We start from the raw sequence: 144,179 nt of genomic DNA, 5'->3' as shown, positions 1-144,179 counted from the left end.
CCTGAAACATGCCAGTTCTTGGGTTTCATTTGCAGCACCAGAAAATATGAGAGAGAGAAAGAGAGAGAGAGAGAGAGAGAGAGAGAGAGAGAGAGAGAGAGAGAGAGAGAGAGAGAGAGAGAGAGAGAGGAGACTCAGGGCAGTTTGGTAACAAGCAAGGATATATATTTTTTCCAATGCTACAAGACACACAACTTATAACATACCCCATGTTATAAATTTCCCACAATCCCTAATGTCACACCCCTAAATCATGAGAACAATTTTAAAATGGAGCTCACATAACCACAAACTGATTCCTTGCAGTTAGGTATGGATAACCCAGAAGATAAGCAGACATTTATTCAAGATTCTTTGCTGGGAACAAGTAGCCCAAGTCTACAGATGCTTATCCCCATGCTTGCCCTCCTCTTATCAAACAGCTCATTCCTTGCCACATTTCCCACTATAGCATGCTGGAGAATCTCACTACAACTTAGCTCCAGCCTTACAAGGTATGGCTGTTCCTATCCCTCCTCTTTTTTTGTGCATAAGACAAATAAGGAACACAGAGTGCAAGCAATTTGCTTGAGAGCACACATTTAGAGTTCATTAGAGCTGGACTTCTAACCTTCAGCTGTCCAGCTCTAAAATGATTGTTCTTAATCACATCTGGCCTACTTAGAAATGCCATTTCACTGTAATTTCTGTTGCTCTTTCTTTTAGAAATGCTTCCAGTTTTCTTTCATCTTCAGTGAGAAATTGCTGCATTATTCTGCCAGGGAATCAGCAACCTGGGTTGTACCCAGCTTCACAAGGAAATGTCTCCTTCACATGGAGAATAGAATGTAAGATCAAAGAGCTTAAAAGCATGTCCTGTGCTCAGGGACCTACCGGTGAAAAGACACCCATGAAATAACTCTAGTGGAATGCGAGTTCACAGTGTATGGCTGGGTCTGGGGGGGGCACTCACCAGAAGGCAAATCTTCCTAGAGGCAAGTAGCTCTTTCATCTAAAAGGACAGCCTAAGGGGCAATGTGTCTGAGACCATATTAGAAAAAGGCAGAAATCACTAGATCTTGGAAGGACCAGAAAGGGCATCTTAGTATTAGGTCCTTGCTCAAATTTCTCATCTCCTCCTGCTCTTCCTTCTTCTCCCCTTCGTCCTCTTCTTCCTTCTACTCTTCCTTTCTCTTCCCTCATTCCCTTCTTTCTGTTCTTGCTTCTTCTCCTCTTTCTCCTCGTCCTTCTTTTCTTCATTCCATCCCCATCCCCACAGAGTTGGACCACCATAATCCAATTCTTCAAACTGTTCAAATTCATGATTCTTGCGCCTCTTAAATATTAGTATCACAGGCACACATCCAAAGTCCTAATTTCTTCATGAATAAACACAAAAAGAGGAGTGAGGAGCTGCCTGGATTAGGGTCCCTGCCTTTCCAATCAGTGTCCTTCTCTCTGAGACAGGAAAGCTGGAAGAACACCATAAACAAAATCCTGGAGGTGCTGACTAAGAGATCAAGTGCAGGGAGGAATGGAGCCAAGTCATCACCACAAAGCTGCTTTGTTCACAGCACATTTGCACTTTAGCAAAGCCTGGAAAGTCTTATTTTGATTTTGGTCAGTTCCACACACCTTCTTGACAGCATACAGCAGTGTACAGTACAGCCTGCTCTTGCCATGTGTCCCTGCAGTCCTGACGGACAGTGGACATTTCATTTCATTCATGCCAAAACCATAGCATCAGTGGAACATGCTTCTTGCCTCTATTTGCCCAGCAGAAAACATCCCCAGTAAAGAACTAAAGCTGCTTTATTCCAATGTCAACTTATACAGTTTCAAAAAATTGAACCATAAAGTTTTCATTTATAAACTCCTGGCTGCCCTGGTGTTTGGGCAGGAAATACCAGTTTTTTACGTGGTGTGAAAAATTAATCAACTTCCCCTCTGCTCCATCAAAAATGTTGCTCTACAGATCTAAGGATGTGGGGGCTGGAACCCCACCTTGCTTGGCTCCTAGCCTACTTCATCATGGAGGCTACATAAATCAGACACCAATTCCTTCTTCTGGGTCTGTATTGACTTCTACTCATGAACAGAGTTGCCAAACTGTGGAGGGGGGAAAATACCTCTTTATGCTTTGCATCCAGAACCCACTGGCAGTGAGGGAGGGCGTGGTTAGTAGAGGATATGTAATTCTTGACCCCTGAGTGGGTGTTGTGTGTGTTCTTATCTCTCCCCGGAGTCTCAGGGTTCTGCCTCTTACCCTGAACTTCACGTTTACCCATATCAGGACTTTAGTCTCTCATCCTTGAATATGACAGTCAAAGGAACAATTCTAGACCGTACATCTTTCTTGTTAGGATTCAGGATGGCCTGCTTATAGCTAAACATCAACACAATTAGAATGAGACTAATTTGGCTACAGAAGGAAGGAGGCCTTTCATGTGACTTACAAACTGTCCTACCTAATGAGAATATGTTCATCTTAAGAAAAGGGACTTGGGGGACCTTTAAGATGCAGAGAAAGACATGCTGTTTTTGTCTTCTTCCTTCTCTCTCCTTTCCCCTCCTATTCCTCCTTTCCCCCTCTTCCTGTTTTCCTCCTCCTTTTTGGCAGTGCTGAGGATCAAACCTCCTATTTCAATGGCAAACACTCTACCAACTGATGATGTATGTCCCCAGCTCTTGAGCTCATTTTTCTGTTTTAAAATTGACTTTTATTTGGTATTGAGATCAGGTGTCATTATATACCCCAAGCTGGGCTTGGGGTTACTATGTATCCTAAACTGACATTAAACTCACAATTCTTCTTCTTCAGCCTTTCCAGTACTGAGATTACAGGAGGACTGCAACACCCAGCTATAGTCATGGTTCTTAAGGTTAGACATTAGTACTTTGGAAATGCACCTGTATATCTTTTTACTTTCCTGAAAATATTTTATTTTAATAGTCATTCTATCATAAATTCATAAATAAGCATTTATCCAATACTCTACTATGGTTGGACACTACACTGTCTACAGTGACAAGCTAGCAAAAGGTAGTGTTAGCCAACCTATTTTTAAAAAATAATAGCTACCCAAATGGGTGTGGAGTAGTATATCATTATGGCTTTGATTTGTCTTTTTCTAAGAATTTGTTTTTCATGTGCATATTCTTTGGAGAAATGGGTATTTATGTCTTTTGCTCAAGTTTTAATCAGGTCACTTGCTTTGTTTGTTGAGTTGTAAGAGTACTTTATATATTTTGGGTATTAACCCCTTATCAGATATATGCTTTTAACATATTCTCTTCCTTTCTATTGTTGTGCTTATGATTATAGAATGACATGACCTTTCTCAGAATACTGGTTCCAGTTCTGATCCTCCAAGTCTACAACTGAGCAAAATGTGGATAGCACATCTTCTACCAATTAATGACAATGAAAAACACTTATTTAAGTCTCAGGCCTTATTCTTGGTGCTGCATAGTAATTCATTATACTGAACATTATTTTTATCCTTAGTTTTCTAATGAGCAAATTGGTCTGCAGAGAGTTTGTGATTTTTCTAGAGTCATCCAGCCAGCAGGTACCCACTTGAGATGTTAGCAATCCCTATACCACTTTTAAATCCCAGTCACTCACTCATTCATCTCTGCTACCTTATACTCTGCTTTTTCCAAGAAAGGAAGGGGTCTAGCAACTGATAAGTCCTATCTGGAGACAAGAGATGCTTTTTCATATCTGAGGATGAAGAAAAAGGCAAGACTTCTTCTTTGGCATGAGGAAATCTGGAGCACATTAAGGTCACGAGGAATCAGGGAAAGGCCTTTGTGAAGGCAAACTCCTCTGGGACGATTAAGACTTTTGGTGCCTAGCCACAAGACATGAAAGAGTCATTGCCACCCACCTTGGCCCTCTGTCAGCCTCGAGTCACACTGTACCTATATATCCCTTAACTGTATTTTCTCAGGACTTTACACACACAGTGTTCAATTAGACCTTCATAATGATTCTGACACCCAGGAAGTGGGGAGGGTTTTCTTATTTTGCACATGGGAACACCGGGCTCAGGAAGTGTAAGTGGCTTATCTAAAATTTACCTTAATATGTAGCAAAGTTAGAGGACAACAAGATCCTTGAACCTTTTCATTCTTCAACGAATCCTTTTGTATGAAAATCAAAAAGGACAAGTGTCCTGCATGTGGAACAAATAGACAAACAAAGGCAGCTATGCTAACCTTTCTGGGAACTGGGCCAGAGCCATACTATGGCTCCCACCTGAAAGTTTTGTACGTCATTAACTGCTCCCTTCTCAGTCTACTGCTCAGCAGCGAGTGCTTGGCTATGACCATTGGTCTGAGGGTCAAGGATCCAAACATTTAGATAACTCTCTGGGTCATATACCTCCCTCTGAAGCAATGACTCTATGGAAAAAAGAACAGAGCCTTGTATCCTCTCTACTCCACATAGCAGCAGAGAGTTAAGTAGTGTGCCTAAGGCCACACAGCTAAGTGCTGGAGCTTCAGGCTTCAATTATTAATCTTTGTATTGGTTTGTTTATTTTTATCGCTGTATGTTCATTGTACACAGTACTGGGTTCTCCCAAAGACCAATTTTCCCATGTACATCAGATACTTGAACAGTCTTCTTTCTCCCCTTCTCTCTCTTCTCTTTCCCTCTGCTCCCTCTAGTCTCCCCACCCCCAGTCTCCGTTCTGCCTTCTTGCTGTGTGTTTATAAGTGATTTTTATGCATCAATATAAAGCTAGGGTCCACAAATGAGAGAAAACATGTAATATTTGTATCCTTTCATTTGGCTACCATTGCTTAATATAATGATTTCCAGTTGCATTTATTTCCCAGTAAACCACATGATTTTTTTTTCATCTGCCCGTGTAAAACTTCATCTTCTTTATCTGTTCATCTGTTGGTGGACTTCTGAGCTGATTCTGTGTCTTGGATATTAAATAGTGCTGCAATAGACACAGATAGACAAATATCCCCAGAACATGCTTTATACTCCTTTAGGTGTATATCCAGGAGCAGTATATCTGGGTAACACCAAGATACCAAGTTGCCAAGAAGCGTTATGGGAGGTATAGGCCTTCACCACGGGAGCACCATATTACAGTGCAGTTGAGATACTTCAAGTGTGCCACTAAAGACCTTGTGAACAAGCTGGGTCAATGGTAGATAGCAGGCTGAAGCAAGTAACCAGGCAGTAGGACATTGTAGAACAAATAAAGACCTAACAAATGAAAACTAATGAGGGCCATCTTTTCAGAGCTCAGGTTGGCCTGGAACCTGCAGCCTAGGGTAGCCTTGAACTCTATTCCTTTTACCTGAAGGTCCCAAGGGTTGGGTACAGGCATATACCCAACTTGGAGAATTTTGATACTAACCCAATAGAGTTCAAATTATCTGATTAATATCAGGTGGTTCATATGTGCATCTCATTGTTAGGTCTTCGATAGTTGTTTCATGTGTGGGAGAGGAAAAAATTATATAAAGCATTGTATTGTGGAAGTAGGGTACAATGTCTGGGGTCTGAAAGATGTGATCAACCTATTGAAGCAAAGATGGAGGGCATAGAAAAGTATTCTAGAATGGATGCCTCCAAACTACAATGGAGTGGGATTGATAGGTGATTCAAAGACATTTGTGGAAGCCCCTCATTCAGAATACATTTACAGTCAACAGTCTTATTTACCCATGTCATGTCCCACTAGGGGAAATGGTCTTGTTGAGAAGTGAATTAGAGAAAACATGCTGCCAACTTCATTTCCACATAGAGACAATTACTGCCTCCAAATAGAGGGAACCCTGCCTTTAAATAGGAAATCACCAAGAAGTGCATTCATCCAATAAGAGAATCTTCAGTAAGAAATCATATATATATGTATACACACACACACATATGCATCCTTCTCCTCCATTTTGCTCAAACTGTCAGAAAACAAAATATTTAAAAATTCATAGCTAGCATAAGACCCTCCACTCTGGGATATGAATATGAGTTCATTTTTTTTTGTTGGGGTGAAAGTTGCTACATTATAATCCAGATTCAAGTTTCTTAACCAGTCTGCCTCCCTCCTGTACCTTCTTATAAAAGAATCTGTTAACCTCAGTTTCCCCAGCAAGCAAGGCAATGCCCAGAGCTCTGGGTGACTCTTTGCTTTTGAAGCCTCAGCAGTCACAGATGACATAGCAGGAACATAGTTCTGCTTCATTCAACCTGGGAAACATTCTTTGGGAACTAAGGTGTGGTACATGGGATTCTAGATTGTGTTAATAGAGTTGGGAAGATCCTCTATGGGTGTCCCTGTTCCATTGGCTGGGGTTTCAAACCATATAAGAAGGAGGAAGTGAGCCTATTGCCCTCTCTGCTTCCTGACTTGGGATACAATGTGACCAGCTGCCTCTAGCTCCTGCCTCATCGACTGATGTCTGGGCCATGATGGACTGTACTCTCCAATTGTGATAGAAAATAAACCCTTTCTTCCTTAAGCTACTCGTGTTGCTCATTTTGTCAGTGCAGCAAGAAAGGTAACTAATACGATAGGAAGTTCTTTGGCTTGTTGTTTTGCTGTTTCCAATTATTATCACCACACAGGGAACAGATCTTGGGGCACTTAGGAAACAGGATAAAGACTTGAAGCTGAGTGTATGAGAGAAGCAAATCTATCATATCTCTCTCTCTCTCTCTCTCTCTCTCTCTCTCTCTCTCTCTCTCTCTCTCTCTCAGCTTTTTTTTTTTTTTTTTGAGATAGGGTTTCTCTGTGTAGCCTTGGCTGTTCTGGAATTCACTCTACACCAGGCTGGCCTCAAACTCACAGAGATCCACCTGCCTCTGCCTCCTGAGCACTGGGATTAAAGGTGTGGCTACCACCGCCTGGCTGGTTCTCAAATTTTATTCTCAGGGGTTTGAAAACCTGTTGCCATACAGTTAACAAAGTGAATTTGTAGGGACTGGAGCAATGGTTCAGTGTTTAAGATTGCAAACTGCCCTTGCAGTAGACCAGCGTTTGGTTCCCTATATCTATGTGAGACAGCTTTTAATCTATGATAACTCCATCTCCAGGGCACCCAATGCCCTCCTCTATCCTCTGAACACTTGAACCCACCTGCACATATGTAACTTTAACTTTTTTCAAAGCCTACTTTTGGATGGTGGTTCTTAAATGCTTTAACTTCCCTTCTAGCCCACCACCCACTAGTGGTAGTGAAAAGAAAGGATATAGGGAAAGTGGACCTGTTTAGAAGTGGTTGTGTGGAGCAAATCCCATCCACGTTGTCAGAAAATCAGCAGTTCAGTTCACAGGTCAGTAGCAGCAGCAGCTTGATCCACTCAAAAACACTTCATGGATAAATCAGCAGTCCAGTTCAGGAGTGTTGGGATAGCAGCGGCAGAGGTGTTACCTAGCAGGAACTCAACTGAACTGGCACGAGTCAGCAGGAAGGACCAGAAGGAAAGCCAGGAGAAGTTCTTGGCTGTGCCTCTCTCAGTGAAGCAAAGATGATCAAAGACAGGGGACCAACAAGCATTCTACAGCTAGCTCTACCAGCAAGCCAAGTCCAGCTTTTTCACAGTCCCTTGAGTCCTATCTATACTCCCTCTAAACATCATGTGTCCTCCACAGGTCTTGCCTCAGCATATGTCTTGCCTTAGGATGTGAGTCTGTCTTAGCAAAACTCCACGTGAGTCTGTATCAGCTGACATCACTCTGCCAATCTGCCCAAGTCTGAAGAAGCAGCAAGAAGCTGTGGCACACCCCTAGACGTTTTTTGGTGCATTTCTCTCTATGGAGTCCTGACAAATGGAGCTAAACTATGCAATTTAAGATGGACCAAATGAACCCTTCATCGCATGTTCTTTCACATGTTGTTTTAGCAGAACATTCTTCCACCTGTGTCTGCTTCAGCAAAATATTCCCTCATGTGTTTGCTCCAGCAAAACACCACCTAACCCAACTTACCTTCCAAAGAACTCTTAAGTTTCCACTTCTCACTTACCCACATATAGGTACATACATATTCATAATTAAAAATAAAATCTTAAAAAAAACCAAAGTTGAGCCACGTACAAGTGTTTTGCTCAATGACAAGCTGTGTCATCATTTCTAGTGACCTCATAGTCAGCTCAGTTTCTGTGTGTGCCCTTTATGACACTCACTCAGCAGTAATGTTGAATTTCCACAGAATGTGTCTGTCAGGTCCCAAAGAAATGGGACAAGTCTCACCCAGTATCTGTGGCCTCTCCCAGCACTTCTCACCCTGCCCCCACCCTAAACTAATCCAGCTCACGGTCTGGGCTTCTCTTTCTCCAGCGATGGTGTACTATATACCTCAGCCAATTTGGCCACGTGCTCTCTTGGCTACATTCTTGACATCTTGTTTCCTCTCTCTTGGTCCACTTGCCCTCTCTCCTCTTTTCTTTTTGTTCTTTCCCACCCTCTCCCCACACCCGCCACTGCCATGGTCCTGTTCATTCTGAACATTTGTAGACTTTTAACAAAACCCAGTCATGTCCTCATTTTCTTTCAGTGTCTCCATTGCCACTTGACCTGTGACCTATGAGGGATGTTCTCTTGGCATGTGAACAAGAACAAATTTGTGAGGATAATAAAGAATCATATGATATGGTATACACACACACACACACACACACACACACACTTTTTGTTTCTGTAGAAAATCCAGGAAACATGATAGGGACTCCATATAATAGGTGAAAGTGGAGATGGGTTTTCATGATTTAGCAATTTGTACTTCCAGCCTAGCATGTTGATGCATGTCTTGTAACCCCAGCATTTGAGATGAAGGATTTTAAGTTTGAGGGTAGCCTGGGCTATATTGCAAGACCTTCTCTCAAAGTTTTGTTTTATAGTTCCATGTACTGTTAGAATTTTCTAACAATTTTACTTCATTTTAGGGGGATCTCAGCTTCCTGGGGTATACGTTTGTACTGATCCCACTGACTAGTACAAATGACTGAATCAGTCATTCAGCTCTGGGGTCCAACGGCCTAAGGCAGTGCTTCTCAACTTGTGGGTCGAGACCCCTTTAGGAGTCACCTAAGAAAAACACAGAGATTTACATTACAATTTATCACTGAAGAAGAGCAGGGGCCGTTTGGGTAGGCCAGTGCGAATCATTGAATCCAGACAGTAGGGTTGTGGGGGTGGGGTAGGTGTGGGGGTAGGGATTTTTGGGGGGTTGTGTGTGTTACTTTCCTCTCATATGCCTGGGCGAGGAATCCTAACCTGTTCTTTGCCTGTCTGGCTAAATGGTAGAGATCCTGGAAACTGAGCTGAGCAGGCCTCCTGTCACCTGAGGGAGTAGCATCCTTCGATGGGCCCTTCTTGGTGGCTGGGCAGGATGTAGGATTTGGATAGAGCTGCCTGTAGGGGAGGTACCTGACCCAGCTTCTGATCCCAAAGGTGGCACCTGTGCAGCCTCAGCCTCTCTGCTCTAAGCTCTGGGCTGAGAGTAGTGTGGGTGATAAGTGTATGCACTTTCCCTTTCGGGTTATTTTCAGCTTGGAGATCATTATTTTGGCTATGCTTAGAGGTGAGAGGAAAGAAAATTGGATTAATCCTGAACACTCTTCCACCTCACCCCCACCCCACCCCGCCCCCACCAGGCTCTGAAGGCCAGGGATTTGGGGAAAGTAGAAAGAATTATTTCAGAGTTCTCTCACAGCTACAAGAGTGGAAATGAATGCAGCCAGCAAAAAATTGGCACGTGCCCTCCACATCTTTGCACCTTTACTCCCAACATCTGTGGCCCATTTGGAAGACAGGCAAGTCACACAGGCAAGAGGTGTATGTGCTTAGAGTGTCTCATGACATCTGTTTCCATACTCCTGCCATCTCTGCTCAGTCAATAGATCCCCTAGGACCACATCTGGAGCTGAGTTTGTGATGTAGAATATTTTAAACATTCTGTATAACACAGACCTTCTCCAAACCTCCTTGCTCATCTCTACCACAAAAAACCAAACCCAACTGTGGATACGTGATGGTGATGTTCCTGGATGTCTCTTGTTTCTCCAATCACTATCAGAGACATCCAAGCACAGGTGATACTAAAGACTGAAGATTGATTGTTGGAGGAGTCGAAGAAGAAGGGGGAGGGGAGGAGGAGGAAAAGGACGAAGAAGGAAGGAAAAGAAGTTTGGACTGGGAGATACCATTAACAAACACCCATACACTAGTCTCCCTTTATCTAAGGTTTGTCTGTAGTGTTTTCCACTACCCATGGTCAATTGTAGTCCAATATTACATTATAACACACACACACACACACACACACACACACACACACACACACACACTCACAAACGAGAATATTCACATAGCTTTCATCACAGTATGCTGTCATAATTATTCATTTGTTATTATTTCTTATTGTAAATGTCTTCCCTACCATGCTAGGCCAATATTTTCATTCTAGAAGTCTGTCATAAATAATGATTGTCCTTGGGACATACGATGATTTTCAATGTTATGAACACAGATACCACAAAACTGCCCTGGGATCACTTAAGGAAGTGCTCTAGTCACCGTGCATCAGCTACTGTGGTGAATGAAAAAATAAAGTGGCTGGATTTCTGGAGGCTTAAGATGTAAGTCAAAGAGACTAGATGTATGCATATGAAACAGCCTGAAATAAGACAAGACAATATTTTATCTAATGTGTGATTCCTACCAGGTTTTGAGCCTTCCTAAGGTACCATGCAAAGACAATCGTATTATCTCATTCCCATCTTTATAGCAGCCCTTTGGTCTAGATTGTGTTAGTGTCTCCAGTTTCAGCCAGAGAGCACATCGTTTTCTCTAGCACACTTGATAAGGGCAGGGAGAGCTAAGACTGCAGCCTCCACTTTTTATTTTGACAAAGTCCAAAAAAATAAATACTAAAGATGTGTGTGTGTGTGTTGAGTATTTCACTTATATTCACCAACTACTGTTTTTAATGCTTGTTTTATCATCCTTTCTCTGTCTCTTTGTAGCCACACATAGCTATGCATTTTCTGACCAAATTGATGATACACGGAAAGCACCACTGTACTCCCCTCTAACTATTTCAGCATACATCTGAAATTTTTTTTCTCACAAAACCATAATGCAATTATCATACCACAAAAATGTCACCTGGATTCAGAATTTTGTGTTTTACTTATATTTTCGGGGTGCTAGGATTGAAGCTGGGCTATGCACGTGCTAGACACACAACTCCAGCTTTGCCTTCAGCACACGTTGTACTTTTAATTTTGAGACAGGAGCTCACTAAGTTTCCTACAACGTCTTTGAAGCCCCCTCCTTTCCCTCTAGATCACTCAGTCGCTCACTTGCTCGGAAGGGCTTAAATTTGCAATCCTTCTGCTTCAGCCTCCTGAGAAGCTGAAATTACAGGTCTGTGACAGCAGACTCTGGTTGGAGTAGGATTTGAATCTTGTTACTCCAGACCCCTGAACACAAGTACTCTAGAATATCAGCAGTGATATTCCCCAGGAAAGTCTAGGAGTAACAGGACAGATGTTCTGTGTGCAAACAATCACTCTGGTTCAAAACCAATGAAATTCCTTTTCTGTCCCTGACTTCTCTTCCCTCTGCTTCCCACTCCTAGGCTACAGTCTAAAACTCCAGAAATCGGCCCATTTTACATTTCCTTCCCAAAGGAAGCATCTTTCCCAGCTCTGGTAAGTTTCTATTCTGTTCTCTTTAGACTTATTCAAAAAGTCTAATTATCTCTTGAATTCCTTGGCTCCAGGGTACAGAGAGATGCAAAAGAGCCGAAGAGCAACTGGTAGTTTGCACATAGCATACAGAGAAAAGTGGGCGCCCACAGTTCCTGATCCGGTAAGAAACAAGTCCAACCCTTTTTGGATCTGGTTCAGAAGACAGTTCCTTCAGCTAGTCCTTGCATCCGTTCGGAGCCACGTGTATGTGGGTGTTTGGAGGAGAAAGGTGCCCCCTCGTGGCAGCAGCCAAGGTTGTGTCTATGGCCTGGGCTCCTAGGCGCTTCCAAGGGTGTGCTGCATAAAGAACTAGCCGCTGGCTGAGAAACTCTGCTGCTGGTAATTAAGGTTGCCTGAAGACTCAAAGTAAGTAATCTGGTCCCAGTGGACATCATAGTGGATTGTGGCAGGGCTCTGACATGCAGGGTAGGGGGCTGCACCTACCCTAGCAGAAGGCTTGCAGTAAAGAAGAACAACGAGCAGAGACCCTGGGGGGAGAGGGGATGCAGGTGGTGCCTCACTTGGGAGTGGAACTTGCAACATCTCTCCCATGTGTGGGAGTGCACCACATGGGTGGGGCAGAGCACCGCTGGGAAAGCTCCCACAGGTATGAGGGTGCCTGTTCCTGGGAAGACATGAATCTGGCCCAACTTCCAGGACTTGCCAGGTTCGAGCGCAAAGCTGAAACAAGAGAATCCCTAGAGAAGCAATCTGGAGTTTCTGGTCATCTCCAGGCTTCTCGGTGTTTGGGCTTTTTCTCCTTCCTGCCAGAGTTCCAACTTGTCAAGCTGCTCCCAGGGAGTGAGGAGCTAGAGCTGGAGTTCCCCCCAAACCACTGCAGTACTTGCTCAATTTACTTATCAAGGCAATGAGGGAGGTAGTGCAGGGAAAACTGTGGAGCTGCAGAGAATGTGCGTTTGTGCCATTTCCTGGGCACCGAGGCACTTTACAGCAGTCCCGCGTCACCAGTGTTTCTAAGAAGTGATTCAAAAATTGAGGAAGGGAGAGCTGTACAAGGAGGGTGTCAGTGGGGCATATGGGCTATGGAGAGAGTCTTGGACAAGAGCACAGGCCATAGCTTGCATATGTCAAAAAACATCTTGCTAGTGTTCACTAGATGCTCCCGACAACCAGGAGAAGGAAATATAACGAGAAATATAACGAGAATTTGCATTAAAGAAAAACACCTGCAGGGTTTTGTTTTGTTTTGTTTTGTTTTGTTTTTTTTAGCTGTCACAATTTTTTAAATTGATTCCAAGCTGTATTTTAAAAATGTATTCCATGCAGTCCCTCAGTTACTTGATGGAGCACTATCTCAAAATAGTATATTCTTTTTGAGATGCAGGCTCAGTGTGTAGCTCAGGCTAGACCCAAACTTAGACTCTTCCTACCTCTGCCTCCTAACTAGGATTACAGGCATGCACTCGAAATGGTTGTAATGGATGGTGGTGGTCTGGCTTTCAGCATATTCTTAATATGTGTGCATAGTGTTGTTTTGGGATTTGTGTGTGTATTTTAAGTAGAAGCAGTTCGCACAGGGCAAGTATAACCCAGACAGATGTAGCCATGTGCTTAATGAATGAATATGTTGACATATAGGGGCATTTACCATTCACTAGTGAAGCTACTTTACGTTTTCCTAACTCTCTTCATCTGTTACAAGGAATCCAACATAGAAACACAGCTTCCTCATTGCAGCTATGGAATAGCTAACCTGCAGGTTCAAAGTGGCCTCATGGCATTTGGAATGATCCTTCATATGAGGTGCTAAGGTGAGGTGCTTTGGGCATAGAGATATGGGATTAAAAACATTAATGCCCTACCCGCTGCACTGTCACGGTAACCACCTGCTCCTACTCTCTTGATGGTGATAAGACATGAGGCATTAGAAAATGAGCATACTTATATTAAAGTGTATTAGGGTTCTATTAGGGAGAAAAAGGTTTCTTGGAGGATACTGATCATGGGAAAAAGTTGAGACAGGCTATGATATAAATTAACTTTTTGGCCACATGTATTAATATCCTCTGGGCCTGGTCTCTGGGATCCCTGCTGGTCTCTTTATGAAGTGTCCTTGGCAACTGTTTTAAGGACACATCTCTAGATCTCTCCCCTTGTGGTTGTGCCCTTAGTTGATGGCTTTGGACAGATACTGTGGACTTTTAGAAGGCTCTTTCTGTAATCTCAGGTGACAGAGGAGTTGAGAGTGAATGGTGAACGCTTTGACCAGCCGGGTGGTGATGGTCACGATGGTTGAGATTTCACTGCTCTCAAATGAGTGGTAAGCTTCCTCTCTGGGATTCAGGGCCAGTTCCTTTTAGATTCTTCTTCTTGCAATTCTCTTGGGTTTGCTTTTTCAGGGTGCCTTCATTAGTATTTGTTTCCCATGGCAGGATCTACCAAAGCCTAAGATGTTCAGGGTGGAAATTAAAAAGCCTGTTTTCTTGGCTTCAGGTGGATAAATCTGGACTTGAGTTCAAAGGATGGTCTATTTAAGAAGCAGGCCATTCAGGGACTGTAGCTCAGTGAATGGATAGAGTACTTGCCTTGAATGTACAAAGCCCTGGTTTCAATTCCCAACAATGCATAATCGTGGCATGGTGGTGCATACCTGTTAGCCCAGCACTTAGGAGGTAGAGGCAGAAAGATCAAAAGTTCAAGACCATCCTCTGCTACAGAGGGTTGAAAGCCAACTTGTCTTAAGTAAGACTATCCACTCCCCTTCCCAAAGTGTGAAAGCAAAGTTGAAAAAGAAAAGGCAGGGGAAACAGAGACAGCTAGTGTGAGGAGGTTGAGCAGCCAGTGCCCATGTAAATAGATGGCACAGAATCTCTTACAAGGTCTGAAACATACAGGAGACAAAGTACACAACAGCAGTATCTACTTTAATAGCTAGCTTTGTGCTGAGTTGTCAGAGTGAAACATTTCCTTTTTCTTTTCGGGAGCCCAGCAAGCACACTATCTGGCACAAGTACCTGTTGAAGGATGTTGACAGAATCAAGGTATACTTGAGGAGTTAGCTTCTTAGGGGATGCTCAGCCCAGGGAACAGTGGTTCACCAGAGTTGGAGTATGTGAATACAGCTCAGTAGAATGTAATGAAAGGAAGACAGAGGCACTTATATGTGAAGGTGGCAGGTGTAAGTTCTTCTCTCTGAGCTTCTGTTTTGGTTCAGGAGCAGAAGATAGGGAGGAAAAGCATGCTACTTAAATACTTAAACATTCATGATTCCCCTAATAGCCCCGGAGCATGTCCCATTGTATATCCATTTAACAGGGGTTTTCCTAGAATCACCGTTTGACTGTATCCTCAGGATTACATGCTTTTAACGAACCTTAATAGGACTTACAAATGGAATCTACTAAACAAACAAACACCCCCAAATAGGAACTTGGGTATGTCTCCTCTCTAGCTCATGTCTGCACTCAATATTTCATCTCTAGGTATAGACATTTACTTGGAGATGTTTAGACAGTGGTGGAAATGAGTATACTTGGAGCCAACCAGATCCCGACAGATGTTGACTGACTGACTCCCTTTTCAAGAACCTCAGGGAACAATACCATGTTGCAGATTGGAGATGAAGAAAATTCAAGGGAGTTCAGAATCTAATCAGATCATGTTAAGGGTAGGACTGCTGACTTCACGAGTAGGAAAGGATTCTGTGGTTCATGGGGTCAATGATAAAATTAGAATTCTGTATATTACGGGCTAGAGAAAGGGTTAGTTTATCAACAGTTAGAACAAAAGCATCCACCAAGGGCACTTGGCAACCAGGTGGGCCTGCTCTAAAGGTCCATTCAGCCTAAGGCAAAATAGTGCCTGTGGTGACTTTGCGTTTGGCAGCTTCCATTTCTCCTGTGACACACCATTTCTGACCTGAACAGTTTTCATTCCAGGTATTCTGGGCCTGCATCTTGCCCATCTCTACAGATTTTTCTTCTGCAAGCCACTGGAAGCCAAGGCTGTGGATCTTCCCTTGGCTAACTAATACCTTGTCATTCTGTGACCCAGAGATTGCTCTTGGATACAGCAAGATGTGCTGGTAAGTCTTTGGGCGTTTGTGGATTAACCCTTAACTAATGTGCATTTTGATAGGCCCTATGTGCTTTTGTGCTATTCCAGTGAGAGTGGTGGTCATCTGGAGGACCTGGTCAGAATGATGAGCCACTCACGTCATGCTAGCCAGTTTCTCCTCATAAAGAATAGGATTCAGGAAGGTGAGACTGACAACTCTGTGGTCCTGATGAGGGGCTAACTATTGTCAGCCATGCACTAGTAATACCCACCCACTTGGGTGCAAACCTTGCTTGATAGCCTCGGGAATAATGCAGAATGCCACTTCAGATTAGAGACCACAAATAATTGACTTTTTCTGAGCCCCACTTGCTAACATTAAGCATCCTGTGAATTTTTCTTGACCATACAATCCAGATACTAAACTTTGTGTGTTCCAGTAGTCTTGGGAGGACTAGTTGTATGCCAGTGCACCCAAGGAACAATGTTGATGGTGAAGTCTGGCTCTACATGGTTTTGTTTTCTCCAATTGACAAAGACAAATTTAGGTCATTAGAAAGCATCAGAAATGTGTAGCTGTAATTTCTCAGCCAGTGATCTCAGACCCCATTTCCCCTCCTTGATGTAATTAAGAGTGTGGCCAATGGTCATTAGTATCCTCACAACACTTTTTCTTCCTCTTTCTCTCTCCTTTCTTCTCTGCTTTTAAAAATTAATGTATTTTGGTGCTGGAGAGATAGTTCAGCAGTAAAGAGCACTGGCTGCTCTTACCGAAGACCTGAGTTCAATTCCCAGTGTCCACGTGGTGGATCATAACCATCTGTTAATTCAGTCCCAGGGGATCTCAACTTCTCTGGCCTCTGCTGGCTCCAGGCATGCATGCAGTGCACAGACAAACACTCAGGCAAAATGCTCACACACACACAAAGCTAAATACATTAATACAAAATAATTTATTTTATTTTTAATTAAAATATAATTACATCATTTCTTCACCCTCTACTCCCTCTAACTCTTCCCAGGTCCCTGATACTCCTTCTTGAATCCATAACCTCTTTTCTTTAATTATATGTTATATATTTATAATATATTATAAACACATAACTACAAGCTGCTGAGTTGATTTAGTGTTGCTTGTATGTTTTGGTTTGAGGGATGAGCACTTGCTATTGAATAACCAGTTAAGGGCTGCATCCTTTTGGAAGTCTAGTTCTCCCTCTCTGCATTCATCAATTGCCTGTAGCAATTCATCTAAGGTCAGGATCCCATGAGGTTTCGCCATCTACACTGCCATGTTAACTGGTGGTGCTCTTGCTCAGGTCTTCTTTAGGCAGACTTATTGTCGTATCTGGAAGACAATCTCACAGCAGAGTTCCCTGTCCTCTGGCTCTTAAAATCTTTCTTCTCACTACAGATCTGAGATGTTCTCTGAACCTTAGGTCTGGGGATTGTGTTGTAGATGTATCAACTGAGCCTGGGCACCCCATGGTCGGTAGTTCTCTGCCTTTTGGCAAGTTGCAGCTTTCTTCATTGCTCTCCTCTGACTACTGCAATGAGAAGTTTCTTTGATGAGTTGTGAGAACTAACCAAAATGTCCTCTGCTTCCCCACCCCCAGGTTATTTACTTATCCGTTTCTTTCTTTACTTACTGTGGTGAAGACGGAACTCAGGACTTTGTCCATACTAGAAAAATCCCATGCTTTTGAGATAAACTCATACTTTCCCCTAGTTTTCAAGAAATAATTTAAAAACTCCAATTCCCAGGCAAGTAAGACACATGGGCACTGCACTTTGCTAACTGACACCCTGTAGTATACAAGTCTACATGTTTTCTGCTCAAGAACAATGGGTAGATTAATAGGTGTTAATGAAGTGACAGGTACATCAGGGACAGATAACATCTGTACCTTGAGTAATTTCTTGACCTTTGATTATTTACAACATAGTTAAAAATATTTGCCTTTGTGAAAATGCACTTAGGAGGGAACATTTTGGAAAGTGTTTGGAGTTTCTCTGAGGGTACAGTTGACTGGTTTCATTTGATCTTTAAAAACACTCTAGGGAGCAATCTTTTTCTTAGACCAAGATTTAGTTTCCTTTGGAAGAGTCCTATTTCAGTAGGAACCTAAATTTCAGCCCTAGGTAGGAACCCATATAGTTATTTGTAAGCTTTTTATATTTTATTTGTTTCCCAACTGAATTGGCAAATGAATAATTTTATATGCTTATGCTATACAGTATGATGTAGCTTGTACATGTGTGCGCTCACACATGTTTTTGGTATGTGTGCCTGTGTGTGCACCTGCAGAGACCAGAGAAGAAAGTGTGGTATCCTGTTTTCATCACTGTCTGTTTTATTCCTCTGGGACAGGGTCTCTCACTGAACCTGGAGGTAGGCTGGATGACCAGCGAACTCCAATATTTTTTCCTGTCTCCATCCTCTGCGTGGACACATCTAGCTTTTTATTTTCTTACATGTGGGTGCTAGAGATATGAACTCAGATTCTTTTTTTTTTTTTTCGAGACAGGGTTTCTCTGATAGCCCTGGCTGTCCTGGAACTCACTTTGTAGACCAGGCTGGCCTCGAACTCAGAAATCCACCTGCCTCTGCCTCCCGAGTGCTGGGATTAAAGGCGTGCGCCACCACGCCCCGCATGAACTCAGATTCTTATGTTTGAGTGGCAAGTGCACTTACCACTGAGCCATCTGCACACTCCTCAAGCATGATGTCTTCATGTATCATACACACTGTGGTGTGTTTAAATGAGATTAATGCTACATAGCTTTCTTCCTGCAGCGACTTTACGTTCAGTCCTTTGAACACTTTCTGCTGCTCTAACGTCATCATACTAGGAGTTTGTTCACGAATTTCTTAAGCAACATAATTCTTTGTCATTTGTTACTTCTAGAAATTAGAAATTAAGCCAGGCAGTGGTGGCGCACACCTTTAATCCCAACACTTAGGAGGCAGAGGCAAGCGGATTTCTGATTTCGAGGCCAGCCTGGTCTACAGAGTGAGTTCCAGGACAGCCAGGACTACACAGAGAAACCCTGTCTCAAAAAACAAAACAAAAAAACAAAAAACAAAAATATAAAGAATAAAAAAATAAAATTATAAATTAGTATTCAAAGTGTGGTATATAATAGTGTTGCTATTTCTCACTCGATTCTCTATATTTTACTGTCTATCCTCTTATTTTTACACTATAAGCCAATCTATCTCTGATACTTCTTATATTTCCTAGTTATAGTTCCTGCCTATCCAATTTGAAGAGCTAGTCATTCCGCGTATCCCTTCTGGCATAGTGACTATAGTTCAGCTGATGTGCATGGCTTGACACTTTTATGATATCTTTAATAAACTATTAAAGCCGCTTGTTCAACACAAATCGATGTACTTTGTAATCTGCCAGAAAAATTTGTCAACAAGCTAACGTACACTCAGAATGCCAGGTTAAGTTAGTAAGTAAGAAGACTTGCTATTTGACTCAAGTACGTATGATACCCTTAAGGTAGAGGTTCCTAACTTCCAAGTGAGGTGGAGAGCAATTTTGCTTCCTTGAGAACATTTGGCAAAGCACTGAGATAATTTTTGGTGTCAAAATTGGAGGAAACGTACAATACTGACATCTAGTGGTTACAGAGCAGAAATGCCACTAAATATCCTTTTTTGTTTTTTTTTTGTTTTGTTTTGTTTTGTTTTTTGTTTTGTTTTGTTTTGTTTTGTTTTGTTTTTGTTTTGTTTTGTTTGTTTTTCGATTTTTCGAGACAGGGTTTCTCTGTGTAGCCCTGGCTGTCCTGGAACTCACTCTGTAGACCAGGCTGGCCTCGAACTCAGAAATCCGCCTGCCTCTGCCTCCCAAGTGCTGGGATTAAAGGCATGCGCCACCACGCCCGTTTTTTTTTTTTAATTAGGTATTTTCTTCACTTACATTTCCAATGCTATCCCAAAAGTCCCCCACACCCTCCCCCCCAACTCTTCTCCCCACCCATTCCCACTTCTTGGCCTTGGCGTTCCCCTGTACTGAGGCATATAAAGATTTTGCTGAAAGGACCCTGTTATAGCTGTCTCTTGTGAGGCTATGCGGGGGCCTAGCAAACACAGAAGTGGATGCTCACTGTCATCTATAAGATGGAACACAGGGCTCCCAATGGAGGAGCTAGAGAATGTACCCAAGGAGCTGAAGGGGTCTGCAACCAACAACAATATGAACTAATCAGTACCCCAGAGCTCTTGTCTCTAGCTGCATATGTAGCAGAAGATGTCCTACTCAGCCATCAGTGGGAAGAGAGGCCCATTGGACTTGCAAACTTTATATGTCCCAGTACAGGGGAACGCCAGGGCCATTCTTTTCAAATGTGCAGCTAGTGAAAAATACTGTCTTCAACTAATATTTTTACTAAGGCATAAATCTGGAGGATCAACCTAGTGAGGAAGATTAACCTTTAACACAGCCTTAAACACGTGTGGCTACTGAACTACACTCAGTATGACTAAGCAACTGAATGTTTAGTTTTATTTAATTCAACTTAAGTTGACACATGTGGTTAGTGCCTTCTCTGTGAAATTCTTCTGCTTTATTACCTCAATTTAAAAGTTTTTAAAATATTTATTTATGTTTTAAAGAGTGCCAAAATGGTTTTAATGTGCTTACTTTAAAAAATTAAGAAACAAAAGGAATTTGTGAGTTATTTACTTACAAATATCAATAAAAATCTAATTTAAATGTCTCTCCATTAAATTTAATTAATACTCAAGTCAGAAAAATTAATTAATTTTAATTAATTAATCTTAAGAGTTTTGAATAAGGGCTATACAGTATGATGTTGTGCTATGTATGAGGTCTACTCAGCATGATGCGGTGCATCTTATCAAAACACTCTATGTTGTGTTGAGTATTACCATGACATTAATTCTTTTTTTAAAATGTCAATCATAATTATCCCCACTCCTCCAACTCTTCCCAGATCACCCCTTACCTCCTACACACCCAACTTTATGTTCGTTTTCTCTTAAAAAAAAAAAACAGAAAAAAAAACAAGCAAGAAAAAAATTACAGAGTCTAATTTGTATTGCCTAACTATTTGGGAGCATGGGGCCCACCCTGGGATGTGATTGATATACCCAGTGTCACCCTGTTGAAGAAAACTGACTCTCTTTCCAATAGCTATCAGTTGCCAGTAGCTCCTTACCTGGGGTGGAACGTCATGCCTTCTTCCCTTCTCACATGTTGGGATTTTGTCTGGCTTCAGTTTGTGCAGGTCTTGTGAATGCTGTCAGTCTCCGTGGGTTCATATATGTATCAGTCTTGTTATGTCTGGAAAATGGCAGTTTCCTGGAAGTCATCCACCACCATTTATATACTCTTTTCCACACAGATCTATGAGCCTTGAAGAGGAGGGGTGTGATATAGACATCCATTTTTATTTTTATTTCATGTACATGGGTGTTTTTCGTACATGTATATCTGTATATTGCTTGTGGGCCTGGTGTCCATGGAGGCCAGAAGACACCAAATCTCCAGGAATTGGAGTTACCTTGTAACCCATCTGACATGGGTGTTGGGGCCCGGCTTTAGGGGCATAGTCCAGTAGAACATTAGAATAGCTTCACAATATTACTTCCTAGCTTTATGGCCTTGGGCCTGTTACTTAAGCCATTTGAGTATCAGTTACCTCACCTCTAAAACAGGAATTAGTCAAGGGACTCACTGTTAAGGCCTGTGAGTACCATATGAACCTATATGAGATGAACATGTATAGTACAATGTCCAGTGTAGTGAGATACAGGCTGTAACTGCCAGGGATCTGTGATAACGTTTAGTAGTTGGTATTATGTAAATGAAAGGATTAAGAACAAACACTCCCCCCAAGATATTTAAATGCCACTTTGGCAGCAGAGACTTTCAGCTGCACAGCAATTTTAGAGGTGTATCCCTGTGCCTCTTTGGACCTTGGTTGGAATCTCTGTGGGAATAATGAACACTTATAATCACAGTAAGGCCATTTGTTCAGTGGTTCATCACATGGGGTTGCAAGAAAGTGGAAGTACTTTGCAGAGTGTCAGGCCTTCTCTAAGTTTCAGGAATATGCTGGTAGTTTGTACACAGTACTGCTGCCCAGTGTCAGGGGGACTACCCTCAATACGGAAGAAGAGTATCTGAAATGGGGAGGTGGCAGAAGGCACTTGCTCCTCACAGTGTTGGGTCTTACTGTTGGTCACCTGGCCAATGGTGTATCAGGACAACCACACATCTGGTGTTTGGGGCTAAGAGATCAGAGCACTGTAGAGACTGGACTGATTCCAGGTTTCTAACGAAGGAGTAAGACACCCGGCCAAAGGGAAGAAAATTAGGCATCTCCTAAGATCAAAAATTCAGGTGACAGCAGATGCTGGCGAGGATGTGGAGAAAGAGGATCACTCCTCCATTGTTGGTGGGATTGCAAGCTTGTACAACCACTCTGGAAATCAGTCTGGCGGTTCCTCAGAAAATTGGACATAGTACTACCGGAGGATCCAGCAATACCTCTCCTGGGCATATATCCAGAAGATGTCCCAACCTGTAAGAAGGACACATGCTCCACTATGTTCAGAGCAGCCTTATTTATAATAGCCAGAAGCTGGAAAGAACCCAGATGCCCCTCAACAGAGGAATGGATACAGAAAATGTGGTACATTTACACAATGGAGTACTACTCAGCTATTAAAAGGAATGAATTTATGAAATTCCTAGGCAAATGGATGGACCTGGAGGGCATCATCCTGAGTGAGGTAACACAATCACAAAGGAACTCACACAATATGTACTCACTGATAAGTGGATATTAGCCCAAAAACTTAGGATACTCAAGATATAAGATACAATTAGTTAAACGCATGAAACTCAAGAAGAACGAAGACCAAAGTGTGGACAATGTGCCCCTTCTTAGAATTGGGAACAAAACACTCATGGAAAGAGTTACAGAGATAAAGTTTGGAGCTGTGACGAAAGGATGGACCATCTAAAGACTGCCATATCCAGGGATCCACCCCATAATCAGCTTCCAAACGCTGACATCATTGCATACACTAGCAAGATTTTGCTGAAAGGACCCTGATATAGCTGTCTCTTGTGAGACTAGGCCGGGGCCTGGCAAACACAGAAGTGGATGCTCACAGTCAGCTATTGGATGGATCACAATAGGCCCCCAATGGAGGAGCTAGAGAAAGTATCCAAGGACCTAAAGAGATCTGCAACCCTATAGGTGGAACAACAATATGAACTAACCAGTACCCCGGAGCTCTTGACTCTAGCTGCATATGTATCAAAAGATGGCCTAGTCGGCCATCACTGGAAAGAGAGGCCCATTGGACATGCAAACTTTATATGCCTCAGTACAGGGGAATGCCAGGGCCAAAAAATGGGAGTGGGTGGGTAGCGGAGTGGGTGGGGAGGGTATGGGGGACTTTTGGGATAGCATTGGAAATGTAATTGAGGAAAATACATAATAAAAAAAAAAGAAAGAAAATTAGGCATCTCATAACAGCTCCTTAGCTAGAGAACCACCATGCTGTCAAAGGTCATAACTACCCTAGAGCTTAAGTACCCACTTACTGGAACTAAGATGTACACTTACACATGTACTTACACATACCAAAATACTTCAGCTTCATGCAGTAGGAGGAGCAGTAGACATTAGAGTCAGACTTGGATTTAAGTTTACATAATGCTGTCAGCCTTTCAAGGGCCTAACTTTCCATGTCTGTAAAATGAGGTGAATCTTACCTAATAGAATTATCAACACTGTTTAGATCAGATACCATAGGTTACCCTCCTTAGAGTTCCCTTGTCATCTAATGTTGACGAATAAAGAACAAGCAAGCACTAATGGATAAATAGCTATTCCTTTGGGGCAGAAAAAAAGGAATGAAAGTTTCTGCTATTGGCATGGGAAAACTATTTAGGCCTTTTGTGCAAAGAGGAAACTAGGGTGGCTGGGGATGTAGCTCAATTGATGGAGTGCTTATCTGTTACGTCTGATGCCTTTGGTTTGATCTTAATGTATAAACTGGGCATAACTGGGACACACTTATAATGCCAGCACTTGGGAAGTGAAGGCAGAACGAATCGAAGGTTCAAGGTCATCTTCAGCTACTTAATTAATTCAAGGCCAGCCTGAGATACTTTAGACCTTGTCAGAGAGGAAAGAGGAGGGGGGGGAGGAGGAAGAAGGGAGAAGGAGGGAGGGAGGGAGGAGGAGGAGGAGGAGAGAGAGAGAGAGAGAGAGAGAGACAAAGACAGAGACAAAGACAGACAGAGACAGAGAAGGAAGACAGAGAGACAGAGACAGAGAGACAGATCCTAAAAACAGACCAGGGTGGACTATACACCACAGAGCTTGGAAATAGTTACAAATGCAGCTTACAAGGAGCCTCTGCAGCCTTGCAAGTTCCCTCCAAGAGAATCCCCCAATTTTGTACACCAAAGACAGGCTTGAAACTCTACAAAGTACTTCCACTTTCCTGCAACTCCATGTGGTGAATCACTGGGCAAATGGCCTTACTGTGGTTATCAGTGTGATTCCCACAGAGAGACACCAAGCAAGGTCCAAAGAGACATAAAGGCAATGCTCTAGTTACCTTGCTGAGAATGTCCCATATGCAGAGATTCACCAAATTACCTGTGAGAGAAGTGCCCTTCTCTCTTTTGACCACTATTCTGAGCTTTTCTTAGCATATAGTAGTATTCAAATGACTGTTATTAAATTAATGAGATATCATTGTTAGCTTATGATATAGGTACTAAGCGGCTCTATTTAACAGGAAAATTTAGGTCTCAGTTCAGTATTTTCTCAAGATCATAATATTCACAAGAGGCAGGAGTCTAACCTAGATTTCTCCAACTCCATAGCTCCCCCCCCTTGCAAATGTGTTAGTGTTAGACTTCTTCCCTAAGGAGATCAGCATGCCTGATTTCTTTGTCTTCGTGAGAAAGGCATGCCTTCTGCCAAGCTGATGGATCAGAAGAGCACAGGCAAAAGATCTGATTTTATAAATACCATACTTCCTTCATTTCGCTACTCTTGACGCCTCTCAATCTGCTGCTAGACATGTTCCATAATGCTCCTTTATAGGGCAGGAAACTGAGGTTTACAGAGATTGTGTGACTTGTTGAAGGCCTTACAACTTCTCAGAGTCTACAGCCGTGGTTCTCAACCTTCTTAATGCTGTGACCCTTTAATACAATTCCTCATGTTGTGGTGACCCCCAAACACATTATTTTCGTTACTACTTCATAACTGTAAGTTTGCTACTGCTATGAATCATAATGTTAGTATCTGATATGCAGGAGATCTGATATACGACCCCCAAGGGGTCACAACCTACATCTACCGGGGCTTCTGGTCCTTAAAAAACCTTCAATTCTGTTAGGGAGATTTTCATCCAACATAGCTGAGGCTCAGTGGGGGGGAAAAAAAAGCCAAGAACATGTTTTGTATTGTTAGAGCAGTTAACAATCTTTGAAAGTAGAAACATAAAGTAGTTTATTCACCTGATCTGAGTGCAAGCTCGAACATTTAGTACAGAGCTATCTATTACAAGCAATACATTTTAACAACAGAACTCAGTTTTCTAGTACAGAGTGTAAGGGAGATGCGCTAAACGAGGGCCAGAAACGACAAATGACACAGTGAAGAGATAGGAGAGTGGGAAAGTCTAGATATGGAGAAGAAAAGAACAACAGTGACACCCAAGGTATTGGTTTTCAGAAAAAAAAAAAACAACGAGGTTACTGAGGAGATAAAGTATTTGTATAGCCCTTTTTTTCCTATCATGTGGCCTTTGTGTGCCAAAGAGCGATTCTACAAACTGAGGGTCATGGTGTTACCTCTGCATCCTTATTCGGATTTTCCCTTATAAACCTAGCTGTCCTAGAAAAATAGAAAGTCAGAGGGAAACTCTTTTGAGATTCATGGGTGTGGTATGGAATGAACCTGTGATCCTAGACCTGGGGATGTGGGGAAAGGGATCCTTGAGGTGCTGTCTATAACAACCCAGGTGTCTAGCCAGGTGACACCCAGGTTACTGATGAGCTCCAGGTCAGTGAGAGACTCTGTGGTTAAAAAGAAAGAAAGAAACAAACAAAAAACAAAACAAAACCCCAAACCAAAACCAACAACAAACAGGTGAGTGGTTCCTGAGGAGAAACATTTGTGGTTGTCCTTTGACCACTATGTGAGTGTGCAGGCAATAGGGGAATAACAGTCTCTTTAGGAGTAGAGGAAAGAGTCTGATGAATCTTCATGAAGTCTGCAACTCTGGACATTTTTTAAAATTGGGAAAAAAAACAGTTACATTTCTAAACGACTGGGGGAAAAAAAAAGAGATTGTTCTGAAGATATTACCAGGCCTCCTCTTGAAGCGAGGCTCAGCTGGTTAATGCAGGCACACTTTGTAGTGGAGCTGCAAAATGTGACCTCTCTAAGAGGAACTGGCAACTTTGGAAGAGGGTCCCAGTGATTATAAAATTCAGATGTAGAAGGGACTAAAATGAACCTCCGAATCTAGCTCATCCTCTAAGCACTTAGACGAGGAACTGAGGCTCACTGAGAAGACTAACTGGGGGCTCAGGTGTGTTCTCTGCAAAAATTCCTAGAGTCCTCTATGGGGACTCATATTTATGCAGTTATTTAAAAAATACATTCTGTTGGGACTAAGGAGTTGTTGGCTCCCTGATTAAGAATGCTTGCTGCTCCTCCAGAGGACCCTAGTTCAGTTTGAAGCACCTTCAGGTTGTGCAGCTCACAACAGTTTATAAAGTCTAGCCCCAGGGTATCCCATGTCCTCTTCCAGCCTCCACTGGTAACTGTACACACATGGCATGCATACATGCACACACAAGTATACACATAAATACGAATAAATCTTTTAAAAATGCCACACTCCCTCAAACCAAAAAGCCTTTTCCTTTTTTTTTGTCATGAGTTATGTCTAGAGATCATTAGAAATGACTTTTTCTTCATCTCTCTCATTTTGGCCCTCACTTCCTTTTGGGTTACAATGTTTGCTGTTGATTTACAGGCTTCTCGTTGAACCATGTCCTCACACTGTTACTCTTATGTGCAGTCATAGTTTGTAAACCTCCGTGGAGCTCTTCCTCCATACAAGAATGTGCTATTATTCGCAAGTGATCACATTTATTCTTCCTGGGCTTCTGTCATTCTCAGTGAACCCAGTGGGGCAGACCTTCCCACCAGCATCTAAGTATTCGTTCCGTGCACTGTGAGATCAAGGAAGACTCTACATCCAATGTGGCCTTTTCATTACCCAGTTCCTGATGACTAGGAATTCTTGTGCCTAAGATACTCAACAGGTTTCAGTTCTCCCACTATGCTTCTCATTACCACTCTTTCTTGGGGTAGCATTCCTTTATGGAAGAACTTCATAAGCATCAATGAGTTCTTAAAGGGGCAATCAGTCCTGCTGCTTTTTTGGCTTAGCAATGGTGTGCCATGAATGTGTGATTGAGTGGCAAACTTTTGGAGCATACACCCTTGGATTGGCTGGTTTTGGAGGAGGAAACTCCATTCTGCCTTTGGGTTTTTTTCCTTCCTTTCTCCTTCCTTCCCTCCCTTCCTCTCTTCATTCTCTCTCTCTCTCTCTCTCTCTCTCTCTCTCTCTCTCTCTCTCTCTCTCTCTCTCTCTCTCTCTCCTTTAAACAGGATCTCACTATGTAGCCCCTAAAGCCTATATGTAGACCAGGCTAGCATAACGATCCCCTTGCCTTTGCCTCCTGAGTTTTGGGATTAAAGACAGTAGCCACTGTGCCTGGCTTTCTTTGTTTTGAGTCAAGATTTCAGTATGCAGCTCACACTGGCTTCCAACTTGCATCTTCTCTTGCCTTTTTCCAGAGTGTTGGGATTGCAGATGTGTCACCATGTGTAGGGTTCTGGGACATTCTCTCTAACTAGTTGCCTTATATCCTGGCTCCACTCTCGGCCATGTATCAAATAAGATCCTTTTTAACTGTTGTCCCATGCAGCCCTGGGGTCTCAGGGCACACACTCCATTTCCCAGTCTATTGCTCTTCTGTGGCCTGCCAATACTTTTCCAGAAACTTCTCAATTCTGCTCCAATCCCTGAACCAAAGAAACATGAGTCAAATATGATAGCAGGCTTGACTCTGAGCATGGCAATTAGATCTCAGAGGCCAGCATCCTCAAGATCCTTCTAGACACCTAGGATTAGTGGCTGTCATCTGCTTTTCCTGTCTCTTCTCTAGCTCATCTATGATGACCCCTAGTGACTCAGGGTTCACATCATCTAAAAGCAATCTGCATAGTAAGTAGTCTTCTCTATCAGACCTTGCGTGCTGATTGCAACCTTCTCTGACAAGTTCCTTCTAGTCCTGTTGCTTTAAATGGAGTGAGCCACAACAGTACCTCTGATGCAACTGCACCTGTATACACCTGTTGGCTGGAAAGCGACCTTGGTTGTTGTTCCTCAGGTGCTGTCTCCCTTGCTTTGTGAGAACAGGGTCTTTCATTGCTCTGGGGCTGGCCAAGTAGGCTCACCAGCCCAGTGAGTCCCAGAGCTCAGCCTGTCTGACCTTTCGGTATTGCGGCATAATGTTGTCTTTTACAAAGTTGATGCGCAAGAACTGCAACAGAGTTGTGTTTTTTTTTTTTTAAATTGCCAAGCTCTCTCATAGCAATGTAAACAAGTGTATGGTTTTGTGTTTGGCTGCATTCATAGCTCTCCTCAGTCCCGTGCAGCCTATACGCTGGGAAACACTCCTGGGAGGCTTCCTATTCCCCATTGTCTTCTATGTTGTCCCTTTCAGCTTTCACCTTCACTTCTTTAACCCATTCATCCCTAAGTCTCAGGTATTGGTATTGCTTCCATGTTCCCTGCTAAACTCAGCATTGTGGCACACCGAGGATCCTCACCCTTCTTTTTGACCTCTGGGCCCTTGTATGACACATGCTGACAAAGTACCTTCTAGTTCTCTGCCTCATAAATCTCTAGGGAAGAAAACATTTATCTGTCTAGCTAGCTCTTCTGTACCTTGAAGAATTTCACTTTTTTTTTTATAGATTCGTTTTATTATCTTTTAATTATATGTCTGTGGGTGGGTCTCTGTGTAAGTATGTATATGCCATGGTTTGTGGCTGAGGAATCCAAAGCCTAAGGTTCCCTCAGAGCAAGAGTTACAGCATGGTTGTGAGCCAACCAATGTGAGCCACCCAGTGTGGGTGATGGGAATTGATTTTGGGTTCTTTTCAAGAGCAGTGCATGTGCATAACCACTGAGCTCTCCCACCATTGCTCCTCTCTAGAATTCTTGACAGTTGGTGGATGGGGTGGGGGTGAGACTGGATGTAGACAGTCTCTGGCAATGAAGATCTCCACAGGAGGTGGTCCTATCCTCTTAGCTGCTTTGGAGATTAGTAGACCCCAACCAGAGTTCAGTGAGCGGTTCCAGCACAGCAGTTACTTTCCTTGCCTTATGATTTATGAAAAAAGCCCCTCAAAACAAAACAACAACAACAACAACAACAAAAAAACCCAGGGTAACTATGAAGATTGATAGTACCAAATCAGAGGAGCAGGCCATGTAAACTCTAAGACATCTTTTCTACAGTGCAATTTACTTCTCACAAGATGGAGAGAATTCTAACGCTCAGTTCCAGTGGTCACTCCTCAAACTTCCTCACTCTGTCATGTGCTTAATACTGCACAGGACCAGAAAGCACTGAGATGGGTACTGTAGTTACAGATCTCAGCACTTCACCTACTTCCTCCAACTCTAACACACTTGGGAGACATCCCCTGACTTGGAAATTAGTTACTCACAGCTCACAGGAGTAAAAAGTGTGTGTGTGTGTGTGTGTGTGTGTGTGTGTGTGTGTGTGTTTTCCTCTGAACACGGTGAGGACAGAGGATAAAATGCTGATCATGTTCATCTGTGGCAGCCTTTACAATGATTACAACACCATTGATCCTGGTCCTCAACAAGTCTGGGTTCAGCATCAGGTTGAACTGATGCTGAATCCCTGTATGTTCTGCTGTTAGAGAATTGAGAATGAAATTGTTGATATGTTATTTTTGTGCTTTGGGGTTTTATTCTTATTTTCATCTTTTCCTCTTTGTGTTTTTCATTTTCCTACACTCTTATTGTTTTTATCTTTTAAAAGGTAATTTGTGATTTTCATTCCTCTTTTATATTTGTATAACGTGGCTTAGACGGTTTCTTCTATTGTGATATAAGGTAGAAACCTTATATCTCTGTATCTCTTCTCTCGACCTAAAATCCTTTACCTGTAATCTGCTTCTTTCTTTTTTCATTTAAGCTACGTTCTTTTTTCACTTTCCTTTTTTAGTTCATCCAGTTATCATTTCTATCTTTACCGTAAGTAATTTGCGTCATGGTTCATATTATTTTTGTTCATTTGCTTTTAATTAGCACACAGAGCAACCGGCTTCATCAAGGCAGTTTTATTCATGCTTTATTTGGTTGAGCTCCCCCCTCCCCATTCCCCCATTTTGGCTCATATCCTTCTGGCTTCTAGAGTTCCTCTTTTCATTTTTGTGCCGTATTTTTTTTTAACATTTTTAAAAAATTAGGTATTTTCCTCATTTACATTTCCAATGCTATCCCAAAAGTCCCCCATACCCTCCTCCCCCACTCCCCTACCCACCCACTCCCACTTTTTGGCCCTGGCGTTCCCCTGTACTGGGGCATATAAAGTTTTTAGTGCCGTATTTTATCACCTTCCCAAGCTTCAGGGAAGCTTGGGACCTGCCATGTGACCTTTCATAGCTCATGCAATCTTTACACACACTCACTCCCAGACAAACACACATATCTAAAGATTAGAAGTCACACCCTGCATGTGGTCCTTATCTCTCTGATTTGGGGACAGCTCACTTGATGTGATCATATTCATAGCCATCCATTTCTTTCAAATTTCATAATTTATTTTTTTTCTTTGTAGTGGAGTAAAATTCTATTGTGTATTTGTATTGCATTATTGGTGATCATCTATGCTGATTATTGTGGAAAATGCTTCAATAAATATGAATGGGTGGGTATCTCTGGTGGTGAATATTGAGTCTTTTAAGTGTATGTCTAAGAGTGGCACAGCTGGGTCATACCTGATTTCTAGAATTAGTCTTTTGAGAAACCTCCATGTTTATTTCCATGCAGGCTAAAGTGCTTTCCACCTCAGCCAGCACTGAATAAGGGTTCTTCTCCCTCCCAGCTTTCCTAGCATCTTCCCCCTAATGATAGCCATTCTGACTACTAGCGATTCTGGCTTCAATGAGGGGGAATCTCAGAGTAATTTTAATTTTCATTTCCCTGATGGTGAAGGATGCTGAGCATCTTTTCAAATATTTATTGACCCTTTGTATTTCTTCTTTCTTCTATTTTCTTTCTCCCCGCACTCCCTCACCTCCACCCTCCACCCCCACACCATAGATTTTTCTCTGTGTAGTAGTCCTAGCTATTCTGGAACTTGCCTTGTAGACCATGCTGGCCTCAATCTCACAGAGATTCACCTGTCTCTGCCCCCCACCCCTTTGAATGCTGGGATTAAGGGCGTGTACTATCACCACCTGGCTGTATTTCTTCTTAAAAAAACTTTTTAAAATGGAAAATGTTATCATACAATATTTTGTGATCGTGTTGACACCATGCCCAATATCAAAACAACAATAATAGATTTCCTTCTAGGGCTTATAACATCCACCCTCAGCCATGAGCTTTTGGCCAGGTTTATATTGCCATGTCTGAATTCTCCCTGTGAAATGAGCCTTACATCCATCCAATCAAAAGGTGGTTGGTTACCCTGGAAACAGTCATGCCACTATTGAGCCGGGGAGGGGGGGGCACATTTTCCCTGGCTGGTTGTGGTCAGTACATGCTCAGTGTCCAGTAAACAGTAAACATTCAGTATTTCTTTTGCTATTGCCTCCATAGCATCTAAAATAGACCCAAGCACACAGTGTGTATTCACACAGTCTGGGTGTGCTGAAGGGAGGAGGCCCTGATGACGAACATTCTGACTAGGCTGTATGGTTCAAGGGAACAGGTCTACCAGTAGCTTTTTAAGGCAAAAGAAGGCAGAAGGCAGTGCCATGGGTATAGTAAAGGTAGATATTTGGATCCAGAGTGCCTTCAGATCATCCTGCTCATTATGTGAGGTAGCAGCTTCCCCATCCCACAGTTGAAAGAACACCTATGGATTTTAGATCTGAGAAAATTAGAGGTCCAACTGACCTACAAGTACCACTCCAATGAAGAAGGTTCAGGAATCTCATTTTCTGGGAGGCATTTTTGTTTCATTGGGCATGCACCCACTGGGGATAGCAGAATCTCCTCTCCTTAGGGCAATCCCCACGGCCTAACATGAAGAGTGTTTTTCAGAGACACTCTATTTCCCATCACACAGAGCTGAGAGAACAAAGGCTATTTGTTGAGACCACGAGGTAATTCACAGATTGTGTCTTCCAACCGGCACACTGTGGACTAAAGTTTCTCAAGATGAAACCAAAAAGTTTCAAATTGTTTCACAAAGGGTACAGATGGTCCAGCTTGGGACCAGGTTTCTGCCTCCTTTCTCATTCTTGTTAATCGCCTCCACATCCAAGGTTCTGGGAGTGGCTGGCTTCCAGTGCTTCCCTCCCCTCCCTAGTCCCGAGTTGAGTTGCCGACTCTGCTCTCTGGTATCTCTAGAATTGTAAGGGCAGGGAGGAACTGAGTCAAACCCCACAGATTCCAAGTAGCTGATGGAAATTCAGGGCCTACACCTGACACCCATTTCCCTTACTTCTACTCAGGTTCCTACCCTACTTTTTTGAGAGGTTCACTTCTCTCAACTCATATATTGACTGTTAGGTACTCATTATTGACTGTTAGGAACTATAATATTATTAACCATGACAAGGCAAACAAGCAAACAAAAAACAAACAAACAACTTCAGGCATGAAATGGAAGAGAAGACTACTGAGGAACTTGGGCCCACTGCTCTTGACACATACTCCCAGTAACACCCTCTTTCAGATTTTGTGTCCAAGTTTCAATCGCCTATCACTAATACCATCAAATTAAAAATCTGTGGCTGAATACATTTATTAGACCAGCGTCCTCAAGTTCCAGTCATCTATCTATCTATCTATCCATCTCTCTCTCTCTCTCTCTCTCTCTCTCTCTCTCTCTCTCTCTCTCTCTCTCTCTAACTGGTCTATCAAAGTAATCCTGAAACTCATTCTATAAAATATGCTGGCCTTGAACTTGTAGACATGCTCCATCTCCCAAGTGCTGAGATTTAAGGAGTGTACCTCCATGCCTGGTGAGTCACCTCTTAATTATTCTCTCCACAAGCCAGTCTTCAACAATGCCTTTGAGGGAACACTTAATATCCAAACCCTTACACTGAGGCCAATCCAAGCTTCTGAGCGCAAGCCATGCTCCTGCCTCAGCCTTCTGAGTGCAGGGATTATAAACATGCGCCACCACGACTACCTATACTGTCTCTGATTACTTGATAACTGTTAGCCAAAGGTTGCTCTCAGCTATGAAACAGTCTGCCATTCTTTGCCACTCACCATGACGATTGGGTCTGTCAAGGCCAATAGCAAAAGCATCTGTGACAGCTTCAAATGTCTGATTTCCATAGCCATCGTCTATATCCTCATTTACAGGGCTCACATAATTAGGTTAGGTGCACCCACATCTAAGGGGAGGAAATATATAGGAAGTTAAAAGCTTGAGATCTATTTAAGGATTCTGTTTAATGCAGACCCCATGCAAAGCATTTATCCTACCAAATAGCTATTTTTTTTAATCTTTGGCATTTTAATTTAATGACTACATGCCTCCATTCCCTTTCCTTTCTCCAAGCCCTCCCTTATACTGTTCCCTGATATCCTTCAAATTCATGGCTTCCCTTTTCACTAATTGTTATGGCATGCATATATGTGTGTATATGTACATATATTCCTAAATACAATCTGCTGAGTTCATGTACTGTTTTCAGTGTTGAGTCTTTGGCAGTGGATAACCAATTGGAGTGCTCCCTCACCCACACCCTCCAGAGAGGCTATTGAAAGGTTTTGAGGACATAAAACTAACTCCATCGCAGCAACATTCTCCATTCTGGGAAGGAGACAGACCTGGCAAGCAAAGTTTTCTGAATCCTTGAAACTCAATAAGGCCATGGTTAAACAACATCATCAAGCCTGAAAGATAGGCCTTCTTTCTTTGGTTTACCTTCAAAGAACTCACAAACTTTCAGTGAGACAGGAAGAAGGGGAGGGTAGCCCTGGGAAGAAAACGTGCATTTTCCATTCTCATTCGTGTGTGTGTGTGTGTGTGTGTGTGTTGCTAGGATCAAATTCAGGGTTGTGCTCATGCTCCTCTGCTGAGGGACATTTCACTCCAGCATGCATTTTTTTTTTCTTTTTGTTTTTCGAGACAGGGTTTCTCTTTATAGCCCTGGCTGTCCTGGAACACTCTTTGTAGACCAGGGTGGCCTCGAACTCAGAAATCTGCCTGCCTTTGCCTCCCGAAAGCTGGGATTAAAGGCATGTGCCACCACGCCCGGATCCAGCATGCATTTAAAAAAAATGAATCAATAATGCAATTTCATATCTTTGCTTTTCATATTAGCAGACTTTCTAATGACCACTTTACGTGAAGACATCTGTATAAAAATATATGTTTTCTCTTTCCTTCCTTGTCTTACCAGGTTTTCTCATAAAACTTCATGCAAAGTTCTTTATTTGCAATGTGTCTCAAATTTTTCCCATTCGTTTAAACAAGAGGAACACTTCCTGCCTTGACTCAGACATTATCCTCCAGTTGTATACTCCTGTATCCATCCTTACGAACCACACAGTGAACACTTTGTGTGCTTTGTACTACTATGTAATGCTGGTATTCAGATAAGCATAATGTTGCCCCTGTCCACAGGGTGATATAGAAGATGTATATGCAAACGGTAAGGAGCATGATGGGAGTAGACATGGATGTCCGAGTCACAAAGAACATGAGGGAACTTAAGGGAAAGATGGCATTCCAGGCATGATGGACAGGCTGTGTACAGTTCAGATAAAGCAAAATAACAGTATGTTTTGGAAATGGCTCATGCACGGTGTGGGAACAGAGGGTTTTGGGAGACAGAGGTGCAAAGGGGCCCCAGAGTATATAGAAGGGTGTTTAACCTTCAAGCAGCAGAAAGTTGGTGAATGAGTTTAAGCAGAGCAAGGGGCTGATGTGACTGGTGTGACAGTTTAGTGTGACAAGAAAAATGTAAAATATACCATTAATATTTTGTAGTGATTCCTTGTTGAAATAATCTTTTGTTTAAATCGGATTCAATAAAATACCTTATTAAAAATTATTTCACCCGTTTTTGGGGTTGCTCTTTAAAGTGCTGATGCCGGGGAATTTTTAATTGGGTATGTGACTTACAATTGTGCTTCTCTTAACATTTGCTGGGCTAGGACTTTATTGTTGATAAAGAAGAGGGCCAAGGACAAGGGCTGGAATGCCATGTTTCAAAATCAGGGCTAGGACAATAGGCCATTAGAGGCGCCTGAGAAGGACCAGCCAATAAGAAAAGAGGAAAATTCGGGAGGGGGGTGTGCTGTTCTGAACAGAAACTGATACAAATGTTTTTTAAAAGGGGCACTGGGAGGCATAGAAGCACTTTAGGATGCCTGGCTTTAGCCAGAGCAGTTCTGCTGTGGGGAACGAGGCAGGAGCTCTCGTGGGGACCAGCATGGGAGAATTCTGATCGAAACCACAGAAAGAGTAAGTAGGAATAAAAAAACGCTTAGATTTTGTGCTAACACGACCGAGAAATATGGGGAGGTAACAAGAAAGGATCTGCAGCAAAGGGGAGCTTTCTTCATTTTATTGTGATTGCCAATGTGGTGAAGAGGAGAGATGTTCCACCTGTCCTGCTTGACTGCGTAGTTCCTGGTGGTGATGTCTGCGGGGCAGTTAGGATCAGTTGAAGGAAATGAGGCCTGTATTCAAAAAAAAAAATTCAGACAGAACGCTGGGGTTAAACAGAATTGCTTCTCATAGTGGCACTGAGGTTCAGGGGTGTCAAAATACCTCCTTTTCTTTGTTCTCCCTTTGTCTTTTGTAAGTTGGAGTGCTGGGAAGTTCCGCCATGTTCACAAAGATGGCCACAAGTGTCACAGTGATTCCTCAGCCATCCTTCCTGGCAACGCCCTCTTCCCAGCAGCCCTAGGCCAGATAGTACGTACTTGCCTATTATTAGGATTACTGTATTTTTTGATGCCTACCCTTATTGGGCAATTGCGTTTGTATGTATTTTCTTGAATAGTTTGAGGATAAAGGATAAGTAGCAAGGCATAATGATTTTGTTTTGTATCCTATATATCAAAGGACTCATCTTTCCCTCTTTTGTTCTGGATTTTTTTTTTTTTAGTGAGGTGCCGTGGCTGAGTCATTAACTCAAGTATCCAGCAGTATGGAAGGTTTTGAAGCCTCTGGAGAGGAGGGTAAGTCACCCAATGAAACCTTAATAACTAGAACCAGATTTGCAGTGTACTGCCATCAGGAAAAAGAATTCAGTCTTATAAAAAAAGAAGACCATTAGAAAGGGGAAGGTGGAGGGGGGAAGAGGTCTTAAGGGAGGGGGAAGGCAGGAAAAAAACCATAATGGAAATCATGTGACATAAAAACAAAATGGAGGCTGCTAGGCCCAGAGAGGATGGAGGGATGAAGGAGGGCGGGGCATGAGAGGGGAGGAGTTGAAAGGTCTGAGGTCTTTGTAGAAGCTTCTATTCGCTAAGGTAGAGGTATTTCTGTTTATTCAGAAAGAATAAATCACAGTGCCATGGACTCCATAAAGGTTTCAATGCAGACAGTAATTCAGATTCAACCAAGCGAGGGATTTGTAATGAGTAAAGGGAATAGAAACAAAAGAGGCCACCACAGGCATGTAAATTCAGATTATGAAAGGCTTTATATGCCCATCCAGCTTGTAATGTTTATGCATATGTGGGCGTGACAGCAGGAAGGCAGCCATGATGTTGGGGGGGGGTAGGGAAGAGGTGTTGAGGAATAGAGGAGGCTGCTGGGAGTGGAAGGGGGTGGGGACAATTGGATGGTGAGATGAAATGGGAGGAGAATCAACAACAAAAGCGTCACTTGAAACCGTCATAATGAAACCTAATACTTTGTATGCTAATTAAAATAAAATTATTAGATTAAAATAAATCTCATTTGCAAACTTCCTCAAATGTGTATTCATTAGCTAAGTTGTTCATCTATCCATGAGAGATAGCTGAACCAGAGTGGAATGAATGAAATGGAGAGGTAAATTACAAATTACAAAAACGGATTGTATTTTCCTTTTCTATTATTAGTGTATATTAATTATACAAAATAATGGGTTTCATTGTGAAGTTTTTATCTATGCATGTACCTTAATTTTAATATGGGCCGGGCTGGAGAGATGGCTCAGTGGTTAAGAGCACTGACTGATCTTCCAGAGGACCTGGGTTCAATTCCCAACAACCACATGGTGGCTTACAACCATCTGTAATGGAGTCCGACCCCCTCTTCTGGTGTGTCTGAATGCTACAGTGTACTCATAGAAATGAAATAAATAAATCTCTAATAAAAATAAATAATATGGGCCACGCCCGTCACCATTTCTCTTCCAAAGGCACATTCAGAAAAGGAACTATGAGACACTATAAGAGTTGACTTTGAAGACAGAACCAGATGTAACAGTTAATTGGCTTGGAGTTTTTTCTTTTGTTCGTTGAGTTTTCTTTCTGTATGACTCAAAAGACTGTCTTTAGAAAGGTGGAGAGTGGAACCTCCTCCTGGCTTCCTGTAGGCATAAGTTCACTGAATGTGTGAAGTATAGGGTACTGGCTTGCCCATGTGCCATGATGGCCCTTGATCTTTGGTTAGCGGGGGTCTCAGAGTGTTATTAGACACTCCAGAATATTTAAGAAATGGCTATATGGATGTATGGGTGAATGAACGAATGAATGAGTAAGTGAAGTGACTCCTCTCCAAAGCAGACCTAATGACATCACCAACTGATTGGTGCCGATGCCTACAGAAAAGGCAGCAGTGTACAAGTCTTGATGAAGGGTGGGGAGAGGGAAACGCTTTTGGTTTATTCTCTAGAGTTTTCAAAAGATTACGTATTTTTTTGAACTAGTGCTGGCCAGACAATAAAATGGACATCTGGAGATGGGAGGGAGGAAAAGTTAGATGTGTGTGTGTTTTCTAAGTAGCAAGGCAAAAGAACAAGGTCATCATTTCTCTATTATGCATTTTAAAACTAAGTTCAGCCCAGATGGAATGAATTGTCCATATGCTTGATGATATAAGCAAGCATAGGAAACAGTAGCAACAATTTCTTCACTGGATTTAGCTGGGATTTCTTCTGGAGGCTGTTTCATGACATGTGACATGTGACACGTGACACGTTCATTCTGGTCTTTGTTGTATAATGATGTTGAAAGTTGCTTGCTGTTTGGAAATTGGGTTGAACATAGAAATCAATGGCTTTGTTAAAGAAAGCCAGATATCTGTCAGCATCTGTGGTCGGCTATGTGCTCACTGGCTATAACAGCGACACCTTGTGGTGACATGAGTTATAGGCGTATAGGTGACTTAAATATTGGGTATAAAGGTAAGTTTTTACCCCTATCTGCCTACTTTTGTATTTTCAGTGGATTCTGAAAACCAGCATTTTGTGGATCATCTTCTAGAAATTTAAAAGCAACTCTTGCAAAAGTAAACTTGCAAGGTGTATTTATAATACCCAAATATCTGGCCAACATCTTTTTGTAATTTACATTATATTATTTATTTACATTCCAGTCGTTGCCCCCTCTCAGTCCCCCCTCCCACAGTTCCTCATCCAATTAATCCTCTCCCTTGACTCTGAGAAGGTGCTCTCCCCCCTACCAGGCCTCCCCCTTACCCGGGGTCCCAAGGCTCTTGAGGGTTAAGTATATCATCTCCCACTGAAGCCAGACCAGGTAGACCTCTGATATATATTTGCCAGGGTCCTCTGACCAGCCCGTGTATGCTCCTGGTTGGTGGCTCAGTCTCTGGGAGCTCCCTGGGGTCTGAGTTAGTTGAGTCAGCTGGTTTTCTTATCGGGTCACTCTCCCTTTCAGCTTTTTCAGTCTTTCCCCTAATTCAACATAGGGGTTCCCAACTTCAGTCCTGAGATTGGATGTAAGTATCAGCTTCTGTTTCAGTCAGCTGCTCGTAGGGACTCTCTGAGGACAGCCACGCCAGGCTCCTGTCTGTAATCACACCATAGCATCAGTAATAGTGTCAGGCCTTGGTCCCTGCCCCTTCCCACCCCCCATGAGATGGATCCCAAGTTGGGCTGGTCATTGGACCACCTTTGCTTCAGTCTCTTCTCTATTTTTGTCCCTGAAGTTCTTTTAGACAGGAACAAGTCTGGGTCAGGAATTTTGACTGTGGGTTAGTAACCCTGTCCCTCCACTTGAGGCTCTGTCTACTGGAGGTAGACTCTTTGAGCTCCCTCTTCCCAATGCTGGGAATTTTGGTTAAGGTAACCCCAGCATACCTAGGATACAACCTATAGACCATAAAAAATTAGCAAGCAGAAAGGCCCAAATGAGGATGTTTCAATCCCACTTAGAAGGGGGAAGGAAATAATCATGGGAGGCAGAGAGAGGGAGGGACCTGGATGGGAGAGAGGAGGGGGAGGGGAAAAGGGGAACAGGATTAGATATGGGGGGTGTGGCCAGGAGAGAAGCCCAGAGAGCCAAGAGAATGAATGGAAATAAGTAGCCTCAGGGAGTGGGAGGTGGGGGGACCCTCTATAGAGTACCAGAGACCCCGGAGGTGATATATTCTCTGGCCAGCATCTTTGATTGTATTAGGATTTCAAAAGTGTGTATTTAGCAACTGGTTACTGTTTAAGATGGTGTCCTGCCTCTAAACCACTGCTTAGAGTCAGTGAGCATCTAGCACACCATGTCTGCCAGTCTGGTTTCTTTGTGCTGTCCCAAATCCCTGCTAGCAAACCTATGCAAACCCCACACTCTTGGTACAATGGAAACGTCCCTTACCCATTAGCGCCCCTAGTGGAAAGAGATGTGATGTGCATTATTTAAAATATTTTGAATTTTTCTGGGAGAGTAGGTTGTTTCTTCCCTTCAAAGAATAAATAGGTAGGGAGAGAGTGGACAGCCTTGTCTAGTCCCTGATTTTAGTGGGATTTCTTCCAGCTTCTCACCATTTACTTTGATGTTGGCTACTGGTTTGTTGTAGATTTAAAAAAAAAAAAGAAATGTTAAGATCCCCCCCAAAATAAATAAACAAACAAACAAACAAACAACAAAAAAAGAGACTATGCGACAAGAAGACCAAGTCATCCCTCTCTTGTTGCTAAAAATAATTACAAATTATTGTCTAATGAAATACTTTTCATTGAGTATACTGCCAAAAATGTAAGAGTAAAAATATCCTAGGGATGTGTCAAGCAGTTAATTAACAAAAAAATTTGTGCTTGTCTTTTAGATGTTTGTGGTATTTGTGCTTCTTTCTTGCTTCTTGAAATTTGCTTTATTTTCTTATTCTGAATAAATATTCACTTAAAAAAAAGAATGAAAAAGGAGGGAAAACCCAAAATCTATGCATATTAAAATTCTAGCACACACGTCTGCTTGTTAATTTTGGAGAATAAAGTGTATGTCAGTGTGGTTTTTGTCTGTTCACATCATGAGTATGATTGGCAAATGTGGTTTACCAGTTTTGGTAGTATTAGTGCCAATTTATTATTATGTTCACCCAGCTGTTCCATGTTTGCTGGTTGTGTTACAAATGGAGCTACTGTCTGCCGATGCTTCTCTCTTGTCTTTGCTGTTTTGTAAGAAGTGGGTTTGCAACTCTGAAATCTCTAGCTTTGCTTTCCTGCCTCCCATTCTGGGATTTTGAAGCAAAGGGACAATAGGCTGTGTAATTTGAAAGCAAATGGCGGTGCCTCTAATGGTGGAGATGTAGCAGATTCTTCCCTGCTTGGCCCACCTCTTCTCTAAGGGCAGGCATTTGTGATTGGTGTGTCGGAGCTGGCTCAGACTAGTTCAAGCTGGTTTCAGAGAGGCTCAGACTGGCTCAAACTGGTTCAAGTAGGTTTCTACTGATTCAAAATGGCTGTAGTGGGAGTGTTTTTATTGCACCTAAAAGATAAAGAGTGTAGACCAGTGAGGGCATTTCCCCACAAAGGGCTAGCAGAGCTAGTTGTTAGCTCCAAACTGCAAGTGTGATTCTAGCAATTAGACCTGCACACATACACCTCAGTCCTATAATCCCAGCGCTCAGGGTATGGAGGCAGCTTCATCTATGAGGTGAAACCCTGTTTTCTTTTAAACTCGATAATCTCCTAGATTTAAGAAATTAAAAAAATAAAAAAAGAAAGCCAAACCTGGGGTGGTGGTATCTACCTGCATACCATACTCTTGGTGTGAAGACAGATGGATCAACAATTTGAGGGCAGCCTAGGCTACATAGCAAAACCCTTGAAAAAAACACTTCACACTTTCATAGATTTAAAAAGTTAAAAGATTATAAGATTGGTGATGAAGGCCTAGAATACTAGCACTTGGAGGTGGAGGCAGGAGGATGAAGAATTTGAGGCCAGCCTAGTCTACACAGTGAGACCCTGTTTTCTTTTATCTTTTTTTTTTTTTTTTTTTTTTTTTTTAAGAAAAAGCCCTCACAGCTTTGATTTTAAAAACTAGAAACTTAAATAACCCCAGCTAACCTGGCTGGTAGCACAGGCTAGCATCGTCAGCAGTACTCAGGGTATGTAGAGAGAAGAACAGGGAGTTCCAGGCCAACCTGGGCTACAGTATGAGACCTCAGTTTTTAAACTCCCACATTTCCAAGATTTAAAAATTAAAACAAAACAAAAAAAAACAACTAGGGGCTGACAAGATGGCTCAATAGTTAAGAGCGCCGACTGCTCTTCCAAAGGTCCCGAGTTCAAATCCCAGCAACTACATGGTGGCTCACAAACATCTGTAACAAAATCTGATGCCCTCTTCTGGAGTGTCTGAGGACAGCTACAGTGTACTTACATATAATAAATAAATAAAACTTAAAAAAAAAACAACTAAAAGAGAAGGCCTAGTCTGCAGTGGTGGCCTACAGTATGTCACTAGGATGTAGCCAAGCCTGAAGTGGTAGCTCAGGCCTACAATACCAAACTCCAGATCAAAAGTTTGAGGATAGCCTGGGCTATAGAGTAAGACTCAGTTTTTTTTTTTTCTTTTTAAAACCACCACAAATTCTTAGATTAAAGAAATTAAAAGTAAATGATAAGGTCTGGCCTGGGGTGGGGATCACAGACTTGCTGCACCTACACTTTGGGTGTGGATGTAAGAGAGTCCCAAATTTGAGGGCAGCCTAGGCTATAGAGTGAGACCCTGTTGTTTTTAATCTCCACAATTTCCTCAAACATTAAACATTTCCTTAAACTTAAAACATTTAAAAAGGTTTACAGAGATGGTCAAGCCTGGGATGGTGACACAGGCCTACAGGCCTACAATACCACCTCTGAAGCCAGAGGATAGAGTTTAGGCGTAGCCTGGGCTACACAGAGATGCCTTTTTAGAAAAGAAACACATACATTTCCCTAGATTAAAAAAAAATTAAAACATTAAAGGAGAAGGTTACGCCTTGGTAGGTGGCCCAGGCCTGTAAAATCAGCCCTTGAGGTGCAAAGGAAGGAGGGCCAAGTGTATGGAACTAGCCTAGGCTATATATGGAGACCATTTAAAAAAGCCTCACAATTTCATCACTTTAAAAAATTAGAAGATTACAAAAGAAGACACTGCTTGGGTTGGTGGCACAGGCTGTTATACCAGAACCTAGGTTTGGAGACAGGCAGCTCAAGAGTGGGAGGCTGTCTTCCTAGTGAGACCCCATTTTTGTAAACCCCTACAGTTTTCCAGATTTAAGACATTAGAAGTTTAAAAGACAATGCCGGGGAGGTGGCACAGGCCTGCAATAGCAGAGCTCATGGTATGGAGGCAGGAGGATTGAAAGTTTGAGGTCTGTTTTTTGTTTTTGTTTTTGTTTTTCAACCCCTAGAATTTTGTGGCTTTGCAAAATTAAACCATCAAAAGACAAGTCAGGTCTAGGCGGTGGCACAGGCGTGTACTGACAGAACTAAGGGAGTGGAGACTAGAGGATAGAGAGGTTTTAGACAGCTTGGGCTACAGGGGTTTGTTTTGTTTTGTTTCATTTTTGACCCCTACACTTTCCTAGATTTAAGAAATTAAAAGATTCAAAAAGAAGGCCAAGTACATGGTGGTAGCACAAGCTATATCAGCCCCCTCTGGCTGCACAGGCAGGAACCCTGGGCTACAGAATACAAACCCACCTCTACCCCAATTTCCTAGATTTAAATATTTGAAATAATAAAGATAAGGCCATACATGAGGGTGGTGGTGAGGCCTGTAATATCAGCAATAGGGAGTCTGAGGCAGGCGAATCGGGATTTTAAAGACCAGCTAGTCTATATAGTGACATCCCAAGCCTTCCCTCCAATAAACTCAAACACAGTAAAGTAGAGTAATCAAAAGGTACAAGCATGAAGGCCCCCAAATAAGATGCAGATGAGCTTTCTTAGTCATTGAAATTGACAAGCAAGTGGGCATCTTATGAGTTTAGCCTGAATTGAGGCTGCCTTATGGCCCCAGTCTGTGGCCTGGGTTGCTACTTCCCACTGCAATGCAGATACTTGCTTACTCAGTTTCTGAGGGTGTCACAAACAAGTGAATAGTTTGATGGGTACCAGAGGTGAAATCTACAAGGTACCTGGAGTCACCAGCCTCTTCCTGCCACTAAGGCTCCATCTCTCTTCTCCCTTTACTTCTTCCATCACACTTGGCCTCATGTCCATTTCTCGCTTCCAGGAAAGAAGAAATCTAAGTTTAAAGCCTTTAAGAACTTTTTTAGCAAGAAGAAGAAGAAAGAACCAGAAGAAGTCCCAGAAGTGGCAGTACTAAAGCCCAGTTTTTCCAGCAGCAGTGTTAGTGGGTCTTCTCTGCAGCCAGCTCTGGAAGAGCAAGTGATGGAGTCCAAGTAAGCCCAGATGGGGTCAGCGGCTGGGGCTGGGGCTAGATCCAGAACAGGCACAAGCAAGTAGAACAATCAGACTCCCGCCTTACTGCTCATGAGGAGCTTGTGGTCCATTTCATAACATCAGGATGGTCCATGTCATACAGGGGTTTAGTCTTTTGGCCTAGTTTGCTTGCCTCACCCCTAGGTTGCAGATTTGGATAATAAAATCTCAGGAAGAGGAGCATTTTAGCATACAAGAGCTTAAATGTAAAATCTTGTGTTGCTGTAAAAGCACAGAAACAAGCTAGCCACCTCAATCCATCTTTCATTCCCCTCTAGGACACTGGGAGGTCACAGAGATATGAGGAAGGCTGTTTCTCAGCCATCACTCACACCCATCCTATTTCTCTTTCATTGGGATACCCAGCTATCTCTGGATCAGATCCCTCTCTGGAGCACTCCTTAGACTAGTTCTCATGGCATTAAACTACAGACATCTAGAGGTGCTGCACAGAGTTCACTAGTGCTCCTAGCCACCCTCTGAGGCTCTGCCATGCTAAGACTCTCCCAGTATGTCCCAAACACTTCCCTTGGTGTGATGACTCTGAAGTATGTATGATTCTTTAATGAGTGCACCTACCATGTGGACTTCCAGATAGCCTTGTCAAGGACTATTTCACAACAACAGAAGGACTGATTTCACACCTTACAAGCAATGCCATTGTAGGACATTGTCTCAAAAATAAGACTATAACCAGCCTGTCTAAACCAGAGTGGTGGAGGATGGAAGGGCTGTCTGATTTAGCTTGCATTGTTTTTGCAACTTGGTAATGGCTATTTTTACAAAGATTGTAACTTCTCACTCCAAAATGGTTCATTAACTCAGCTGTATTTGTTACATTAAGAAATGTTGAGAGAGACTCGAAGCAGGTGAGGAGGGAGAGATAGTTTTGCAAGGAGCATAAGTTATAAAGGGCCTGAAGATCACTCCTGGCTTTTGTCCCTTGCTTAATATACTAGGACAAAAACCTTAAACAATACCACTTGGGTGTTTGGAAGTGAGTTCAGGCTTTTTATTCATCTAAACAATCAGTCATGTCTTAGGGTTTCCATGACTGTGAACAGACACCATGACCAAGGCAAGTCTTATAAAGGACAACATTTAATTGGGGCTGGCTTACAGGTTCAGAGGTTCAGTCCAGTATTATCAAGGTGGGGACATGGCAGCATCTAGGCAGACACGGTGCAGGAGGAGCTTGAGGATTCTCAGCATCATTTGAAGGTTTCTAGGGAAAGTCTGGCTTCCAGGCAGCTAGGATGAGGGTGTTACAGCCCATACTCACAGTGACACACCTACACCAACAAAGCCACACCTATTCTAACAGGGCCACACCTTCTAATAGTGCCACTCTCTGGGCTCAGAATATACAAACCACCACACTGAGAGTTCTATATCTTGTTCTGAAGGCAAACAGGAGAAGACTAGCTTTTCCACACTGGGCAGGGTTTCAAAGTCCCCATAGTGACACCCTTCTTCCTACAAGTCCACACCTCTTAACAGTATCATGGAACAACAAACAAACAAAATCAAACATTTTAACACAGTATAATCCAAAAGTATACTGTTTTAAAATTTCCATGTTGAGGTTTGATAGTAAGAAAATATTGTCTTTCTTATCATTGAGCTATTATATTTTCATAAGTGTAGAAAACAGTGTAGAAAAAACCAAAGTGTTTCATTGGCATGCAGAGTGCAAAGTACATGGGCTGTGTGTTCAGAATCAAGGTTTCAGTGAAAGCTCACAATACAACACGCATGAGCACTGCCAGAAACACCCCATATTTGTTATGCAATTGATTTTGAATTATTTTTAATCATTGTATGTTTCCCAGTACATAAACCCATACAAGATTGCAAGTCACAATTTAAAAAACAGGGCTTTGCAGTCACCATTCCAGCATGCATGAAGGAGGGGACCATGAGGTTCTACGCTTAAATGAGGAGCTATTGGTAGTTGGTGGCTACTAGAGAGTCTCAGTTTTCTTAAGAGGTGTGGCAGGTTAACCGTGTCCCAGTGGATGGCCCCACACCCACGTGTTTATCGGAAACACTAATTGGAGACAGTGATTTTAAAAAGGGGACATGAAGAGGAGAGGGAGAAGTGGGAAAGAATAGTAAGAGTTGGAGGGGGGCGGAGAAAATACTACTTGGTTATTGAATCCCCAGTGGTCAACCCTGAAAACACACACACAACGGGAAATGGTCTTAGCAGGTTATGTTTTTCTACTTATTCATATATTTATTTATATATGTAACAATAGTAATTAAAGAAAAGGGCCATGGATTTGAGAGGGAACAGGCATGGGAGGTGTTACAGGAAAGCTGGGGGAGGGGAAAATGAAGTAATAATATTTTAACAAAAAAGAAAGTAGATGAAAGAATATAGAATATATTGTATGAAATTCTCAAAGAATAAAGTAAGTAAGTAAATTTTAAAACAGAGTTTTTTAATAAAAAAGAATAAAAAGAGATCATGCTTAAAGCAACCATCATGAAATGGTGACTAGAGAAGAATCTGGGAACTCCGTTGGAGGCAACTTGAGATGCAGCAAAATAGAGGGAGCAAGGGTCCTGTGTGCTGCAGCACGGCATTAGCCTGCTGATGGCGCTCCCTCTCTTCCTGTCTTCTCTCCATCCACTCCTTTGTTTCTTACACAAGTACCCTCATCATTCCCCATTCACACTGGCATGCATCCACACTTGCATGTCGAATGGCTGAAAAATGTATTACTATGTCCCCAAGGACATGCCATTTGCTGTTCTTCTGTTTCTAACATTTCTCCAAGTTGTTAGAACACACACTTCAGATCAAGCTGGTCCCATTCCTAATTGGAAAGCCTTTCTACTAATTGATCTGGGGAGGGGGACACATGAATGATGCATGAGAATGCTTTGGATAGGATAGATGTATAGGATAGATGTATAGGATAGCTGTATCTTTAAGGTCTTGTAAACAAAGGGAAAAACCAACTAAAAAAAGCCCTATATCTTGGGGTCTGTTAGATACCTCAATGAGTAAAGCTGCTTGCTGCTAAGCTTACAACCCGAGTTTCATTCTAGGGACCTACATGGTGAAAGGAGAAAACTGACTTCCTGAAGTTGTTTTCTCTGACCCATATATGTGGGCAAGCATGTACACAGACAGACAGATGACGAGCAGACAGACAGACAAGCAGACACTAAATAATAAATACATGTAAAAAAGGAAAGACAGTAAGTATCTGGGAAAATCCTTGAATTTCAAAACAAATCAAAATAAAAACACTCAAGGGAAATTTGAGTGTGAAAGATTTTTTAATAACCCTTCCATTTCTCAAGATTGTCACTATGGAGTTGTATGATATATGGATAAATTCTATGATGACTAAACCATCTCAGTAGTGTTTGCCTGTAAAATATAAAAATTTAATATTTCTTTTATTTTTGGAGATTATGATATAGTTATATCATTTTTCTGTTCTCTCTCCTCTCTCCAAGTCCTCCCATATACCCCTTATTGCTTTCATGATGACTATGAACCACAACAAAGGCATACACAAATAATTTTTAGACATTAAAATCAATCCAAGGCACAAGGCAGAAAATGAAAATCCCTCTCATTTCTTTTGAACCCTTCCTCAGAGGGACTCACCACTAATAATCTGACAGATACCTCCCAGACATTTTTCTGAACATAAACTATGTATGTATGTATGTATGTATGTATGTATGTATGTATGTATGTATGTGTGTACACGTATGTGTATGTATGAGTGTGTGTGTAAGAGAGAAGTGTATATGTTGAATGGGTCCACACTCTTTTTTTTTGATTCTCTCTCTCCATCTCAGAGATGGCTTTCAGTGTCAGCCCACCTGCATCTCTGCATCCTTCTGAGTTCTCTATGGTATCTATGTTATGAAAATACCTTGCCCTTTAATTCTTAATCCCTTGCACTGCTTTTACAAGACTTTTCCTTTCCACATAGGCCCAAGAGCGGCATGGGAGTCAAGTCCATATCCCATGACAGTGTCTTCTGTTTGGATCCTGAGCCTGAAAAAGCAGCAGGCAAGCTACCCTCTTCTCCAGCGCCCCACAGAAGCAAATCACTAAAGGTAACAATGAGTTTGACCTCACTCTGATTAGACACTGTTCTTCTATCCTGATCCCTTCTCAAAGGAGGGAGGAATTTGATCCTGATTATCAACTAATTCTCTCTCACAGGACTATCTTAAATCTCAAATAATACAATATATAAATAGGCATTTAACTATGTGACATGATGAACACACAGTGTTGGCTGCTGTGTGCTTTTATTTGTCACACCCAAGGATACCATCATTATTTTGATAGTGGACAGTTTATTCTTTTTGTTGTTGTTGGTTCTTTTTTTGACAGTTTACACTTTAAGTGTTAGCATGCCCACTCCCAAGCTTTTCTGTCTCTCTACAGAGATCTTCTACTTCCAGAACTTTGCCTAAAATCACAGGAAGTGGTGTCCTTGCAGCTTTGAGTAGATCTGGGGACCACTGTTCTTTCAGCAGTGGAATTTGCGCCCCAGGCTCAAAACTTACTGAAGTAATACCATGCCAATATGTGTCACATAGGCAGGCTGTCTTAGTTAGGGGTTCTATTGCTGTGAACAGATACCATGGCCATGCCAACTCTTATAAGAGGACAACATTTAGTTGGGGCTGGCTTACAGTTCAGAGGTTCGTCCATTATCATCATGGTGGGAAACATGACAGCATCCAGGCAGACATGGTTCTGGCTAGAGAAGCAGCAGGAAGAAAAGAATGACACTGAGCCTGACTTGAGCATCTGAAACCTCAAAGCTTGCCCCCAGTGACACACTTGCATCAAAAAAGCCACACCTACTCCAACAAGGGCACACCTCCAAATAGTGCTGCTCCCTAGGGGCCTATGTCAGCCATTTTCATTCAAACCACCACATTTTACTCCCTGGCCCACATTGGCTTGTAGCCATATCATAGTCCAACTTCGAAAGTCCCCATATTCTACCACACTATCAGCACTGTTTAAAAGTCCAAAGTTTAAAGTCTCTTCTGAGATTCATGCAATCTCTTAACTGTAATCTCCTATAAAATCCAAAGAAGCAGACGATATACTTTCAATATATAATGGCACAGAATATACATCCCTGTTTTAAAATGTAGGGAAGGGAGCATACTGAGGAAATACTGGACCAAAGCAAGACTGAAAAACAACTGTGCAGACTTCAAACTCCTCATCTCCATGTCTGATGTCAAAGCACTCTTCAGATCTCCAATTCCTTCAGCTTTGTTGACATCACAACACTCTTTTTTTCTCTTGGGCTGGCTCCATTCCCTGTTAGCAGCTTTTCTCAGCAGGTATCTCATGACTCTGGCGTCTCCAACATCTCTGGATCTCCAAGACAATCCAGGCTTTGCCTTCACAGCTTCACACAATGGCCACTCTAGGCCTCCATGCAGGGATACCCTCACACATGCCTGGCCTTAGTGGTTTTCCCTAATCTAGGAGGGAGATTCTATAGCCCCTTTCTTGTATCCTTGACTCTAAAGCCAGAACCATGTGGCTGCAGCTGTCAAATTCTGCTGCTTGCTGGAGATGGAATATGAACCCTTCTTTCAATTACATTTTCACCAGCTTTCTGTTTTAGATGGTTTCCTTCATTGCCTAAGCGTGACTGTCTTGGCACTTGCTCAATAGACCAGGCTAGGCTTGAACCTACTCTCCTCTGCCTTCCGAGTTCTGGCATCAAAGGTGTGCACTACCATACCGGGCTCTAAGTCCTTCCTTAATTCCTTGTCAATTGTCTTTAATTCATTTTTACAGATTGGAAGCTTAGCTGAGTGGTGTTTTGCCCAGAGGTCACCACTCCCTTTATCCCACTTAGAATGAGGCTTTTCTTTTAATCTGTTTACACTTTCTAGTGCCCCCTTATCCTCTAACTGTACACTTTGTATTTTTCCTTGCCCAGCTTGCTCCTTTTCAGTATAGATCTGCATAAGACTGGCCTTCAATAGCCATGCAACACAGGCAATGCTAGGTTGTTTGGAAATGTCCTCTGCCAAAGCAGTCAATCCATAACTCTTCAACTTCGCCTCAGGCAGACTCTTTAGACAAGGGCAAAGAGCAGCGGTGCTCTTCACCAAAATATCAAAAGATTGATTTCTAAGCAACATACAAATATTCTTCTCTTCTGAAGCCTCTAAGGCAGGCTCCCGAGTTCAAATCATACCCAGTTCCACTGTCTTCCATGCTTCTGCTAGTGTGGCCCATTGAGCCCCAACTTAAAGCATTCAGGAGCTTTTCTAATCCAAAGTCCCAACACATTCTTCCAAATAAATGTGTGGTCAGGATTATCACAGCAGTATCCCAGTCCTTGGAACTAACTATTGTCATAGTAAGAATTTCTATTGCCATGAAGAGACACCATGACGAAACTCTTATAAAGAAAACCATTAAATTGGGACTGGCTTACAGTTTCAGAGGTTTAGTCCATTTTCACACTGGTGGGAAACATGACCACACAGAGGCAGACATGGTGCTGGAGAAGGAGCTGAGAGTTCTACATTCACATTGGCAGACAACAGGAAGAGACAGTGAGCCACTAGGTCTGGCTTGAGCTTCTGAAACCTCAAAGCCTACCCTTTTTTTCGGGGGGGGGTGTCGGTATTTATTTCATTTACATTTCCAATGCTATCCCAAAAGTCCCCCACACGCTCCCCCCACTACCCCCCCCAATTCCACTTCTTGGCTCTGTCGTTCCCCTGTAATGAGGCATATAAAGTTTGCATGACCAATGGGCCTCTCTTTCCAATGATGGTCGACTAGGTCATCTTCTAATTCATATGCAGCTAGAGACAAGAGCTCCGGGGGTGGGGTACTGGTTAGTTCATAATGTTGTTCCACCTATAGGATTGCAGATCCCTTTAGCTCCTTGGGTAATTTCTCTAGCTCCTCCATTGGGGGCCCTGTGTTCCATCCAATAGCTGACTGTGAGCATCCACTTCTGTGTTTGCCAGGCCCCGGCATAGCCTCACAAGAGACAGCTATATCTGGGTCCTTTCAGCAAAATCTTGCCAGTGTATGCAATGGTGTCAGTGTTTGGAAGCTGATTATGGGATGGATCCCTGGATATGGCAGTCTCTAGATGGTTCATCCTTTCGTCACAGCTCCAAACTTTGTCTCTGTAACTCCTTCCATGGGTGTTTTGTTCCCAGTTCTAAGAAGGGGCAAAGTGTCCACAGTTTGGTCTTCGTTCTTCTTGAGTTTCATGTGTTCAGCAAATTGTATCTTATATCTTGGGTATCCTAAGTTTCTGGACTAATATCCACTTATCAGTGAGTACATATTGTGTGAGTTCTTTTGTGATTGGGTTACCTCACTCAGGATGATGCCCTCCAGGTCCATCCATTTGCCTAGGAATTTCATAAATTTATTCTTTTTAATAGCTGAGTAGTACTCCATTGTGTAAATTTACCACATTTTTTGTATCAATTCCTCTGTTGAGGGGCATCTGGGTTCTTTCCAGCTTCTGGCTATTATAAATAAGGCTGCTATGAACATAGTGGAGCATGTAGTAACACACTTCCTCCAATAAGGGCACATCTACCCCAACAAAGCCACACCTCCTAATAGTGCTGCTGCCTATGGGCATATGGGCTCATTTTCATTCAAAGCACCACACAGATCTATGCTTGAATTCTTATCCTGAAACTTACTGGGTGTAAGACCATGCTTTAGCTGTTTAACTTCTCTGAGCCTTCCTTTCCTCATCTACAATGTACAGTATTAATATCTCCCTCAAAATCTTGCTTATGAGGATTGAGTGAAGTCTTTCAAGGGGCTGGAGAGATAGCTCAGTGGTTAAGAGCACTAGATGCTCTTCCAGAGGACCCAGGTTAGATACCCAGCACCTCATGATAGCTTATAATCATCTGTAACTCCAGTTCCAGGGGACCTAATATCTTCTTCTGGCTTCCATTGGCACCAGGGACATGGTGCACAGACATACATACAGGCAAAATGCTTACACATATAAAATAAACATAAATGCATGCAGTAAATGTTTTTAAAAGAAACTATGCAGGGCCACCAAACTAGAATATTGTTGATTTAGAAATGTGTTTCAGGTATGTTAACCTCAAAAATCCACAGGCTTACTATTACCTGCTTTCTAAGATGCTTTAATTCTTCATAGCTGTCCAGACACTGCAGCACTCTTTTTTTTTTTTAATTTTAAATATTTTTTATTACATATTTTCCTCAATTACATTTCCAGTGCTATCCCAAAAGTCCCCCATAGCGCCCCCCACTTCTCTACTCACCCATTCCCATTCTTTTGGCCCTGGCATTCCCCTATATTGGGGCATATAAAGTTTGCAAGTCCAATGGGCCTCTCTTTCCAGTGATGGCCGACTAGGCCATCTTTTGATACATAACTGCAGCACTCTTATGGGCCCATTTTCATTTTGTATTTGGCACAAAGTAAGTTGGCTTTATTTCTGACACGTGTTGGAGACTTCATGTGACTGACTGCTTTATGTAGTGTGTGCCAACTCTGTTGGGTGCTTTAATCTTGAAGGGTGGGGAAGAGAGCATGGAGGAAATCAGCAGAGGATGTGGCTTTGTGGCTGGGGGCCCTGGGGTCAGTGGATTGCTGTCTTCTTGCAGCACGTTAGGGAAAAACCTATTCTCCTCTACTTTCTGCTATTCAGTCCCAAATAGCAGCACCAGCTTTTGCAGGCCTGGAGTTACACCCTTTGCTCCCTCATGGCCATGAAGTGTCACAGAATGTTTGCTATATTTGGAAAGAAGCAGCTTAGGTCTTGCTCTGTGTACTCTTTCCCTCCTCTTTTAAACCCAGCAACAGAGAAACTCGTGTAGCAGAGACATTCAGTTAAAAAAACTAGAGTTAATTTGGGGGAAGATTGCCGGGAAATAGTTTAGGAGTTTTCTTTCTCATGATGAAGGGGATGGGGGAAATAAAACCAATAAAACCAAATAAACCAATAAAACCAAATAAAACCAATAAAACCAAAGGCAAGTTTTCTTAAATGACCAATGTAGGCCTATAGCACATACAATGGGCCCAATCCTTTAGGTCTTCCCCTGCAAAACATGGCCAGGGACAATAGAGGGTGCTGTATTAGTTATTTTTCTATTGCTGTGATAAAGAGCGTGACAAAAAGCAATGTGGGGAGGAAAGAGTTTATTTCATCTTGTCCTTCCAAGTAAACAGTCTATCACTGAGAGAAGTCAGGGCAGGAACTCGAGGCAGGAATTGAAGCAGAGGGCACGGAGGAACAATTGGTTATTGGCTTGCTTTTCATGGTTTGTTCAGTTGGCTTTCTTACTCCACTCAGGCCACCTTGCCCAGGGGTGGCACCACCCACAGTGGGCTGGGCTCTTCTCTATCAGTTAGCAATCAAGAAAATTTCCTGAAGAGTTGTCTACAGGCAATCTGATGAAGCGTTTTCTTAATTGAGGTTTCACTTTCCAGATAACTCTAACTTGTACTTTGGAGGGGCAGCGGGGGCAGGGGGAGGTCCTGCAGTGGTGGCACACCTTTAATACCAGCACCAAAGAGGCAGAGGCAGGTCTCTATGAGCTCGAGGCCAGCTTAGTCTACAGCTTGAGTTCTAGGACAGCCGGGGATACACAGAGAAAACTTGCCTTGAAAAAAATGAATGAAAGAAAAAAAAAAGTCAACCAAGATAGGTGGTAATAGGTCATCAATAAGCAGATTAACCTTTGGATAGAAAACTCCCTTTAATTGACAAGATGACAGCACTAAATGAAAGTTAATTAATGGCAAGGGTCCCAGATGCCAGGCAGGGTGGCTGGCACTTCCCTGTTATATAAGCATTTAAGACAATGAGTCAGGAGGTCATAAATTCAAGACTTGCCTATTCTACATAGTGAATTCCAGGATACCCTGGGATATAGTTTGAAGCCCTGTTTCAAAACAGCACACATATCAATGCAAAGAACAAAATCAAACAAGCGTTCTGGTATCCAGTGCTCCATAGAGCCTGGTGGAAGGATAGAATTGCCCAGTATCTGAGTAGAGTTTATATATATATATATATTTGTGGGGTTATGTGCACATTAGTGCAGGAGTCACCAGAAGCCAGAGGTGTTGAGTCCCCTTGGAACAGGAGTTACAGACTGTTGTGAGCCACCTGATGTGGGTCCTCTGCAAGAGTAGTACATGTTCCTAATCAATGAGCCACCCCTCCAGGGCAAGATTCTTAGTGGAGCAAAAGAGATATTCATAGCATTTACAGATTGGGAGGGAAGAAATTCAGGTATCTAACTGTGTCTAAAATACTAAGGTTGAACCAATTTTATTCACTTTGGGACATTCATCTGATGTCCTCTCTGATGTGTTAGGAACATGATTTCTTAGATGAAGTTTTCTTTATTTGATTACAAACAGTAAAAGTGTGATAGCATATTATTAGCACCTTCCTGTTGTTGAGTTCATCCTTTATAAAACCAACCCTGTAGAAAACACTTTTCTTACTGCACTCAGGCCCAACTCTCCCTCTGAAGTTCTTCTTAAGGAAGCAAATACATCATTGGCTCGAGCTGCTGCATTTCAACTTCCTGAACATAGCCTTCGGCATAGGACCTACCTCCTTTCCTGGCACTTATTGCTGGCAAGGAAACAAAAGTGCATAGTGATTAAGAACACAAGCTATTGATTTGGCAAGAGCTTTCAAATACTTGCCTTATTTACTGGTAGAACTATGGCCAGTCACAACATCTCTCAAAAATCATTTTCTCCACTTAGATAATGGATATGATACTTAGCAATAACTTTGTAAGAACTTTAGAGATTTATCACTGCCTGGTATGTTATAATCCCTTAGTGAAGGTTATTTGTCATCATTATCATTATTATTATTAATTATCATTGTTGTTATTCTCAGGCTTAGGGATCGTTGATTGAAGTAATAGTTGATTTAGGCTTAGTTCCTAAGTTCCCCGTAGAGACTGGAAGCAACAAGGGAGCACTGGAGACCTTGACGAGGAGTTTTCCAGGGGCAAAATCTTGGCAAACCTCCACTGTGTCCATTTTTCTTTGGCTAGTGTTTGGAGGCTATATGTAAAACCTTAGACAGAAGCAAGCGTTGTTAGCTTGAAAGAAAAAAGAACCATGCTTCATTAAGTATTATTGTAGGTCCTGTTCATATAACTGGATGTAGCAAACTGTAGATACCTATTCAATATTTGTTAAATATAAATCAAAGATTTCAATCCATATCAAGAGGACCATGGTCGGACAAATGTACCATGGTCATCAGTCTGAAATTAATCAACCCTCCATCCAAAATGTACCACTTAAAAACTCTTTTTATAAAGTTAAAGATAGAACTATAGATTTTAAAGTTTATTCATCTGATGCTGGACATTGAACTCATGCTCAGGAAGTACTGTACCCAGTCTTAGGTCTCTAGATTTCATTAAAATTTCCAGAAAAATAGCCTTAATAATATGAAGACAAGAGATGAACAAAGTCAAGATTCAGCCCAGACAGTTCCTTGGAGCAAAAGGAATAGAGGTTGGAGTATGGGGGCCAACCCCAGATGATAACTTCAAGATTCACCTCTGTAAACACTAGGCTCCAAAGACATGGGCAAAATTCAAAGGGCAGAATGAAACAAGACCTCTAGACAGAAGCTGGAAGGGACTAAAACCAAGACTGACTTTAATCAAATAAAAAAAATTTTTGAAGTTTTGGACATTGGGGATTGGCAAAAGTGTGCAGAAACCCAGAGTCAAAACCAAAACTGCTTGCTGGTCTTTGGTTTAAATACATATTAGACATGAAGAGAGACAGGAAATTCCTTCCTGAGCCGATTTTTCAGCTGTTATTATATATATTTTGTAAAGGTGAATTAGTTACTCTGTTTTGGCTCCTGGTAGGTCATGCATGTGCTGTACCTGCCCAAGAGCTCTGGAGTCATGAATGAAACACACAGATGCCAGCTAATTTTGATATGCCTTGACTAGCTCGATGACTGGGAACTTCCAAACCTCCACACAGCTAGCAATGTTCTTCTCCAGTATTCCTTGCTTAATACTTTCTAAATTTATATTTATCTTTGCTGCCCTGTTACTGTCTGGGCAGCCCTCACCCCACCTACATTGCTGGATGATTTCTTTCCTGCAGTTCTTTTTTTATTGTTTGGTTTTTCGAGACAGGTTCTCTCTGTATAGCCCAGGATGTCCTAGAACTCACTCTGTAGACTAGGCTAGCCTCGAACTCAGAAATCCTCCTGTCTCTGCCTCCCAAGTGCTGGGATTAAAGGTGTGAGCCACCACTTCCCGGCTTTCTGCAGCTCTTAAATCTAATCCCTCTGCCTCTGAGTCATGGTGATTCTCCTGTTCTGCCCCCCTCTCTCATTTCCTTGCCCATATATTCTAAAAGTCCTGCCTTTGTCTCCCTGCCCAGCCATTGGATATATGGCAATTCTTTATTACCAATTGAAGCCAGCGGTGTGGGGGTGGGGGTGGGGCGGGGGGGGGAATCCTCAGGTCTGGAAGCGGCTTTGGGAGCTAAATTAAGGCAAAGCATTAAAACAAATTCCTAAACACCCCTCCCCGAATATATATGTATTCCACTCCTTGATGACTAAACATTCAAATATATGAGCCAATAGAGCCATTCGTGGAGCTGGCTTACAGTTTCAGAGGTTCAGTCCATAATCATCATGGTGTAGGGCATGGCAGCATCAGGCAAGGTGCTGGAGGAGTGGAGAGTTCTACATCTTGATCCATAGGCAACAGAAGGAGACTTGATTTCACACTGGGCATAGTTGAGCATTTACGACCTCAAAGCCTGTCCCCACAGTGACACACTTTCTCCAACAAAGTTACATCTACTCCAACAAGGTCATACCTCCTAATAATGCCTCTCGCCATGGGCCGAACATTCAAGCACATGAGTCTATAGGGCTCAAACCTATCCAAATCACCACATTCCACTCCTTAGTCCCCTCAGGCTTGTAGCCAAAGCATATATCCAACTTCAAAAGTCATGGGTGCCATTCTTATTCAAAACACTACACAGTGTAGTTTAAACATTAATCTATGGAGGCTTCATGAGCATTGTTCACACGTGCACACACACACACAAACATGCAATTGTGAGTGTGCACACTTAATGGCATGTTTATAGAAGTCAGAGGACAAACTTACAACCTCAGATATTGATCCTATTGATTTTCACCTTTTAACCCCCTTTGTTTCAGACAGGGTCTCTTTACTGTTTTTCTATTGTATACATCAGGCTACTTGACCTGCAAATTTCCAGGGATTCTCCTGTATCTGACCCCCATTTGTCATTAAAGCAGTGGGATTACCAATACTTCTGTAACTCATTGATTTTACACGAGTTATAGGGATTTGAACTCAGATCCATATCTCTGCATGGTGGGCACTTTTACCTACTGAGCCATCTCCCAGTCCTTACTAGCATTTATCATACGTAATTCTAGATTTCATTATGATATATTTTATATATGTCATTTTTTTTTCTTTTTAACATCTTTCACCAGTTAAGGAACAAAAAGAATACCAGTACCTTGGGGAAAAACACCCATGTTTGAAACTCTTCCATTCTCCCTTTTAACAGATCAAATCTCAGCGCTCACAGAGACTTGGCATCAGCCCACTCATCCAATCTGAGAAAGTCTGTGAGGAATTGGAAAAGTTCTTTGCCAGTGACAGGACAACTACTACCTTCAGAAGGAGTTCTTCACGGTGTTCATCAACACCAAGGATGGTGAATATTAGTTATACTCTCAGGGATAGATATACTTTCTTGTTCTATGTTCTCTTGCCATATCTCAACTCCAGGGACAAACTAGAGTGGTACTTTGGAAAAGAAATTGCCATTCTTGGCTTTTGATTTGCATCATGGTTTAGATTTTCCATTCGGTTTTACAAACCAAATAATCACCAATTTGGCTCATAAATAATAGAAGACATTGTTACAGAAATATATAATAGTTTGTGGATATGTTCAGTTATCTTATGAAACTTAAAATAGAGCTTCTTTAACTGAAGCCAAACCATTTTCATTTTAAAATAAAAAAAATCATAGCTTAGGCAATGTAATATTATTTCTTAAGTTTCGAGCATTAATAAAAGGCAGTTGGTAGTGGGCATTCATACATATATGTTTTGTATGGTTAGATCTGCCAAACACTATCCATTAACAATTGGCAAAATAGTTGATTATAATCATATTAACAGCTCTGTTGTCAAATTTGTGTTTACATTAATTGGTTGTTGTGAACCTAGATGAATTTAGAATTTGGAGCCATTAGTACTGGGAACTAAGAGCAAACAGAAACATACTTTATAATGAAAATAACTAGCAAGTCAGAACAATACTCTATTTTAATGCTAAATGATACTGTAGAGGCATCTGGGCTTGTAGCCAGTGACACTGCACTTGCCTGGCATTTGCAAGGCTTTGACTTCAAATCCCAGCACTGAAGAAAAAAAAAGAGAGAAAAGATTGTACGAAGAAAAGCAGCTTTTGGCTACATATGCCAAAAATTAGGTTAGACCAAAATGAAAGCACAGACTGACAGTAAGTGGATGGAAAATCATTAATTTATGGAATTGGGTTATGACTATTTTCTGCCATGCACCACTAAATCAGATGGATTGGGATGGGAGGCCTGAGTTGCTAGAAGGGTTGGATTAGATTACTTTTTATTTATTTGTTTTATTATTTTTTCTATATTTTTAATTTATTTATTAATTAGGTATTCTCTTCATTTACATTTCAAATGCTATCCCAAAAGTCCCCCATACCTGCCCCCCCACTCCCCTACACACCCACTCCCACTTCTTGGCCATGGTGTTCCCCTGTACTGGGGCATATAAAGTTTGCACGACCAATGGGCCTCTCTTTCCAGTGATGGCCGACTAGGCCATCTTCTGATACATATGCAGCTAGAGACAAGAGCTCCGAGGTACTGGTTAGTTCATATTGTTGTTCCACCTATAGGGTTGCAGATCCCTTCAGCTCCTTGGGTACTTTCTCTAGCTCCTCCATTGGGGGCCCTGTGTTCCATCCAATAGCTGACTGTGAGCATCAACTTCTGTGTTTGCCAGGCCCCGGCATCGTCTCACAAGAGACAGCTATATCAGGGTCCTTTCAGCAAAATCTTGCTAGTGTATGCAATGGTGTCAGCATTTGGAGGCTGATTATGGGATGGATCCCCCAGTATGGCAGTCTCTAGATGGTCCATCCTTTCGTCTCAGCTCCAAACTTTGTCTCTGTAACTCCTTCCATGGGTGTTTTGTTCCCAATTCTAAGAAGGGGCAAAGTGTCCACACTTTGGTCTTCGTTCTTCTTGATTTCATGTGTTTTTCAAATTGTAACTTATATCTTGAATATTCTAATTTTCTGGGCTAATATCCACCTATCAGTGAGTACATATCATGTGAGTTCTTTTGTGATTGGGCTGCCTCATTCAGGATGATGCCCTCCAGGTCCATCCATTTGCCTAGGAATTTCATAAATTCATTTTTTAATAGCTGAGTAGTACTCCATTGTGTAAATGTACCACATTTTCTGTATCCATTCCTCTCTTGAGGGACATCTGGGTTCTTTCTAGCTTCTGGCCATTATAAATAAGGCTGCTATGAACATAGTAGAGCATGTGTCCTTCTTACCTGTTGGAACACCTTCCTGATATATGCCCAGGAGAGGTATTGTGGGATCCTCCGGTAGTACTATGTCCAATTTTCTGAAGAACCACCAGACTGATTTCCAGAGTGGTTGTACAAGCTTGCAATCCCACCAACAATGAAGGAGTGTTCCTCTTTCTCCACATCCTCGCCAGCATCTGCTGTCACCTGAATTTTTGATCTTAGCCATTCTGACTGGTGTGAGGTGGAATCTCAGGGTTGCTTTGATTTGCATTTCCCTGATGATTAAGTATGCTGAACATTTTTTCAGGTGCTTCTCAGGCATTCGGTATTCCTCAGGTGAGAATTAATTGTTTAGCTCTGAGCCCCATTTTTTTTTTGTTTTTGTTTTTTTGTGTGTGTGTCTTGTAACTTTACTTTTTTCTAATCCTATTTTTTTTAATTAGGCATTTTCCTCATTTACAGTTCCAATGCTATCCCAAAAGTCCCCCATACCCTCCCCCCCACTCCCCTACCCACCCACTCCCACTTTTTGGCCCTGGTGTTCCCCTGTACTGGGACATATAAAGTTTGCAAGTCCAATGGTCCTCTCTTTCCAGTGATGGCCAACTAGGCCATCTTTTGATACATATGCAGCTAGAGTCAAGAGCTTCGGGGTACTGGTTAGTTCATAATGTTGTTTCACCTATAGGGTTGCAGATCCCTTTAGCTCCTTAGGTATTTTCTCTAGCTCCTCCATTGGGGGCCCTGTGATCCATCCAATAGCTGACTGTGAGCATCCACTTCTGTGTTTGCCAGGCCCCGGCGTAGTCTCACTAGAGACAGCTATATCAGGGTCCTATCAGCAAAATCTTGTTAGGGTATGCAATGGTGTCAGTGTTTGGAGGCTGATTATAAGATGGATCCCTGGATATGGCAGTCTCTAGATGGTCCATCCTTTCGTCTCAGCTCCAAACTTTGTCTGTGTAACTTCTTCCATGGGTGTTTTGTTCCCAATTCTAAGAAGGGGCAAAGTGTCCACACTTTGGTCTTCGTTCTTCTTGATTTCATGTGTTTTTCAAATTGTAACTTATATCTTGAATATTCTAAGTTTCTGGGCTAATATCCACTTATCAGTGAGTACATATCATTTGAGTCCTTTTGTGATTGGGTTACCTCACTCAGAGTAATGCCCTCCAGGTCCAACCATTTGCCTAGGAATTTCATATATTCATTCTTTTTAATAGCTGAGTAGTACTCCATTGTGTAAAGTACCACATTTTTTGTATCCATTCCTCTGTGAGGGGCATCTGGGTTCTTTCCAGCTTCTGGCTATTATAAATAAGGCTGCTATGAACATAGTGGAGCATGTGTCCTTCTTACCAGTTGGAACATCTTCTGGATATATGCCCAGGAGAGGTATTGCTGGATCCTCCAGTAGTACCATGTCCAATTTTCTGAGAAACCGCCAGACTGATTTCCAGAGTGGTTGTACAAGCTTGCAATCCCACGCCATTGCTGTTCTATTCAGGAATTTTTCACCTTTGCCAATATCTTTGAGGCTTTCCCCCACTTTCTCCTCTATACATTTCAGTGTCTCTGGTTTTATATGGAGCTCCTTGATCCACTTAGATTTGACAATAGTACAAGGAGATAGGAATGGATTAATTTGAATTCTTCTACATGATAACCATGAGTTGTGCCAGCACCATTTGTTGAAAATGTTCTTTTTTCCACTGGATGTTTTTAGCTCCCTTGTCGAAGATCAAGTGACCATAGGTGTGTGGATTCATTTCTGGGTCTTCAATTCTATTCCATTGGTCTATTTGTCTGTCACTATACCAGTACCATGCAGTTTTTATCACAATTGCTCTGTAGTAAAGCTTTAGGTCCAGCATGGTGATTCCACCAGAGGTTCTTTTATCCTTGAGGAGAGTTTTTGCTATCCTAGGTTTTTTGTTATTCCAGATGAATTTGCAGATTGCTCTTTCTAATTCGTTGAAGAATTGAGTTGGAATTTTGATGAGGATTGCATTGAATCTGTAGATTGCTTTTGGTAAGATAGCCATTTTTACAATGTTGATCCTGCAAATCCATGAGCATGGGAGATCTTTCCATCTTCTGAGATCTTTTTTTAATTTCTTTCTTCAGAGACTTGAAGTTCTTATCATACAGATCTTTCACTTCCTTAGAGTCACGCCAAGATATTTTATATTATTTGTGACTATTGAGAAGGGTGTTGTTTCCCTAATTTCTTTCTCAGCCTGTTTATCCATTGTGTAGAGAAAGGCCATTGACTTGTTTGAGTTAATTTTATATCCAGCTACTTCACCGAAGCTGTTTATCAGGTTTAGGAGTTCTCTGGTGGAATTTTTAGGGTCACTTATATATACTATCATATCATCTGCAAAAAGTGATATTTTGACTTCTTCCTTTCCAAATTGTATCCCCTTGATCTCCTGTTGTTTTCGAATTGCTCTGGCTAGGACTTCAAGTACAATGTTGAATAGGTAGGGAGAAAGTGGGCAGCCTTTTCTAGTCCCTGATTTTAGTGGGATTGCTTCCAGCTTCTCACCATTTTCTTTGATGTTGGCTACTGGTTTGCTGTAGATTGCTTTTATCATGTTTAGGTATGGGCCTTGAATTCCTGATCTTTCCAAGACTTTTATCATGAATGGGTGTTGAATTTTGTCAAATGCTTTCTCAGCATCTAACGAGAAGATCATGTGGATTTTGTCTTTGAGTTTGTTTATATAATGGATTACGTTGATAGATTTTCGTATATTAAACCGTCCCTGCATCCCTGGAATAAAACCTACTTGGTTAGGATGGATGATTGTTTTGATGTGTTCTTGGATTCGGTTAGCAAGAATTTTATTGAGTATTTTTGCATCGATATTCATAAGGGAAATTGGTCTGAAGTTCTCTATCTTTGTTAGATCTTTCTGTGGTTTAGGTATCAGAGTAATTGTGGCTTCATAGAAAGAATTGGGTAGAGTACCTTCTGCTTCTATTTTGTGGAATAGTTTGTGAAGAACTGGAATTAGATCTTCTTTGAAGGTCTGATAGAACTCTGCACTAAATCCATCTGGTCCTGGGCTTTTTTTGTTTGGGAAACTATTAATGACTGCTTCTATTTTTTTTGGGGGGGGGAAATGGGACTGTTTAGACCATTAACCTGATCCTGATTTAACTTTGGTACCTGGTATCTGTCTAGAATTTTGTCCATTTCATCCAGGTTTTCCCGTTTTGTTGAGTATAGAATTTTGTAGAAGGAAGGATCTGATGGTGTTTTGGTTTTCTTCAGGATCTGTTTTTATGTTTCCGTTTTCATTTCTAATTTTGTAAATTAGGATGCTGTAGCTGTGCCCTCTAGTGAGTCTGGCTAAGGGTTTATCTATCTTGTTGATTTTTTTCAAAGAACCAGTTCCTTGTTTGGTTGATTCTTTGAATAGTTCTTCTTGTTTCCACTTGGTTCATTTCACCCCTGAGTTTGATTATTTCCTGCTGTCTACTCCTCTTGGGTGAATTTGCTTCCTTTTGTTCTAGAGCTTTTAGGTGTGTTGTCAAGCTGCTAGTGTGTCCTCTCTCTACTTTCTTTTTGGAGGCACTCAGAGCTATGGGTTTCCCTCTTAGAAATGCTTTAATAGTGTCCCATAAGTTTGGGTATGTTGTGGCTTCATTTTCATTAAACTCTAAAAAGTCTTTAATTTCTTTCTTTATTCCTTCCTTGACCCAGGTATCATTGAGAAGAGTGTTTTCCAGTTTCCAGGTGAATGTTGGCTTTCTATTAGTTATGTTGTTATTGAAGATCAGCCTTAGTCCATGGTGATCTGATAGGATGCTTGGGACAATTTCAATATTTTTGTATCTGTTAAGTCCTGTTTTATGACCAATTATATGGTCAATTTTGGAGAAGGTACCATGAGGTGCTGAGAAGAAGGTATATCCTTTTGTTTTAGGATAAAATGCTCTGTAGATATCTGTTAAATCCATTTGTTTCATCACTTCTGTTAGTTTCACCGTGTCCCTATTTAGATTTTGTTTCCACGATCTGTCCATTGATGAAAGTGGTGTGTTGAAGTCTCCCACTATTATTGTGTGAGATGCAATGTGTGCTTTGAGCTTTACTAAACTTTCTTTAATGAATGTGGCTGCCCTTGCATTTGGAGCATAAATATTCAGAATTGAATATCCTCTTGGAGGATTTTACCTTTGATGTGTATGAAGGGCCACTTCTTGTCTTTTTTGATAACTTTGTGTTCGAAGTTGATTTCATTCCATATTAGAATGGCTACTCCAGCTTTTTTTCTTCAGAACATTTGCTTGGAAAATTGTTTTCCAGCTTTTCATTCTGAGGTAGTGTCTCTCTTTTTCCCTGAGATGGGTTTTCTGTAAGCATCAAAATGTTGGGTCCTGTTTGTGTAGCCAGTCTGTTAGTCTAGTTCTTTTTTTTTTTTTTAAATTTTTAATATTTTTATTACATATTTTCCTCAATTACATTTCCAATGCTATCCCAAAAGTCCCCCATAGCGCCCCCCACTTCCCTACCCACCCATTTCCATTCTTTTGGCCCTGGCATTCCCCTATATTGGGGCATATAAAGTTTGCAAGTCCAATGGGCCTCTCTTTCCATTGATGGCCGACTAGGTCATCTTTCGATACATATGCAGCTAGAGACAAGAGCTCCGGGGTTCTGGTTAGTACATCATGTTGTTCCAACAATAGGGTTGCAGATCCCTTTAGCTCCTTGGGTACTTTCTCTAGCTTCTCCATTGGGAGCCTTGTGATACATCCAATAGCTGACTGTGAACATCCACTTCTGTGTTTGCTAGGCCCCGGCATCGTCTCACAAGAGACAGCTATATTTGGGTCCTTTCAGCAAAATCTTGCTAGTGTATGCAATGGTGTCAGCGTTTAGAAGCTGATTATGGGATGGATCCCTGGATACGGCAGTCTCTAAATGGTCCATCCTTTCATCACAGCTACGAACTTTGTCTCTGTAACTCCTTCCCTGGGTGTTTTGTTCCCAATTCTAAGAAGGTGCACAGTGTCCACACTTTGGTCTTCATTCTTCTTGAGTTTCATGCGTTTAGTAAATTGTATCTTATATCTTGGGTATCCTAAATTTTGGGCTAATATCCACTTATCAGTGAATACATATTGTGTGAGTTCTTTTGTGATTGTGTTACTTCACTCAAGATGATGCCCTCCAGGTCCATCCATTTGGCTAGGAATTTCATAAATTCATTCTTTTTAATAGCTGAGTAGTACTCCATTATGTAAATGTACCATAATTTCTGTATCCATTCCTCTGTTGAGGGACATCTGTGTTCTTTCCAGCTTCTGGCTATTATAAATAAGGCTGCTATGAACATAGTGGAGCATGTGTCCTTTTTACCGGTTGGGACATCTTCTGGATATATGCCCAGGAGAGGTATTGCTGGATCCTCCGGTAGTACTATGTCCAATTTTCTGAGGAACCGCCAGACTGATTTCCAGAGTGGTTGTACAAGCTTGCAATCCCACCAACAATGGAGGAGTATTCCTCTTTCTCCACATCCTCTCCAGCATCTGCTGTCACCTGAATTTTTGATCTTAGCCATTCTGACTGGTGTGAGGTGGAATCTCAGGGTTGTTTTGATTTGCATTTCCCTGATGATTAAGGTTGTTGAACATTTTTTCAGGTGCTTCTCTGCCATTCGGTATTCCTCAGGTGAGAATTCTTTGTTCAGTTCTGAGTCCCATTTTTTAATGGGGTTACTTGACTTTCTGGAGTCCACCTTCTTGAGTTCTTTATATATATTGGATATTAGTCCCTTATCTGATTTAGGATAGGTGAAGATCCTTTCCCAATCTGTTGGTGGTTTTTTTGTCTTATTGATGGTGTCTTTAGCCTTGCAGAAGCTTTGTAGTTTCATGAGGTCCCACTTGTCAATTCTCGATCTTACAGCACAAGCCATTACTGTTCTATTCAGGAATTTTTCCCCTGTGCCCATATCTTCAAGGCTTTTCCCCACTTTCTCCTCTATAAGTTTCAGTGTCTCTGGTTTTATGTGAAGTTCCTTGATTCACTTAGACTTGACCTTAGTACAAGGAGATAGGAATGGATCTTTTCGCATTCTTTTACATGTTAACAACCAGTTGTGCCAGCACCATTTGTTGAAAATGCTGTCTTTCTTCCACTGGATGCTTTTAGCTCCCTTGTCGAAGATCAAGTGACCGTAGGTGTGTGGGTTCATTTCTGGGTCTTCAATTCTATTCCATTGGTCTATTTGTCTGTCACTATACCAGTACCATGCAGTTTTTATCACAATTGCTCTGTAGTAGAGCTTTAGGTCCGGCATGGTGATTCCACCAGAGGTTCTTTTATCCTTGAGAAGAGTTTTTGCTATCCTAGGTTTTTTGTTATTCCAGATGAATTTGCAGATTGCACTTTCTAATTCTTTGAAGAATTGATTTGGAATTTTGATGGGGATTGCATTGAATCTGTAGATTGCTTTTGGCAAGATAGCCATTTTTACAATGTTGATCCTGCCAATCCATGAGCATGGGAGATCTTTCCATCTTCTGAGATCTTCTATAATTTCTTTCTTCAGAGACTTGAAGTTTTTATTATACAGATCTTTCACTTCCTTAGTTAGAGTCACGCCAAGATATTTTATATTATTTGTGACTATTGAGAAGGGTTTTGTTTCCCTAATTTCTTCCTCAGCCTGTTTATTCTTTGTGTAGAGAAAGGCCATTGATTTGTTTGAGTTAATTTTATATCAAGCTACTTCACCGAAGCTGTTTATCAGGCTTAGGAGTTCTCTGGTGGAATTTTTAGGGTCACTTATATATACTATCATATCATCTGCAAAGAGTGATATTTTGACTTCATCTTTTCCAATTTGTATCCTTTTGATCTCCTTTTGTTGTCGAATTGCTCTGGCTAGGACTTCAAGTACAATGTTGAATAGGTATGGAGAAAGTGGACAGCCTTGTCTAGTCCCTGATTTTAGAGGGATTGCTTCAAGCTTCTCACCATTTACTTTGATGTTGGCTACTGGTTTGCTGTACATTGCTTTTATCATGTTTAGGTATGGGCCTTGAATTCCTGATCTTTCAAGACTTTTATCATGAATGGGTGTTGGATCTTGTCAAATGCTTTTTCCGCATCTAACGAGATGACCATGTGGTTTTTGTCTTTGAGTTTGTTTATATACTGGATTACGTTGATGGATTTCCGTATATTGAACCATCCCTGCATCCCTGGGATGAAACCTACTTGGTCAGGATGGATGATTGTTTTGATGTGTTCTTGGATTCGGTTAGCAAGAACTTTATTGAGGATTTTTGCATCAATATTCATAAGGGATATTGGTCTGAAGTTTTCTATCTTTGTTGGGTCTTTTTGTGGTTTAGGTATCAGAGTAATTGTGGCTTCATAGAATGAGTTGGGTAGAGTACCTTCTGTTTCTATTTTGTGGAATAGTTTGTGAAGAACTGGGATTAGATCTTCTTTGAAGGTCTGATAGAACTCTGCACTAAACCCATCTGGTTCTGGGCTTTTTTTAGTTGGGAGACTATTAATGACTGCTTCTATTTCTTTGGGGGATATAGGGCTGTTTAGATCATTAACCTGATCTTGATTCAACTTTGGTACCTGGTATCTGTCTAGGAACTTGTCCATTTCATCCAGGTTCTCCAGTTTTGTTGAGTATAGCCTTTGGTAGAAGGATCTGATGGTGTTTTGGATGTCTTCAGGATCTGTTGTTATGTCTCCTTTTTCATTTCTGATTTTGTTAATTAGGATGCTTTCCCTGTGCCCTCTAGTGTGTCTGGCTAAGGGTTTATCTATCTTGTTGATTTTCTCAAAGAACCAGCTCCTTGATTGGTTGATTCTTTGAATAGTTTTTCTTGTTTCCACTTGGTTGATTTCGCCCCTGAGTTTGATTATTTCCTGCCGTCTACTCCTCTTGGGTGAATTTGCTTCCTTTTGTTCTAGTGCTTTTATGTATGTTGTCTAGCTGCTAATGTGTGCTCTCTCTAGTTTCCTTTTGGAGGCAATCAGAGCTATGAGTTTTCCTCTTAGAAATGCTTTCATTGCGTCCCATAAGTTTGGGTATGTTGTGGCTTCATTTTCATTGAACTCTAAAAAGTCCTTAATTTCTTTCTTTATTCCTTCCTTGACCAAGGTTTCATTGAGAAGAGTGTTGTTCAGTTTCTACGTGAAGGTTGGCTTTCTATTATTTATTTTGTTATTGAAGATCAGCCTTAGTCCATGGTGATCTGATAGGATGCATGGGACAATTTCAATATTTTTGTATCTGTTGAGGCCTGTTTTGTGACCAATTATGTGGTCAATTTTGGAGAAGGTACCTTGAGGTGCTGAGAAGAAGGTATATCCTTTTGTTTTAGGATAGAATGTTCTGTAGATATCTGCCAGATCCATTTGATTCATAATTTCTCTTAGTTTCTCTGTGTCCCTGTTTAGTTTCTGTTTCCATGATCTGTCCATTGGTGAAAGTGGTGTGTTGAAGTCTCCCACTATTATTGTATGAGGTGCAATGTGTGCTTTGAGATTTACTAAAGTTTCTTTAATGAATGTGGCTGCCTTTGTATTTGGAGCATAGATATTCAGGATTGATAGTTCCTCTTGGAGGATTTTACCTTTGATGAGTATGAAGTGTCCCTCCCTGTCTTTTTTAATGACTTTGGGTTGGAAGTCAATCTTATCAGATATTAGAATGGCTACTCCAGCTTGTTTCTTCATACCATTTGCTTGGAAAATTGTTTTCCAGCCTTTCATTCTGAGGTAGTGTCTATCTTTTTCTCTGAGATGAGTTTCCTGTAAGCAGCAAAATGTTGGGTCTTATTTGTGTAGCCAGTTTGTTAGTCTATGTCTTTTTATCGGGGAGTTGAGTCCATTGATATTAAGAGATATTAAGGAAAAGTAATTGTTGTTTCCTGTTATTTTTGTTGTTAAAGTTGGCATTCTGTTCTTGTGGCTGTCTTCTTTTAGGTTTGTTGAGGGATTACCTTCTTGTTGTTTCTAGGGCATGGTTCCTGTCCTTGTATTGTTTTTTTTTTCTGTTATTATCCTTTGAAGGGCTGGATTCGTGGAGAGATAATGTGTGAATTTGGTTTTGTCGTGGAATACTTTGGTTTCTCCATCTATGTTAATTGAGAGTTTGGCTGGGTATAGTAGCCTGGGCTGGAATTTGTGTTCTTTTAGTGTCTGTATAACATCCGTCCAGGCTCTTCTGGCTTTCATAGTCTCTGGTGAAAAATCTGGTATAATTCTGATAGGCTTGCCTTTATATGTTACTTGGCCTTTTTCTCTTACTGCTTTTAGTATTCTATCTTTATTTAGAGCATTTGTTGTTCTGATTATTATGTGTCGGGAGGTATTTCTTTTCTGGTCCAGTGTATTTGGAGTTCTGTAGGCTTCTTGTATGTTCATGGGCATCTCTTTCTTTAGATTTGGGAAGTTTTCTTCTATAATTTTGTTGATGATGTTTGCTGGTCCTTTGAGTTGAAAATCTTCATTCTCATCCACTCCTATTATCCGTAGGTTTGGTCTTCTCATTGCGTCCTGTATTTCTTGGATGTTTTGAGTTAGGATCTTTTTGCATTTTACATTTTCCTTGATTGTTGTGCCGATGTTCTCTATGGAATCTTCTGCACCTGAGATTCTCTCTTCCATCTCTTGTATTCTGTTGCTGATGCTCGTATCTATGGTTCCAGATTTCTTTCCTAGGGTTTCTATCTCCAGTGTTGCCTCATTTTGTGTTTTCTTTATTGTGTCTACTTCCCTTTTTAGGTCTAGTATGGTTTTGTTCATTTCCATCATCTGTTTGGATGTGTTTTCCTGTTTTTCATTAAGGACTTCTACCTGTTTGATTAGGTTATCCTGTTTTTCTTTAAGGATTTGTAACTCTTTAGCAGTGTTCTCCTGCAATTCTTTAAGGGATTTTTGTGCTTCCTCTTTAATGTCTTCTACCTGTTTACCAGTGTTCCTTTGTATTTCTTTAAGTGTGTTATTAAAGTCCTTCTTGAAGTCCTCTACCATCATCAGGAGATATGCTTTCAGATCCGTGTCTAGCTTTTCCGGTGTGTTGGGGTGCCCTGGACTGGGCGAAGTGGGAGTGCTGGGTTCTGATGATGGTGAGTGGTCTTGGTTTCTGTTAGTAAGATTATTACGTTTACCTTTCGCCATCTGGTAATCTCTGGGGTTAGTTGTTGTCGTTGTCACTGTTTAAAGATTGGAGCAGAAGCTGTGTTCCACTCACCAGCAGTCTCAAAATCCTGTGGCGGGGGTCGTGGGTAGCTGGTGGTACCCCGGTGCTGGTCCAGCCGGAAGAGGCCTGTGGTCCTACTCAGGCCGGTTTTCTGCTTCCCTAACTAATGCAGTCTCAGGTCCCGCGCGCAATTGGATTGGAGCAGAAGCTGTGTTCCCCTCTCCAGAAGTCTTAAGATCCTGTGGCGGGTGTTGTGGGTAGCTGGCGAGTGTCAGCCGACCCTGCACCCTAGCTACCCTGGTGCTTTTCTGACCGGAAGAGGCTTGTGGCCCAATGTAGGCCGGATTTCTGCCTCCCCAACCAAAGCAGTCTCAGGTCCCGCGTGATTGGACTGGAGCAGAAGCTGTGTTCCACTCACCAGCAGTCTCAAAATCTTGTGGTGGGGGTCGTGGGTAGCTGGCGGGTGTCAGCCGACCCTGCGCTCTAGCTACCCCGGTGCTAATCTGGCCGGATGAGGCCTGTGGCCCTACTCAGGCCGGTTTCTGCTTCCCTAACTAATGCAGTCTCAGGTCCCGCGCGCAATTGGATTGGAGCAGAAGCTGTGTTCCACTCACCAGAAGTCTTAAGATCCTGTGGCGAGTGTTGTGGGTAGCTGGCGAGTGTCAGCCGACCCTGCACCCTAGCTACCCCGGTGCTTTTCTGACCGGAAGAGGCTTGTGGCCCAATGTAGGCCGGATTTCTCTCTCCCCAACCAGAGCAGTCTCAGGTCCCGCGTGATTGGACTGGAGCAGAAGCTGTGTTCCACTCACCAGCTGTCTCAAAATCCTGTGGCGAGGGTCGTGGGTACCTGGCGGGTGTCAGCCGATCCTGCGCTCTAGCTACCCTTGTGCTGATCCGGCCGGATGAGGCCTGTGGCCCTCCTCAGGCCGGTTTCTGCTTGTGTCTAGTTCTTTTTATTGGGAATTGTGTCCATTGATATTAAGAAATATTAAGGAAAAGTAATTATTATTTTTGTTGTTAGAGTTGGCATTCTGTTCTTTTGGCCGTCTTCTTTTAGGTTTGTTGAAGGATTACTTTCTTGCTTTTTCTAGGGTGTGGTTTCCGTCCTTGTAATGTTTTTGTTTGTTTGTTTTGTTTTTGTTGTTGTTGTTGTTATCCTTTGAAGGGCTGGATTTGTGGAAAGATATTGTGTGAATTTGGTTTTGTCATGGAATACTTTGGTTTCTCCATGTATGGTAATTGAAAGTTTGGCAGGGTATAGTAGCCTGGGCTGGCATTTGTGTTCTCTTAGAGACTGTATAACATCTGTACAGGATCTTCTGGCTTTCACAGTCTCTGGTGAAAAATCTGGTGTAATTCTGATAGGCCTGCCTTTATATGTTACTTGACCTTTTTCCCTTACTGCTTTTAATATTCTATCTTCATTTAGTGCATTTGTTGTTCTGATTATTATGTGTCGGGAGGAATTTCTTTTCTGGTCCAGTCTATTTGGAGTTCTGTAGGCTTCTTGTATGTTCATGGGCATCTCTTTCTTTAGGTATGGGAAGTTTTCTTCTATAATTTTGTTGAAGATTTTTGCTGGCCCTTTAAGTTGAAAATCTTCATTCTCATCTACTCCTATTATCTGTAGGTTTGGTCTTCTCATTGTGTCCTGGATTTCCTGGATGTTTTGAGTTAGGATCTTTTTGCATTTTGCATTTTCTTTGATTGTTTTTCCTATGTTCTCTATGGAATCTTCTGCACCTGAGTTTCTAGCTTCCATCTCTTGTTTCTTTTGCTGATGCTCGCATCTATGGTTCCAGATATCTTTCCTAGGGTTTCTATCTCCAGCGTTGCCTCACTTTGGGTTTTCTTTATTGTGTCTACTTCCCTTTTAAGGTTTTGTATGGTTTTGTTCATTTCCATCACCTGTTTGGTTGTGTTTTCCTGTTTTTCTTTAAGGACTTGTAACTCTTTAGCAGTGTTCTCCTGTATTTCTTTAAGTGAGTTATTAAAGTCCTTCCTGATGTCGTCTACCATCATCATGAGATATGCTTTTAAATCTTGGTCTAGCTTTTCGGGTGTGTTGGGGTGCCCAGGACTGAGTGAGGTGGGAGCGATCTGTTCTGGTGATGGTGAGTGGTCTTGGTTTCTGTTAGTAAGATTCTTACATCTGCCTTTTGCCATCTGGTAATCTCTGGAGTTAATTGTTATAGTTATCTCTGGTTAGATCTTGTTCCTCTCGTGATTCTGTTAGCCTCTATCAGCAGATCTGGGAAACTAGCTCTCTCCTTAGTGTCAGTGGTCAGAGCACTCACTGCAGTCAAGCTCTCCTCTTGCACAGAAGGTGCACAGATATCTAGCGTTCGGATCTGCCTCCTGGCAGAAGATGAAGGCCTGAAACAGGGCCTGTCCAGAAGTTGTTAGCTTCTGTAGCCCACACTCTTACCTGTGCAGTCTAGTCTCTGAGGTATCCAGGAAACAAGATCTTTTTTTTTCTTTTTTCTTTTTTTTTTTTTTTGTGGGCAAATGTGGTGAACATTAAAGTAAGCTTCCAAACCATTTTAGAGTACAGTTCAGTGGAATTCCACCCACCCACCTCCACTATCTCCATTCAGCACTTCTTTGGTTCTACCAAATGGAAACCTAATACCTGTTAAGCAGTGACTCCCTCCCTATTCCTATCATCTATCAACCTCTGATAACACCAATTGTATTTCTTTGCCCTTATTTTCCTATTTGATGTATTTCGTATAAATAGAAGGAGTGATCTGAGGTCTTTACAGATAGCTGTTTTCACTTAGCACATTGGTTTTGAAGATCAATCATGTTGCAGCATGTGTCAGGGCTTCATTCCTATTTGTGACTGATTGTCTGTCCTTTGTAGGCATTATAATTTCCTTAGCCACTCATCTATTGGCTATTCATGTCTCAAAAGCAAAACATAGCATCTCAAATTGGACTGAGATAAGTCAGGTTAAAAGAGAGTAGTTATTGGGCTGTCAGGTATTACAGTGTAATTCCTAATTATTCCCAGATGTGAGTGTCTGTGCTCTTTTTGCCATGATCCCAGACCTATTAATTCACTATGGTGAATCCACTGGGCACACTGTTGGCAGCAAAGGCAGCAGCAGCAGCTTCTAAGGATCCAAATCTCATTGGCATCCAGGAGATTAGCTGGCCTGGGTGGATGATTCTTTAAGCAGATAGATGGCTCAGCCTACCCACTATGGCCCCTTACTCTCATCTCCAAATGTTTCCCCACAACCCACTTCCCATTGCCTTCTCACCAAAAAAACAAGGGAATTAAGCAGAGTAGAAGAAAACATCCAGACAGGTCAGTGTAAACAATGACTAAATCTCTCTCTGTTTTGGAGCAATTTCCTTACTCTTTCTTCTCTCAGCTGCTGCCCTCTACTGGCAAAAGAGGGGAGTGCATGCCACCAATTATAGCCCCAAGTGCTTGCTTTCTCAGAATCCCTTGGGACTGAGTTGAAAGGCTTTACTTAAGCAGTTGCCACCACAGTTTCTTCCTTCCACAAGTCCTTAGGTAGAGAGTGAGGTGCCTGGTGTGTTTTCACTCCAGTCTGCAGAGCACGTGGAGTTCTTCCAGATTACTCTCACCCCTGCTGTCTTCAGCCTCTAATCTGGGACAGGGGCTCAGTTCTTCACATTCGGTGAGAAAGGCAGTGAGTATGAACAGGTATCTCTGTAGACAGTAGGGCTGAGTGGGGCTTAAGTCACCTCATACTTTAACCAGGGGACCTTCTGTCTAATACTTCCCAGCACCCTGCCATTTCTAGAACCTTGGCTATCACAAGCCATAAGAGAACTGCACTAACAGAACTCTTTTTTTTCAGAACCCTGTTTAAGATGAAAAATAATTGCATGTTGTCATGCACATAGGACCAAATACATTTTCACACTCATGAATGGTGTGGGACAGGTGAAAGTCACAGCTGACTAAATAGCCCAATCTTAGTCTCGTTGAAGGATAATTGTTTCTATGTTAACATGTTCTAGGTTAGGTTGTCTGCAGGTCTTCCATCATGTTGGCTAGTGGAGTTCTTTAGATTGCTGCCAGACTGTTTCCTTCTGACTACAATTTTTGTGTTATTCTGGGTGGCTTTCTTCATAATTAATTCATTCTTAATGAGTAGTCTTTGTTCTATTCATGTGATAAATCAGAGGAGAGTATAATAACACCTTCCAGTTATCACCTAGAAATTGTCAGTTTACAAATCACTGTGTTCTGAGCCGGGCGGTGTTGGTGCCCACCTTTAATCCCAGCCCTTGGGAGGCAGAGGCAGGCGGATTTCTGAGTTCAAGGCCAGCCTGGTCTACAGAGTGAGTTCCAGGACAGCCAGGACTACACAGAGAAACCCTGTCTCAAAAACAAAACAAAACAAAACAAAACAAAACAAAACAAAACAAAACAAAACCCAAAAACCCAAACCAACCCCCCCAAACCAAACCAAACCAAAAAAAACAAAAACAAAAACAAAATAACAAATCACTGTGTTCCCTGTAGAAGACTTTAAAGATATAAAAGAAAAGATACTGTTGTGCCCTTTATAGATGAAACAAGTGAGGTTCCGAGAGGTGAAATGATTTGGACAAGGCCACAGAGCTGATCAGAGATAAATCTGGGACTTGAACCCAGGATCCTGTCCCAAATCCATAGCAGTTTTCATTGAACCATGTGACCATTAGCAGTCCTATACATTTGAACAACTAGTGCCCAACAGTCGCAACAACATTGTTCATTAGATAATACAATGGAGAAGCTGACAATTATCTCACCCCAATATATTAAATATCAACTACCATTTATGGGGGTTTTCTTGTGTGAGAGGCACTGTGCTAAGCACTTCTAGTGCATCAACTTATTTAATCTTTGCAATAACACATCAAAGTCTCTGTCAATAATAAGGAGGTTAGGGAACATGAGTTAGTAAATGGTATAGCCAGAACCTCAAGTTAAGTGCTAATTCCAAACTCCATGTGTTTGCATGTGTGTGTGTGTGCACATGATAAGGATTAAACCCAGAGCCTCATGTTCATAGAGCACATGCATTACCACTGGTCCTCATCTTCAGCCTCCATAGTGCATATTCTTGTTTTCTATTTCAGTTAAAGAATTGAAGCAGTTGAGTTAGGAGGGAGGATGCAGGCTACATAGAACTTCCACCTCCTAGGATGTTGAAGTTCCAAAAGTGCTGGTCTCAACAGCTTTTATGGAACAAGGAATTGAGTGAAGCAGGAGCTGAAGGGACACCATCAGGAATGGGGATGTACACTTCTTTGACACACCCAAAGAGGGGAAACCTCAGTCAATAGCAAATATTATACCCTGTGCCAGCATATCTTAGCAGAAACCCCTCTTATTGAGAACAAGAGCTGCTGCTTCCTCTGGAGACATTACCAAGGCAATGTGCTTTACATTGTTGGCTCACATAGATCCAGGCTCTCATCTTCAGTGTTAGACCCTCCTGGACAGCTGCAGAATATATTTTCCCCAAAGGGCCAACTTTCCCCCAAAATATTGGATGAAACCTGGGCTTAATAGTCTGTAGGTTTCTCATTTTTTAAGGGTTGGCCCTCACCAAGTAACCTAGGCTGGCCATGCACTCTAAATCTGCTTCAACCTCTCAATTACTAGGCTCATAGACTGTGTCCCTGAGCATGGCTACTACACTTAACACAAGACAGGGATTTCCTCTGCCCTGAGAAGCCAACCAAATTTCTATCTGTTTAATCACAAAAATGTGAAGAGAAAGACCAGTGACCTAAATCACCATGGACAAATTAATTGTGTGTGCGTGCATGCATGTGTGTGTGTGTGTGTGTGTGTGTGTGTGTATGGGGGTATGTATGGGCTGCTTCCCTCTAAAGTGGGGTTCAAGAGGTCAGCATTGGATATGAGGAAGACAAGAGCTTTGATAGCTCAATGGTGGGGAGTTCCAAATTGGGGATTTGGTGGGCAAAATAGTTTGGGTTACAGGAGCAGAACAGAAACATAATGACCTCCTGACACAAAGACAAGGTTGCAAGGTGGTCCTAGCAAGGTAGTCATAACAACAGGTAGTTATAAAAACCCTTTAAAAGAAATGTAGGGTTACAAGATGGTTTTGAAACAAAGACATGATTGGCATCCCTGGAACAGACAGTACAGAACAATTTGCAGTTTAAGGTTACAGATGGGACACAGCCCAGTTCTTGAGAAACAGAGGTTTGATCATAAACAGGAGTGGACCTAATTTGTCTTTAGTATGAGATGCTTTTAAGCATAAGTTGGAGGCAAGCTGGTTCTTCATATCCCTTTACCAGTGTCTTTTTATCAACTACAAAGAAAGAGAGGGAAGCTTAACACATGGGGAAAAGGATGCAGTCACTAAAAGGATGCCCTAATGGTGCATTATTGACTGAGCTGCTTCAAGCTGGGTCTAGATACCTCTCAAGAGGGAAAAATAGAACTGAAATTGTGTTTTAATTTTCAAAAGATCCTCCATTAATCTAGTTAATTGCAAAAGAGTGTCTGGTTCAGTCCCCTACCAAGCAGTACTGATGGACCTCTTACTTTGCTTTGCCTGAAGCCATAACCAGCTTTCTTCCCCGGGAAAGATGTCTATATTCAATCCCCTCTTACACACAGAAGAAAGGAAACCACGTTTATCCACCTTAACACTCTGCACATGAGTACAGACAGTGTGTGCTGGTCTGAGGACAGACAGAGGAGCTGGGAAAAGAGAATTAGAGAAAGGAGGAGACATTCTCTTTCCTTACCTTTCTTTCAGACTCCTGCTAGAAGGGTGTGTGTGTGTGTTAATTTGCTTTTCTTGTATAACTTATGCTCTCTTATGGTTGACTTCCTCGGTAACTATTCTAGGGAGGTACTAAACAATATAGCTGAAGGAAGAGATTGAGCCTAAGAAGGAACCAGAAGGAACCCATAGATTCCTAGATCCTGTTCTAAGAATACTGATGGGATTATTTATGAAATCCATGTGATTTGATTTGAAGATATGCTAGATTAGTTGTCAGTTCTTGTTCTCTACCTTGGCCCTAAAATACCCACTTGGAGAGTTTGTCAAGTCATTATAAGGTCCTTCTCCTGATATTCTTATCCTCTAGGTCTCTTTTGTTTTGGGTGCTGGGAATTGAACTCAGGGCCTTTCACATGCTAAACACATGCTCTACCACTGAGCTACACCCCCAGCTACTGCCCAGTCTTGATATGTCTCTCAAATGTAACCTTTAATACCCTCTTCTGGATGATTTTAATATTGGGGTGTGTGAGTTCCTAAACCCTATGCTAAGAAATACTGTCCAGAGTATAAATAGGTTTTTAATTAATTTTTTATTAGGCATTTTCTTCATTTACATTTGCAATGCTATCCCCAAAGTCCCCCATACCCACCCACACCCAACTCTCCTACACACCCACCTCACTTCTTCACCGTGGTGTTCCCCTGTACTGAGGCATATAAAGTTTGCAAGACCAATGGACCTCTCTTCCCAATGATGGCCGACTAGGCCATCTACTGATACATATGCAGCTAGAGACACGAGCTGGGGGCGGGGGGTACTGGTTAGTTCATATTGTTGTTCCACCTATAGGGTTGCAGACCTCTTCAGTTCCTTGGGTACTTTCTCTAGCTCCTCCATTGGGGGCCCTGTGATCCATCCAATAGCTGACTGTGAGCATCCATTTCTGTGTTTGCTAGGCCCTGGCATAGCCTCACAAGAGACAGCTATATCTGGGTCCTTTCAGCAAAATCTTGCTACTGTATGCAATGGTGTCAGCATTTGGAGGCTGATTATGGGATGGATCCCCGGGTATGGCAGTCTCTAGATGGTCCATCCTTTCGTCTCAGCTCCAAACTTTCTCTCTGTAACTCCTTCCATGGGTGATTTGCTCCCAATTCTAAGAAGGGGCAAAATGTCCACACTTTGGTCTTCGTTCTTCTTGAGTTTCATGTGTTTTGCAAATTGTATTTTGTATCTTGGGTATTCTAAGTTTCTAGGCTAATATCCACCTATCAGTGAGTACTTATGTGAGTTCTTTTGTGATTGGGTTACCTCACTCAGGATGATGCCCTCCAGGTCCATCCATTTGCCTTAGCTGAGTAGGTCTCCATTGTTTAAATGTACCACATTTTCTGTATCCATTCCTCTCTTGAGGGACATCTGGGTTCTTTCCAGCTTCTGGCCATTATAAATAAGGCTGCTATGAACATAGTGGAGCATGTGTCTTTCTTACCCATTTGAACACCATCTGGATATATGCCCAGGAGAGGTATTGCGGGATCCTCCAGTAGTACTATGTCCAATTTTCTGAGGAACCGAAAGACTGATTTTCAGAGTGGTTGTACAAGCTTGCAATCCTACCAAGAATGGAGGAGTGTTCCTTTTTCTCCACATCCTCTCCAGCATCTGCTGTAACCTGAATTTTTGATCTTAGCCATTCTGACTGGTGTGAGGTGGAATCTCAGGGTTGCTTTGATTTGCATTTCCCTGATGATTAAGGATGCTGAACATTTTTTCAGGTGCTTTTCAGGCATTCGGTATTCCTCAGTTGAGAATTCTTTGTTTAGCTCAGAGCCACATTTTTTAATGGGGTTATTTGATTTTCTGGAGTCCACCTTCTTGAGTTCTTTCTATTTATTGGATATTAGCCCCCTATCTAATTTAGGATAGGTAAAGATCCTTTCCCAATCTGTTGGTGGCCTTTTTGTCTTATTGACGGTGTCTTTTGCCTTACAGAAGCTTTGCGATTTTATGAGGTCCCATTTGTTGATTCTCGATCTTACAGCACAAGCCATTGCTGTTCTATTCAGGAATTTTTCCCCTGTGCTCATATCTTCGAGGCTTTCCCCCACTTTCTCCTCTGTAAGTTTCACTGTCCCTGGTTTTATGTGGAGTTCCTTGACCACTTAGATTTGACCTTAGTACAAGGAGATAGGAGTGGATCAATTCGCATTCTTCTACATGATAACCGCCAGTTGTGCCAGCACTATTTGTTGAAAATGCTGTCTTTTTTCCACTGGATGGTTTTAGCTCCCTTGTCAAAGATCAAGTGACCATAGGTGTGTGGGTTCATTTCTGAGTCTTCAATTCTATTCCATTGGTCTACTTGTCTGTCGCTATACCAGTACCATGCAGTTTTTATCACAATTGCTCTGTAGTACAGCTTTAAAAGGTCAGGCATGGTGATTCCACCAGAGGTTCTTTTATCTTTGAGAAGAGTTTTTTGCTATCCTAGGTTTTTTTGTTATTCCAGATGAATTTGCAGATTGCTCTTTCTAATTCGTTGAAGAATTGATTAGAATTGTGATGGGGGTTGCATTGAGTCTGTAGATTGCTTTTGGCAAGATAGCCATTTTTACTGTATTGATCCTGCCAATCCATGAGCATGGGAGAACTTTCCATCGTCTGAGATCTTTTTAAATTTCTTTCTTCAGAGACTTGAAATTTTTATCATACAGATCTTTCACTTCCTTAGTTAGAGTCACGCCAAGGTATTTTATATTATTTGTGACTATTGTGAAGGGTGTTGTTTCACTAATTTCTTTCTCAGCCTGTTTATCCTTTGTGTAGAGAAAGGCCATTGACTTGTTTGAGTTAATTTTATATCGAGCTACATCACTGAAGCTGTTTATCAGGTTTAGGAGTTCTCTGGTGGAATTTTTAGGGTCACATATATATACTATCATATCATCTGCAAAAAGTGATATTTTGACTTCTTCCTTTCCAATTTGTATCCCCTTGATCTCCTTTTGTTTTCGAATTGCTGTGGCTAGGACTTCAAGTACAATGTTGAATAGGTAGGGAGAAAGTGGGCAGCCTTGTCTAGTCCCTGATTTTAGTGGGATTGCTTCCAGCTTCTCACCATTTTCTTTGATGTTAGCTACTGGTTTGCTGTACATTGCTTTTTATCATGTTTAGGTATGGGCCTTGAATTCCTGATCTTTCCAAGACTTTTATCATGAATGGGTGTTGGATTTTGTCAAATGATTTCTCAGCATCTAACAAGAAGATCATGTGGATTTTGTCTTTGAGTTTGTTTATATAATGGATTACATTGATGGATTTCTGCATATTAAACCATCCCTGCATCCCTGGGATGAAACCTACTTGGTCAGGATGGATGATTGTTTTGATGTGTTCTTGGATTCGGTTAGCAAGAACTTTATTGAGGATTTTTGCATCGATATTCATAAGGGAAATTGGTCTGAAGTTCTCTATCTTTGTTGGATCTTTCTGTGGTTTAGGTATCAGAGTAATTGTGGCTTCATAGAATGAATTGGGTAGAGTACCTTCTGCTTCTATTTTGTGGAATAGTTTGTGAAGAACTGGAATTAGATCTTCTTTGAAGGTCTGATAGAACTCTGCACTAAACCCATCTGGTCCTGGGCTTTTTTTGGTTGAGAGACTATTAATGAGTGTTTCTATTTCTTTAGGGGATATAGGATTGTTTAGATCATTAACCTGATCCTGATTTAACTTTGGTACCTGGTATCTGTCTAGAAATTTTTCCATTTCACTCAGGTTTTCCAGTTTTGTTAAGTATAGCCTTTTGTAGAAGGATCTGATGGTGTTTTGGTTTTCTTCAGGATCTGTTGTTATGTCTCCCTCTTCATTTCTGATTTTGTTAATTAGGATGCTGTTCCTGTGCCCTCTAGTGAGTCTGGCTAAGGGTTTATCTATCTTGTTGATTTTCTCAAAGAACCAGTTCCTTGTTTGGTTGATTCTTTGAATAGTTCTTTTTGTTTCTACTTGGTTGATTTCACCCCTGAGTTTGATTATTTCCTGCTGTCTACTCCTTTTCGGTGAATTTGCTTCCTTTTGTTCCAGAGCTTTTAGGTGTGTTGTCAAGCTGCTAGTGTGTGCTCTCGCTAGTTTCTTTTTGGAGGCACTTAGAGCTATGAGTATTCCTCCTAGAAATGCTTTCATTGTGTCCTATAAGTTTGGGTATGTTGTGACTTCATTTTCATTAAACTCTAAAAAGTCTTTAATTTCTTTCTTTATTCCTTCTTTGACCAAGGTATCATTGAGAAGAGTGTTTTTCAGTTCCCATGTGAATGTTGGCTTTCTATTAGTTATGTTGTTATTGAAGATCAGCCTTATTCCATGGTAATCTGATAGGATGCATGGGACAATTTCAATATGTTTGTATCTGTTGAGGCCTGTTTTGTGACCAATTATATGGTCAGTTTTGGAGAAGGTATCATGAGGTGCTGAGAAGAATGTATATCTTTTTGTTTTAGGATAAAATGTTCTGTAGATATCTGTTAAATCCATTTGTTTCATAACTTCTGTTAGTTTCACTGTGTCCCTGTTTAGTTTCTGTTTCCACGATCTGTCCATTGATGAAAGTGGTGCATTGAAGTCTCCCACTATTATTGTGTGAGGTGCAATGTGTGCTTTGAGCTTTACTAAAGTTTCTTTAATGAATGTGGCTGCCCTTGCATTTGGAGCATAAATATTCAGAATTTAGAGTTCCTCTTGGAAGATTTTACCTTTGATGAGTATGAAGTTTCCCTCCTATTCATTTTTTGATAACTTTGAGTTGGAAGTTGATTTTAGTAGATATTAGAATGGCTACCCCAGCTTGTTCCTTCAGACCATTTGCTTGGAAAATTGTTTTCCAGCCTTTCATTCTGAGGTAGTGTCTGTCTTTTTCCCTGAGATGGGTTTACTGTAAGCAGCAAAATTTTGGGTCCTACTTGTGTAGCCACTCTGTTAGTCTATGTCTTTTTATTGGTGAATTGAGTCCATTGATATTAAGAGATATTAAGGAAAAGTAATTGTTGCTTCCTATTATTTTTGTTGTTAGAGTTGGCATTCTGTTCTTGTGGCTGACTTCTTTTAGGTTTGTTGGAACTTTACTTTCTTGCTTTTTCCAGGGCGTGGTTTCCGTCCTTGTATTGGTTTTTGTTGTTGTTTTTGTTGTTGTTGTTATCCTTTGAAGGGCTGGATTTGTGGAAAGATATTGTGTGAATTTGCTTTTGTCATGGAATACTTTGGTTTCTCCATGTATGGTAATTGAAAGTTTTGCCGGGTATAGTAGCCTGGGTTGGCATTTTTGTTCTCTTAGGGACTGTATAACAACTGTCCAGGGTCTTCTGGCTTTCATAGTCTCTGGTGAAAAGTCTGGTGTAATTATGATAGGCCTGCCTTTATATGTTTCTTGACCTTTTTCCCTTACTGCTTTTAATATTCTATCTTCATTTAGTGCATTTGTTGTTCTGATTATTATGTGTCGGGAGGAATTTCTTTTCTGGTCCAGTCTATTTGGAATTCTGTAGGCTTTTTGTATGGTCATGGGCATCTCTTTCTTTAGGTTTGGGAAGTTTTCTTCTATAATTTTGTTGAAGATATTTGCTGGTCCTTTGAGTTGAAAATCTTCATTCTCATCTATTCCTATTATCCGTAGGTTTGGTCTTCTCATTGTGTCCTGGATTTCCTGGATGTTTTGACTTAAGATCTTTTTGCATTTTGCATTTTCTTTGATTGCTGTTCCTATGTTCTCTATGGAATCTTCTGTACCTGAGATTCTCTCTTCCATCTCTTGTATTCTGTTGCTGATGCTCGCATCTATGGTTCCAGATTTCTTTCCTAGGCTTTCTATCGCCAGCGTTGCCTCACTTTGGGTTTTCTTTATTGTGTCTACTTTCCTTTTTCGGTCTAGTATGGTTTTGTTCATTTCCATCACCTGTCTGGATGTGTTTTCCTGTTTTTCTCTAAGGACTTCTACTTGTTTGGTTGTGATTTTCTGTTTTTCTTTAAGGACTTGTACCTCTTTAGCAGTGTTCTCCTGTATTTCTTTAAATGAGTTTTTAAAGTCCTTCTTGATGTCCTCTACTATCATCATGAGATATGCTTTTAAATCTGGGTCTAGCTTTTCGGGTGTGTTGGGGTACCCAGGACTGGGTGAGGTGGGAGTGCTCCGATCTCGTGATGGTGAGTGGTCTTGGTTTCTGTTAGTAACATACTTACGTTTGCCTTTTGCCATCTGGTAATCTCTGGAGTTGTTATAATTGTCTCTGGTTAGATCTTGTTCCTCTCGTGATTCTGTTAGCCTCTATCAGCAGACATGGGAGACTAGCTCTCTCCTCTGTGTTTCAGTGGTCAGAGCACTCTCTGCAGGCAAGCTCTCCTCTTGCAGGGAATGTGCACAGATATCTGGTGTTTGGACCTGCCTCCTGGCAGAAGATGAAGGCCTGAAACTGGGCCTATCCCAGAAGCTGTTAGCTTCTGTAGTCCACACTCTCACCTGTGCAGACTAGTCTTGGAGGGATCTGGAAACCAAGTTGGCTCCTCCAGTTGCTCCGGCAAAGCCCTCCTGGGCGGGCAGACACCCTGTCCCCTTTCAGGGAAGGTGCCCGGATGTTTGGAGCCCTAATCGGAGTCTGCCTCCGAATCTGTCCTCTAGGGGCCTTGGGGGTGTCCCCCGACTCCACGCCCAAGGGGACCAGGTGCTGGCGCTGACCAGAAGGGACTTGTGACCCTGGTCAGGCCAGGTTTTCTGCTTCCCTAATGCTGTCTCAGGTCCAGTGTGATTGGAATGGAACAGAAGTTGTGTTCCACTCACCGGTGGTCTTAAGATCGTGTGGAGAGTCCACTAGGGACCTTGGGGGTGTCCGCCAACTCCATGCCTAGGTGACCCGGAGCTGGCGCCGACCAGACCAGAAGGGCTTTTTTTTTTTCTGCACTGGTGGATTTAAGGAAATATGTAAATCCAAATATACTCCATTTCCACACAAAATACTGTAAGTCTACAAAAAGAGCTGTGGTGGCTAGTTTGAATCATATGTATGAGTGCAAGGCCCCATAATTATGTGATTTTTCTTTGTCTTTTAAGTTCAGGTTGAAGGATAGATGTAGGTCAGTAATCAGATCAATGCAAGTTGAACTAACAAAAGAAGACTAGTGGCTGGGCTTAAGTTTAATACCTCCTTGGCTTGGACTGTGATTGGGAATGAAAGAACTCCCTCTTGTACATACCCAATCTGGAAATCAATAGGGTTTTGCTTAGCCTGATCTTTCTGTTATACTCTAGAACGAGTGTCACAGGAGCAAACAATGCTATTACATAGTTTTCATACTGCAAGGTTTGGGAGGTCAACTGAATGAAAATTGGTTGTGGGGCTGTGGGTGTAGGGGAAGAGGCAGGAGGGAGAGAGCCTGTGTCTGGCCAGAGTTCCTGTGCTCTGGGCAGGTGGACACAGGAGGACTGCTGGATGCTTTCCACACTGCCCAGGGTGGGCATCTGGCTGTGTGAAGCCACTGACCCTACACGGTGGGGGGTGGGAGGGTGGACAAGGGGCAGCTCCTGGTACTAGGTTCTCAGTCTCTGGCATCCCACGCTGGATATGGCAGAGGAGCTAAGAACAGAATAGGAGCCCCAGGGATACACTCTCGCCCTGGAGATATGGGAAGAGGGCAGAGGGAGAGAAGTTCCCACACAGGCAAGAGTCTTTTCGTCCTGTCCATGGCTGGAGCACAGGAAGGCCTTCTAATGGGAGGTTAGAAGAGGCTCATTAGAAGAAAGCCTATCCCATTGTCCAAGCATGGCGGGCCTTAATGAACAGAGACATTCTACGGTTTTAGAGCTTTATTATAGAAAGGCAGGGGGAAAGAGAGAAGGTAAAAGAGAGAGAGAGAGACCGGCCATGGCCATGTAAAGAGAGGGAGGGAAAGAGAGAGCGAAGAAAGGCTAGAGAGTAAGAAAGCTTAAAGAGAGGTAAAAGCTTGGAGAGTGAGAGAGAGAGAGAGAGAGAGAGAGAGAGAGAGAGAGAGAGAGGGAGAGGGAGAGAGAGAGAGAGAGAGAGAGAGAGAGAGAGAGAGAGAGAGAGTAAGAGGGAGATCGAGGTGGGGCTAAGCAGCCCCTCTTAAAGTGGGATTGTTATCATGCTGTTGCTAGGTAACTGGGAGAAGTCTAGCTTGAAGGTCAGAAGCTTGGAATATTGTCTACATGACTGTAAGCCACACACTTCTCCTGTGGGGGTTGTGGGGGCTGTGGGGGCAATAACTTTGACAGGAGCCAGGGGTCCAAGAGACATGAGGGAATGCCTTCCATCCTATGTAGGTGGAAATTACCACCCATCAGGTTCCATGGGGTTCAAGACCTCAGCTCAATTGGAGACCAGGCTGTCTGTACATAGCCCATTGTCCCACAATTGGTCTGTATGGTTTACCATTTAGGCAGCCCACATTGGCTTTCCTTCAAAGCAACTTGCATGGTATCCTTTTAGGATTTCTACATCTAGATTTTCTTCCTTTCGTTGGAAATAGTGAAGTCTTAGACAGAAGGACTAAAATTACACAGGGAACAGACACAGAATAAATTATATTGGGAAGGGTGTTTATAAGTTAATGGATGACCATTGCATAAAGAAGTTAAGAAAAGCCAGGCAGTGGTGGTGCACACACCTTTTAGTCCCAGCATTTGGGAGACCGAGGCAGGCCAATCTCTGAGTTTGTGGCCATCCTGGTCTACAGAGTAAGTTCCAGGACTGCTAAGGCTTTGCATAGAAACTCTGACTCAGAAAGAACTAAACAAAGAAAAGAAGAAAGTTAGGAAAATCCCGGGGCCACTGTTAGTGCTGTGTGGTTGACTCCACAAAATAGATTCTGTATATTCCTTTCACCTTGATTAGAGATGAAACCAGAAAGGTGATCTAGGTTTATCATTAGTACTGCTCAGCCCCCAGACACTGAAATCGAGGCCCATGTTTAGAGGCAAGATAAGCAGCTGAGGTTATCCCTGCATCTGCATACAGTGTTCATAGGGAATGTGGGGGCATGTGAACTCTACCTTTGGCCAACGGATCCCTGGCACTGTGCAACACTACTTATAAGGGTAAAGATAAAGGGAACATGGCACCATATGCTTCTGATATCCAGGAGTGAGATGACACATCACCTGCAACTCCATGTGACTTTAGGAGTGAGCAAGCTCTGGTATGTCTCTTAGAGGTGTAGAAAATGTTATGTCCACAATCACCCTTGGGACTACTTTAACGTTCCTACCATGGAAGGGAACTAGGTGTCCCAATTCAAAATAGTTTGGGGAGATGGAGCCCGCTATAATGAGGACAAGGTTACAGCCTCTGTCTATATTTCATTGGAGGTCTGAAAAGTCAGTTCCTAGAGTCTTCCCATCAGCCTTGCACTATGAACAGTAAATAATGTTAGTGTGCTCTCTATAAAAATACAGCTTGCAGAAAGGCCTTCTTCCAAGGGGGTTTTCTCCCTCCCTAACTCTCCAGCCCAGCAGTCCCAGAGCCCCATGAGTTTTACCCATCCAGGAATGCACCTCTCTTTCTAGCCAGATGTCTTCCTGTCACTGAGAAGGGACATGGGGCAAGAGAAACACAAGCATTCCACCTTGTAAATGCCACTATGTGCTTGTGTTCTAATTGTGAGGGCAGCAGAGTACCCCTGTTGCTTTCTGAGAGAGGGAGCACTCCAATTTCTTCCTATTTCTCATTTTCATTTACAAAGGAACCAAAGTGTGTCATTTAAACTGAAAGGGGAAAGAAAGTGGGCAGTCATCCACGAAAGGCTTCTTTAGGCATTCCTTAGCAAGGAAGAAGCATTTCCTGCTTCGAGAGCAGGGGCAGCACCTGTATGGATTTGACTCACTTATTTTCTCCCACTCTCCAGAGCTCTGAACTGTCCTTGGATCCAGAGACTTCTGAAAGCAGCACTCAGCAATTCTCGGGTTTCAGCACCCCAGCCACCTCACAGGGCTGCTTGGATTCTTCAGCTGCTAAATCCAAGATAGCTTTAAACCCCCGGAAGCAGAAGAAAAGGAAGTCAACCTCCACACCTGTAAGTCTTTCGAGAGATCCTGCACTGTGGGAGAAAAGGTTTAGCCTATGCCCATTGCTGCTTGGAAACTGTATGAGTATAGATGTGTTCATTGTGCCATGGCACTGTTATCTACAAAGTTCACTCTTCAGAACCATTCAGCTGAATTATAAATAGGTGCCCAAAATATCCCATAATGCTTTAAGTTTGTGGTTTTGGGTTGGGCCACATTCATAGATATCTTTGGCCACATGTGGCCATGTGCTTCCTGAGGGACATAGGTTGAATACAGTTGATGAGCGATACATACCCTAAGTAGGGACAGTAATGTATATGGCACTGACTTGGCCTTGATGTGTACAGTGGGTGAGCAAGCTGTGTTGGTTGCCTGAAATGTTCTGTCTATTTGAAACTTCTCTAAACAGAATGAGCAAAGCAGGAAAACAGAGTTAACCCCACACAACCTGCTCATTGGTTTAGTGCCTGGAAATCCCCCGAGTCCTCTCTGAAGAAGGTTTTCAAGCCTAGTCCAGATAAAGATTCATTGAATTATGAGACCCAGGAGTTATAAACTGTAGCACTGCCCCACTCATTCAGAGATTAGGCATCCAGTAATCACAACCATTCTCAATTCAGCTGCTAACTCTTCCAGAAATCTTCACACATTGCCACAGAGTTCTGCCACGTGGGTTACTAGCAAGCAGAGCTACATTTAGGCAGAGCTTATGAGTTAGAATCTTAGCTATGGAGTCTGGAGAGATGGCTCAGTGGTCAGCAGCTCATACTGCTCTTACTGAGGACCTGGCTTGGGTTCTTAGCACCCATGTCAGGTGGTTCACAACCCCCTGTAACTCCGGCTCCATTGATCCTCTTCTGCATAAAAGTACAAATTATTCAGGGAGTCATCCACAGTTACCCCTTCCATACAGAAGCTATGCTCATGAAGCCTCAGCAACATGACAGCCTAAACATGAGCTGAACACGAAACACATTGATAGACATGCCAAGTGGATGGAAGAAAGCCCACGAGGCCTCAACCCTCCACACAAAGAACTATAGGTGGCTAAGGAATTCTGAGAGTGGGAGAAAGAGTCTTTCCCAGGGAAGGGCACACAATTGTTTTTTTTAATACCAAATGGTCAGCCCTGGAAATATACATACAAGTAATGCTATATAGATTAGGCAGATACTATTTAGTAATACACACACACACATGTAATAACAATGAAAAAAAGTGTCACCAATTTGAAAGGGAGCAACGAGGACTATATGGTAGGATTTGGAGGAGGTGAGGGAAGGGAGAGACATTGTAATGATATTACAATCTCAGAACTAAAAAGGAAAAGAAAGACATCTCAGTTTTGTCTTCACACATGGATAAAATGTGAGTTGTGAGGGCAGCCCCAGGGACAGGGTAACACCTCACCACAACCAGGGAGGCAGCTGCTCCACTATGGGAGACTTTGGGCAAACATTCTGGCATTCTGCTTGTCTACGTCATTTGTGAAAAGGTCTGAAGACCATGTCAATTGAAATAAAGTTTGTTCTCTCTCTCTCTCTCTCTCTCTCTCTCTCTCTCTCTCTCTCTCTCTCTCTCTCTGCCTCTGTTTCTGTGTATCTGTCTGTCTCTCTTTTTCTGTCTTTCTCTGTCTCTCTGTCTGTCTCTCTCTCTTTAAAAAACAACTTTGTTTCAGGTGAAAGTAAAGCAGGAGGAGCAACTCCAATCAGTGCCAGCCAAAGAGAAGACTACAACCAAGACAAAAGAAGCTGAGCAAGGGGAGCAGAAAGTGGACAGTACAGGTTAGCAAACTTTCGTTGCCACCCAGTGGATCTTGCGCCTCACTGCACAGTGGAGTACCTTACACAGTGGAGTGGGTGTTATAAACAAACATGTCCCCAGGACTGCCACCCTGAATTCTCTTGGAGTTTTTAGTGTTGGATGCACATAAATGAGCTGGAGATAGCGTTCAGTAGCTAAGGGGCTACTGGCTTTCAGAGGACTTCAGTTTAGTTCTCAGCACTTAAGCAAGGCAGCTCACAACTGCCTGTAACTCCAGCCCCAGGAAGCTCTGACACCTGTGGCTTCTGTGGGCACCTCCCTGCACATACGCATACATATAATTTAAAAAGTACTAAAAGCCTATGCATGCATTACACCCCCGGACATCTCACCATACCCCAGGGAGGCAAGCACTCCACTGTGAGAGACTTTATGTGACCCTTCTGTCATTCTGCTTGCTGTCTACCTCACTTGTGAAAAGGTCTGAGGATTTTTTCTGGGCAGTACATACCCATACATATAATTTTAAATTCTCAAAAACAAAACTTTCAGTTAAAAAGAGGTTCACACAAGTCCATCCCTAGACTCTCCACCTAAACTGACAAAACAACATTTGTATAGGCTTTGTGGAAAGATTTGCACATGGTTTTATATCCTATATAAATGAATTTCCAACCAGAGAATTGCTGTGTTTGTAGATGTGTTTCATTCTTTCAAATTAATATGCTTGCTGAGTTCTGCAGAGGGCAAGTAATGATGGCCTATTCACTATTCTTCAACAACATAATGAAGTAGGAACAACTGAACTACTTGTCCCCCAATTATTTTTATAGGAGTTATTTTCTCTTCCAGTATAGAGAAGAAGGTCTTGTGTTCACAGTGACTTCACATACCCATGGCTACCAGAGCTTTGCATAGCTGCAGGAAGTTTTCCTTGGCAGCCATCATCTAACCAATTCCAAACAAATACCACCAGAGTGAAAAAGGCTCCGTGTGTTTGTATGCGTGCACAGATGGATTTTGACTTCAGCTAGATGGCAAGCTAATTTCATGCAGTGTTTGACAAAATTAAATTTTCATTCCATCAATTAGTTGAGTGGTTGTCAGGGTTTTTCCCCAAATGATTTTGCATGTGGTTTCAAAAAAAAGCATGTATTTTTTTCCCAGAAAAGAAAAAAAAACACACTAAAAACAGTCTTTCAAAGAAGAATGAGAGGGAGGAAGGAGGGAACACAGATTAAGAGAATAATGTCATTTTTCACAATTGTTCCTTTCATACATGGAGATAGAGTGGAGTTAACACTTGTAGGATACTTTGCTCATCTGCAGGAAGGGCCTAATTGAGAAAGCATATCCAGCTCTTCTCTGCTGTATATTGCATGTGAAACCATTAGGTGGTGCTACAACGTCTGTGAAGAAGGAACTTGAAAGGCACATTCATTCACATAGATGCAATTGCTGGGGTGTTGGGAGTCCTGCTTTGTGTGTATTCAAAGAACTGCTTTACATATTATGCAGGATTGTTTTAAGGCAAGAAGGTAGAAAATGGAAGGGATCATAAGCCTAACCTCTCAAATGATTCCTTTGACATTTTTTGGGGGTGGGAGTAAGGGGGAGGGGGAGCATGAATCCATATAATATAGAATTTCAAGAAGTTTAGATAAGTACTATATAGAAAATAAGACTACTAATTAGAAAGTGAAAAGTTCCCTTCTGGGCTAGAGAGACAGATGAGAGGTTAAGAGCACTTGGCGCTCTCCCGGGGATTCCAGGCTTAATTTCCCCATTTGGAGACTCACAATTATCTGTAACTCCAGTTTCAGGGGATCTGAGGCCTTCTTTTGGCCTCTACAGGCACCAGGCACAAGACATATATATGGAGAACAGACACACATGCAGGCAAAATAGCCATATACACAAAATAATATAAACAGCATTTTAAAGAATTCCCCTTGCTCCTGCCCCAGTCAGGTTTCTCAAATGTAATCATTGTTACAAGACCATAATTTGTCTCTTTCTGACTCTCATTTCTTTTTTTTAAATTTTTTATTAGGTATTTTCCTCATTTACATTTCCAATGCTATCCCAAAAGTCCCCCATACCCTCCCCTCCCACTCCCCTACCCACCCACTCCCACTTTTTGGCCCTGGCGTTTTCCTGTACAGGGGCATATAAAGTTTGCACGACCAATGGGCCTCTCTTTCCAGTGATGGCCGACTAGGCCATTTTTTGATACATATGCAGGTAGAGTCAAGAGCTCTGGGGTACTGGTTAGTTCATAATGTTGTTCCACCTATAGGGTTGCAGATCTCTTTAGCTCCTTGGGTACTTTCTCTAGCTCCTCCATTGGGGGCCCTGTGATCCATCCAATAGCTGGCTGTGAGCATCCACTTATGTGTTTGCTAGGCCCCGGCACAGTCTCACAAGAGACAGCTATATCAGGGTCCTTTCAGCAAAATCTTGCTAGTGTATGCAATGGTGTCAGCGTTTGGAAGCTGATTATGGGATGGATCCCTGGATATGGCAGTCTCTAGATGGTCCATCCTTTTATCTCAGCTCCAAACGTTGTCTCTGTAACTCCTTCCATGGGTGTTTTGTTCCCAATTCAAATGACTCTCATTTCTAATAGTTGGCCAGATTACTGATAAAGTACTAATGAGCCAGTAGAGTACTGTCTGCTCATTCGATTGAAATTTCCCTTTGATTTAAACATTTCCCCACAGCTTAAAGCTAACAGTGAACAATGGAATGTCCTTTGCATAGTTGCTTCTTCATAACAGGGAGTTCGGTGGCAAACATAGCACACTTTTAGGAAGTGCAAAGCACACACATTTCTCCATTCCTTTTTATATTTGGTGCAGAACTATCAAGCCAGGAGCAAAGCTCCAAAACCGAGACTCAGGATACAACAGTAGATAAGACTCCAAGTACTGATCCTGCTTTACGACTCAATCCAAGAAGACGTAGAAGAAGGGCCAAAAATGAGTGGGAGATCCTAGAAAGAGGCCTTCTAAAGTCCACTCAACGGTACAGCCTGAACACTAAAGCTGAGTCTTCAGCTAATAAAGAGATAGCTGGCAGGGAGCACTCTTTCTTGAAGCTGTTCCTGGAGAAGAAAGACACAGGGCAGCCCACAACTACAGAAGCAGAAGTTACTAGTGTTCAGGAGATGCCATCAGAGAAAGAGGATGTGGAGAGGGAATTGGCCGACATAGATGTTGAAGCTGAAAAAGCACCAGCACCACAACCTACATCTACAGATGTGGCAGAGTCCATGATTAGTGGTCCATCACCGCACTGTGAAGACAAGAAGAAGAAGGATAAAGTTGGTGTGTTGCCATGTATCAAAAAATCTACAAGCCAAAAAGAGGTCACTGACTTGAGGAAAGAAGAGGTCCAAGTGCATGTGCATCCTTCTCAAGTCTGTGGAGAAGGAGAGGAAGCATCATGTCCTGATTTGCAAAGGGTTCAACCCCAAATGAAGGTATCATTGGAGAGCACAACTTACCACAAAGAGAAGCATCCAAGAAGTGGTCTCCTGGCCCCTTCTACAAGTGTTTCAAGTGCTACTGCAGAAGATGATGTTTCTCCGAAGATGAATCTGCCTCTCTCTCTCAGAAGGCGGCCAAATACAGGGGAAACCTCCTCAGATTCGAAGAGTACCTCAGAGTATGAAAGTAGTTCTGAAATGCAACTGAGTCCTGCACATTCTTTCAAACCTACAAGGAAGCCTAAAGATGATGCTGGTGCTGGAACTGCTGATGATGAAGAAGATGGAGATGATGATAAAGAAGAAGAGAAAGACAACGATGATGATGAAGAAGAAAATGTCTTCCTCAAATCAGAAAATGTAGACGTAGAACTGAGCAAGATGGAGAAGCAGCAGCCTCTCAGATATTCTTCTAAGTTACTAGGAAAACCCAAAGCTAGAGAGACCTCTGCAAAACTAGAGAGTTCTTCAGAAGATGAGAGAAGTTGTGAGGAAATGACATCTGCCCATTCTTCCCAGTCCTTGGAAGAGTTTGAAGAATGCTCAGAATCAAGAGGTTTCATCAGAGGTTCCATCTCTGAAGAGCGGACAGCAACCAAGTGCCATTCCCAGGCCTTGCAGGAGTTGGAGGAAAAGGAAGTCTCCACAGAATCAAGTAGTTACATTGAGAAGTACAAGAGTTCTGAGGATCTGAGCAGCTCAGAGAAAGAGCAGCAAGTGCCCCCAGTTTCAAAGAGTTCTCTAAAACAGTGGAGTGATCCTACCAAGCCAGTGCACCCCATACACACTGCTCAGCAACAACCTCCCATCATGGTGAACATTTCTGGAGGACCAAAGAAATCTGGAGAGCCACTGTCTCCCACCCACTCTGTCAAGTCATGGCTAAGATCTCAGTCTGAGTATCAAGTTCTTGAAGAGCCAGAAGGCGTTGCTGCTGACTGGGACATTTTTATGCAGCCCCCACCCAGGCCAAGACTTGAGCAAGAAGTTTCTGCAGGTCCAGAACTTACTGTTTTTGAAAAGAGTATTGCTGCACAGCCTTCTGGATATCCTCCTCAGCCTTCAGTGAGACCAAGCATCAAGAAAGAAATATCGTTGGCTGCAGAAAGTGCTCCCTTAGAGTCCCCACCTCCTCAGCATCATTTTCAGCCACTATTGAAGCCCTTCGTAAAGCAACAGGTATCTGCTTTTGAAAAAGTTATTTCTATGGATCCAAAGCTTCCAACACAGATCCAGCCATGGATGAAGCCTCAAGGAAAGCAAGTATTTTCTTCCACTCCAGAGAGCACAGCATTTGAAGGGAGCACTTCTGTGGACCATATGACTCTGACCCTTTCCCAGCCTATGCTACAGCCTTATCAAGAAGTGCCTTTAGAATCAGAGACTGTTGCTGCTAAAATGATTTCCATGGGCCAATTGCACTCCAAATATTCTGTTCACCCCTTACCAAGTCATCAAAGCCAACCAGTCCCAGAAAGCACCTCAGCAGAAGGAGAGGAGCTGCTGCCTTCTCAGCCTTCAGTGACACCCAAACTCCAGCCACTGATGACCCAAGGCAGTATTCCTTCTGCATGGACCATTCCTATTTATTCCCCAGCTCCCAGAACGGCTTCTAAGCCCTTGATGGGATCAGCCATCGCTTCAGAGTCAAAACCTTCTAGGTACTCTTTGCAGCCATGGCAAAGCACGCCATTTAAACAAGTGTCTGTACCCCCAGATCATGATCCTGCTGCTGCTGCCGCTTCATGGAGCCCTCCACCAACTTCCAGAATACCTTCTCAGCCCTTGATGAGATTAGCTGTCAAGCAACCAACCTCTACAGAGTTAGCGAGTGTTTCTGTGTCACAGAGCAGCTCTCTGGAGCGACTGTCTTCCAGATTCCCCTTCCAGCCAAGAGCAGATCCAGAGCACTATGGAGCAGAGGAAGGAGTTGCTACATTGAGGAGATCTAGAAGGCAGCATTCTCAGTCCCCATTGGGCTCAGAATTCGAGGAAGACATTTCCTCAGGTTCTCGGAGAGCTTTTAAAGAACGGAGCATTTCTGTGGGAAAAATGCCTCCCAAATATGCTCTTCAGCCACGGTTGTGCCCCAAATTTGAGCAGCAATCCAAAGAGGGGGATGTTTTGAGGGAGGCCTGGCTTTCAGGACATCCTTCCCAAACCATTAGCAAACATAAAGTCGAGAAAACACCCTCAAGCTCTGAGAGTACCTCTATGGAGGGAGGCATTCATTGGAGGTCACTGCCTCCCAAATGTCCCAGCCCATTCTTAAACAGATCTAAAGTTCAGGAAATATCTTCACGTCTAGAGAGTGCTATTGCTCAAGAGAACTCCAAGAAACCACAGAGAGGCAGGAAACCACAGAGAGGCAGGCCACCTTCCAAGTCCTTTGTGAACTTCATGGCACAGCAAGTATTTTCAGAGAGTGCCCCTAGTGAAGCGGTCCTTCATCCAAAGCCTGTTGCTCGGGGCCGAAGGCGTCCTTCCAGGTCCCTGTTGAAGCCTAAACTTGACGATTATGCTTTCTTATATAATTGGGATGATGAACCCAAGGAAGACACCACATTGCAGAATCTGCCCATGAAGCAGCCTTTTCAGTTATCCAGAAAGCCGGAAGAGCCCCAAGAAGTTCTGCCATTTTCCGAGGGTGCCCCTGTGAAGTGGAACACTTCTGCCAGGGATATCTCTCAGGCCCTGGGGAAGCTCTCAGTTTCTGTTAGTCTTCCGGATGAGTGGGAGAGTTCTGAAGGACAGCTGCCTTCCACGCAGCCCTCTCAAGCCTTTGATATAGCTGAGTTGCAGTCACCGGTTTTACCAGTGGACTCAGCAAATGTTCCTATGGAGTGGAGAATTTCTCAGGGCCATCAGCCTCCTCAGTCTTTCTTTGTTGACTATCAGCAACAAGTTTCTGTAGACTCTGCCAGTGCTGCTGCTGAAGGAGCCAGCTGCTGGCCCATGCTGAAAGACCCAGCTTCAACAACAAATGTCAAATACAGTCAAGGCTACAGGGATTTCACTAAAAGCACCCCAACTTCTGTTATCAAACCTGCCACATTCGCTTCTGCTCCTGCCCAGAAACCAATGGTTTCCATGGGCACTTATTTTAAGGATGAGGTTCCCAAGTGTTGTGATGAAACTGGAAGTTCTCCACTCCTATCCACCAGCAAGGCTGATGTCGAAAATGTTTTTGGAGTGCGGTTGCGAAGAACCTCACAGAAGATTGGAATACAGAATCCGGATCCTTGCAAGCCATTTGTCCTCATTCCAGCAGCAGCAAGAAAAGAACAGGCAAACAAAGGAGATCTCCAGGGCTCAGTTGGAGGCCCAAAGCAGTCCAGACCAGCATTTAGCTTTGAGAAGAAGCAAGGGAACTGGCCCAGATATGAAGGCACTTTGAAGAAGTCAGAAGTTTTCAGGCCTCCAGGTGAGAGTTTCATCTCTTTAGGTAGAGGGTTGACCTGTAAGGCAAAACCTTGGATGAATGGGCCATGAATTCTCTAGCTTCTAGGCTTCCAACTGTAGTGTTGCTTTGGCAGGATTAGTTGTGGATTTAGAGGTGGGATAGTGACCAATTCTGGATGAATACATTCACAAGTAACTCCGTTGGAGTCTTTCTTTTCCCAGGGAGACAGCAGTCTGGAGATCCATTCCCTTTTCGTTAATAGACTCATGACATGGCTTCTTCTCCATCTACCTCATGCATAGCATACTTTGGGCAGAATTATGTGGTTTTTTTTTAAACTTTGTGCATTGCATATCACTTTAATCTGCCAAACAGAACTCTAAAACTGAGTTCACGAAGAAGAATATGTTTTCACTTTTACCCTGAAATCATCTTAATTTAATTCAGATCAAGGGGACTTTGTAAGTGGTACTTTTTGTTAAAAAAAAAAAAAACAACATTGTGCCCTCACAATCATCCTTGCAGAGTCCTGTCTCTACCTCTGATCACACCTATTTCACTACAATAGTTGCACAAGGGGTGAAAAAGTAATAGACTCTGTAAGATTTTTCTTAGAGTTGGAGGGGTTGTATCAATAGTCTAAGCCTCTGATGTCTTGAGATTTTTTCTCAGCCTACCTGACAAGCTTTGTTTTTCCCTGATTTGGTGATGGGAAGAGGTATGGCTAAAGGAAATCAAGGGTAAGTGACACTATGCCCATGCTAATGCACAGCGATTTAACTATACAATCCCTGCCTTTCCAGTTTGGAGGAAGGGTACAAAAGAGAATGGTCCCTCTCTAATTGGTATCTACTTACTTTTGTTTGGCAACCAACAAAAGGGTCCCATTTGGAACACTATTGTGGGTAACCTCAACCAGACTGATGATCCTTTCTGCCTGGCTTCGGTTCAAATACTTCTTATTTCTTTCTCAGGAGAGACCTCTATTTTGAAGGCAAATTCCCCTGTGGAGCCAGCTTGGATCACCACGTTAAAACAGCGGCAAAGGGGCTTTGTATCCCAATTTCTTAAAAAACACAGGACCAGATCTGAAATTGGTGTGGTGACCAAGGATTCTAGATATGAGGTAAAATATAATCTGGCATTGGAAACTGTACCAAAGGTTAGTGGAGCCACCGATTAAGCTTGCACTGGGAATTATGACAGACATGCAGTTACTATCCCTTACTGGGATCATTAATGATGGACAATTCAAGGGTCTTTGTTTTGTATTCATACAAATGTGTCTGCCTTGATACTCTTACAGGGTATATGAAAGGTAATGTAAATGAGGAGAGTGTATAAATTAAACCCTGCAATAAATATTCTAAAGCACTATTCCATGAAATTGGTTGCAGAGTAGATAAAGCTACAACAGTCCTATTAGTACAAACAATAACAATAATACAACCAACAACAGAGATAACCAGTAGGGTAAAAACTGAGCAACAATATGCTTCAAGTACATGCATATGATTTTCATAAATTGGAATCAAACTATAAACACAATAGGCTTCTTTACCCACAGAAAACACATTATAAGATTCTCTGTGGATGCTTGGGCTTCTAAATAGTAAAGAGCCCTGTAATTGAATGACCTCTTCATTTTAACTCATTATTTATATATTGTGGCTGTTAACTTTTAAAATCTGAGCTCAAAGCAAGTATTCCTCCCAATTTCAAAATTAGTTTTGTTCTTACCATGGATTTTTAGCAACCTCAGCATATGATGTTTTTACATTTTCTTAGTAAGTTTAGGATTCTTGCTTATTCGTGTAATGAGGCATTTTATAGCTTCTCTTTCTTGTATCTGAATGTCCAGCATCATTACTCTTTAACTTTGGTGGTATTATTATGTTAAATAGGGTTTCCTGGACACAGGCACTATGATGATACCATCAAAGGGGCTCAGACATTTAAGACAGCTAAGTAAGAGGCAAGAGACATCAGCACACAGTGTGCAGATGTTAGACAAAGAGAAGATTCAGCCAGGTGGGCATGGGGAGGGATGAGAATTCTATGCTGCTAGATATGGCATTCAATGTAAAGTTTATCAGCTATTTATGAAAATTCTCATTGAACATTTTAAAACTATAACTGACCATGCATTATTAAAACTGGGAAGAGAAATCATAGAAAAAAGGTATCTGTTTTTCATCCAGAGTTTCATTTTGCACACTTTTTCGTATCAGTCCCTAAATATGTATATTTAAGTGTTGATGCTTGCACTTCTATGTACTGATTTGGTTTGGTTTTACATCTACATGTAGATTTTAAAGTGCTACAGGATGAGCTAGACACGAGGATCAGGGATGGTGGAAAGATGCATGATGCCTTGTTTTCCTCTTAGAAAATCTGCAGAAAACGGACCTCAAGAAAGCATATTGCATTTGCATATCAAAAGCTATATCTGAAATTCTATGCTTCTAAGTACTGGCTAAATTTATTGAGGAAATCATGTGGTGTGCTTAACCTTTTTCCTTTAAAGAGCTTTCCCCTTTTAGCCATTAGTGTTAGCCATGGTTTTTTTTTTTTTTTTGCCATTAGCCAAATGGAAGGAGAATCATAAAAGGCTAAAGCCCACTATGGTTACCTTTTTTGCCAGGGGAAAATACCCTTGTGTGTGTAAACATTTTGACTTAGAACAGTTGTGCAGAGATCAACTTTAAAGACCTAAACCCATACAGATACACCATTTCCTAGCAGAAAAAACACTTCTAGTCATATACCAAAAGATGTTGAAAGGTAGAAGTCTTTTTATTTATTTATTTATTTATTTATTTATTTATTTATTTAAAATTAGGTATTTATTTCATTTACATTTCCAATGCTATCCCAAAAGTCCCCCACATGCTCCCCCCCCCACTCCCCCACTCACCCACTCCCACTTCTTGGCCCTGCCGTTCCCCTGTATTGAGGCATATAAAGTTTGCACAACCAATGAGCCTCTCTTTCCACTGATGGCCAACTAGGACATCTTCTGATACATATGCAGCTAGAGACACGAGCTCCGGGGGGTACTGGTTAGTTCATATTGTTGTTCCACCTATAGGGTTGCAGACCCCTTTAGCTCCTTGGGTACTTTCTCTAGCTCCTCCACTGGGGGCCCTGTGATCCATCCAATAGCTGACTGTGAGCATCCACTTCTGTGTTTGCTAGGCCCTGGCATAGCCTCACCACAGGCAGCTATATCAGGGTCCTTTCAGCAAAATCTTGCTAGTGTATGCAGTGGTGTCAGTATTTGGAAGCTGATTATGGGATAGATCCCCGGATATGGCATTCTCTAGATGGTCCATCCTTTTGTCTCAGCTCCAAACTTTGTCTCTGTAACTCCTTCCATGGGTGTTTTGTTCCCAATTCTAAGAAGGGGCAAAGTATCCACAGTTTGGTCTTCGTTCTTCTTGAGTTTCATGTGTTTTGCAAATTGTATCTTATATCTTGGGTATTCTAAGTTTCTGGGCTAATATCCACTTATCAGTGAGTACATATCGTGTAAGTTCTTTTGTGATTTACCTCACTCAGGATGATGCCCTCCAGGTCCATCCATTTGCCTAGGAATTTCATAAATTCATTCTTTTTAATAGCTGAGTAGTACTCCATTGTGTAAATGTACCACATTTTCTGTATCCATTCCTCTATTGAGGGGCATCTGGGTTCTTTCCAGCTTCTGGCTATTATAAATAAGGCTGCTATGAACAATGTGCAGCATGTGTCCTTACCGGTTGGAACATCTTCTGGATATATGCCCAGGAGAGGTATTGCGGGATCCTCCGGTAGTACTATGTCCAATTTAATCAACCAAACGAGGAGCTGGTTCTTTGAGAAAATCAACAAGATAGATAAACCCTTAGCCAGACTCACTAGAGGGCACAGGGACAGCATCCTAATTAACCAAATCAGAAATGAAGAGGGAGACATAACAACAGATCCTGAAGAAATCCAAAACACCATCAGATCCTTCTACAAAAGGCTATACTCAACAAAACTGGAGAACCTGGATAAAATGGACAAGTTTCTAGACAGATACCAGGTACCAAAGTTAAATCAGGATCAGGTTAATGATCTAAACAGTCGTATATCCCCTAAAGAAATAGAAGCAGTCATTAATAGTCTCCCAACCAAAAAAAGCCCAGGACCAGATGGGTTTATGGCAGAAAGGTAGAAGTCTTAAAGTACTCATCTCAACCAACTGATCAACTCTATATGTGACCATAGCATTCTCACAGCTATAAAGTGGTACAATGCTAGAGAGAAGGTTGTTTTCCCACTCAAGTAATAACCAGGTCTGACCATGCTTAGTTTCTGAGATCAGTGGAGATAAGCACAGTTAGGCGGTAAGTGTATAGACAAAAGAGAATGTAATCATACAAGCATGTGCCATCAATCTGTTTACACTATTTGTGTAACTAGATAACATCTCTTCTAAGTCTGAAAGAAGAGTGGCAAACTTGAGTCAGTTTGGGTTTTGTTGATAATGTAAGTTATGGAACAGGAGAGACTGCTCAGTTGTTATGAGCACTTGGTGCTCCTGCAGAGGACATGGGTTCAGTTTCCAGAACCCATATGACCATCTATTTTTTTTAATCCACCTTTCTTTCTTTCTTTCTTTCTTTCTTTCTTTCTTTCTTTCTTTCTTTCTTTCTTTCTTTCTTTCTTTCCTTTCTTTTCTTTCTTTCTTTCTTTTCTTTCTTTCTTTCTTTCTTTTCTTTCTTTCCTTTCTTTCTTTCTTTCTTTCTTTCTTTCTTTCTTTCTTTCTTTCTTTCTTTAATTCACTTTACATCCCACTCACTACCCCTCTCTTGGTAACCTCCTACCACAATCTTCCCCCCACCCCCATCATTTTTTTTTTGAGCAGGTAGAAGACTCCCTGGTATCTCCTGACCCTGGCCCATCAAGTTTCTGAAGGGCTAGGCACATCCTCTCCCACTGAAGTCAGACAAGGCAGCCCAGCTAGAAGAACATATCCCACAGACAAGCAGCAGCTTTTGGGATAGACCCTGCTCCAGTTGTTTGAGACCCACATGAAAACTGAGCTTCACATCTGCTATATATGTGAGGTGGGAGGGGCTGAGTCCAGCTAGTGTAGCTCATGACCATCTTTAAGTCCAGTTCAAGGGATACAATACTCTCTTCTAGCCTCAGAGGCAGTGTCTGTGGTGTATACACATATATGCAGAAAAACATTTGTACACATAAAATAAAAATAAAAAATCATTAATATATTCCAAATAAATTGTTAAATTGCATTCATGCATGCACATATGGACATATTCTAAGATCAAGGCGCTTTATGATATCTCTGGGATGGAGCTTTGTTATGGATCCATATAATTTTCTATACTTATATATTTCTATCCAGATGTATACCTCTGCATCAATATCTACATCCTATCTCTCTCTTTTCATCCGATTACTGTTGGACTCATAGTATTCATGACAGGGCTTGTACCATGCAATCGCCTAAGAAATTTGTTGTCCTTATTGTCAGGACTTAAAAAGTTTTTTTCATTTTGATATTACAGGAATCTAAACCCATAACTGATATCCCACCAAAGAAGACTTTTCTTTCCAGTTTCCCCAGATGTGCGGTGCCACATTTAAGGCACTTTCCAAAATCAGGTGAGTGCATTCTGGCCTGTCAAAAATAGCCATGGAGGTATGTGGTGAAATGTTTTGCAACTTCAGATTCAATGTATTTCTAAATCAGTTTCAAGATTCTTTCATGTCTCTTCCATGAAATGCAACAGACATTAACTTAGTTTAAGAAAATCGAATTGTTAGAATATCTAAGTCCAGTGTGTAATTTACATAGCCCTTTCTAGTCCTTTACTTCACCAAAGCAGTTTTATTAGATATTTTCTTTATTTACATTTCAAATGTTATCCCCTTTCCTAGTTTGCTCTCCGAAAATCCCCTATCCCCTCCCACTCCCCCTGCTTCTCAACCCACCCACTCCTACTTCCTGGCCCTGGGGCATAGAATCTTTGCAAGACCAAGGGCCTCTCAAAGCAGTTTTCAAGGTGAGGCACAAAACATTCTTTTTGCTAGGGAGAAGAGGAAAGGACCTATCACTTTCTAGCTGATAGCACAGCAATATGTCTTCACTTGCTCTATCCTCAATGAAACTGTTGACAAAAATCCACTGCAAAGGCCCAGTACTATCGATTTATTTTTAACTCTTGAAAAACCTTGACAGCTGCAAATAAATGTGACAGGAAATGATACACTGTGACCTCATCAGTGAGAGTTATGAGCCAGAGGGATTTCCTCAGCAGAAGTTGGAGTGGGGATAGCTTTACATTCAGCTTTGTTTTCACCATTAATCCCTTTCATAAAAAAAAAAAAAGACTAGGGACTCAGGAACCCATTATTTGGCTGTGGAAATAGCAGTCATCACCTTGCTCCATGTCTTCTGAGCTTATCCCTTAAATGTGGTTCTCAACTCTCCTGAACAGTAGAACCACCAGGAAGCTCATAAATGGTAGATGACTCTGACACCATCCTACTTATTGTTAGTTCAAGAAATTACACGAGCACTGCTCTTTTGTGTTTGTTCCTTTGTTCTTTGGTTGTTGTAGTTGTCATTTGATTTTTGCACAATCTAGAGCAACAACAACCAAAGAACAAAGGCATCCCACCACAGCCTCCTAAATGCTGGGATTACAAGCATGTGCCATCATACCCAGATACATTAGTATTTTTTGAAAATTCCTGGGTGGTTCAATCTGTAATTAGAACTGAAAACCACTGGTTTAGTCGAAACCATTGAGTTAGGCTCATCATCCATCGAGCAGGATGAGGGAGGCAGTGGAGTCGGGAAACAGAGCAGTCTGCTTGGCTACAGGAGTTGGCATATTGTTTCATTGGCTTTTATTAGATAAATCTATTGAGTCATCTAATTTCACAATGACAGTGACAGCCAAAAAACAGATCTTAAATTAAAAAAAAAATAGGTATAATTTGTTTCCCTTTGGATGTTGAGTTCAAAAGTACAAGATATTCAAATAATAAAAGTCAAAAGATTTGTCACATCCACTCTTGACCAGCAAGAACGACACGACCACCAGTCCTTCTAACAGCAGTTTATTCAGTCCTGTTTCTTCTTGTTTATATCTCCTCTGAACCCTGGGCCTCTCTTATATACTCTCAGTTCCCATCCACTCACAGCAGGCCACATCGCCTCACCAGGTACGCAGCTTCAGCTAATCAGGGCAGCAGGGGCATGTCTCCACCAAAATGGATTCGCCAGTATCCTGGTACACCTGCACAGCTCTTGAGATGGTTGTGGCTTATTTTCAGGTGTATGAGGAAGTCAGGTGCAAGTCATAAGACTTAGCTGCAGTCCCTGGTGCCTTCTTGGGACTGCCGCCAAACCTGCTCCTCACATCTCCCCCTTTTTTTCTTTTTTGGCAGAGAGAATGTCTGTAGATTGCCCCCTGTAGCAATGTCCCTTACCCGTCCTTGGGAAACAAACAGCATTGGTTTGATCCCTGTCTTAGGTTGGTGACATGCCCAGGGAGTCTTATCACTGACTACCTCTCTATCATGCCAAGCCACACCTGGGGAGATTGTGTTTTGTTTGCGGCAGGTGCATCAAAAGGCCAGGATGTTGATTAATCTATGGCCAGATCTTCATTGCTGCAAGCCTCATGGGTGAAGGTAAAGGTCTGATCCCCAGTGTGAAAGCATAGGGGCCCTACACAAAACCATCCCTTGGGCTCATCACCCAGAGAGGTCTTGGCCAGCTCCCGTGTCGTTTTTCCTGGGGGAAGGGAACTAGGACACTGAACCTTCATGCAATCAGACGTGCCTTCCACAGGATGCCAACAGCAAGCTATCTTCTGTGCAGTGCTTAGCCTCGCACCCCACGGCATAACGCAGCATAATTTCTTTTAGAGTGGCAAACCGAATCTGAGGAGATTGTCCCGCCTCCACTGCAGCAAAAGCCTACGCTACCATGGTGAAAGTGCGGGCCTGCACACGCTGCACCTAATACATGTGCCAAACACACAACACACACATACTATTACAAGCATACATCCCAGGGCTCCCATCCCTGCTCATCAGCCCTGAAGCAAGGGATCTTATAAACAACAAACACAAAAGGAGGTCACAAACAGGCGTAGCCTGAAAATAAACATTCCTTCCTCCAGCAAATTGAAATACAGAAGTTTCAAACACATTAGAACCATTCCAATAAAATTTGCATTACCCCAGGCCCCTCCCGCCACCATGCTTAAGGGGGGAAAGATCAGTGCAACTACAATTCACCCCACATAACAACCATAAATATAAGGGGCACTGCCCAAGGTGGAAGGGAATCAGGAACACTCCTACAAAAAGGAAGGGGGGCCCATCTAGGTTGGGAGGGTATAGTGCCAATGCCCTTGGATATACTGGCAGGCCACACCCCTCGAATCCAGGTAGCATTAGTTTTAGTAGATACAGCTGAACACAATCACTCATCTGTGAAATATTTTGAATCATCTGAAAACACAACAATCCCTTTAGCTGAAGCAGCATAGAAAAAAGGCAATTGTAGTGAAGCATTAGATGTAAAGAATTGAGGAAACACTTGAATGCGTCAATGACATGGGTTTCAGGAACACAGAGCTCTTCAGTTCTCACTAGTGGGAGCATTCCCAGCCACAGGAACATCCACGTCCTCATAGCTCCGCTTGCCTTGAATTGCTCTGGTCAGCCGTTCTGGGACCCACAGCTGTTGTCGGTGATCCTGGGGAAACACACAAACAGACCCTCTCTCCCAAACCAATTGAGAGCGCTCCTCTCTTACCCGATTCAGCACCTCATTGCCTCTCTGGAGTTCTGTAACACCGTCAACAAGGGTGGGCAATGATTTCCACGCCCTTATGGCAATCTGATTCACCTACTCAAACACCTGCACTGGATATCCTGTCTGTTGTGCAAAGCGACCTTGACCAAGCAGCATATCCCTATCCCATGCTGGATTTCCTGCAGCAAAGTTAGCCGCTGCCTGTTCATTTGTAAATTCAATAAGGAAGGCTTTCCAATCTAAATACTGCCCCAGGTGAAAGGCATGCCTTCACCAAGACAGCTCAATGGACGGCGTCATGCAGTGTCTATTCAAGGCCTCTACTTGAGCCACAGTATAGGAGGCAGTTAAGCCGTACGTCCGCATGGACTCAGCCAAATTCCTGATTACTTTGAAATCTAGAGACTCGTGATATCTCTGCCCTGCTTGGTCGGTGAAAATAGGACATCCCGGCAAGGAGAATCTAACCTCTCTCCAAACCTCCAGACAGAAGGTCTGCTTATAGGTGGCTGCCGAGGAGGCATAAGGAGGGGGCGCAGAAGCCAATTCGCCTTCCTCCTCCACCTCGACTCTTTTGTTTTGTCCTTTCTGTCCACCTGATAACACTGTGTCTCCTTTTTCTTTTTTCTTTTTAAGCCCTTCTCCTCTTCCGACATACTCTCTTGTTGCTCTGTAAGGATTTTCTGACCTGTCTTGACTGCCTGACAATTCAAACAGTAACAGAGTCCATATATCAGAACAAACAAGACCAAAATTATCAGACCTACCCACAAAGGGTCAATGGGAGAAAAAAGCATAACTACACAGCGAGGATCTATTGATCACTACACTGAGGTTATCATAGTTCCTTAACTTGCCCCAAAACCGTGAACCTTAACTTGTCCCCATGGTTTCACTTTTACTTTGTGCCTGCTTCCTGGCAACTTTATATTTGCCTCTATTTTATCCGAGGTCCTTCCCAAACTCCTGGGGTCGTAAGTTTCACTTACCGTGAACTTACCCTGCCTGCAAACACTGACTGCTGAAAGTTCTGAACTCGTTGGTGGTGGAGTCGGTTCCCCGTACGGGCCACCTTTTGTCGCGTCCACTCTCGACCAGCAAGAACGACACGACCACCAGTCCTTCTAACAGCAGTTTATTCAGTCTTCATCTTTCTTCTTGTTTATATCTCCCCTGAACCCTGGGCCTCTCACTCTTATATACTCTGTTCCCATCCACTCACAGCAGGCCACGTCACCTCACCAGGTACAAAGCTTCAGCTAATCAGGACAGCAGGGGCATATCTCCACCAAAATGGATTCGCCAGTATCCTGGTACACCTGCGCAGCTCTTGAGATGGTTGTGGCTATTTTCAGGTGTATGAGGAAGTCAGGTGCAAGTCATAAGACTTAGCTGCAGTCCCTGGTGCCTTCTTGGGACTGCCGCCACACCCGCTCCTCACAAGATTGGCTGTTACAGATGGGCAGTGATGACATATACCTTTAATCCCAGCACTTGAGAGGCAAAGGCAGGAGAATCTTTGAGTTCAAGACCAGCCTGGTCTACAGAGTGAGTTCCAGGACAGTCAAGGCTAAGCATAGAAACCCTGTCTCAAATAACAAAAAAAAAATTTTTTTTTGGCTGTTAGACTGCAAGAATAATCTCACATCCCTTCCCATGGTTAGGACCCTATGGCCATATCCATGTTGATGTTGTTCCTGGACATACCTATTATGGAATTTGCCCAAGCAATGACTTTTAGAACAGTGACTTCTAAGAGAACAGTAGGTAGAAAGTACTAAGTGTTGGGTGATCAGAGAAAACCTGAAAGAATGGTCCACTTCATTTCAGCTTTAAACATATTCCAGTGTGTCTGTTTTTTTTTCTGACTGTTTGTGTGTTGTTTGCTATGATTTTAGTTGCATTTTATGATCAGAAGATGCTTCACCCACGTACCAGGGAAAGACTAACCAGACGATCTTCGAGTCTTCCACCCACACTTCCACATCGTGAGGAGCCTGAGTGGTTCTCAGTGGCCAAGAAGAAAGCCCAAGCATGGAGCCAAATAGCAAATATCATGCAATAAATAGCTCCTAGATGGAGCATCAGCATTTTCAGTAATAATTGCCTGTAACTATGGTAATTCCATATAATATTTTTTGCCAGGGCTAGTTTTTATTAGGGAAAATAACTTTAGAAATAGGAATTAACATTTTTAATTATTCGAATGAAATAAATGCTATTAACATCTAACCCTCAGTAACTGACTACCAACATCCCCGAACCCAGCATGTTCTCCAGAAAAGCTGTTACAGAATTGTAAAATCATTAACTTTAGACATTGTGCCTTTAAAGAAAGGAAACAATCGTATTTTGCTTCAGCAACTTAAAGGTTGCCATTTCTTTCAATCAATTAATTTCAGTGGAAAGATTCAGGTGATTTCTTGATGTACTTTCTGGATGTACTTTCAACCAGGCAGGTGGCAAGTTCAGTAGTTAGACTGTGTGTTTGCTGCCTCTGGAGAGTGACTTTCCTCTCTGGCTCCAGGCTTAGGGCAGAGAACTCTATGTAACTCAGAGTCTTAGTTAATTTTTCTATTGCTGTAATAAACTCTCTGATAAAATCAACTTAATGGAGAAAGAGCTTATTTTGGAAGAATTCTAATGTATAGTCCATCACTGCAGGGAATTCCTGGCAGCCAGAACTTGATGAAGTTAGTTACATTGTTTTTCCAGGCAAGAAATGGAAACTTTCTCCCTTTAACATACACAGCCCAGGATCCAAGCCTAATGAATAGTGTCACCTATGGTGGGTGGGTTTTCCCCACCTTAATTAACCTTTTCATTTTTAAATTCTCCACATTTATCCTATCTCTCAGTCTAGCAAACATTATAAGAAAGCCACCTTTAGATGCCTTAACAGCAAACCTAGGATCATTTTCCTAGATACAAAGGACATCTACTTCTGTCACTTGGTGTTTGCTTTGCTTAAACAGAAATACAGCCTTGAACACCTATGTTGGATGCTTCTACATTCAAAACCATGTCTAGAGAGGCAATGAGATTCTATAGCTAGCTTAAATAACTGGCGCTGGTTTTTTGCTGATGATGGTATAATGAGACACTGTACAACAACATGCTGGATTTTTCATTTAGTCTATAAAACACCTCTTTATTTTGATCCTCTAGATTTACCCTTTTGATAGTGTTAAGGTTTTGAATGACTGGATTTCATTCCATATATGTTACCATAGTGAATAATTTGTTTAAATCAATGCCCTTAACATATGTAATTCTAGTACACCAACTCTAACACTTCCCTTCCCCATTTTTGCCTATACCTTCATTACATCATTCTCACTATGAGAACTCCCCACTAATAATATTTCTTCCATTACTAAGAAAACTCAGTTTTTAATCATAAGGATAAGTATTTTTTTAAGGTTAAGTATTTTTAATGCTTAGAAATATATTCTGATAAGTTTCCTTTTTTCTTTTTAGCTTTCTTTGTTTTTGATTAGTGCTAAGCAAATAAACTCAATAAAGGTTGTTCTGTAGCCTATTTCATTCTGGGAAATGTGGGAGGGAGGGAAATAGAATATTGACAACTCAGACTAAAGATTGTCATGGGAGCAACATTGTAAGAGGTTGCTTTGTATAGAATTATTCTCCACACTGCTGTAGCTGACAAAAGCTGATGGCTGCTAAGTATGCCATTGTTCAGTGAGAGAAGTGGCTATAATCCAGCCAGCTTGAGGACTGAGTCTAAGTTTTACAGAAAGATGGGCTTATGAACCATCACAGAGCCACTGGGATCATGCGAAAAATGCATGACACACAGAGAAGGAAGCAAAAGAGTTCTAATAACCATTTCTTTAGTCTGGCTAGTGAGACAATTAGCTGATTTTCAGAACTGGAGATCAGTTGGAGATATCCACATTTAAATCAACCAATAAAACATGCTTTATGGACATGGTGGTGGTGGCTCATGCCTTTAGTCCCAATACTTGGGGAGGCAGAGACAGAGGAATTTCTGAATTTAAGGTCAGCCTTTTCTGTAGAGCAATTTCCAGGATGGCAAGGGCTATGCAGAGAAACCCTGCCTTGAAAAAAGAACAACAAAACCAACCAAGCAACCCCTCCCAATCTCAGTGTTTTATGTAATAGTTTATTTTTTTATGCAATGTTAATAATGATCTGAGAGACTAGAATGGCTTTTTGAACATTCAAACTACTAAAAACCTAAACAATGAGGTGACCATTCTTTCCCACTCCTGTTCCCATTCTAGTCCCTGGCCTATTTCCTAGACAAATCCCTAGGTCCTATTCTAGGCATGCAAGCACACTTAACTCTGGACGCCTATACCCAGGTAGGACAGTCAGATTTACCAAGGGTGGCCCATCTCCAGAGCAGTGTGTGGCCTCTAGAAGCAGACTGGAAAATAGAGGTATTAACTGCATGGGGCATATTCCAACAGAACAGGAGACCTTGTTTTCATAAGTCCCTGGCTCTCTAGAGAGAAATAAAACTAGAAAATGGCCAAGATGTGACTTCAGAAATATAGAGGTCAAGAAATATATCCTTCATAATTAAATCTAAACAGCAATGCTATTTTAAAAGGTCATACTACATAAATAATAACAAATCATAACCAGTGTATTGCACCCAACCACACTATGTAAATACCCATCTATTGACCCACTCTGTCCTTTCAATTTAAGCAATAATGACAACAGACTTTGTGCTTCTGCTTCATTATGTGGTTCAAGCCATAAGAAATATTATATGATGGTAAGTTTTAAACATCACCACTCAATGTTAATAAAGTGGGCTACAGAAGAGTCAAGTCTACTCCACTGTGCAGAGAGGATCTATTCAGAGCAAAAGTCAGTGCCTAGGGCTTTAGGAGAGCAAGACAAATAAAACCATGTAATAGTTTTATAATGTGTGATAGGATGAAGGCTATATATTGTACTATGGGATTAAGACTCCCCACAAGGGAATCCACAACTGGATGGATTCACTGCCAAATCATAGTTAACTTTTGAAGAAGAGCGGATATCAACACCCCTCAACTTACCCACAAATCAGAAAGGAGAAGATATCCATAAATATGCTCTATAAGCTAGTATTACGCTGACATGAAAACTAGATCAGAGTACAACCCAAAGAGAAAACTGTTGACCATGTTCTCTGATAGACATAGGTGCAAACTTTCTTTAGTTTTTTTTTTTTTCAAAATAAAGAGGACATGAATTTTAAAGGGGGAGGAGGGGTATGTGAGGTCTTAGATGGAGGCAATGATATCATCATATAAAAATTGAAGAAAGCTGGGTGGTGGTGGTGGCACACGTCTTTAGTCCCAGCATTTGGGAGGTAGAGGCAGGTGGATCTCTGAGTTTGAGGCCAGCCTGGTTTACAGAGTGAGTTCCAGAACAGTCAGGGCTATACAGAGAAACCCTGTCTCAAGAAAACAAAAAACAAACAAAAAAATTGAAGATATTTTTAAAACCTTTACAAGTTACAGAACACATCAAAAATATTGTTTACCATGACTAGGCTGGTTTCCTCCCTTACAGGATTTGTTCAACATAAAAAAATATCAATAAATATAATGTGACAGCATAAATACACTTAAGGACAGAAATCACACAATCATACCAATATCCATAGAAAAAGTCTTTTTTTCAAAGTCCAACATCCCAATGTGATACAGAGTCTGAAGAAAAGAATAGAAGGCCAGGAGTGGGGCCAGCTTTCCCACACCTATACCATGAGGCTCTGGCCCCAATGGTGTTAGTGCTGGAAAGCTGGCCTTGTTCTTTGATGGCTGTGGCACTCAGGAGAGCTGACCCTACCCCTTGCCTGGACATCCTGGAAGAGCTGACCCTGGCAGCTTGGGCAAAGGAGAGCTAGCCACACCCCTTCCCTGGGAAGGAGAGTTATCCCTGATGGCATGGGTTCAGGAAAGCTTGCCCCATTTTTGAGGCAAAGGAGATTTGGCAGACAGACCAACTCAGCTACCATCCAGGCCCAGATCCAGGCCTTTGAGTTGGCCGATCCTAACATCTACACTACCTACGAGCTGAGCTGCTGGAGTTCATGAAGGGGCTGGTACTGCAGAACCAAAGCTTCAGGATCTCCATGATTCAGGGAAACACAGGATATCTGAGAGGAGTCTTGGTGAGGATCCAGTGTTGATAGTGTAGCAGAAATGAGTGGCCTTAAGCTAGACCAATGACTCATTGCAATGAACATCTGCAAATAAGCTGTTTGGATAAAAGGTATATTGTGGGACATACCATGACATACTACAGTTTCCACTATGAGATATTTTATTCTTTATATTTATTTTCGGGTTTTTTTGAGGGGGTTACAAGGGTGAATGGTGGATATGGAAAGACTGGAAAATGAGTGGAATTAGGATGCATGATGTGAAATTCACAAAGAATCAATAAAAAAAAGAAGGAAAATATCCCAACATAACAAAGGTGACATGATAAACCTATAGCCAACATTATGTTAACTGTGGAAGAAAAAGAAATTGTTTTTCTAAACTCAGGAATTATAACAAGGGTGCCTATCTTTGGGCTTTATTGCTGGGAAGAAATATCATAACCATAGCAATTCTTAGGAAAGGAAGCATTTAATTGGGGCCGGCTTACAGTTTCATAGGTTTATCCCATTCTCATCATGGTGAGAAGCATGACAGCATCTAGGCAGACATGGTACTAGAAAAATAGCTGAGATTTATTTCTCTAAGTCTAGTAGCCTGCTTTCCCCCTCCAACTGGGTTGATATGAGGGTTTGTGCCTAGTCTTATTGCATCTTGTTATGCCATGTTGGTTTGATATCCTTGGGAAGCCCACTCTTTTCTGAATGGAAACAGAGAAACAGTGGATCTAGGGGAGAGGGGAAATCAGAGAGTGTAGAGAGGAAATGGGATGTACTTTATGAAAGAAGAATAAAAAGAAATAGCTGAGAGTTCTACATCTGGATCTGCAGGCAGCTGGAAGAGAGAAACACTGGGACTAGTTTGGCCTTTTAAAACTTCAAAGCCCACCCCCCAGTGATACACTTCTTCCAACAAACCCACACCCACTTCAACAAGGCCACATGAATGAAATAAATATAAAAGTGATACAGATATGTAAAATAGAATAAGGTTATGCCTAAAGCAGCAAGCACAGGGTCTGCACAGGTATGCACCAGGTCCTCTGCCCTCATAGTTTCCAGTTTTGTGTTTTTATGGACTTTCTGAGTGTGCAAATGATTGAGTCTCTGACTCTTGTGCAAGTCTTGCGCTTTTTTCCAACTTTGATGTGATAGTTTTTGTTTTATTATATTTTATTTTGTTATATTTTATTATTATTATCTTTTAGAAGAAGCCTGTTCTTTTAAAATGAGAGACAGAAAGGAAATGGATCTGGATGAATTGGGAGAAGCAGGGGGAGCAGAAATCATAATGAGGATATATTACATGATAAAAGAATCCAGTTCAAAGGTGGTGGCGCACGCCTTTAATCCCAGCACTTGGGAGGCAGAGGCAGGTGGATTTCTGAGTTCGAGGCCAGCCTGGTCTACAGAGTGAGTTCCAGGACAGCCAGGGCTACACAGAGAAACCCTGTCTCGAAAAACAAAAAACAAAACAAAACAAAACAACAACAACAAAATGAATCCAGTTCAATAAAAGAAAATATAGTGGCACTATCATCTTCTTTAATCATTATTTGTTACTGTCTATTTACTTTAATTATATTCCTTAAGACAAATTGGGTGAAGTGCCAAATTGCTCTTTTATGATGGTATCATAAAGAAAAATAAACAAGTTTCTCATATGTTGCTGAAAAGAGACTAATTATTAGATACTGATTTAATGATTTACTTAAAGTGCTGCTTATACTGCTTATTGGCCAAACATGGCCTTCCTTGATGCCTGGGAAAGAATGAGCTAGACAAATAGTTAAAACAATAAGTTGTTGCCTTTAACAACCTTCTGACTGCCACATACCTTCTAAAAAAATCTCTTTTGCTTGCCCACCTCCCCACCTTGTGGCTTTAGAGTATAAAATGAGAATGGAAACTAGACCCAGGACTGAGGCCTTTCAGGGGATATCTCAGCTTTAGTCCACTGGTGATATCTTCTATCTTCTGCTTTTATTGGTGTTGGAGTCCTGGTGATGACTGCTGCTCCCAGGCCTCTTAGCTCACTAAAGGTCTCTGGAGCATAGAAGTGTGCACCCCTGACTGGATTCTGGGGTCTCATGCCAGTGGCTAAGGGGACTGTGACACACAAGAGTGAAAACAAAAACAAACACAAAAACAAGACTAGGCTGAACATCCAGAGAAGGTAAGCCCCTTGACCCCATTGGAGATAGGCAAGAGGATCCAGATAAGCTTAATCATCTAACAGGAGACTGCATTCAAAGCCTCAATAGGATACCAAGGTGTCACTGGTCTCAAAGGAAAAGCCTCAAAGGGATATCAAGACACTGGTATAGATCTCTGGAGAAATAAAGAGTAGGAATTTAAAATGAGAATGTAAGCTGGGTAATGGTGGCACATGCCTTTAATCCTAGTACTTGGGAGGCAGAGGCAGGTGGATGTCTGTGAGTTAGAAGCCAGCCTGTTCTACAGAGTGAGTTCCAGGACAGCCAGGGCTATATAGTGAAACCTGTATTGAAAAATCAACCAATCAAATAAATAAATATTTAAATAAATAAATACATAAATAATAAAATTAGGAAATGTCTAACTTCTGACTTGATAGTGAACAAGTTACATGAATAATTCCACAGTGCTGTGGCTACTGGACCTGATTGGGGCCCAACCTGAGGTTTTTCTGAGGTCACTTCAATTGAATGGGCACTCATTATCCCATAATATGAGGTGAGTATGTCTAGGGTTGTATATATGGCCCTAAGATAAGACTCCCCCATCCCCCTGCCAAGTCACTATGAGGCAACAAACCAGGGAGTCTATCCTAAACATCAGATGGGGGCTAGGCTCATATAAACCCTTCAACTCCCAGTTAGCTTCTCCAGAGGATACAATTTTGCCCATGCTGCTGCTCCATGCTGGCTCTAATTGCTAGCACTTCCCATCACTGAGGCAGGTGAAGAGCACCTGATTCTGTCTCCATTGGCATCTGTCCAGTGCAATGCACATCAACCTGCCCTGTTCAGTCAGCTCTGTCCGACTCAACAGGTACATAGGGATGCTCATCAGACTCCAGTAAGCCACATTCCAGGGATGTGCAGGCTCCAATATGTCCACTATGGGAAAATCTAGGCCCTCTCCTCATTCAACAAGATGACAGGTATGTTATCCAGCCACATACTTGTCTGAAGAGGAAGGAATATGCTTCCATGATTTCAGATACATTATAAAAGATGTTTTTTCCTCATGGCTAGACTTAAAGGATGAACCACTCCTCGATTCAGATATGTAACCTTTTTATTGCTAGAAGATGATGTCTACAAAAGGGAACTAGACCCTCATATCAAGAGACTCAAAACAGCAACATACAGAAAAATGGCACTGCTCACTTCAGGAGGTAAAGACTTTTAAAAACAGAACAAAGCTTCCAGCTCCTAGAAGCTGCCCAGGCTCTCAGCTGTGGCACTGGTACACTGATACACTATACAGAGTCAAAGTTCAGTGAGTCAGGGAAACCAGGCAGTCAAACAGGCTACACTCCATGAAGATATAGCCCCGCCCCCAATTCTCTGTCATTATCCCCTAAAAGGAATGTTTTATCAATTGATGAAGCAGCTACTAAACATGTGGAAGAATGGCTGAGTAGTATTGGTAGGAAAACAATCCCCGAGATGACAGGTCCCAGTCTAATCTTGAAAGCTCTTGAAGCTGGATAAAAAGGAAAAAAAAAGTTCTACAAGAATTATTACAAAGACATTTGGTGGTGCCTAGGTTGCCAATACTGACCCAACAAGCTAGCAGAGCCTTTCTGAATGTTCTTGGGAAAAGCTCAAGCAGGGACTCAAAGTCCCCACACTGACACAAAACACAGTTCCTACCCACTTAAATATCTGTAAGTAGACTTCACTGACATTCAACCCAGCAGAGTCTGGCAATACTTTTCAGGCTGTGTAACTTCTTCTACATGTACAGAGAATTAACTTGAAACTTTCACACAAAATTCCACCCCCAATCTTCAGGTCTCGTTGTGAAAATAAATAAGATTTTAATTCTGCCACATGTACTGTTTAGGGTACATTGTGCACTCTACAAATGTGGTTACTGTCCTTTTGATATAAGATCATGTTTGCCACCCACCTCCAATGTTTCCAAAGGACTCAGGGAAACTGAGAGTATGGACACAAGCGCCTCTAATAGTTCTTGAAAGACTTGGATGACACTGCACAAAAAAAAAAAAAATGGCCCAATCCTCACCACTCCCACAGCTCTTCAAATTGCAGGTGTGAAGCTGTGGAGACAGCATACCCATGCCAAGGCTACTGTGGACCCAAGCCAGAAGTGGACCATTAGAGCCAACACAGATTAGCCAATGAAATCAATCATCTCAAACTAAAAGATCCTGACAGAGAGTAAAAAATTATCTAAGCCCCAATTATCTAAGCCCCTAGACCTGTGTCCAAAATAGCCCCATTGTTCCAGGATGCCAGGTGTTTGTGGGTTTTGCCAGGTGTTTGTGTTTTTTGCCTTTCTCTACCCCAATGCCAGGTGTTTGCAGTTTTTGCCTTTATAAACCCCTTACCCCTTGAGCTCATGGTCAACTCCTCTACCCCTGCGTGGGATATGAGTCAGCCCCAGTGCACTGGTCTTTCCCGAATAAACCTCTTACAGTTTGCATCAAAATCATTTCTCGTGGGTGATTTGGGGTGTCACCTCTCCTGAGTCAGAATGTGGGGGAGTCCTCACGCTGTGGGTCTTTCATTTGGTGCATTGGCCAGGGGACGCGACCATCCCTCCCACCTGAGAATCGACTTGGAGGTATGGGGATCCCCTCTGGAATGTGTGCCTGCCGGCTGGTATCTCTATTCTGAGTGTCTGTTTTCTGAAAAGAACGTGTGCTTGTTGTGTTGGTTTGTTTATCTGTGTCTCGTCCGGGATAACGCGATCACCCTCATCTCCGAAGACCCACTTGGAGGTGAGATTTCTTGTGTGAAATGTTTCTATGTGCAGGCGAAGTTTGGAAGTTTCTGTTTGCAGTCGCAAAGCTGAAGTTTCTGTTTGTCTCACAGGAGACAGAGACCCAGGTCTCAAGACGAGACCCAGAGTGTGATCGGCAGACGTGTTAGAATCACTGACTGCTGCTCTGGGGGATGCCTCGGAGTGAGGGGAAGGACTCCAGGAGTCTGACTGGGACGGGGGTGAGGATTCAGTAGTCTTTCTGGATTGGAAGGACTACATACCAGCCCAACCTTCTGCATCCTTGGATTGGTTTTGTATATTTGTCAGTCTCTGTGTGTGTATATCCCTTGTGTCTGTTTTGTGTTTTTCATGACTTGGACGATGGGACAGACTGTGACAACCCCACTAAGTTTGACATTAGATCACTGGACTGAAGTTAGGTCGAGGGCCCACAACCTTTCAGTGGAAATCAAGAAGGGACCTTGGCAGACATGTTGTGCTTCTGAGTGGCCAACATTTGACATGGGCTGGCCACCAGAGGGGACTTTTGACGACACTGGGCGCAAGAATGCCCTAAGAAGAAGGGGAAGGCCCCTAAAGTCCTGGATCTAGAGGATGATGATTAGGGGAGACGGGACTCAGATCCCCTCCCTGAGCCTAGGATAACTGTGACTCTGGAGGGGACCCCTATGGACTTTCTAGTAGACACCGGGGCAGAACACTCCATGTTGAAACAACCATTGGGAAAACTCAAAGATAAAAATAAAAACATAGTAATTGGAGCCACAGGATAGAAACGACACCCTTGGACCACTGTACGTACTGTAGACTTAGGCAAAGGACAAGTGAGTCACTCTTTCTTGGTCATCCCTGAATGTCCCACACTGCTTTTGGGGAGAGACCTTTTGACTAAACTGAAGGCCCAGATCAGATTCACTCAAAAAGGGCTGAGAGTAAGTTGGGAATCTCCTGCTTCCATGATCCTGGCCCTACAATGAGGAAGAGTATCGCCTGCATGAATGTACAAAGCAAGCAGAGGGGCCAGGCCTAAGAGACTGGCTGAAAGCCTTCCCTAGGGCATGGGCGGAGATCAGGGAAATGGGGATGGCTGTCAGAGTAACCCCCCCCCCCCCGTGGTTGTGGGACTAAAGATGGATGCTACTCCTATAGGGGTGCAGCAATATCCAATGAGCCACGAGGCTAGGGATGGAATTAGGCCACATATTCAGAGACTATTACAACAAGGTATTTTGGTGCCTTGTCAGTCGCCCTGGAATACCCCTCTGTTGCTGGTAAAGAAACCCAGCATGAGTGACCATCGACCAGTCCAACATCTGAGAGAGGTCAACAAGAGGGTCCAAGACATTCACCCAACTGTTCCTAATTCCTCTAACCTCCTCAGCTTGCTCCCCCAGAACAAAAATGGTACACAATACTTGATTTAAAAGATGCTTTCTTCTGCTTAAAGTTACATCCCTCCAGTCAGCCTTTGAGTGGAGAGACCCTGAAACTGGACAAACTGGACAAATGACCTGGATGCAGTTACCCCAGGGGTTCAAGAACTCCTCCACCCTTTTCAATGAGGCTCTGCATCGAGATTTGGCCTCCTTCCAAGCTGAAAACCCCCAGTGACTCTGCTTCAATACCTTAATGATCTACTCCTTGCTGCGACCTCGGAGCAGGAATGCAGGCAAGGGACTAAGAGACTGTTAGCTGAACTGGGTGAGTTGGGGTACCGGGCCTCTGCCAAAAAGATCCAGTTGTGTCGAACGGAAGTTGTCTATCTGGGATACAGTCTTCGGGATGGGAAGCGGTGGCTGACGGAGGCTAGAAAAAAGACTGTGACTCAGATACCAGTGCCGGCTACTCCAAGGCAGGTGAGAGAACTCTTGGGCACAGCTGGGTTCTGCAGACTTTGGATACCTGGGTTTGCAACACTGGCTGCTCCCCTGTATCCCCTGACTATATCAGAACATCAGAAAGCATTTGAGGATATTAAGGAGGCCCTGTTGACTGCACTGGCCTTGACACTGCCAGATTTAACCAAGCCCTTCACCCTTTACATTGATGAAAGGGCAGAAGTGGCCAGAGGGGTTCTTACTCAGACTCTAGGGCCATGGAAGAGGCCCGTGGCATAATTGTGGTGCTCCTCCACTCTCTTGAAAGCATTATCCACCAGTCCCCAGACAGATGGATGACCAATGCCCGAATGACTCATTAGCAGAGTCTGTTGCTGACTGAGCAGTTAATGTTTGCTCCTCCTGCTATCCTCAACTCTGCTACCCTCCTACCTGAGACAGAAGACTCCTCGCCCATCCATTGCTGTGCTGACATCCTTGCGGAAGAAACAAGGGTCTGGAGTGATCTGCGTGATCGGCCATGGCCAGGCATTCCAAACTGGTATACAAACGGAAGCAGCTTTTTGGTGGAGGGTAAAAGGATGGCAGGGGCAGCGGTGGTAGATGGCAAATATGTGGTGTGGGCCAGCAGCCTGCCAGAGGGTACGTTGACCCAGAAAGCTGAGTTAATTGCCCTGACCCAGGCCCTTAGGATGGCTGAGGGACGGCCTATTAATATCTACACCGATAGCAGGTATGCTTTTGCTACCACCCATGTCCACGGCATCAACTACAGGCAGAGGGGGTTGTTGATGTCGGCAGGCAAAGATATTAAAAATAAAGAGGAGATTCTGAGTCTCCTTGAGGCTATTCACATGCCAGCCAAAGTGGCCATCATACACTGTCCAGGACATCAAAGAGGCCGAGACCCTGTGGCTAGAGGTAATCAGATGGCTGAACAAGAAGCCAAAAAAGTGGCACAAGGACCTATGGTCCTCACAGTGAAAACCTGGCATAATCAGTTTGAAAACCCCTATCGTTCTTAGCTTCAATTACACCCCAGAAGACTATCAACAAATGAATAAATTAGGCTTCGAGTTTGAAAATCCCTATGGCCTGAGAAAAGCTAAAGATGGAAAAGTGATTTTGCCCCCAAAAGAAGGAAAGAGATATGTTACTGATTTACATCAATTAACCCATCTAGGGGCCAAGCATCTACAGACTTTGGTTAAGTCTTCCAACGATTATGTTTTGGGAATCTCTGATGTAGCAGAGGCCGTAGTCAGGAACTGTGTACCGTGTGCCATGACTAATGCAGGAACCATCCTCATTTCCACTTTGATGGGACCTTTTTGCTGCTAATGTTTGGCCCGCTGATTCTTAATAGGTTAGTGACCTTTGTAAGAGAAAGGATTAGTGCAGTCCAGCTGTTGGTGCTGAGACAACAGTGCCAGTCTCTGCAGAACCTTGAAGAAGAGATTGAAGTGCAGTTCTAAGATTAGAACTAGTAACTAGAGGAAGTGGGGAATAAAAGGTCCTGGCAGAGAGTAAAAAATTATTTAAGCCCCTAGACCTGTGTCCAAAATAGCCCCATTGTTCCAGGATGCCAGGTGTTTGCGGTTTTTGCCTTTCTATAGCCCAATGCCAGGTGTTCGCAGTTTTTGTCTTTATAAACCCCTTACCCCTTGAGCTCGTGGTCAACTCCTCTACCCCTGCGTGGGATACCAGTCGTCCCCAGTGCACTGGTCTTTCCCGAATAAACCTCTTGCAGTTTGCATCAAGATTGCTTCTTGTGAGTGATTTGGGGTGTTGCCTCTCCTGAGTCAGAATGTGGGGAAGTCCTAATGCTGTGGGTCTTTCAAAACTACCTAGAAATGGGGACAATGCCTCAACTCCTACTCAGCCTCCTGATGTCCTTCTTAATCCCATGGATATGCATTTGAATTAGTCCCCACTAAGTCTCTCTGAGTCTGTCACATAAATTAGTATGGAGTGCAATCTTGTTCCAGGGAGACTTCAACACCTATCACTATAACTTACTGTCCCCTTAAGAGGCCAAGAGGAGACCTATACTATCTCCTCCAGGTGATGCTACTTGGAAATAGACCAACCATGAATCACTCCTCAGACCTCATCATATGTGATGGAACTGCAAACACCAGTAAAACAGACTGCAATTCCTTTTGGATATGGTCTCGGTAGTGACAACCTATGGATGAGTGGCCAGAGGACAGAACTATTGTGAGGCAATCCATTGGTCTTATCTTAAACACTTGTCATCCATGGACTTCTTCATGAAAGTGAGGAATGGAAGGACAAGGAGTTAAGGCCACAATGGGCCTTGGGAATGGGGAGGAATAATATGGGAACTAACCATAGAGAAGCCCTTCAGGTGGAAAAAAATCATGTCTCGAAATACTGGTTTTAGTAAATGCCAGTCACCTTTTGAACCTAGGTCAGGACTGGTAAATATTCATACATGCAGGGCAGGTTATTTATACTGGAGTAGGAATGACTTAACCCAAACCTGACTAATAACACAAAGGAGATATGTTTAATTGGGCCTCCTGTTTAAGATATAGGAAAATTCCAATGTGTGAAATTTGAAAAGGGCTGTACAAGACTAGCTGAAAGACAAATACTACATACTTAACCTGCACCTACTATCCAGAAGACAGTCACAGATTACCATTCTTGGCCCCCAACTTAGATGTACTCTCAGGAAGCAAAGTCAAGCAATACTTACATCTCTTAGATTCAAGAAATAAGGGAAGACTGGGCCTTCTCCCACACATCTTTAATTCTAGCACTGGGGAAACAGAAGCAGGATGTTCTGTGAGTGTGAGACCATCATGCTCCATATAATGATCTCCAGGACATCCAGGGCTATTTAGTGAGGCCGAGTCTCAAATAAATAAATAAATAAATAAATAAATAAATAAATAAATAAATAGCACTTTCTTACATTGGACATCCACACATAGAATAAAGCTATATCCCTACCTATCACCCTGAATAAAATCAATACAAGATCTATAAAAGACCATAGTTTAGGACATAAAGCTTTGAAACTGCAAGAGGAAAATCTAAGGTAAAGCACTTCACATTATTACAGGCAGGGAATTTCTGAATGGGACTCTAATAGCATACCAAAGAATCCCCAAAATGACAAATGGTTTGCATGAAATTAAAAATTGTTTTTTTAATCACAGAGGTAACAATCACTAGGGGGAAGAGACAACCTAAACAATGAGAAAATTTTTCACCTATACATCAGATTAATATCTAGAATATATAGAAACCTGGAATGATTTGGCAACCAAAAACTGTCTTTCCAACAAAGGAGTTATTGTAATGAATAAGCATTTCTCAAAAGAAAAAATATAAATGCTCTATAAATATTTGAAAATAGTGTTCAGTATCCTTATGAAACAGGAAAGGTAGTTTTGAGATTGCCTCTCACCCTAGTTGGAATGGCTATTATGAAGAAGACAAATGATAAATATTGGCAATGATATAGAAAAAGAGCAGCTTTTATATACTGCCCAGAGGAATGTAAACTAGTATAGCTGATAGGAAAATTGTTGTGGAGGTTCCTCCAAAACAAACAGACGAACAAACCCACAAAATAGAAATACCAAATACTCAACTCTACTAGTTACAGAGATACACTCAAAACACTCCAAGTCAACAGTCCACAGAGATGTATGCACATACATATTTACTGCTGCCCTATCCAAAATAGCTAAAAAAAAAAAAAAAAAAAAGGAACCAGTGCTCACTTTGGCAGCACATATACTAAAATTGGAATAATATTAGCATGGTCTCTGTGCAAGGATGACACACAAATTCATGAAGAGTTCCATATATTTCTTTTTTAAAAAATGGAACCAGCGCAGCTGTTCAAGAGATGAATCCAGAGCAGCTTGAGCCAGGCACTGGTTGGCTCCAGTTATACAGTTAGTCTCCTGTAGTGACTAGAAGATGATGCCTTTTAAACTGTTGTTATTGACGAACATAAAAAAGCTATTGATCACAGAAAATACCATGCTGTACGACTAAATAACTAAAACTATTAATTGATGAATTTTATATTTTTGTCACTGTCCTAAAACTACCACTAAATTTGTAATTAAGTTTTACTTTTTGTCTTGTTTATAAGTCTACTTCAGTGACTAGGAGTGTTTTGTACACTTTTTTTATTCAGTTTTTGTTAATATATCTGTGTTTTGTGACAGGATCTTGTAACATGGAGCATATACAAAATAGAACCTTTATCTCTATTTGCATGAAGAAATCAAATAATCAGATCTCCAGGAAAATGAATGAAATTGGAGATCATTACGCTTAGCAAAATAAGCCACACTAAGAAAAAAACCAAATACAACATTTTCTCCTATATATGGAATTTAGATTTAAATGTGGATCTCTCTCTCTCTCTCTCTCTCTCTCTCTCTCTCTCTCTCTCTCTCTCTCTGTGTGTGTGTGTGTGTGTGTGTTTCATGGAAGTAGGAGGGAGACCATGAAAGGAGAAGAAAAGACTCAAGAAAGATGAGAGAGGAGAAAAAGAGAAGAAGATAGAATACATGTCACAGAAAAGTCTAAGAGAAGACTTTTTGGGAGGAGGAAGTTGTGTACGGCAGGAGAGATAAGCAAATGTAACTGGAAAGAGCTGAATAAGAACAAAGAAAATCACACACACACACACATACACACACACACACACACACACACACACACACGCCATAACAAAACATATTGCAAGCTGGTACAACCACTCTGAAAATCAGTTTGGTTGTTCTTCAGAAAATTGGACACAGTACTACTGGAAGATCTAGCAATACCACTCTCCTGGGCATATACCCAGAAGATGTTCCAACATGTAATAAGGACACATGCTCCACTATGTTCATAGCAGCCTTATTTATAATAGCCAGAAGCTGGAAAGAACCCAGATGCCCCTCAACAGAGGAATGGATACAGAAAATATGGTACATTTACACAATGGAGTACTACTCAGCTATTAAAAAGAATGAATTTATGAAATTCCTAGGCAAATGGATGGACCTGGAGGGCATCATCCTGAGTGAGGTAACCCAATCACAAAAGAACTCATATGTACGCACTGATAAGTGGATATTAGCCCAGAAGCTCAGAATACCCAGATACAATTTGCAAAACATGAAAATCAAGAAGAAGGAAGATGGAAGTGTGGATACTTTGTTCCTTCTTAGAAGGGGGAAACAAAATACCCATGGAAGGAGTTACAGAGACAAAGTTTGGAGCTGAGACAGAAGGAAGGACCATCCAGAGACACCCCACCCAGGGATCTATCCCATAAACAACCACCAAACCCAGACACTATTGCAGATGCCAGCAAGATTTTGCTGACAGGACCCTGACATAGCTCTCTTGTGAGGCTATGCCAGTGCCTGACAAATACAGAAGTGGATGCTCACAGTAATTAATTGGATGGAACACAGGGCTCCCAATGGAGGAGCTAGAGAAAGTACCCAAGGAGCTAAAGGGTTCTGCAACCCTATAGGAAGAACAACAATATGAACTAACCAGTACCCCCCAGAGCTTGTGTCTCTAGCTGCATATGTAGCAGAGGATGGCCTAGTCAGCCACCAATGGGAGGAGAGGCCCTTGGTCTAGCGAAGATTATATGCCCCAGTGTAGGGGAATGCCAGGGCCAGGAAGCCAGGAGTGGGTGGGTAGGGGAGCAGGGGAAGGGGGGTGGTGATAGGGGGTTTTCAGAGAGGAAACTAGGAAAGGGGATAACATTTAAATGTAAATAAAGAAAATAACTAATGAAAAAACAAAACATATCATTTTGTATGCTAACTTTAACTGCTCATTTGAAAATTACACTCCAAAGAGTACATCTAATATCCAAGTAGCTCCTCAGCGATTAGTGTAGGCTTGCCTCCATCTGCCTCTTTACACAAAAAAAATTGTTTTAAGCATGACATTTTAATTTCTTTGGGCTACATAAAGTAATTTAAAACAAGTTCACTTTTCAATGAAATTAAAAATGCCCAGAAGGAAACCACAGATTTTAATCAAGATTATGTAAATGAAACCTGACAGTATTTCTCTCTTTTTTTAAAAATTTATTTTTAACATTACCAAACACTGTGAGATGTATATCCAACAGGAAGGAGAAATGACATATGCCATGGAACGCCACTTTTGAGTGATGAAAAGCAAAACGATATCAGTGTTAAAAGTTCTGAGGCCTTCTGAAAACTGAAAATCCCTCCACCCATCAAGAGAAAGCAGCATTTCTTCCTATTCCTTCTTACTTTGGTCTCTCCTGACTCCAGAATCAGTTGAAAGAAAATGGAGTAACTAAACGTCAAGCAGCCTCAATGACTCTCTAAACAGAACTAGGCAGCTCCAAAGATCCTCTACATCTGTGGACTGAATTAACCAAAGGAGGACATGTTTTCCTTTTGTAGCTTGCATATTACTATGTCACAGTGCTTATCCATCTGTGGTTTCAGCGATGTGACACCAACATCCTTCCCTCCTTTCCTAACACTAGGTGATTGCTTTTTTTTCTTTATTTTTTTATTAGATATTTACATAAACCTCCCAATCTTAAAGATTTTGATTATAACAACAACAACAAATAGGAGGAAGACATGAAGGCAAGGAAGGAATGTAGAGAGGGTATTCTGGGAGGAAGATGGGAAAGAAACAATGTATTAGGAATTACACAACTGAAAATATGAGGGCAGGAATAATAAAATTTTAAAAAGGAAGCCGGTCATGGATATTTGCACTTGTAATTCCAGTACTTCAGTGTCTAAGATGGGAGTGCTTTTGTAAATTTGATATCAACATGGTCTATACAGTGAGTTTCAGGCCATTCTGGCCTGAATAGCAAGACCCTGTCACAAAACACAGATATGTTAACAAAAACTGAATAAAAAAGAGTACAAAACACTTCCTGGTTCCTGAAGTAGACTTATAAACAAGACAAAAAGTAAAACTTAATTACCAATTTAGTGGTAGTTTTAAGGCAATGACAAAAATATAAAATTGATCAATTAATATTTAGGCATCATCTTCTTCTAGTCACTACAGGAGACTAACTGTATAACTGGAGCCAACCAGTGCCTGGCTCAAGCTGCTCTGGTTACTAACAGATATTGGCCCAGGTAGAACACAGCTACTAAGTTTGAGTAATAACAATTTGTTAATAGTTTTTAAAAAGAGGTCCCCTTTTTCTTTTGTCTGATTGTTTTCATTACTTCCATTGTCTTTGTAGAGTTCCTTGAAATAAGGCAAGGGGTGGGGTGAGACGTAGGGGCTGAGGGGAAGAGAGGCCCAAAGGGGAAAAAGTGTTGAGAGGCTAAGGTAAGAGATGGAGCTGCAGTAATGAAGAGAGCTAAAGGGGAATAGGGGCCTGATAGAACAGAAGGGGCAAAAGAGTAAGGGCTGAGTTAGGAAGAGAAGACTAAGGTAGTGGAGGGGGCTGGGCAGAGTAGGTGCTGTAGAGGAGATAATCTATAGGTTAGCATTCTATTTAGTACCACCTGAGAATCCCCACGGGAAGACAGGTGTATAATCTCAGGAACCAAAAACCCAGACTTTATTCCACAAGTTGGGGCAGAAGAGAAAAGGATGCCACAAAGCATAGGGGAATGCCAGGGCCAAAAGAATGGGAATGGGTGGGTAGGGAAGTGGGGGGGCGCTATGGGGGACTTTTGGGATAGTATTGGAAATGTAATTGAGGAAAATATGTAATAAAAATATTTAAAAAAAAAAGGATGCCACAAAGCAGATGATACCAAGGATCAGAGCTTGTGTCTCGAGCTGCATATGTAGCAGAGGATGGCCTAGTCGGCCATCAATGGGAGGAGAAGCCCTTGGTCTAGCGAAGATTATATGCCCCAGTGTAGGGGAATGCCAGGGCCAGGAATCGGGAGTGGGTGGGTAGGGGCGCAGGGCCAGGGGGGAGGGTATAGGGGGCTTTGGGGATAGCATTTGAAATGTAAATGAAGAAAATATCTAATTAAAAAAAAGAAAAAAACCCGAGTAGCTTAAATCTAACTAATGAGAAAATATAAAGAAGACATTCTGATAAAGGAAACAATCAAAAGGCATTTCAGCGTTAACTCAGCACTTAAGCGCCTTTGCTACTCTTCCGAGGACTGGGGTTCTTTTCCCAACTAGTACAGCTCTTGTAACTCTAGCTCCAAAGGATCCAGCACCTCCTTCTGGTCTGTATGGACACCCATCAACACACTGATATACTCACACATAAATAAAAATGTAAAACAATCTTTTGAAAAGCCCCTTGAAATCCTTAAATAACTAAAAAGCTTATATTGAAAAATATAATAAAATGATATTAAAAAATTAGCCCTATAGGTTGTCATTTGGGCATGTAGTCAATAAGATATTGTACATTGTTTTTCACACAGCATATGTCAAATCAGACTAGCTGTATTTAAAATATTTAATAGGTACACAAGAGTACTCATGTAGGAGAGTACAAAACATTAAAGCCTTGCCATCTCATATAAAAATTGTTGTAAAATTGACATTTAATTTCATTTGAATTACAATAAAAACTTAAATAAGTTTGCCTTACAGTGAAAGTAATGTGACCAAAGAAGTAAAAAGTAGAAATGAGTTAAGAGCATTTATCTAAATAAAAACTACCAATATTGCTATACAATGTTCTTTGCTTTATCAAATATTGTCAAATATATCTGTAACAGGTAAGAGAAAATGCATGCATAACTGGATAGTATGATGGAGTTTTAACTAATGCCTTAAACTTCATCTTACTGTCTATAAAATTGTTTTAAGCTTGTTATTTTAATTATTGTGCTGCAATAAAAGACTTAAAATAAGTATGAAATACTGCAAAGTTATCCCTGTCAAATGAACATGAAAGCAGTAAAATAGAATTACAGTGTTGTCAACAAATCATGCCTATGTTTTATTTTATCAAATGACATTGTTTCATTTGGAACTTGAAGGAACCATGTTAAATTGAGGAGGAGGAATTTCGCTATTAGCTAATGAACTTTAGGATGAGGTCACTGTTGAAACTTTGTCCGGCTTCTAAGAAGTGGAAAGCGTAAATTGGGTGAACTTCAGTAAACCTTCCTTCTTCTTAACTATGAGAGAAAATGGAAAACCATACATGATTAATCTGCCTCCTACATTCAAGAAAATGATTTCAGTACTTGTGCATGCCTGCTGTGTTTGTGCTATATCTCAACAATCACAAAAGAACCACATGCTTTCCTCTTATGAATCAAACCCATGGCTATCAGGGTGCTTGTGTGACTGATCATGTGATTACACCAACTTTTTGGCTATGAGTCTGTCCTTCACACACACACACACACACACACACAAGCATGTGGTCAGCTCCTGAGATTTGAACTCAGAGTCCTGCACATGTTCACTCCACACTCCACCAACCCAGTGATCAAAGACCTCAGTCTTGTATATTCTGCTTGAAAGGCTCTGTTGGCATGTAAAGAAAGTCCTTGAGCTATAAAAGCCAGTGCTAGCTCCACAAATGATGCTTCCTTACCTTCCCGGACCTTTGCTTCCACATATTTTATGGAGCACTCAGCTGTGAAAAAAAAGAGGAGAAAAATTAATCATTTAAAGAGATATTCCTTACATTTTAATTATCAATTTGGTACTAAATGATCATAATAGGACTCAATTTTTTTTGACTGGTTTAAAATATAAAATATCACAGCTAAATGAATATTTAGAAATGATCTTACTTGAAGTGTGTAACATTTTTACCATTTGTCTGTACTGATGTTAAAGGTGTTATTTCCTATGTTGCAGTATAGATGACTGCATAACTGTGGTCAAGCACTGGGGATTCAATTAGTGCCTGGCCCAGCCATTACCACTGTTACTTCAGACAATTTTTCTCTAAACAGATATTCATCTAGATCTGATGCAGGTATAAAGTCAGAATAAGTGAGGGACAGCCACAAAAATCACACCATATTTTAGATGAGTAGGTACATGACTATTTAGTCATATCCTAAGAAAGTTAAATTGAATTTTTTTGAATTCAAAAATAAAGCTTTCCTCAATTAATTAGAATTTAAAAAGAAAAAGGTTATAAATAGCTATAGGAATGGCGATTGATACTCAAAGCTATACACAGAAACCTGAATTTGTTGGTGGAGTAGTTTGCTGCATCTGGGTCCATTTCATCAAGTGCTTCTTCGTTTTTCTTTTCTTCTCCTTTTTCTTCCTCCTCATCAATCGTCTTGTCTTCTTCATACTGTCTAGCACAACAGTTTTCACCTATTTATTTAGTAAAGATCATTACAAATCACAGAGGAAAAAATTTGCTTATTTCCCAATCAATAGTACCATACACATCTACTTTTGTGAGAAACAGGGAGACACGAGTAACTAGAAAAATAGTACCTTCTTAGTGTTCATGCTATGCTTCCCTGACCCTTACACTTCTGCCACCTGCCCATTTCTCTAGTGACATTGTCCCCTTTCCTAGCAAATATTCCATGCAGTGATGTTCATTTCTTCTCCTTTGAAGAAGACATCAGAAGCATCCATTACACCTCAGGTGGAACATGGGTAGGAAGATACTTGTTTGCCTCAAATATAAATTCCATAATGAATTTTCCCAAGTCATGAATAAGAACACTTCCCTTCCCAGCAAGTGCTCCCAAAGTACTCTTTTACTTCCTTAATGCAGGGAATCGACTTTCAGAGAACTTTTATACTTTTAAAAACCATAAACTCAAAATGAGGAATCCCATTTTCTTGTTCTTTTGTTGCTAGCCTTCCCTTCTATTAGCTCCCAAGCTCTGTTTTGGGCACCTTGGCTACAGAGTGAGCTCAAGGCCAACCTAGCCTATGTAAGACTGCCACAAAACAAACACCTGTAAAAGATGTCATAGAACTGGTCTGGTGACATAGGCCTATGATTCCAGCACTCAGTAGCCAGCAGAGGCAGGGAATTGTGAGTGAAGGTCAATTTGTACTTTATGGAGAGTTCCAGGCCAACCCAGGCTAAAACAAATGAACCAATGCAAAAACAATGACAACAAAAAACCAGATTTTTAACCAGCTACCTTTGACCTTCAGTGCACTACCCACCCAACTTTCCCCACCAGAGGCCAGCACTGAGCAGAGTCAATTGTTTAGGCCTACTGAAGAAGCAGCCTCAGCCAGAGTTGCAACCTCCCTCCCTCACAGTGACAGTTTTTGCTCTTATTTCCTGCCTCCCCATCCCTGCCCAGTACCGTTTGGCTCAAATAGGACATAGGCCTTGTTTCCTTACCCTCTGAGGCCATGGCTTGCTCTATGATTTCCTTTGCTGTCTCTTCTTCTGCCGCCTCTGCCGCCTCTGCCGCCTCTGCCGCCTCTGCCGCCTCTGCTGCCTCTGCCACCTCTGCTGCTGCTGCTGCTGCTACTGCTGCTGCTACTGCTGCTTCTGCCATCTCTTCTATTGCCTGCCCTGCTGCCCCACCTGTTGTCTCCTGCAGGTAATGATCTGCTGCTTCCTCGAAGGCAGCAGGCTCCTCCAGCTCTGGAAATGTGGCGATAACCTCAGGAAGGTCTGGGCCCTGATGCACATACTCTGCGGCCCTCACTGTTGATGGGATAGGCTCGGGTGGTGTTTGGCGCTCATTTGAGTTGTCAGATTCGGAAGTGTTAGGTGAGTCCATCTCATTTCGAGGGTCTCTAGCCAGGATGTGGTCGTTGTAATAGACACGATTGAGAATGGCATGGACCAAATCCAGAAACATAAATCGGAAGCCAGCCATTGGGAAATGATGGGCATCCACCACAACATTTTGACCTGCTTGAACACCTTCTTCCTCCTCCTCACCTTCTTCCTCCTCCTCAGCAACAGCTTCAATCTCCGAGTCTTCCTCAACATCCACACTGTCTCCCCTGTCACCCTCTTCCTCTGGGATTCCGGCCCCAACTTCCTCCACCTCTCTAGGACAATCGACCACTACTTCTTCAGATTCAGGTGTGGCAGAGGACCCATCTAGGTCTACTGCACTACTCTCTAAAGCTTCCTGTACCCACTCTCCCTCAAGAGTTAGTGGGTTGTCTCGGCTCTCTATGGCTGGATCTTGATCCCTTGTGGTAGACATGACACTAGTAGGTACCTCAACAAGGCCTTGACTGACCTGGGATAATGAAGATAATGTCTACTCAGACTGCAATGGCCAGGGCGACACCAGATGACAACGGAGGAAAAGATGACAGCAACGAGGACTCCGGTAAAGATTGTGATTAAGAAGCTGCCGGCTCCTAAAAACAAGTTGGGGAGGGCGTACTTAGAGGAGACAGGGCTTTGGAAGAGAAAGCAGGTGAAGGAAAAAAAGTCTAAGATGGTACCTGAGGTAGTCCCATGGAAGTAGCAGGGATGTGACAGCTGAAGAGGCCGCCCAAGCGGAGGCCAACGCGGAGGCTAACATCCGGGGACTAGACAGGAAATACTTGTGTCGTAGGTGGTGGGGGCGGGACTTATGAAGGCTACATAAACGGTTTTGTGATTTCATAGCCAGCTTTAAACTGATTTGTTGATAAGTAAAGATTGACATGGCCATCATCCAATAAATGATTGAAAACCTTGGATGGAGAGGCTGATAAGAAATACTTTTTTTTTTCTTTGTTCGTTTGTGGTCTTAGAAATCTGGGCTCTGTTTAGGTCAAAGTCAACCCTATCGCACCTCTCCCCTCTTCTTTTAAAGGTGTCTGTGCTAGTATAAGCCAAGTGAGTGCTGGAACCGAAGAGGGCATTAGATTCCCCTAGAACCAGCATTAACGGCATTTCTAAACAGGCTGACGTCAGTGCTGGGAACAGAACTCTGGTAGAGCAGCAAGTGTTCTTAGCTACTGAGCTCTCTCCACCCCTGATACTACCCTCTTTATTTTATGGTTATCAGCTAAAATATGGTTGTCCAATGTGAAGGATCCTAAATCAGGGAAGTGTAGAGAGTAAATATTTTAGGCTCTGCAGGTCCTAGAAAAAGCTGAAACCTAGATTATTATGTATTTATGAAAGGAAAGAAAACATTTCCACAAACACTATACTAAGATATGATACGTGCATTTATTTTTAAAGGAATTAAGGTTGAGAACTGAATTCTTGGGAGGCCAATACCGCCTAAATGGGGTATAATGTTTGTGTGCTGTATCGACAAAATTGATTGTAAATGTTTATCTGTTGATCTGTAAATAGCTTTATATAGCTTTTTTAAAAAAAACTTTAGAATATTTTATTAAGATTACAAATTAAGAGGCTGGAGAGGTAGCTTAGTGGTTAAGAGAATGCCATGGCTCTTCCAGAGAACCTTGATTCAATTTTCAGTACCCAAAAAGTGGCTCACAGTTGTCTGTAACTCTAGTTCCAGTGGATCCAATGGCACCTTCTGGCCTCCATGAACACTGTATGCGCGTGGTGCAAAGGCATACATGCAGAAAAAAACATCAATACATGTAATAATGAATAAATAAATAAATATTATTTTTTTAAAGATAGTAGATTCACTTCATAAACATCTTTGTACTAGTGGCTTGTATCTTTCAGGAACATAGCAGCCTCTGCCGCTTCATTCTTTTCCATGGTTTCAGTTTTTTTTTTTTTCTGATAGCTTTTGTGAGTTTGATATTTATGTACAGTTATTTCTATTATTAATCAAACCTACATTTTTTATAGCTTTAAAGTTAGAATTGAAAAGCAGCTTTGCAAATCTGACTTGATCTCAAAGTGTGTGTTAAAATCAAGGCCTATTTGAATTTCTACACAAATGATTTGTTGTTCAATTAATTAAACTGCTGATTAGGTTTTCTCTATTTTTAAAAAACCACATAATATTTTTATTAGTTCTTTGGGAAGTTCATACAACGTATCTTGATTGTATTCACCTCACACTCCCTTCCTTATTCTTCCCAGATAAACACCTACTCCCATCCCACTTGTGTCCTCTATTTTCTTTAGAGACTATCTTGATTCTGTGGGTCTTATCATATTTGTGCCTTTCTCCCCTTCTGAATTGTTCCCTGAGCCTTACGTGTAGGGGTTGTGTTGTAAACATATTAATTGGGAGTAGGCAATCCATGGTCAGGTGATCTCTGCATTTTCACTGGTTGTGATTTTCTATCATGATATCCACCTGCTAAAAAACAGGAAAAAAAAATTTTTTTTTGATGAGGGAATGAAAGCTACATTTATCTGTGGGTACCAGTATTAGGACTTACATGCAGTTCCACTGGCTTTGGAATATGATAGTAAGAGTCCTCCTCTAGGTTCCATGGCCTCACCAGCCATGGGTAGTTGGCTAATACATAGTGATATATATATATATATATATATATATATATATATATATATATATATATATATTCCTTCCCATTGAATGGGCCTGAAGTCTAACTGAGTGGCTGCTGGTTACCATCGGGATATAAATGCTGCCATTGTGCTTTTCAAAATATCTTGCCATGCTGCTTACTGTTGTAGTTCATAGACTACACAGATAAACAGGACTATTAATAGCTTTCTGCCTTTGGCAGCTTGCATGGCTCCTTCTGATACTATGAAAGCTAGTCTTCAGGGAGGTAGCTTTGAGGTTGGATCCAGATTGATTCTTCCAAATCCTGCATTCAAAGTGTTATATCTTCAACAACAGGGCCTTGCCTTCTTTTTCTGAAAGGCATTAAGGACCATGGCAATAGCCTATATTGTTTTACAGGTCTCTTGGACTGCACTGATAAACAACTCTTAAGGAGATTTCCCATGCATGACACAGATTTTTGGAAGTAATCTAGGGTTTTTGAGGAGAGCATCGTCACCCCAATTAGTATAACTTCAATTAAACTACATACACACACACACACAATATTTATTTGTGTGTGTGTATATATATATATATATATATAGTTTATACTGTGTAATATATATATATATATAATTTAAGCATGAAATAATATAATTCCCAATGATTGTTTACAGCATTTTTATTTTATTTTTTTCACTTTTTGTTAACTCTTTAGGAGCTTCACATTTTGTAGAATGTGTCTTGATCATATTCATTCTCCCCAACTCATCCCAGATCCAGCCCCCTTTTCTTGTCCACCTACCTTGGTATCCTTTGGTATCCTTTTTATTTTTTAAAAACTTCAAGACCCAGTTTCATTGCCCAAACATTCTTGGATGTGTGTGGTCTTCCACTAGTTGACTTACTGGGGTCCACATATACTCTTAGAGAAAATAGTCTCCTCCTTCCTCAGCAGCTAGCAATTTCCAAGCACTTCATGACTAATGGTGGGATTGTGTGCTCAACTCCCCTTTTTATGCTGGAAACTGGTCTGGCCTGGGCTTGAATTGGTTTTGTACCTGCTGTGAGTTCATGTGTGCAGCTGCCTTGCTGTGTGCAGAAGGTGTTTCCCTTCATTGAATGTGTTGCTGTATATGTGTGGTCCTCTGTAAAAGGACATACATACAAGTATTTATTATATTCTAAGAACATACCCTTCCTTCCAACCCCTCTATACTTCTCTTCCTCCTTTCACCCTGCTGTCAGTCCCATTTGTTCCTCTAGACAGTGTCACATTTGCTCTCATGCCAGATATATGCCATATATATGGTTTTATATACCTATATAAAATCAAAGAACCATATATATTGTGAGTGACTGCCTTTCAAGGCAAGTAACTACCATCTTGATGGTGCTATTCTGTGTCCTCTCTTGAAAAGATTATCCCAACTGTGCTTGTTACCAAGCTCCAACTACTCCAACTGCTCACAATGAAAGTGACAACTCTGTACCCGGCCCAAAAGAAGTGTGTGTGTGTGTGTGTGTGTGTGTGTGTGTGTGTGTGTATCCCTACTGAGTAAAGCTTTTCAAGTAGGGCCAGTTGGAGGAGAGGTGCCCACATTCCTGTAAGTAACTCCTCATCTTGCCTCGGTGAGGAAGCTTAATAAACTCACTGGTTCTCCAGAGTAAACCTTGAGTGAATTGTTTCTTTGGTCACTTTGTTGTTGGGACCTCAGGAGCAGGGATAGATGTCCCTTTAAGTCTACCTCAGGGAAAGGGAAAGTTGAATTTGAGAAAGAGCTCTTTCTGAGTTACTGGAAGGCAAATGTGGCAAGATTTGTGTTGGGCACAAATTCCTAAGGGGGAGGGATGTATGGCAGGACAAGACTAAGTCAAAGTCGATGGTAAAGAATTTCTGGAAGACTTAAAGACTGAGAAGCAGATTGCAGAAAGCCTTAATTATGGAAAGAAAGAAAGAAAGAGAGAGAAAGAGAGGGAAGGGAGAGGGAGAGAGAATAAGAAGAGAAAAAGAAACAATACAGGTGAAGATTAAGCTTGTTCAGGGATGGACCATTACCCCTCCAGACTGAGCAGAATATCATGCATATTGCTGAAATGTATGCTATGGGTGGAGATGGTTTGCCCATCCTGGGTCTCTTCCAGAAGTCAGGTGAATGGAGAGGTTGAATCTGCAGCTCCAGCCAGTGTTAATCCAGAGTTTCTCTGACCCAAGGAACCAGCCTGAGCAGCAAGAACAGCAGGAGACCTGGACCTCACTTACCATTCATTAGCTCTGAGCAGGCCTGAGCCACATGAGCCAGCCTCACCAAGCTCCTCAGAGCTGGAGAAATACAGAGAGGTTCCATAGGACAGCTCCAGGGTGTGGAAATAGAATGGCTCCGAAGGACAGAGGGTTGTGGAAACCTAATTCACTGCCTCCTACTAAGCTCCTGTACCCAGCATGCATCTGTAAAGGAAACAATTGATACAAATGGCTAGAATCTTCTCTTGTTGTGTTAGACCTTGCTTATGTTTGACTTTAGTATCTCTTTAGTTGTGGCCTTCTGTGAATATGAACTCTCAAAGTGCTTTACCAAGGTTATCTCCACAGCGCCACCATTCATTATGTGATGGCACATGGACTTGGCACCACTGTTCTGTGGACTCTCTGCATAAAGGCTTTGTTACATATGGGTACCCTAACTCTGACCCTGAGCGTTTTGCAGATTCAGAGACTCATTTAAGATACACGAGAGTGTACCTAAAGAAGTGAGCATAGGGAATAGTTCACAAAGGCCAGGGGTTACCCTCGAAGCATTATGGTTGTGTATGGCTCAAAGGATAACAAACAACAAAGTGGCTGAGGGAAACTTTACGATAGCTTGGGTCTGTAAATGTTGAAGTGTATCTAACGGGTAGCCATGGATGCTCTCAGGAGCTGTAAGGTGGTTAATTAGACATCCCAGGGCTGGAAGTGGGTTTCTTCTCTAGCAATAGGTGGCTGCAGAGGCCACAGAGGCCCCCAAACAATAAAGACTATTGCTACACTTGTTGATTGCATTCCAGAACTGACTGGTTAGAACCTATTGCTGAAGAGGTTATATACTTTGGCTGCTGTGCTTTGAGAAATAAATAAAGCTAGAACAGGGCCCGACATGTCTTCTCCCTTCCCTTTCCTTCCTCAAATCCGTTCATGCACCCCCTCGTTCTTCTCTCAAATTCATGGCCTCTTTTATGTTGTTATTCTACATGCATGCACACCACACACACACACACACACACACACACACACACACACACACTCCCAAATATGTAAGTAGAAGCTCAGTTCATAAAATGTTACTTATTTGTATATGATTTCTGAGCTGACCACTTAACTATTGGATCGGCTCTGTTTTGATTTAGTTGTTTCTTTGTCGATTCTTTTTTTTTTTCTTTTCTTTTTGAGTCATCTCTTTATATTCTAGATACTAATCCTTCTCCACATGTATAGGTGACAAAGATTTTCTCCCATTCTACCGATATCTCTTCATGTGACTAACAAGCTCTTTTGTTGTGTTGAGGCTTCATTTTATGACGTCCTGTTTGTCAGCTGTAAGCTGCATTTCAGTGATTTAGGCGTTCTATTTTTCACAGCTTCAAAGTTTCAGGTCTTTTATATTATGGTCTTTGGTGCATTTGGATCTCGGTTTTGTTCAGGGTAAGGGATACATATCTGATCTCATTCTTGTACATGCAGGCATCCAGATTTCACAACATCACTTGTTTAAAAGTTTTTTTTTCTCCCATTTTTACATTCTTGTCTAGAAGCAAATGACTAAAGTTGTACAGGATTAAGTCTTGGTCCTCCATTATCTGTTTTTGTGTCAGTACCACATTATTTTGTTACTGTGTCATGAAATCGAGTATGGTGATACCTCCTGCAATATTATTTTTGCTTATGATTGCCCTTAGATGTCTTTTGTTTCCATAGAAAATTTGAGTATATATATATATATATATATATATTAAGGAATGACCTTGACTATTCCATGTTTCTCACAGGAAGCTCTATTAGAACAGGAACCTTGTTAATATTGTGCTACACTGTGTCCCCAGCATGTGATACACAAACACATCCTGTGAAGTGGACAGTGGGACAAAAAATAGCCCTCCTGAGGCAAGAATACAAAAAGGAAGGTGGGCTGAAGTTCTGATTGGTCTAAGGGCACTGCGCATCAGTTATTGTCATGTGTAAAACAAATGATTATTCAACATTTAAAAAAAGTAGCAGCCCAACATAAGCTCACGGTCTTTTGAAAAAATAACATAGCTTCACTTTATTTCAAGCTTCCCATTAGAGGCTATGGCACACTCTTAGTGCATTTTCTGAAGATGGCCACTAGATGGAACACTATGGCTCTATATCAGAATAGATGCCTGGCTTTGCATTAACAGCAAAGAGGAAAGTAATGAAAAGATGTAGTGTGTGTGTGTGTGTGTGTGTGTGTGCGCGCGTGCACGTGCATGCGTGCGTTATTTTTCTTGTTTTTTTTTTTGACTTCAGATTGTCCCATTTCAAGAAGGTCTGGGTTGTTTTTCTTCTTGTCCTACATTCATAACAAAAGTACATCAACTTTAAAGTTTTCCCCATCATCTAACACACCTCTGCAAGCTCCACCAGATCGTCTTACTTCCTGGTCAGCACTTTCCTGACCGTTTTCCTCTTATCTTTCCCCACTCTACCCTTTCTTCCTCTTCCTTTTCTCTGCTAGTCATACTTCCTCAGTTTTGTTACATTTAAAATGAGGGCAAGCATAACAACGTTGAGAGGGTGTTGAAAAAAATTACAAAGCACATTTTACTGGTCTGATTTGGTATGTAGTGTCTTCTTATAGTCTCACAACAATCTACTCTGATCCACACTGAAATGGAAGCTGCTTCGTTCAAACAAACATAGTCACAGGCATACCTATTTTCAGAAGTGTGTTATATAAAGGGAACTATGCTCAAATAACGTTTGGAAGGAAGAGCCACATGCACAGATGCCCTGCCTTATGTTGTGCCTCACTCACGAGTCTTTGAGTGAAGTCGAACGGGGAGATACAAAGAAGTAGGCACAAAGAACTGGGGGGAAGGAGTTTTCCAGGACCCCCACCAGTTTGCAGTGTTAGAGCCAAGCAGCCCGCTAATTCTTCAGAACCTCTCACTGTAAGTGTGTCTTGTGGATCCATGCAGGACAAAAAAGGCAGGCAGAGAAAGAATAGGAAGACCCAGGCAAGGTTATATCATCAGCAATCCCAGTTCGTAGCAATGAGAACAAAATTCAGGTCACATACACAGATAGACAGAAGGCAGACAGATAGAAAGCAACCAGATTTTCTTCGTCTTTCATTTCCAATGGTTAGCAAAGGGGGCTGTCTTTATTTTGCTTAGTTTATTTTTATTCAAATATTTGTTCAGTTTGAGACAGGTTCTCTCTAGCTCACCTGGAATTCTCTATATAGAGCAGGCTGCCTTAAACGTACAGAAATCTGCCTGTATCTGCTTTCTGAGTGCTGGGATTCAAGGCTTATGCCACCTTATCTTATTTTTTTTAATCTTTAATCATTTCTTTACAGTCCAGTTGTTATCCCCCTCACCCCTTTCCTCCTCCCCCCAGTCCCTTAAAGGATGCCCCACACCCCCATATCCCCCACACCCCACCAGACAGTCCTCTGCTGTATATGTGTTGGGAGACTCATATCAGTCCTCTGGTGTATGCTGCCCGGTTGATGGCTCAGTGTCTGAGAAATCTTAGGGGTCTAGGTTAATTGAGGCTTCTGGTCCTCCTACATGGTCACCCTCCTCCTCAGCTTCTTCCAGCTTTTTCCTAATTCAACCACAGGGGTCCCTGGCTTCTTTCTGTCCATTGGTTGGGTGTAAGTATCTGTGTCTGTCTCAGTCAGCTGCTTGTTGGGCCTCTCAGAGAACAGCCATGCTAGGCTCCTGTCTGCAAGCACACCACAGCATCAGTAAGAGCATCAGGCCTTGGAGCCTCCCCAGGCTTCTCTTAAACTCATCATCTTCCTGCCTTAGTCTCCTCAGTGCTAGACTAGCAGGTATGCAACTCTATGCCAGGTCAGGAGTTCTTGGTTCTCGAGTGGACTATGCAGAGAGTCATTGAAGGAGGCATTGCAAATAAAAATGACTGTAACTAAAGAAAATGAATATCAAGTCTAGCTCAGGAAGCCCTATGCTAGCAACCAAACAATTCCCTGTGCAGTGCAGGCCACTAGTCCATGCACTGGGCTAATTCACTTTCAAAAGGGCATTTGGTACTGCTTGGCAAAATATTGCCACATCATAGCACTGACCTTCTGGGAGTCAAACGAGGGTGCACATACATTGTCACAAGACAGGTAACTGAACATGAGTTTGGGAGCGGGCTAAAAGCAGTGCTCTTCCATGGTTTCTGCTTCAGTTCCTGTCTCCAGGTTCCACTATGGCTTCCCTTGATGATGGACTGTAATTTTGAAGCTGGAATGGACCCTCTCCCCAAGTGACTTTTGGCTATGGTGTTTATCACAGCAACAGGCTAGGCTGTTAGCTCAGAAATGTGTCATGGGCTGGGTAGATGGAAACACATCAGTTTGGTGAGGATGAGAGAACACAGGCTTGGAGATAGGCATGCCTACGTGGTGAGAACAACCAAGAGTCCACTCAAACAGCACACCTAAGAAAGCTCCCTGCAAAAAAAACTTTCTTGGGAAAGGGTGATCTGAATAAGAAAAAAGCATTTTTTTTTCCATTCAGGAGTGGAAGTAGAGCTATCAGCTAGGCCATGGGGTTGCTAGGAGCTGCTCTGGCAATGGTTGCGACACTAAAGTAGGTCTTGGTGTTCTGCTGAACATAATAACACAGGACGCCAGCATCAGACAAGGCAGCTCTGTGACTATGATGGATCCAGACAAAAGCAAGAGCACTCTATAATGTCTGAATTCACACAGACTATGAATACTGCCCAGGCCACTGCAGTGACAAAACACCCCTCTCCCAGATCCTGTGTGCCTGCTGCTGCTTGCCCCACAGACCTTTAGCTCTGGTCTAGTCTGCCCTCTTACTGAATAAGATTTTATCAAGATCCTCTTGTTACAGAACGCATGTGCCTTCTGACACGCCCAATCTAGAGCAAAGCACAACTCACTTCCTCCAAACCACCCAACCAAAGTCCAAATCCCTTAATATCCTGGGGTTGAGCTGCTTCACAGTTAGTGCTCTATGGTCTCCCTCAGTGCAATAAGCAGGAAACTCATTTTGATGGAATATGTGTGCGTGTGTGTGTGTGTGTGTGTGTGTGGTGACAGTATCACCAAATGATTAAGACAATCACCAAATGCAGAGACAATCTTCTTGTACAGATTCATTTGAAAAATTCCCGGAAGCAATAGCATCTGAAATGACAGAGACAATAATCATAGGGAACTGTAGGGACAGAAGAGGGACTTCTTTGCACAAGCTTTTTTTTTTTTTTTTTTTTTTTTTTTTTTTTTTTTTTTTTTTTTTTAAGAGCTATTGTCTGCTAGGAACTGGGAGTGAAACGACAGACAGGCACAGAGACAGAGAGTCCCTGACTCTCCTGAGAGGTTGTCTATCTAGCCTGGGAGTTGAGAACACAGCTTGTAGAGCCAGCTGCCTGGGTTCTTATTCCAGCTCTGCCACTCACCAGCTGGCAAGAAAGCACAATCCCACAATCCACTGTGCATAGTAATTTCCTATTTTCCTGGTCACCCTCCAGTGAGGGAGGTGACTCAGCTATCCTCACTGCTTTTCCCACACCAACACTTGGGCCTCGTCTTTCTACCTCCCAACAGACATTCATCCAAGACTGAGTTTTCTCTGTGATTATGGCAAAGGGCCCAAGGGAAAAAGGTCCAGATTTTAGTCTGGTTAAATACGGAGCTCAGCGTAATTTACTTATGGTCTTAGTGCCTGCAGAAAAATTACAGCTGACGTTCATGAAAGGAACTCCCTTCTGGGTGATTATTGCCTTTTTTTTCTTCCTTTATGATTAACATTATTTTATTTGTGTAAACGTCTGTGGGTATGTGTTATAATGCATGTGTTGAGATCATAGGACAATCTGCAGAGTTAGGTCTCTCCTTCAGCAGTATGGGTGCTAGGGACCAAGCTTGTCGTTAGTGTTGGCAGCAATCCCTTGTACCCACTTCACTGTTTTGCCACCCCTCACTTCTGAAAGTTTCTTAAAAGCTTAATAAGGACATGGATTTTATGACATGCTCCCTTGGCCCATTCTCAGTTGTATTTTGAAAATTTCATTTGAGTACAGATAGCCTTATTATCAAGAAGTGAACGGCCTGTTTGAGAGACAGAAGATCACTAACAAATGGAGCAAGAACACAGCTGAGAGGAATGTGTGATAAACTCCATGGCCCTTCTTTCCCAGACCCCCTCACAGTCCCTCCACTATCCCCCTCCCCTTTTCCTCTGAGCAGGTGGGGGCCCCCGGGTATCCCCCCACCCTGGCATATCAAGTCTCTGTGGAGCTAGGTGCATTCTCACCCACTGAGGCCAGATAAGGAAACCCAGTTAGGAAAATGGATTTTGAAAGGCCACCTGCAATTCTTGATTCACCAGGCCTTCTCACGGAAGAGTTCTGTGTTGATCAGGCGACACCAGGGAAGCTTTGTGCAGAAAGAGGGGCAGAATAAAATAAAATTTAGGTCAAAGCTGTTTCCTCTGTCCTAACGGCATTTCAGAGCATAACTTCTCTTTCACATGAAACGATTAGGATTGCTAAATAATTTTCAGACCACGAGAGCCACTCAAGTGTGTCTCCCAAAAGCAGTGCTTGAAATGGACACATTTTTACTGCAATCTTAGCTTCCCTGAAAAAATACTGCCAAGCAGTCAACAGCAGTGACTTCAGATATACGTTTTCCTATGCCAAGAAACAGAATCAGTCACAAGTGTATGAAGACCTGCTAGCTCTGATTTGAGGAGTATGTGGGGGATCATTCCTATGCTTCTCCCATTCCCAAACTCCCATTGTACTATGAACTTCTATGAGACCAAAGGTTTCTAAATCTATTACTATTTTAGTCTCCAGTCTTTATAAAGCCACTCTTCATTCCAACCTGTACGCATTCATTACAGTTCCTAAACATAGTGGTGAATATTGATGAGAGCATTCAGAAACTGGAAGAGTCTCCCAGAAATAGACTTGTAAGTGCTAATGCAATTATCTTGTCAGGACCAAAATAAACAAATGTACATTCTGACGTTCTGCTTTATACGATGTGCTGGGTATAAATATCTCCTTTAGTCTAAACAGTCCTCTTCTTGGATTGAATTAGATCTATTAGATCTCAAAGGAGTTCGGTGTGCAATGTATGACCTTGGTTCAGTTACTTGACCTAAGCTTCCATCTCTTCATGTTTAAGCAATAAAAATAAGATCTGCTGCTACTTGGGCATGTCTTGTGGACCAGGAGTGGTAATGTGTTTGATTGTTGGGTATAGATCACTATGTATTAGATGTCATTATTTAAAAGAAAACAAATGTCATTAAAGTTAAAAGTAGCCTGTTGTACTTGAAAATTCAATGCTAGCAGTGCCAGGATTGCCAGATTCTAGTTCTGGTTTGGGCATTAAATGGACATAATGGCTTTGGTTAAGTAACAGAATTTCTCTGAACCTTAGCTTATTCCTGTGACTACAATGAACATTGTAACTAAGGAGTTTCTAAGAGCCCTTCCAAGTTTAAATATCACCCTCAAGCAAATCTGTAAACCCCTTATTGCAGAAAAGTCCACTTTTAAGGTGAGGAAACAAATGAGCTTATTGGATTTCATAAATTTAATAACTTAGGTGATAGAACACGCCGACTTCTCAACTCGGATGCAGCACACTTTGTCTCACATCTGCAATCTGTTGTTGGCATGCGGCACAGCAGTCGTTCTGCAAAAAAACCTGTTGGAAAAGATGGCACGACCTGAATGTGCAATCAGTGAGCTCCATGAGGCCCACTGAACACACAGCTTCCTCTAGACAGTATGTGGATCTCCACTGCACCCACACGATGGTTCTGTTCCCTTTGCCTGGAGCGATGATGAACATTTTCATTGATCTTACCTTTGGCTTTCAGGGAGGGTATAGGGGGCTGTGTTCTGGAGCCTGGCAGCCTTCCCATTTCCTATAACCATGATCTGGAAAGGAATGCCCATATGGCAAGGCAGTCCTTATCAACCTCCAGAGATATTGAAAGCACACTCTGTCCTGAAAGCAGTTCTCTGGATCAATTGTGAGAAACTTTGGAACACCGCATAGAAACGCACTACAGACTGTGCTTTCTTGGGAGGGAAAAGAGAAAAATTAAACATCAAACAATAGAGAAACCTTGATGAATGGGCTGTTTCCAGGGTGTGGGTAACATAGCAAAGTAGTCTTAATTTTGAGAGCTACAGGATCTCTTATGCCTGGCACTGAGAAGACACTCAGTGGCCAAAGGTCAGCTTCTACTGGCAGTGACAAGCAACTTTTTCATTGTTTTACAATGGCCATGCAAACCATTCTGTCAACAGAAATATAGGACTCTCAAGCTAGTTCCAGCCCCTAGTAGAAGCCCAGCATGCTGAAAAGTTCATGTATTCATCATCTGCTGGCAGGGGCTCGTGAGAAGCCCATCTCCTGTCTCCTGGAATGCCTGTGTCATGCATGTGCTTACAAAGGTGCTGAGTCCTTGGCCTTTAATCTTTGAGAATTTAGAAATTAGCTCAAGATGTGCCTCTTCTTATAAAGTGATGAAGCCCTGGGATAAAGATCCTCATTAACCAAACTCTCGGTAAGTGGATTTTTAGAACACCCAAGATACAATTTGCAAAACATGTGAAACTCAAGAAGGAAGACCAAAGTGTGGATACTTCGTTTCTCCTTAGAATAGGGAACAGAATACCCATGGAAGGAGTTACAGAGACTAAGTTTGGAGCTGAGATGAAAGGAAGGACCAACTAGAGACTGCCATACCCGGGGATCCATCCTATATAAAACTACCAAACCCAGACACTATTGCATATGCCAGCAAGATTTTGCTGACATGACCCTGATATAGCTGTCTCATGAGGCTATGTCAGTGCCTGGCAAACACAGAAGTGGATGCTCACAGTCAGCTATTGGATGGATCACAGGGCCCCCAATGGAGGAGCTAGAGAAAGCACCCAAGGAGCTGAAGGGGTCTGCAACCCTATAGGTGGAACAACAATATGAACTAACCAGTACCCCAGACCTCATATCTTTAGTTGCATATGTAGCAGATGGCCTAGTCAGCCATCATTGGGAAGAGAGGCCCTTGGTCTAGCAAACTTTATATGCCCCAGTACAAGGGAATGCCAGGGCCAAGAAGTGGGAGTGGGTGGTTAGGGGAGCAGGGCAGGGGGAAGGTATAGGGAACTTTTGGGACAACATTTGAAATGTAAATGAAAAAATATATAATAAAAAATTGTTTAAAAATTAAAAAAAAGATAAAAAATCTAAGTTAGTAAGTTATATAAGTTATAATGGAGGATGATATTGCACTGGCTTCTATATAGTAATGATATCTGGATGTTGAGATTTCATTACTAAATTGCTGGAGTAATGATTCATATTCTTTGAGTCTTTACTATATGACAGCAACTCAGATATTATTTTCTTTGCATTTGTCTATGTGTGGAGTGTGTATTCATGTTCATATGTATGGGCACACACTATGTGTGAGTATGTGCTTGTGCACGTGTGTGTGTGTGCTCGCGCCAAAGGTTGATGTTGCATGTGTTTCTCAATTGTTTTCTACTTTATATTGAGCCAGGGTCTCTCACTTTGACCCAGAGCTTACTGAGTCAGATAGTCTGTCTAGCAATCTTGTCCCAGGGATGCCCAGTCCCTGCCTACCAAGCACTTGATTTATAGGTAGGACACATCAACCTGGCATTTGCTCAGGTAATGGAGATCTGAAAACTCTGATCCTCAAACTTACACAAGCCAGTACTTTTTGCCCACTGAGACATCTTCCAACCTGCAGAAATTCCTTATATGACTCATTCCATCCAAATGCCACAATGCTCTTGTGATATTCTGTAAAGTACTATTTGATCTCATTTGTAGATGAGGAAATTAAGCCTTAGACAGAAGCAATTTATAGATGGTAAATAAGTGGTTAATCTGTGACTCTGAATCTATAGAAGGTAATAATAATAATAATAATAATAATAATAATAATAATAGAAATCTAGTTCTTTTGTCAATTAATAAAGAACAATATAGGCAGGAGTCACATGAGCAGAAAACAGTCTCTTCTACTGCCTGTGACTCAGCTGAAACTATGACTCATGGAGCAGTGAAGGTCACCCAGCAAGTCCGAATCATCCTGGGCTTTAGTACCAGAGCCAGTGAGTGAGCACTGCAGATTAGTTGCTGTTCTGTCTTCTCCTCTCCGGTCCCCCAGACTTTTACACCCTTCAGTCCTTCACACCTCCCTCCCTCTTGCAAATGTGCTCAAAGGTTAGCAAGTAAGGTATTTAATTGTGCTGTTTGGAGAAGGAAGAGGGAAGAGATTGATTCTAACACACTAAGGAGTCTGACAAATGTGTCAGTTCCAGCATCCAAGAATTGAGCATCATCCTAGACCTCACGCCCAGCATTGGCATAATTTATGAAGCTAGGAACTCTAGTCCCCATGATGGGGCCGATGTTAAGCAAAAGACAAACTTTCCTGCCAGAGGATGCTGAGAATATAGAATATATCTCTGTTTCCCCTCTGCTATATGATCCACTCTAGAAACAGTATTCCAAGTCAAAGCCTGTTCTCCTCAGGTACAAAATAAAATGGTTGCTTTATATCATGCTCTTAAATT

The 144,179-nt window shown here is 42.0% G+C and overlaps 2 protein-coding genes and 1 pseudogene across 2 annotated transcripts; 2 read left to right on the top strand and 1 right to left on the bottom strand.

The window, feature by feature from the left end:
• The first annotated feature begins 35,440 nt into the window (after positions 1-35,440).
• On the top strand, positions 35,441-107,569 carry Kiaa1210 (KIAA1210 ortholog). The gene is made up of 11 exons (XM_021153776.2): positions 35,441-35,526; positions 36,176-36,248; positions 43,683-43,851; positions 47,857-47,983; positions 57,523-57,672; positions 86,417-86,584; positions 88,258-88,363; positions 91,205-95,257; positions 96,211-96,362; positions 100,798-100,894; positions 105,968-107,569. The coding sequence occupies exons 2-11, from the start codon at positions 36,218-36,220 to the stop codon at positions 106,132-106,134; spliced, it is 5,220 nt and encodes a 1,739-aa protein (XP_021009435.1). The 5' UTR covers positions 35,441-35,526; positions 36,176-36,217; the 3' UTR covers positions 106,135-107,569.
• Positions 107,570-120,776: 13,207 nt separating this feature from the next.
• Positions 120,777-120,874, top strand: LOC115030131 (U6 spliceosomal RNA; annotated as a pseudogene).
• Positions 120,875-127,107: 6,233 nt separating this feature from the next.
• Positions 127,108-129,142, bottom strand: Ct47c1 (cancer/testis antigen family 47 member C1). The gene is given in 3 exon segments (XM_085837746.1): positions 127,108-127,313; positions 128,317-128,380; positions 128,474-129,142. Coding segments are annotated over 3 exon segments (939 nt in total).
• Positions 129,143-144,179: the final 15,037 nt, after the last annotated feature.

This window comes from Mus caroli, unplaced genomic scaffold (genome assembly GCF_978045245.1).
Source record: "Mus caroli unplaced genomic scaffold, Mus_caroli_1 scaffold_5, whole genome shotgun sequence".
In the NCBI taxonomy this organism is placed as follows: Eukaryota; Metazoa; Chordata; class Mammalia; order Rodentia; family Muridae; genus Mus; species Mus caroli.
This window is presented reverse-complemented; position numbering and strand designations above follow the sequence as displayed.

What these genes read in the sequence shown, in the direction of transcription:
- Kiaa1210 (XM_021153776.2), top strand. Translation starts at nt 36,218, where the DNA reads ATGGAAGGTTTTGAAGCCTCTGGAGAGGAGG. An exon ending in GAGCAAGTGATGGAGTCCAA is followed by an intron (nt 43,852 to 47,856) that starts GTAAGCCCAGAT and finishes CTTTCCACATAG; the next exon opens with GCCCAAGAGCGGCATGGGAG. An exon ending in AGAAGTTTTCAGGCCTCCAG is followed by an intron (nt 95,258 to 96,210) that starts GTGAGAGTTTCA and finishes TTTCTTTCTCAG; the next exon opens with GAGAGACCTCTATTTTGAAG.